This window comes from Colossoma macropomum, unplaced genomic scaffold (genome assembly GCF_904425465.1).
Source record: "Colossoma macropomum unplaced genomic scaffold, Colossoma_macropomum, whole genome shotgun sequence".
Lineage (NCBI taxonomy): Eukaryota > Metazoa > Chordata > Actinopteri > Characiformes > Serrasalmidae > Colossoma > Colossoma macropomum.
This window is the reverse complement of record NW_023494797.1, coordinates 15562828-15707006: the sequence shown is the minus strand read 5'-3', so window position 1 is coordinate 15707006 and position 144179 is coordinate 15562828. Positions and strand designations below refer to the sequence as shown.

The 144179-nt window shown below is 39.3% G+C and overlaps 3 protein-coding genes across 4 annotated transcripts in view; 2 read left to right on the top strand and 1 right to left on the bottom strand.

Moving 5' to 3' along the window:
* Window positions 1-6520, bottom strand: part of LOC118817598 (B-cadherin-like) — a 15419-nt gene extending 8899 nt beyond the window's left edge. The window contains exons 1-3 of the mRNA XM_036584418.1: window positions 6461-6520; window positions 1457-1777; window positions 1108-1222 (exon numbers count right to left, since the gene is read on the bottom strand). Coding sequence (XP_036440311.1) covers window positions 1108-1222; window positions 1457-1777; window positions 6461-6505 — 481 coding nt within the window. The 5' untranslated portion in view covers window positions 6506-6520. The remainder of the gene's footprint in view (window positions 1-1107; window positions 1223-1456; window positions 1778-6460) is intronic.
* Window positions 6521-25055: 18535 nt separating this feature from the next.
* rrad (Ras-related associated with diabetes) lies at window positions 25056-28749 on the top strand. 2 transcript variants are annotated; one of them, XM_036584532.1, is made up of 5 exons: window positions 25056-25260; window positions 25534-25914; window positions 26473-26546; window positions 26643-26847; window positions 27701-28050. In XM_036584532.1, exons 2-5 carry the CDS (start codon window positions 25548-25550, stop codon window positions 27976-27978), a joined length of 924 nt encoding a protein of 307 aa, XP_036440425.1. In that variant the 5' UTR covers window positions 25056-25260; window positions 25534-25547; the 3' UTR covers window positions 27979-28050. The 2 variants fall into 2 exon arrangements, with proteins under 2 accessions (XP_036440425.1, XP_036440424.1); XM_036584531.1 differs by having other exon boundaries at window positions 25073-25260; window positions 25530-25914; window positions 27701-28749.
* A 1942-nt stretch (window positions 28750-30691) lies between these two features.
* cdh16 (cadherin 16, KSP-cadherin) lies at window positions 30692-105411 on the top strand. Its single transcript, XM_036584019.1, has 17 exons — window positions 30692-30734; window positions 31974-32072; window positions 36653-36787; window positions 38825-38954; window positions 41643-41801; window positions 43842-44038; window positions 58527-58652; window positions 62475-62625; window positions 62963-63175; window positions 64206-64282; window positions 72428-72619; window positions 79824-80065; window positions 82090-82220; window positions 88106-88345; window positions 99139-99255; window positions 103211-103327; window positions 104200-105411. The coding sequence occupies exons 1-17, from the start codon at window positions 30699-30701 to the stop codon at window positions 104298-104300; spliced, it is 2463 nt and encodes an 820-aa protein (XP_036439912.1). The 5' UTR covers window positions 30692-30698; the 3' UTR covers window positions 104301-105411.
* The last annotated feature ends 38768 nt before the right edge of the window (window positions 105412-144179 follow it).

Below are 144179 nucleotides of genomic sequence, written 5' to 3'. Positions count from 1 at the left end.
AAACTAAAACAAACAAACCTTCACCTTTGTAAGCGGAAAGTACCTGAGCTGAAGCTCACTCAAACGAGACCCTGAGGAAGTTTTTTTAAAAAAAAAGTGCCAGGTTCAAGCTTGTGCTACCACACCCACAGAAACCCAGAAGCGCTGATAAAGCCTTGAAGGTAAAAGCTCTGCTCTGAATCCGCCATGTTAACATTAACACCTGCAGAGGCCTAATGACGCACTGCACTTCACAAGAACTACTCATTCTAACACAAATCGACCAAAGCTTCAAAGACATTCACAAGGCACCATTTTCAGCTAGTCAAGCCTGGAGCCACTCTCATTAACATTAAAGATGGGCAACAAGCAGTAAGCTAAAATACAACAGGGAAGCTAAATACAATAGAAAATGGGTCAAGTGAAACCAAAAGAAATGGAGGAGGGGGTCATACTTTATCAAACAAGGCCCTTATCAAAAAGGCACTTCAAAAGTCCTTGGAGCAGCAATAATAAGCAACATTGTTTGGAGAGGAAGGCGGCCTTCAACATTTCATGAACTTACAGAAACATTACTGGACTTAGAGTTCAGGCAAGGACTTTTAACTCGTCTCCAGTTCACAATATTTGACTGATATGACTATAAACTCATTTTCAGAACTGAAACTACAATCCACGTTACAACATTTCTGCATTATGACATTAAGACAAAGTATTTTTTAAACACTTAAAAAGCGGAGGGATACATACAGGGTACTGTAAGGCAAAAAATAGTCCCCAAAGAATTAGAATATTAGAATAGTTTTAGGAATTTATCCCTATTTTACATTGTCAACACTACGTATAATCACGAGACATGGAAACCAGGGGTCGCTATCACCACCGCTGTAAAAAAAAACTGAGCCTAAGTTTCTGTACAATGAAGCTCTTCACATTAATGGATTCTCAACGACTTTCTTTACACCTCAGTGACGGATTTATGTGGAAAATTTGAAGGAATTCCTCTTCCAAGTTTAAAGTACAAGCTCCAAAACTTCAGCTGAGGTGTTAACGTAGGTTATTAAGTTTTAAAACCCACATTATCAAATGATAAACACCCCCAAACAGACACGGAGAGTGCTGCCGTACCTTTGCCGAGCCGTCTGCCTCTGTGAAGGTGCTCTCTGTGCACTGTGAAAACGAACAGGTCGGCATCAAAGCCAGGTGAACATGGCGGCGACTCCGCAAAGCCAGACGAAAGTACCTTCAGGGGGAGGAAAAATGGCCCTCGGTTATCTCAGACACAGTGATTTATTTAAATAAAGGCGCTTAGGTCATAAAGATAAGTCAATGGAACTGGAAAAAGGAGCGTATTTGGCGCTGGGGTTCACTTTTGGTTGTTACCCTGGCTACTTTTGTTATGCTGTAGTTTGAAAAATGCGGAGCTACTCGACAGTTTCACCATTTCCAACGAACAGAAGCGAGTAAAATAACTTACCTGCAGTAACACGATGAGAACTCCCAACCGTGCACCCCGTAAAGACTCCATGTAACAAAACCTGAACGTGTAATCCGCTAAAGCGAAGCTCCCAGCTGCGATTCCCCTCTGATTGAAACTCTTCTCGGTGCTAAATGGAGGAAATAAGCTGCAGCAGGTAACGTTAGGTAGTTTCGAGACGTGACGCAGCAGCCAGGTGACCTCGCCCATCCGCCAAACACGCTGACCAAGTATGGGCACAAGACCTCTAGACTCCACCTCCAAACAGGTGAAGTCTTCAAGAGAAGTTCCTTCGATACTCGGCTCGCCTGTGGGGTTAACCTGCAAAATTAGGACTTGTTTGTAAAAGTTCAGTCGTCATTCTCTCTAAGACTGAGAGGCATCATGATGGAGCTCTAAAACTCTGTGCTCTACACACCTAGCTGAAATATCTCGTGGACCAGCTGATCAGGCTGAGGAGACTGATGGTAACTGTAATAGTATGTCTTTGGTCCGAGGCTGTAATCTGCTTTGCAAAAGGCAGACCTCACTGAGAGGCTCCCAGCAGCCCACTCATGTTTACCATACTGAAAGACTGAAAGACACTATTCATATCTGTGCTCGGACACGCTGAAAGAGCCCCCAGTCTGTTCCTGTTGGCTGAGGACTAAGAGGCTTTACCCTTTCCCACTGATGACTTCATAGATTCAAGTTAGGGATGCACGATGTTACGGAACAGTATTGGTATTGACTTAACAGCACTGGGCAAATTAGATTTGACTAATATTTCAGCTAATATTTGATGATGTATTCATTGCACTCAGAAGAGCAGTGTGTTTAGGCAACAGTGGGCCGCTGTACTAAAATATCTGCATTTAATTCATTGTAATCCTCTAATAACAAATGTCTTGTTTATATTTCTCTGTGCTAATCCAGCTAGATAAAGTCATAGTTTCTACATGTTAGAATTGTTTATATATATCAGCATCTGGACCGGCAGATCTGTCAACATGAAAGATATGGGATATCGGCACCAGCCCACAATTCCCATATTCGTGCATCCCTAATTGAAATGCATTCAAGCTGCAAAAAAAATAAAAAATAAAAAAAATCTCTGTCTCTCTGTCTCTCTCTCTCTCTCTCTCTCTCTCTATATATATATATATTGATAGATAGATAACTTTACAGGAAAAGGAAAAGAACCTACTTTACTTTTAATGTAAATCAATGAAACCAGACTTTTTTACAAGCCATTTTGGGCCGTTTCCTTTGGTCCGGTCATGATATATACACACAGTGTAAAGGCCAACAGGGATTTTGAAATTATGTCAAAAAACTGAAAAACGCCAAAAATGTGAGGCACAAGGTTGTGCAGGAATAGTGTAAAATTATTCATCCTATTTCTAGAAACCTTTTACTTCCTTTAGGTAATTTTATGCAGTAAAATGATTCACTTTGAAGCGAACAAAGTCATATGCCAATATAATAATATCATTTCACTTCTACTTAAAACAAGTAGAAAGGTCTAGATGTAAAACAACAGTCACAATTCATATTTACATGTTCCATCCTCTCCTTATCCCTTAGAATTAATTAGACTGTTTTTGTCACTGGGGGCTTTTTCAAAAGCAGGTATAAACAGTCATAATTCATTTTTACACAACATGATACAAAAAACTCTTCATTCCTTGGAAAATATACATGCTGGCTTTTCAGTGTGAGTGGGTGGGGCTAAATGGAGTAGGTGAGGTAGAAAAACATCGCAACAGTTCATTTCCCAGCAGACACTCTTGTGCCGCTTCCTCAGTAGCTTACTCATCACACTGCACCTCTTCCTGTGCCGCTGGTTGGTTATGCGGGTATTAATAATGCAGTAGTCTGTTTCAGTGGTCTTTAATGGACTGTTTACATTTCCTAACACTGCAAAACAAACTGGACAATTCTGCTTTGTATTGTGGTACCGATCTCGAGTTCAGTAACGTAATAATTACCATTATAATTACAATAGTTACTTTGCTCAACTACTTGCTTTTCTCTTGAGCAACATGAACATGGAACAGGAACTGATCAGTTCCTGTGATGAACTCTGAGGTCGCTAGTATTATGATGGGGACTGGCTTGACGAATGTCAGTGAATCACACCCTGGTGATTGGTGATGTCACATTAAGCTTGCTGTAGATGTGACAGTTATATTTAACCAGAAATGTTTATAGAGTTCAAGAAAGAATAGCTTACATGTGAGCAGATGAAACTGACCCCTTGGGGCATGAAATGAACTGAAGCGCATTTCTTTAGCCCTGTTGTTTCTGCTCCAGTCAGATCATGAGTTTTCAATGTGATCACACTTTCATTATCACTATGTGCCAGCTTTTCTGGCAACTCATCACAAGGAATCATTTGTTTTGGCCCATTCATCATGACAGTTTTAATATATTGAATACCACCCACACACACACACACACACATATATATATATATATATATATATATATATATATATATATATATATATATATATATATATATATATATTCAATATATTAAACTGTCAGGATTCCAAATTGATGTTATTTGCGATAACACATGACCTCAAGTGTTCTATTGCTTTTATACAACAGTTAAATAAATAAAGTAATAAATAAACTGGGCTGTGAATGCGTTGTTTAATATGTTTTAATGTTCGCAGTTCCTTCACCAAATTATAGTTCCTTAACAAGCAGCTTGTTGCTACGTCAGAGTAACGAACTCCGCCCACTCACTGCACAGCCAGCAGTTCGTTCTCCAGCTCCACACAGAACAACTGACAATTTGGGAATTTAGTGTAGTCTCATTTTCAGAGTCTGACCAAATCGGCTGTCGGTCAAATGTGATCTTAAAAGTGTCCATTTTTGTATAAATTACAACATATATATTTATATTATATATTTATTTCTTTTTTATTTTTTATTTAAAATGAGCCCATTCTCCTCGATACTTAACCTATGGCTCAACTCATTTGCCATATTTGCTTGCTATCAAGTTGTTTGACTGCCTTAAAAAGCCTATATTCTACATTTTTCTTACATTATTTTCAAAAAAGCAATTAAATTCAAAACAGGCAATTTTTTTCAGCCTCATTTTCATGTATGATCCGTATTGACTGGAAAGTAAATGGTATGTTTTGAAAAGTCAACAATGGACACCGCATCAGCTGTTTAGTAAACCGATTCACGCCGCTGCGGAAGGAAATGTTGAAAAATGTAGCCATTATAAGTGTAGCTTATTGCTAGCACTGATGCCTGACATGTGTTTACTGCTAATATAAAATAGCTAGCTAACAGATATGCTAATGTAACCTGCAATTAACACGCTGCACCTTCCTTACTTAGCACTAATACATCTGATCCAATCAGGAACTTAGCTGGAGCAGGTGTGGCAGATTGTGGTTGGAACTTGGCTCTGCAGGAAGGCGGCTCTCCAGCAACTGTAATGGAGACCATTGTGCTAATGCATGTTAGCTGGCAAGGCTAGCTATGTGGAACGTGAAGTCCGGAGAATTATATAGAATGGTTTAGGTTTAATTATTTAAGCTAGCTAGTTATGTGGAGGCCAACCATAATTCATTAAAGAGAGGAAGTTTTAGAACCGTTAATAGACCATGTGACACATTTATGGTAGTATTTTTTCCCATGCTTCCCAAGCCGTGCTTCCTGTGGCATTACAAAAAATAATAATTGCGCTTCATCACTGTACTCTACGTATTATTTTAGAACATTTGTACTTTACACACACACACACACACACACACACACACACACACACACACACATTATCTAAGCCGCTTATACGTCTGGGTTGCTGGAGCCTATCCCAGCAGGGATTGGGAAGAAGGCAGGAAACACCCTGGACACCATCGCAGGGCAGACACACAGACATATACAATCACACATATGTTCACACCTGCAATTTAGCGTGTCCAATTGGACTGACTGCATGTCTTTGGATACCCACCAGAGAAAACCCAGACAGATACGGGAAGAACATGCAAACTCCACACAGAAAGGATCCTGGTCGCCTGGCCAGGGAATCAAACCCAGGCCCTTCTTGCTGTGAGGTGACACTTGTTTTTTATTCATATATTTCCAAATAATAAAACAGACTTTCGACCTGCAAAGTGCTTGTTGCATATTGCAAAGCTTCTTAGAGTAGGAGAGCTGATCTAGGATCAGATTCCTCTCTTATTTATAATGACTTTACTGATAGGAACAGATCCTAGATCAGCACTCCTGCTCTGCCTCCTGAATACAGGCCCAGATTTTTCTCTTTTTCTCATGGCATACTTTCGATTTTTTTATGTTAAAACATTTACTTTTATATACTTAAATATGTTTAAATGTACATACGGTTTACTCAACTACATTTTTGGCTCCATGCTTCCACTTTTACTTTAATAAGATTTTGACACAGTACGCAAACTCTCGCTTAACTGCTATTTATCTGTATTTTTCCTACAAAAGACAGCACATCTGCAGCTTTCTGCATGTCAAACATGAACAACTACCACAATAAAAAAGAACATTAAACATAATAAAAACACTTTTATAAATGTAGATGTGCTTGCTGACCTAAGAATATAAAACCAACTCATGTTCATTTTTTTAAATGATACACATTTCAATTGAAATATATTCCATCAACATTATTGAAAAACAGAAATCCATCATAGTTCAACTGAGGGACCTCCAAAACAGGTGGAAATCGTATTTAATGGTACTCCTTCTGTACCAAAGCTGACCAGACTATGTCTATCTACAGAGGTGTGCAGAGTGGCCTAAAACCATCCTCCAGCAAAAATATTGTTCCCTCAATTAAATAATGTATGTAAATAAAAAAGGAGCCAAGCAAAACCAACCTCAGTAAAGAAACCAGTGCAGGAACTGAATCAACAGAAGTATTATCATTTCACAGTAGAAAGAAAAGAACAAATTTGTCTAAATCTGAAGTGCATAAATAGAACTGAGTGAATGGAATGAATTTCTACCTACCTCTGATTGCTGCCAGAATAATACTGAGTAAACTCTACAAGTCATCTGTTGCCTTTCAGTCAATGGGAGGTCCTATGGGAGGCTCCATTGATCATTCATGATCATTCCGATGAGCAATGGCTAATCTAAGAATTTCCCACTTTAAGATTTACCCATCTTATTCTCAGCAGGGCTGTGATATGTTCTTGCCCCAAAGCCATGTAACTGGGTATTCGCATAATCTAAAACACTTCACAAAGTACAATGAAACACAATATCACATAAAGAAAAGGTAGATTCACGAATGTTTAATGCTCCTAGAAGAGTGTAATGCAATGTTGCATGGCCTGTGAACTTCAAAATACCTATCATCATGACATCATCATCAGTCCAGCTCAACACACCCTACAGAGTTTCACTGTAATCGTGGGAGACATGATTAACACAACTTAAACTCCCAGACTTATTACATTCTTAGGCTTGTTATTCATTAACTACATTGACTACAATGCAAACTGAGTAATTCTTAGGTTATGGAAGTGTTTGATAAAGATTTGGACCCTTGTAATAAAGGGGGGTGGGGGTAGGGGAAGGCTATTTACAGAGTTGTGCTGAGTTTTGTATTTTGAACATAGGTGTAGATTATGGGGGAGGTGAGGGGGTCATTTTTGGAGGGGATTGAAACTCCACACCCCTAATAATTCAAACTGAATCTATCTATCTATCTATCTATCTATCTATCTATCTATCTATCTATCTATCCAACCTCAAAATGATATTGTTTTTACATAACTGTAGTTTAAGTCCATAGGAAGCATAAAATGGTGAACATTTTCTATAAAAGCTACTGTTAATGAATGTTAATGTTTTATGATGTTTTATGATGTCATGAAAAACAAAGCATTTCCTTATCGTCGCTGTCCAAAGAAAAGCAAGTATCTCCAAAATAGCAACTTTACAGGAGAAGGCAAAAACACTCTTATCTTTCAGTGTAGCTCAATGTAAAGAGATTTTATTCCAAGTGATTTTAAAGCATTTCTATTGGTTAATTCATCATGAAATTTTCATACAACATGAAGGACAGCTGGTGTGTTGAAATGATGTAGATAAATAAAAATTGGCAAAAATGGAGATACATGTTTTCTTTGGACAGCGATGGTATGTTTGCCTATTCACCCTACAGCAGGTTAGCTCCACCCACTCACACTTCACAGTTATTCACAGTTATACGTTTTTTAGCTGGACCACTTTTTGAATGAAACACAATGCAAGAAAACCAATCAGAACAGATGTCATTTACATATATTAAAGTCTTAAAGGCACAGTAACAAAAACAGCCTGTTTAACTGTAAGGGATGAAGAGAGGTTGGAAAATGATGATAGTAACTTCAAAGCTCTATCTAAACGTTACTCCCTCGTCGTGAACACTGTGTGCTTCTCCAAAGGTGCTTTTTTCGTCAACAATGAAATGAATACCAAATTCCGAAACATGCTCCCAGGCCGAGCTTGACTCTGCTGAACTTGACTGTGCTAATTATGAGATTCCTCAGACCAGCAGGGAGAGAAGGCAGAGGATTTTGTTAATCATTTGTTTGAAGCCTGTCTATCCGTGGTTGTAGATTAGCCCCGGAGGACAAATAGCCGATGGGCGGAACAGTAAACTTTATGGTAACATGTGACTACGAGTGAGGATTGTGTCCTGCACAGCTTTCCCACATTGAGTCAGGAGGCCAGAGAGTGCACACAGGGGTGAGAGCATTGCATTGACAATATATTGCAATACATTACATTTCTACTCTGGAATATACTGAGAACATTTCACAGCTTCTTTCATGTTTTTCAGGAATAATTTCATCTCATCTTCCCTCTTCGAATGAAATCTTCCATTGGTTGTCATGTCTCCAGTGTTGTTAGTCAAAGAGCCTTGGCTTAATCGTCTTGGTGCCCTGTTATCATCCTAAGACATGTAAACATCATTTCTGCATCAGGCTAGAATACTACTGTGGAAGAGAAGAGAATATGCTTTTGCTCAAAGACTCCACATTCAAGTTTAGATTTATTTATATTACACACATTTATATTACATACATTTCAGCTAAATAATGCCATCAATATAAAGGTAATATAGGTAGCAATATAACTATTTTTGTCTGCATTTTTAGGCAGACATAACTGTAGTACAACATTACATAGAGAAAACACTGTAAATGTATAGATATATATGGATTATTCTACCAAATTCGTTCAAAGTCAGAGCTGAAAACACATTTCACACTTTTAACTGACTTGGATTTTAGACTGAAATCCTTTTTCCTTGAGTGACCCTATACCAGAGGTCGGCAACCCAAATGTTAAGAAGAGCCATTTTGTCCTTTCAACAAAAATCGAACCACCTTGGGAGCCACAACATTTTATGTCCATTTTATCACCTTGGCTGTAAATATGTCTCAGTATGTGCTGATGTTCTAGTATAGGCTAAAAAACATAATGTAAATGAAAACACAGACTTACTTTGCTCTGCTTTAAGCTTTAGCTCAGCTATAGCTGCTTTTCTCGCATCTCCGGCAGGAAACTTTCTTGTAAAATGTCTCTTAATGTTCGATTTTTTATGAGGCTGAAGTCAACTTCTCATTTGGCAGCTTCTCGTTCGAATTTTACCCATTCCACCTTAAAACATGCCGCATTTACATTCTGGCACCTCAGGCACCATTTAAGGTGGAACAGGAAAATTCAAACGAGAAGCTGGAGAATGAGAAGCGACTTCATCTTTGTGACTTTTTAGAGTTTGACTAAATTAAATTGGTTAAATTATCGACATTCATCTGAATTTTTCTCTTTGCCTTTTTGTTTGCTACTAGCTAGGTGAGATCTATGTTGCTATGGTGACCAGCAGTTTGTGCACCGACTTTCAGGGTTAGAGGGTGAATTAGCAGATATAGGCTACATTAACTCCAGCTGACTTTCATCATTGCAGTACTACTTACTCTTTAAAGGGGTTTTCCAGCCTAAAACTAAAATGCTAATTATGTTATTTGTCATGTTCTGTAGTACTGTAATGTTGTATCCCTCATCTTTATCAGTTTGACAGTACACGTGATTTCACATTGTTTTCTTGTTTTCGTTCATCAGTGTTCTTAACACAACACCCATAATATGCAAATACATCATGCAACCAGTCCAATCCCTGTTGTGTCAACCAATACAGACTGCTAGTCTAGCTGCTGATGTGAAGGCTAATAAATACAGATGTAATATATGCTTGCTAGCAGTAACATTAGCTATCTGGCTTCCTTCTGCATGATCCAGCTTGTTGGGGAAAAAGCTTAAAACAGCCCCTGTAACTTTCATACTCACTCAAGATACATAATCACAGACATAACCTCACCTTCCCCTTCAAGATACATAATCAGGGGATTTTTCTAGTCTTTAAACGGGAATATCTCACTGTGAAGATGCCCGTGGCACAACTGTAGGAGGCGGGTAGGCGTGTTTACAACGGATGTAGTAATACTTACATTTTCAGTTTTGGCTGAAGTGCCTCTTTAAAGTGAATGACTGTATCACAAAAGTGAGCAGCGCTATACTGACCACTTTTAACTGAAACAGAATATTTATACTGTGATTATATGGGAGGAATTCTGTACAGATCACCTATAACATAGTCTAAGGTGAGGCCAGTGTTTTCAGGCTCAGAATGAGGCAAGTGCCCATCACACTATTTTGTATACATCGACTAAGAAAAAGGCCTCAAATTTCTGATGAGCGTCTTTCAGTTGAGAGGAGACTTTACACTCAGGCTTTTATGAAGGTTGTTGTTTTAGTGACCAACTCTGATGGCGGTCCATTAATGATTAACTAACCAGTCAACGAGGAAGTAAGCATTAAGTACTGTATCTGCCAGGTTAATACGATGAGTTAAAGATTGTACATTTCTGCGCCGTTTGACTCACCTGTTCTATTCTGACTGCTGTTCTTATACTTTCATCAGTAACTTCCTCTTGGTCCTTCACACATTAAACAATGATAGGCCAAATAGTATACTTTTAAAAGTATGAAATGAGTGAACTGAGTACAAATAAAATGCCTACTGTTTTCTAATTTTGCTGCACGCTTCCTCTGAAGTGCCTTCACCAGCAGGCAGATGGGGAACGGACGTGTTTTGACCATGAATGATGTATGTGAATCTGTTTTGTGGTTGGAGAACAAGTTGTGAGAGTTTGTTGAAAGAGTGCTGTTAACTGGGTGAGGCTCTGAAACCCGCAGTGGGGGGAAGGGAGCTTATCTCTTCATGGACAAACCAGTTCTGTATTGCACCATCAAGGCCTGCTTCTCATCACTTCAAAGCTACACAATGTTCCTTTGACTGGACTGTCCCATTCTTTCATGAGCAATCATGAGTGCTGTTCCGTGAGCTTTTACCAAGGCTAATGCACAGCATGTTGCATGCTCAGTAATGGTTTGAAACCCTAATGAGCATTGATGATATGGACACCAGCTAAAATGCTGCCATCAGCCAATATGCCTCCTCTTCTCGCAGCGATTGACCTCCCCTCTCTGCCAGCGGCCTTTAAAAGCCCATCACAGACGAAAGCTGCTTTTAGATAACATGAAATGTTTATGCTCGCGCAACTTTAAGAATCATATTAGCTTGTGGTGTCGTGTTCCCAAATGGCATTGTGGCTCCTCTTCCGAGACTCAGCTGGAAGAAACAGTCTAATGCATGCTCAGCCTCTTCGGACTGGGAGCGAGTGACACGGTGCAGGTTTCACAGCCAGAGGACCTGCCCTGTCTTGTTTTGCCTGATTTTTTTTGGAGCTTTTGTTACCTTGGAATGTGTGAAACCTCCCATCTCCTGCTGAGCCAGCTACAGCTCCCTGGCTGGAGGCATGTGGTTGTCTGTGTCTGTAGATGAAACACTTCTGTCTTGCCAGTCGGCACTGCTGAGACACTATAAATGACAGCACTCTGGGCAATCTTGGGGTCAATCCTGAAGCTCGGTTTCAGTATTGATTTCTATTCTCCTGAACATGGCAACATCAGGGCTGCTCAAGTCAATTATATTAAGCAAAAAAAAGTCTATTTGCTTGAGTGGTGGTGGGGGTTTTATTCTAACCACAAAGAAGAACTGAGTCACTTGACACTGTCTAGGTAGGCCTGGGTATTGTTTGATACAGATGCCAATACTGATACTTTGACTTTACTATTAAACTTTGAACCTTATGCCTTCTTTTAAATTACAAACCAACAGTGGGTGTGGTCTAAACTAGAACTGAGTGTGAGGTGTCGGAAGTGGGTATATATATGGGCTACAACAGGCCGCAGACTATTTAAGAAACCCGGAAAACTAGAAATGTGCACGTGCAAGAAAACACAGAGTGATTGTGCAGCTTCAGTGATACTCTGGTATTGCTACGGCAATGCTAGATGGTTGCTGTGGTATTTTAAGTAGTTCTTAGAAACCAATATAAAATGCCATTGATGGTTTTTAAAGCTTTGAATGGTCAGGCACCTGTATATGTTGTGGACTTTGTATGTACGCGCCCTCAAGATCTTAAGATCTGCGTCCCAATCACTTTTAACTGTTCCACAGTCTCGTCTTAAACAGAAAGGGGATTGTGCTTTTGCTGTCGCCGCACCAAGACTTTGGAATGATCTCCCAAGTGATGATTAGTGATGATATCGCTAGGCAGAAACAGCCAAAAATTAATGTGCCATCAGGCAAATTCTGCCATTGTGGCAAAGAGTGCATGTGCATGTGATGTCATTGGGGCTGAGAGTGTGTCTGAGAGTGCATATCTGCAGCCAGACTCTACTGGGGCATCTGTGACTGTTTTTAAAACCAAGCTTAAAACACACTTTTATTGACTGGTATTCAGCAGCGAACTGTGGATTAAGCACTGTACACTGCTGTGTTAATGTACGGTGGTGGTGATCGGAAGGTGGAAATCCTTTTTGTGTTTTATTGTAAAGCAGTTTGGTTTTTATGTTCTATATAAATAAAATTTACTTACTTACTTACTTGCTAGGGTGTTGCTAGTGTGCTTGTATCATACTTGCATAAGAGGTGTATAAACTTTTGACCAATCTGCCATTTACATGAGAAAAAAACAGTTGTTATGTGAAAACCACCCGCCAAATCAAAAAGCTGCATGCAAGCACACATCACACAATAAGACCATACATTCTGGAGTTGGTTCGGTGTTGATAGTGCAAACACTGCGTCAGAAATTTAGGAAGTATATCCATTGACCAACAAAGGTGTTGTGCATTGTGCGATCACTAATAACATGCATACAGAAAGTAATTTAGACAGCCAATCAGCAGTCTTAAGTACAATACTTAGGTATTAAAATTTAGTATGGAATGACAAGAAATGTTTTGATACTCTGTAGCAATGAAGTACAACACTATTTCCAAAAAAGTTGGGACGCTGTGAAAAATGTAAATAAAAACAAAATGCAATGATGTGCAAATCATTTAAACCCTATATTTAATTGAAAATGCTTCAAAGACAACATACCAAATGTTGAAACTGAGAAATTTTATTGTTTTTTTCTAAAATATATGGCTGTTTTGAATTTGATGCCAACAACACGTTCCAAAAACGTTGGGAAGGGGGCAACAAAAGGCTGGTAAAGTTGTGTTATACTTAAAAAAACATGGTGGTTGATTGGCAACAGGTCAATAACATGATTGGGTATAAAAAGAGCATCCCAGAGAGGCTGAGTGTTTCAGAAGTAAAGATAACGCATTCTGCATGTATTACAACAGCATGGCTCCGTATTAAAGGAGCCCAGGCACTAAACTGGCCTGCCTGCAGTCCAGACCAGTCACCACTGAAAACATTTTGCACATCATAAAATGAAAAATATGACAAAGGAGACCTCGAACTGCTGAGCAGCTGAAATCCTGTATCAAACAAGAATGAGAACACTTTTCACTTTCAAAACTACAGCAGTGTCTCCTCAGTTCCCAACCGCTTACAGAGTGTTGTTAAAAGAAGAGGTGATGAGACACAGTGGTAAACAAGCCCCCGTCCCAACTTTTGTGGAACGTGTTATTGGCATCAAATTCAAAATGTGCATATATTTTTCAAAAAACAATAAAATTTCTCAGTTTCAACATTTGATTTGTTGTCTTTGTACTATTTTCAATGAAATAAGAGGTTTAAATGATTTGCATATTATTGAATTTTGTTTTTGTTTACATTTTGCACAGCATCCCAACTTTTTTGGAAATGGGGTTGTAATTTGGTTCCCATAAAAGTTTAGGAACTTCTGTACTCAGCCCTAATTCTAGGTTCATAAGAATGCTTGCCTTGTTGGTGTTGAGGTGCATTGTTTTGGTGCGTGTTTATTTTAGAGTACTCAAGCAGGAGCCCACTTTTTCCAGCCTGTCGTCACCCTCTTTGCTGTCCCACCGACAGGTCTTCCCTTAGCTTGAGCTTTGTTGACAGTAAACAGCCTCCTCGGCTGTCCTCTTTGTTCCTCGGGAGAGCCTGGGTTACACCAGCTTTGTGTTACCTGGTCAGGCACTGACAGGAGGAAAATGGGGGGTTGCTGATAATAGCACCTCCGGGCTGGCCTTAGCTTAGCCCTCAACAAACCTGCCACACCCAAAATCTCCTCAGCCAGCCTCTTCCTTAACTGCTATTATCAACAGGCGAAGTAAGTGTCTCTGTGAGCTGCATTCCTTGAGCTTAAACCCACAACAGAGTAATCCTCCAGTTAGGGGAGTTAGGGTCAGAACTCTGAAACACTGTTAAAGGTGTCAAGAAGCATTCTTTGGAGGGATGCCATAGACAAAATGCTTTGAGTTCCCTACAGAACCTTTCAAAGGGTGGTTCTTTAAAAAAATATTTATTATATACTTCTTAAATAACCAGGAGAGCCCAGAGGGTCCAAATGTGTATTACAAACTTCTACCTTGGGAATAATTCTTCATTTTCCATTGTAGTCCATGCTGTTACTGAATAATAAAGGTGACATGTTCTTATAGGGCCCTAAGTTCCAGGTATTAACTTGTGTAACTCCTAAGTACTGTGTAATTATTTTGAGTACTGTGACAATAAGTTTCAAGAAAGTTCAATTAAATTACACTGAAATGCCAAACAGGTTCTAGGTATGAAGCTGAAAATATTTCATAAATTGGATAATTGCCGTAATTAGCAAAAAATTGACCAGGCTGACCTCCTCATTAAAAAGGCTGTGCTAAATCCATAAAAAGGTAAACAAATGAAAAAGATTCGGGCAGCACTCGTATAATAATTGCAAAACATTAGTTTAGTGGACGCACAGATGCATAAATGTTTACACAGCCTTCCTCAGCGTGCTAATAGCATTCTAGCCTCCAACGCTGTAAAGAGAACCACCCACTATATGGGTCTTGTTGATACCTCTGATTTGCTTTAATGAGATCATAAGTGGGTGGTTCTCTTTAGTGGGCTGGAGGCTAGAATGCTATTAGCACGCTGAGGAAGGCTGCGTCTGTGAGTCAACTAAACTAATTTTTGCAATTGTTTGCGAGTGCTGACCAACCCTTTTTCATTTAGAATTACAGTAACTGCTGTATACAAACAAACTCACACTACATTTCACTGTAGTGTCACACATTTAAGCAGGAAAGTAAATCTGCAAAAATCTCTAGGTGGTAAAAGGTAATAATTTGTTTTACTGTCTTTTCATTACTTTTCTAGTTGATAGACAGATACATACAGTACTTTATGAGTTATGTCTTTATCTGCTATGTCTTTTAAGTGTTACTGTCCTGCTTAAACATGTGGCACTACAGTGAAATGTAATGTGAGTTCTACTTACTACTTTGCTACTCCAAATAATTCAATGATTAGATATTTTACTGTGCCCTTTATCTGCTTAATAGCTAGAACCCATTGAGCATTTCAGTGTAATTTATTTAGACTGTCTTTAGCACTTACCATCATGTTACCCAAAATAATTACCTGGTAATTTAAGTCGTTTGCACCTCACTTGTTTTTTTTACCTGGTTAATACCTAGAACTTGGGGAACTGTACAAAAATGCATTACTATAATAAGCCATATGCTGCAGTATGCTGGGGATTTTAAGGGGAAAGCTTGTTTTCTATAACTGTACTTCCTAACCAAGAACCATCCAAAAGCCTATATTTCTAATAGTGTACTTTTCCCAGTAGGGCTGGTTATTGCACTCCTTTATTAACCATCCACATACAGTAAACTTGTGTATTTTAAGTTAATAAAGACAAAACTGCCGTTTTTTCCCTGTTGATTATGAAAGAAAACTATTCATGCCCAGACTGTGTGCAGTGTTAATGATCTGTCGAAACGAGGTGAATGCAAATTGCATGTAGAAGGTCTGTTCACAGTCTCCTTTCATAAACAGGTATTTCAGGCTATGACGGGCCTAAAGGCCACAATGGAGCCTCACAGTGCACGGCTGTGCTGCGGACATGCTCAGTGACATAGAGAAGTTACACATTTACATAGCCTTCGCGCTCTTTCTACATGCTGGTGAACAGTGGGCCAGTTTGAAAAGGGTGCCAGGATCTACTAAACCGTTAAATAAAATTCAAATGAAAGACAATAAACCTTCATGAGAGCTATGGTTTTAAATTGATATGGGATACAGTGACTTATCTACATGCTCATGACTATTGATAGGCTTTACTGTAATTGTAGTTCAGTAAGGTTGCCTATTCAAAGAGACAAATAAAAGTGCAGTAAGCTTAAATAAAAAAATACAGTCTGTTAAAGGGGAATTCCAGTGATTTTTCAAAAATCACACTTTCCTTGAGGATTATATTGCCTGCAAGTTCCCCCTTGGCCAAAAACAGATTTAAATAAATCAAAACCTTTTCTCAAAACTATCCTATTGTAAGACAATGTCTCAGGCAAAATAGTCCCAAAGAAAGCATGTTTTTGAAAAATCGGGGGACTTCCCCTTTTTGCCCCTCTTTTTGCCCCCTCCTTTTTGCATTTTTTCAAAACCTTTTCTCAAAATTGTCCTAACAAAAGACAATGTCTCAGGCATCAGACAGCATATTCATAACCATTTCTTTGTAATAACTTTCTGTGAGGGAGCTTTTAGAAGTGTTAAACTCTTCAGACGTCTGGTTCCCATCACCACCACTGTGAACAATTCTGATTCAGAAGTTGCTCTAAAACGGAGCATTTCACACCAAACCACTCTGAGTGACTTTGTTTACATCTTAACGGTTTAATTGTGCAGCAATTTTAAAAAAATGGTTGGGTGGAATTCCCCTTTAAAGAGAGATCTAGTTCAACTAAGATCATAAGTGAGAGCAGAAAAGCAGCCTTTTAACTCAGCGTGTTTTAGCATGTAAATGACACACAGATCGAAAAGGCAAACTCACAAGCTGGGGCTCGTGACTGCTTAGCAAAGGAGCCCAAGGCAACTGACCCAGAACAAATATAATTACGCAATATTTTATGTGGAAAATTTGTCTGAGGATGAAATCATGATTAACACTTTCCAAACATAAATTTATAAAATGGGTTTCTACATCCATAAATATTACATATTGCACTGCCACTTGTTTATACACCCATGCATATACAAATATTGAAATATGTTATTGTTTACAGTGTTTAGTCACTCGATTCATCCACTGAATGTGACCAGACCAACTGCACTGTCACCTTCATAATATTTATGTGATTTTACTTATTTTTGTACTGCACATTATATTTTGTTGTTTTAGTATATTTTATTATATATACTTTCTGTCTGTCTATCTATCTATCTATCTATCTATCTATCTATCTATCTATCTATCTATCTACCTACCTATCTATCTATCTATCTATCTATCTATCATAGTGTCCTCAGCTGTGTCCAGTTAAGAACAACAGGGCTCACATCCTATGTGAGATTTTAACATACCAAAAACAGTCATAATTCATTTTAACATAGCTTGTTTTCAATCTCTCTTTATTCCTTAATATAACTTGAACAGACTTTTTGTTGATGTGCCTTATTGACTGATATGTAAATGAGCTCTGTTCTGATTGGCTGCCCTATATTTTGCCTCATTCAAAAAGCAGTCCAGGACCAAACACTCCTTATATGTTCTGCATAAGTGGGCGGAGCTAAACTGCTGCAGGCTGAATGAGTGAATACATGTAAATGAATTGGTTTTGTTACGTCACATTGAATTGAATTGAAAACAGATTGTTTTTTTGCAGCTTAGTTTTCATATATGAACTGTATGGACTGCACAGTGAATAGTACAGTTTAAAGCTTTAATAATGTTTACATACTTCATCATACTCTTATATTTCCAAAAAAGGAAAAGAAATTCCATAAATCGGCCCTTTAAAGGCATATTTAACACAGTATGATACAACATGTTATAATAGATAACACAAATGTATGTTGAACCGTTTGGGAGCCCCTGAATCAAGCAATTAGGAAAGTGTGAAGAGAAGTGATCTCTTCAGGCTGTCTGGTTAAGTAATACTAGTATCTTTGCCATGCCTGTGTACAACTCTCTAATCATTTGGCTGATTTAGAAGGTTAAGTGAAGTGAAAGACAGTGGCTGGTACCACAGCAGCGGTAGTGAATCATGAGTTTAAGTCCTCCCCCACCAAGAACCCCAAAGCTGTACACAAGTCCATCTGCTGTGGTTTTGTTTCATTTAATTTCAAAATCTCTTAAACATCACCTGAGTGAACTTTCAATGTTCCACCACTTTATAACACATTTAACTGGGATCACAAAGTTAAGCCTTACAACAGAAAAGAGACATGCTGCCACCTAGTGGTGAGATTACGACAATGCATTTGCCAGAATAAAAGTGCATCTTCACAAAATACTAACATGAGTCTTGCAGAGGTTTCTACACTCTTCTTTCCCTCCAGAGTTCACTCAAATCTCTCTATTGGAAGGATTAAAGGGGAAGACCACAGATTTTTGAAAATTTCTGCATAATTAAACGGTTAAGACACAAACAGAGTCATTTAGAGTGGTTTAGTGTGAAATGCTCTGCTGTACAGAAAGGATGCTGATAGGCTGATAGGAGCCAGATGTCTGAAGAGTTTAACGCCTCTAAAAGTTAGAACATGAAATGGTTATAAATAGGCTTTCTAATGTCTGATACATTGTTTTTATGAATATTATAAGATTTTTAAATCCATTCACATTTGAGAAGCGCATGCAGGGAGGCAAAATAGTCCACAAAGAATTTTTTTCAGATTTACCACTGTTTTACCATCATCAACGCACAGAAGACACGTGTAGGTTCACTGGTGGTTTAGATAGTAAATAATATACCTATATTTGTGTTGTAGTCATGGTGACCCCTGGTTCCTATCACCACCACTGTAAAGACATCTGAGTCTCTACAATCAACAATTTCACACCAAACCACTCTGAATGACTTCGTTTACATCTCAACGATTTAATTATGAAGAAAACATTGAAAAGTGAACAGGTTTGGATTGGGTAATAACTAACATTTCCTTTAAAGGGGAACTCCACTGATTTTTCAAAAATTCTACATAATTAAATTGAAGATTTTTTTGCTTCTAAAAGCTCCTTCACAGAAAATCATTGCATGAAGTGAATATGAATTTGCTGCTGATGTCTGACAGATTGTTTTGTGATAAAGATTTGGCTTAAAATGTATTTGAATCCATTTATGTTAGTCCATTCATGGCAGAGGGGGTCAGGCAGGGTATTTTAAGGCAAAATAGTCCCTAAAGAAAACTTATTTTTTCAGATTAATGACTATGTTACCTGCCCTGCGATGGACTGGCGACCTGTCCAGGGTGTATCCTGCCTTCCGCCCAATGACAGCTGGGATAGGCTCCAGCACCCCACCGCGACCCAGAAGGATAAGTGGTTTAGATGATGGATGGATGGATGGACTATGTTACTGTCATCAATGTTACATATAAAAAGTCAGAGTACACGTGTTGGTTCACTGGTGGTTTTGGATAGTAAATAAAATGGCTATATTTGTGTTGTAACGTTAGTCATAACGTAACGTTAGTGTAACGCCGCTCCATGGCTTAGCAAGGCATGTGAATGAGTTGATTAAGTCGTGGCCACGACTTAGTAAAGCGTGGGAACGAGATCCTAATGCGTGGCCACCACATAGTAAGCCATGTCCTAAGTCATGGCCACGACTTAATCATCTCATTCCCACGCCTTACTAAATCGTGGCCACGCATTAGGATCTTGTTCCCACGTGTTATTTTTATTTACACAGGATGTCACCAGCATACGGAGCTTATTAATGCGTGGGAACGAGATCCTAATGCGTGGCCACCACGTAGTGGTAAAGCGTGGGAACGAGATCACGGCTTACTAAGTCGTGACCACGACTTAAACATCTCATTCCCACGCCTTACTAAGTTATGGCCACGCATTATTTTTATTTATACAGGATGTCACCAGCGGGGCTCCGTACATTTGGAACCTAAAAGTCTAACATTATTCAAAATGTCCACATCAGTTTTTGTATTCTTGAAAGAAAATGTGAAATACATGTGATCGTTTCGCACCTTAAATAGAACGAATAAAATAGCTATTGACAGTTTGTTCATTGAGTCTGTCCAAAACCTCATACTGCCATTCCGCACATAATACATGAGTATACGGACTTATAGTCATGTAAACATTGGTTTCAGATTGTGGTGGTGAGGAGCAGAGTGGCGCAGCGGAAGCGTGCTGGGCCCATAACCCAGAGGTCGATGGATCGAAACCATCCTCTGCTAACTCTTTTCAACTTCTTACACTTTTAGTCGCGGTTTACAAAAAATAACACGAATAAATGCTCTGAAACATCTAAAGAACAAAATACCACAACACGAGCATAACTGGTCCTTTATTTTATAAAAATACTTCATAATAAATATACTGAGGAGCAGCAGCAGGAGCGGTTTCAGCCCTAGCGGCTGCAGCTTGTAATTTATGCGAGTGTCCACATGGGGCCGCTATTTCTTACACTTCTGCCTTTTCTGTTATTGACTGTTTTCAGCTATTCTAGCACAACACTTCCCTAAAACAGGCTGTTTTCTGGGGCCTAATGCTTGTCTGCCTTTTCAGTCAGCCTGACAATGGGCCTCCTATTGTTAGTGGGCGTAAAGCAGCCCACCTCCTCCTCATTATAGCATTATTAATAACCAACAGAGCTGTTAGTATACAAACACATGTCCACTTGCCATGCTAATGAACTGAGTGATCCAAAGGCTCGTCTCCTGTGGTGCGTCACCTCGAGTACAGAAGCTCAGTGACAAGCAGGAGAGATAAACATCTCCACCACCTCCACACTTAATTGTGTATTTGCGCTGTACAAAGACTCAGAGTAAATCTAACCCTCATAAACATCAGAGTGGGGTCTTTGCTCAATGTTCCTCGAGGCTGAAGCACAACACGCTTCACAAGCCTGCTGGACAAAACAGGATGTAGGTGTTATGCCTCAAAATAAATCCCACAAACTCCTTTAGTAATTTAATTGGGGAAAACAACACAAAGCGGTAGCGGAAGTGGATGAGGTGGCTTGTCAACACACCCTTGAAGTTCATTAAGGCATAAAAAAAAAGGTTAATGGAGAGTTCAGCCCACTGACCTCTGTGGATTATCTAAGCCTGCCGGACAAAGCAAGATGCAGGTGTCATGCCCACGTAACCCGTTTACTAGTAGTGGAAAATGGGGAAAACAACAGAAATGGGTGAGCAAGAAAGGTTAAAACAAAAAAAATGTGAAATGTTAAAACATAAAAATAAAGGCTAAAGAAGTGTGCAGCCACTAACCCCTGCAACCTGACCATTTATATTTAACTAGGTAGTCAAGTAAGACCAACCAACATATATTAAAAGGGAATAAGTTATACATTATATATTACATATATAAATATGTATATATTATGTAAATAAGATATACACTATATGGACAAAAGTATTCAGACATCTACACATTACACCTACAGGAGCTTTTATGACATCCATTCTAAATCCATAGGAATTAATATGGAGTATGAGGGAAGCTTTCTACAAGGTTTTGGAGAGTCTGTGGGAATTTTTGTCCTTTCATCCAGAAGAGCATTTGTGAGGTCAGACACTGATGTTGGACGAGAGGGCCTGGCTCACAATTTCCGTTCTAGTTCATCCCAAAGGTGTTGATGTGGTTGAGGTCAGGGTTCTGTGAGGGCCAGTCCAGTTCTTCCACACCAAACTCACCCAGCCAGGCCTTTATGGACCTTGCTTTGTGCACTGGGGCTCAGTCATGCTGGAACAGAAAAGGTTCTCTCCCAAACTGTTCACACAAAGCTGGAAGCATAGAATTGTCCAAAATGTCTCGGTCTACTGAAGCATTAAGATTTCCCTTTACTGGAACTAAGGGTCCTGGGCCAACCCCTGAAAAACAACCCCATAGCATCATCCCTCTTCCACCAAACTCTACAGATAGCACAATGCAGTCAGGCAGGTAACGTTCTCCTGGCATTCACCAACCGTCCATCAGACTGTCAGATAGAGAAGTGTGATTTGTCACTCCACAGAATACATTTCCACTGCTCCAGAGTCCAGTGACGGTGTGCTTTACACCACTCCATCCAATGCTTGGGATTGTGCTTGGTGATGTAAGACTTGCATGCATGTGGTCAGTCATGGAAACCCTGCCATCAAGCTCCCGGCATGTACAAGAGGAGAAGGAGTATGACAAAGTAAGACCAACTGACATATAATTAAAGTAAATATATTTGAAGCTTTATTATTAAACAAACTTCATTCTTTAAGTATTAATATGTACATATCATGTCACACATAGCCAATGGTGGCTAATAGTGTGATTAACCCCCAATGTTTATATTTGAAATGTATTTTTTAGTAATGTACAGAACATTTCCATTTGGTTTATACATCATATTTATTATAATAATGATTATAACCATATTACACTATTTTAAGTCTTAACAATATGAATTCCCACTTTACCAATATTCACCCTAGTAAGATCCGATAATGAATAAAATGCATGTAATCTTACTCACCTCACACAATTGTGTTGCTTCACACTGATTTGAATGTTGTGGGTTACTAGACAACTCACCTGCAGTCCCTTGTGAAAGAAAAATGAACTTTTCAAAAGCGTATTTAATAGGAAAAGTACATACTTCAAATGTTTGCACTTTAAAATTACTTAAATACATACTAACTGTATTGCTTTGGAACAATGTGAGACAACTTAGGAGTATTTAAATTGTAATTAAGCTATCAATAAATTTATGTGAAATGTTTTAGTGCATTTGAGTGCTTTTTTCAAACAACTCAAGATGCGCTTAAATACATATAAGTATAATTTGTAGATAACTGTACACTTGGAATATATTATACATATTATTATTATACATATACTGCTGGATTTTTATTGGGTTAGACTGCAGCTGAAACACACTTAAATGCATTTAAATTATATTTCAATAACATTAAAACAATTAATACGTTAAAAAATGCTCTTGTAAAACATAATTAAGTACACACATATTATTAGTAATAACTCAGCACAACTTAAGTATACTTTTAAATTACTTAATGTACACTTTTATATTGACGTAATGTTGAAATCCATCTTCTATGCTTACAGTTGCTGCTCTGTTCTGGATTGGAACAACTTATTAACTCAAGCATTAATTAAGACACAAATTATACCACACATTCTTTAACCGATCCTCTTGGCTGTTCTGTTACCTATATTTAATTGCTAGTCATTTTGAGTTATACTGCAACTAAAATATACTAAATAGTGCTTTAAAATATTCTTTTATACACATCAAGGTGATGACATTTAAATGCCCTGCTGAAAAACCCATAGCAGCCATTAAGTGTTTCTGTTGGTTCCTGATGGTTTTGTAATGTGTTTTGGCTTTTTTGATGGGTTGACATCACAGTGTAAAGGATCCTAATGGTTTAACAGGTGGCCAACAGCTGATTTTAAATGCATTTGATGGTTTCCTAATGGGCTTTAAAGGTGTTCTACAGGAAACTAGCAGCCTCTGTTGGAAACCATTAAGCCGATTCCCATTAGAAGGCAAAACCATTAGGTTTTAACCCAAAAGGGTTCTAATGGTCCTTTTTCAGCAGCGTACACTTTTGTCCTTCAGTATGTAAAGTAATACATTTATTTAAGAGTTATTTTCTCACGACATACTAAAGTACAATTTAAAATGTATTCCTTTAAAACAAGAGTTTTTAAAATACAGAAAAGAATATTTTAGATAAATTTCCATAAAATGCATGAAATAAAATAAATATTCTTTTAGATTTCTATTTATACTAATAAGTAGACAGTTAAGGTACTTAAGTATGCTTTTTTCTCAAAGTGTATCTTATTTTTACACAGACATCCCGTATAAATAAAAGTAATATGTAGCCACTCCGTATTAATGTGGGGGAACGAGATCCTAATGCCTGGCCACGACTTAGTAAGGTGTGGGAACGAGATAATAAAGTTGTGGGCCATGACTTAGTAAGCCATGGGAACATGATAATTAAGTCGTGGCATGGAAATGATACCATGCCTTATTAAGCTGTGGTCAAAGCTTAATTATTTTGTTCCCACACCTTACTAAGTACGGAGCCCTGCTGGTGATATCCCAAAATAATGCATGCTGAAAATTATTTTAAGCAAAAATAATGCATGGCCACGCATTAGGATCTCGTCCCCATGCGTTAATATGGGGTGGCCATGCGTTATTTTTCATTACTTAATTAATTCATATTATCATTACTTAGTAAGGCGTGAGAATGAGATAATGAAGTCCTGGGAAAGAGACCATGCCTTATTAAGCTCATTATCTCATTATCTCATTTCCATGTTTAACTAAGTAGTGGCCATGCATTAGGATCTCATCCCCACGCTTTATCAAATCGTGGCCACGACTTAATGCATTATTTTTAATTGTACGGGATGTCAGCAGCAGGGCTCCGTAGCTAAGTCATGGCCACGACTTAATTATCTTGTTCCGCACGCTTTGCTCATTCGTGGCCACGCATTATTTTTTATTTATACAGGATGTCATCAGCAGGGCTCCGCATGTTCTTAATCTGCACACAGGCGGGACACGGTGCAATACGCACGGCCAACACTAGATGGCGACATTGCATCATTTCTGCGTTCACCTCCTCTCATATAGGCAGTCGGGGTCACCTGGAAAGCTGAGACTGAATGAATGAATCATCGTTAATTTAAAGCACGATGGTCCTGCTGGTCAGCACGGACAGCGTGTTTCTCAGCTAGCTAAAAAAAGAAAGAGTAAGGCCGGGTGATATAAACAGTTCTGATGAAATATGTCTTTCTTTCTTTCTCTTTCTTTCTTTTTCTTAGCTTATTCTTCCTCTTGGCTTCCATCGAATATTATTCGCTCTCTGACGGCGTGACTCGTGTGATTTAGGGTGATGTAGAGGAGCTTCTGTATAGAAATTACTCACACGGCTTTGAGCAGCGCTGAAAACATGAATGGTGACATCAGCACGCGGGAAGGATGGGGGAGGGAGGGGTAGGAGGGAGATTCCCCCTCTACCTTTCCCAGTTTTGAATCACACCCCCCCTCCCCCTTCCCTATAACCCATACGGAGTGGCGTCACTACTATAAGGAGGCGAGCCCTGCCTCGCGCTGACGTCACGGACTCTGCCTGGCCATAAATAAGGGGATCCGTCTGATCACCGGCTCATCAGAGAAGCGCTCTGCCTGAAGGAGCTACAGCACTACAGCAGCAGCTACACGGATCTTTAGGACTTTCGTTTTTGGATCTTTCTGGAGTTTTGACTTCTTCCGGAGGACATTGGACATCTTTTCATGTAGGTTCCTTCATTTTAAACAGGCTGGTTTGGCATGTTCATGCTCTTTTAGGCTGTCTTGTAGTTGTGACCCTGCTGAAAATGACCCAAAGTCATTCTGTTCTTGAGGCTTCATGTGTAGTTGGCAGTGTGAGTTTCGTATTTAGCCTATTTTGACGAAGAACACAGTGAGATATATCTTGATGTCTGTCATAAGCAGATGTTAGAGCCTTCTATATGAGTATTATCTGACCACTGAAGCCCTAACAGACTTGCCTTGTGTCCGGCAGACAGGTGCAGAGGAGACCATGACTTTGAACAAAGGTGACAAGTTGAGAAACATGGACAAGAGGAGAGGGAGCATGCCGTTTCCCGTCCACCTCCAGAGCCTTCACAGGAGGAGCATGCCTGTGGATGACCGCGAACTGCGCTCCACCGTTCCCTCCGTCCAGACCTCTGAGCTGTCCAGCCTGACACGCTGCACGTCCTACAGCCCTGGAGAGCAGCACCGCCACAGCTGCGTCTCCGACTCCTCCGACTCGGTCATCTCCTCCGGCAGCGACTCCGAGGGACAGATCTACAAGGTCGTCCTCCTGGGAGAGCATGGCGTAGGGAAGTCCAGCCTGGCCAGAATATTCGGAGGAGTGGAGGACAGCCACGACTGTGAGGATGCAGGTAAATGTCCTCTGGGGACGCTTTGTTGTCTGTAGGGTTCAAGTTCAAGTTCGGTGTTGCTGCATCAGCCCTAAGACTGCTATGGTGTGTTCAAAAGACAATTTGATGTAAAAAAATGCAGTCGAAATTTTCCTGAGGGCATCTTTTTGACAACCTGGCCATCTGCAAACCAGACTAAACCATCCGTCCAACCAGACTAAACAAGCTGAATGCTATTTAAACAGTTTGAAATCTGTACATAATTACACGTCTTTCTGAGGAGGGTGCATCTCAAGGGCATCCCACAGTTTAAACCGTGCCACTACATTAGAACTGCATCACCAGATAGTGTGGAATGTATTATTTGGGCATATTGATTATGGATATTTTCCCCTGGGTCCTATTGCATCCATTACCACCAGACAGCTGCTGCTAGAACATGGTGTGATTAATATAACAGCTCTAAAGAGCAGCGCCAACCTCGACAGATGTTTCATAATAATCCTAGTGGTCAGTGATTTTGAAAAGCAGCATCGTCATTATATTAAGCTGATGCTAAGACCTTCTGCTCTTTTGCAGGAAACACATATGACAGATCAATTGTGGTCGATGAAGAGGAGGCGAATATCCTGTTGTATGACGTGTGGGAGCAGGTGAGCATATTTGACTGATAACAATGCATAAAAGTGCAGAATCAATTTGACATAAGTTACATTTTGTATTAACTGGTTGATCATATTGTATCACAGGATAACAGTCAGTGGCTGAAGGATCAGTGCATGCGCATGGGTGACGCCTACATCATCGTGTACTCCGTGACGGACAAGTCCAGCTTTGAGAAAGCTTCAGAGCTCCGCATCCAGCTCCGCCGGGCACGGCAGTCCGAAAACATCCCCATCATCCTGGTGGGCAACAAGAGTGACCTGGTGCGCTCCAGAGAAGTTTCTGTAGAAGGTGAGTCACCCACAGTCTGCCAGAAGACTGTTAGTGTTTGCTTTTGACCCCCGCCCACTCTGTCCAGCCAGTTCAGGTAGTTGAAGTGAAGGCTGCTGGAGTTACATAACCATTCCTAGGTGACGGATACATGGAAAATCTCTCTAAATGAATTAGGTCCCAGCTTCGCCCCCTGAGAGTTAGTAGCCCAGAGCCACAGCCATGTTGTAAATCTATGACCTCACATTCAATTCGATTACATTTCTTTCGGAAATGATTCAGTGCATCATGAAAGCTCAGATTTTGCCATGATTCAATTCAATAGGGATTCTTTCAGAAATGATTCAGTGGATCACGATAGCTCAAATTTCACCATGTTTTGATTTGACTGAGATTCTTACAGAAATTATTTGATGAATCATGAAAATCCAGATTTTGCCATGATTCAATTCAATAAGGATTCTTTTAGAAATGATTCAGTGGATCATGATAGCTTGTATTTCACCATAATTTATATATTTGATTGAGATTCTTTCGAAAATGATTTGATGCATCATGAAAGTTCAAATTTTGACTCAATTCGATTCTTTCAGGAAAGATTCAGCAGATCATGACAGGCCAAATATTTCAATTAAACTATGATTATTTTGGAAATTAATTAAACAATACATTGAAACATTTTCTGGATTTTCAGCCAAAACAATGAGCACAAATTTAAATGAATATTATAAATGATCTATTGAAAAGTTCCACAGTCAGTGCTTTGAAACTGATGAATGTTTAACCCCCTTTAATAATCTCATCTCGTTGCATCCCCTAAAATGAAGCACTCACCTCTAACCTGTGTCTGTTTTATCTTATCTGTCCACTCCAGAGGGCAGAGCCTGTGCGGTAGTTTTCGACTGCAAGTTCATCGAGACTTCGGCCTCTCTGCACCACAACGTGCGCATGCTCTTCGAGGGCATCGTCCGGCAGATCCGCCTGCGCAAGGACAGCAAGGAGGAGAACGCGCGCCGCATGGCCAACTGCAAGCGCCGCGAGAGCATCAGCAAGAAGGCCAAGCGCTTCCTGGGCCGCATGGTTGCCCGCAAGAACAAGAAGATGGCCTTCAGGCAGAAGTCCAAATCGTGTCACGACCTTTCAGTGCTCTGAAAGAGCCGGACGCTCCTCGCTGGCCCTTTCGCGAAGCTGCTGAGACCAGAAGCTGTGTGTGTGAAACCCAAGGACTAGACTACTGTACAGAGATTTGCATATTTTCTATTGTAAAATAGATCAAGGTTATACGAGACAATGCTGACAAAGTCAATGTTGATAGACCTGCATGAAGCTTTTTCAGTTTCTTACATTTTATTTTTTATTTTTATTTTTTTTTTCTATTTTTCATTTGCTGCCTTAACAAGTAGAGTCATTGAATTCTAGCTGTGTGAGTAGACGGCGAGTTCTCAAAGCCATTTCAGTGTGGATGGAGAGCTTCGCAGCTGAAAAGGCAAAGTGGGAAAGCGTCCTTGTGAATGCAGTAGCTATTGTACTGATGTACAGTTCTCAGCAGTGGGGTTCACTTCTCATGTACGTGAATGAGCACAATTAATTTTCTGTATTGATATGAGACATGGAATCATATTTACTTGAATCTGAGTGCGCAGGTTCGTACCTCAGCTAAAACATACATGACTAGCTTTGGGGTGGGGGGGTGGGGGGTGATTGGTGGGGGGTGTTAGAAGCTTCGAACTGAGACAGTTTCACATTTAATCATTACACTAATATTTAAAATGAGAGGTGTGACTGAATGGCATAGAAGCAATAAATTATGTGTTTGTGAGCTGTTTTTCAAAATGTTTGATTTGCACTTCCATTTAATATTATTCGATTGTTAATTTTATTACATGTTTACATTGATTTTATAATAAAATAATGATTAAAACAGCAGCATTCCTGTCTTCTGCTCGTACACACACACGCACACACACACACAAATGAGAAGATTACCTCAGGAACCGCAGGCAATGTGTTCCCTCATGCATATGCAGGCATGGAATTGTTTCGGGGACCTGTTGACCAGCTTTGTAATGACAGGAAACAAGGCAGTTAAAGGGTTTCGTGTCAAATTAAAGAAGTTAAACATTAATCTCCTTGAAGGTAGATGCAGTTCTCTCACACTTCAACCATTTGTGTCTTTGTTCAGGAGCGGAGCAGACTGCTAGACTGAGGACAAGGTAAGAGGGATTCCTTTGGTCATAGCTTCTCTAAAGAGCTTGGTTTCTGTTATTGCTCGTCGATTTGTAAACTTTGCCAATGATAAACCACTAATCTACTTTCAGTGCTGATACAGGCTTGGTCTACATTGGCCTATTCTTTTCATGCTTAACTAACAAAGAACAGAAAATCTGAAACATACTGAGCGTGTTTTTTTAGGGTGGAATCATTAAATCAGTAGATTTTAGGAGTATTTTACTGATTTCTAACAATAATTCAGCTGTTGATAACATAGCAAAATCATTCAGAGTGGTTAGGTGTGGAATGGTCATTGCAGAAAAACATACTGACTCAGATGTCTTTATAATGATGGTGGTAGGAACCAGGGGTCTACAGTGCAATATAGCCATTTTATTTGCTACAGAAGTGACCAGTGATCCTACAAACATCTCCAGAATGATATATGTGACGTTTATTATGGTAAAAGACCATTAAGTCCAAATTTTGCCGTAGAACACCTCTGCACATCTCTGCCATTAATGTGATTATTTATGCATTCATTAATTTTTGGCCAAGACATTAACTGAAAAGCACTGTAAAACAACATCTCAGGCATCAGGCATGATTATCAGGACAAACTAAGTTAATGTGATATAGCTTTTAGGGGCGTTAAGCTCTTCAGACGCCTGGTTCCTATCACCACCACTGTGAACATTCTGACTTGGCAAGTTTCTCTAAAACGGAGAATTGAGTACCAAACCACTCTGAATGACTTTGTTAACAGCTTAACCCATTCATTAATGAAGAAAATAGAAAAAAGCGAAGCCCCCCCCAAAAAAAAATCTGTGACATTTCCCTTTAAACTACTAATTTGATCATTTTACTTTAAAATAAATCTCAGATTTAGTTTGTGTTGCAATTGTATTCCTGTGCTTTCTTTGATTCTTTTAACTCTGGTAAATACAGCATAGCCTACGTGATATCACATTAACAGGCTCTGCACTCTGCTATCACACAGAGTTTTATATTTAACTGCCTTCTTTTGCCAAAGAAAAGAATGAGAGTGCATGCTTTACCCTGCATCGGCCCTCTGTTAAAGACTTGTGCCTGCGGTTAAATGTTTCTCAGGCATTAGAGAGTGTTTTCTTTACTATTGAAGGTGCTTTGAGATGTCTTGTGAGGTGTATTTTGAAAATGACGTCATTTTGTAGTTACATATGAATGTAGTCTGTAGCAGAAACACTGCCCTACAGTAAAGTGGGTAACACTTTATTTGAAGGCTACCTACAGAGCCCTACATAAGCCCTACATTTGTAATGCGGTACTTATTTATAAAAACAGCTTATGCTAGTATTCGCAAAATAACTTATATCTCGGTATTATAAGTTCCATTACTGAGGAAGGACACTTTATAACAGTGTTATAAATTAAACAAATGTTCAGCATGTTCATTTAAGCATCCTTATAGCAATACATTGTCGTTCACTAAAACATTACTGGCAAAAGCTGTTTATATGCAATATGAAACTATTGCTTTGTAAATGCTTATTAATGCTCATGCATTTTCTATTAGGTTCTTATGTTTTCCTATGCATACATTGTTACAGAAACTATAAAACAGTTCAAAATAATGAAACATGATGGTTTTGTTCACCAGACAACAAGCCACAGTGTGCACAATGGATAAGGCCTCCTCAAGGATCATAACACTGAATGTAGGTCTTCCTCTGTTTTACTGTGTGTGTATACTGTATGCAATCTTATTTAGTTTGCATGATAATGTATAATGAGAATAGTAACTTTGGTAACCTTAGTTTTGTTCTTTAAATGAACATCCAACATAATGGCGTATGTCATTTTACATTATGATGTTATAATGGTATATACACGGTCACTTCATTAAGTTCACTGGCTTGTTTCTACACTCATTGTCCATTTTATCAGCTCCACTTACTATATAGGAGCACTTTGTAGTTCTACAGTTACTGTTTCTGTGCATACTTTGTTACCAAATTCTTCAATGGTCAGGACCCCCCATAGGACCCTCACAGAGCAGGTACTATTTGGGTGGTGGATCATTCTCAGCACTGCAGAGACACTGACATGGTGGTGGCGTGTTAGTGTGTGTTGTGCTGGTCTGTGTGGATCAGACACAGCAGTGCTGCCTAAGTATCCACTCACTGTCCACTCTATTAGACACTCCTACCTTGTCAGTCCACCTTGTAGATGGAAAGTCAGAGACGATAGCTCATCTGCTGCTGCACAGTTGGTGTTGGTCATCCCCTAGTCCTTCATCAGTGGTCACAGGACGCTGCCCACAGGATGCTGTTGGCTGGATATTTTTGGTTGGTGGACTATTCTCTGTCCAGCAGCGACACTGAGGTGTTTAAACACTCCAGCAGCACTGCTGTGTCTGATCCACTCAGACCAGCACAACACACACTAAAACACCCCTACCATGTCAGTGTCACTGCAGTGCTGAAAATGACCTGCCACCCAAATAATACCTGCTCTGTGGTGGTCCTGTGAGGGTTCTGACCACTGAAGAACAGGGTAACAAAGTATGCAGAGAAACAGATGGACTACAGTCTGTAACTGTAGAACTACAAAGTGCACCTATACAGTAAGTGGAGCTGATAAAATGGACAATGAGTGTAGAAACAAGGAGGTGAACTTAATGAAGTGGCTGGTCAGTGTATGTTGTCAGTGTCAGAGCAAAACCGCCTTTAAAATCTGTAAAAATGTTAAAATGAAGAACAGACCAATAGGAATGGCCCCAAATTACTTGCCATTCAAAGATTAGAAAGTTTTTTCCTTCTCCTGTAAAGCTTCAGATACAAGGTTTTGTCATGACGGTGATTACATAAGATTTTATTTAATAACATGTAATAACGAGTTTTATCTTTGTTAACTTTACTAATGAATAATGAACAAATGTCCTTTCTCTGTCTTAGCTGGTGCTTTCTCTGGCTCTTTTGCATGGAGAGGCCGCGCACCTTAAGATCGGTGTTCCAGAAAACTATGATGGTATTTTCCCATGGTACCTCACCAAGGTGAGTCCCTCCCTAAAAGGACAAAGTGACACTGTTTCTCTAATCTTCTGCTGAACTCATTTCTGCAAAATAGTGCAGGACCTGCTCCAACAGGTCCACTGTTTTGGATATGAGCAGAAGGCCTTTCAGAAAATCGAAGAAAGTAATAGCAACAAAATATTACGCTGTCAAAGCTTTAAAGAAATCACACACAATTGAGTTTGCAGTTCTTCCTCTGATGTCATTAAAACGTCAGAAATCACAGTGGAAGGAATCGCTCTACCTGTTGCTTTTTTGTCCCAAATGGAGCAGCTATTATTGGCCACCCTTGTGCTATGAATCAGACTGCTGGTTTGAGAGCAGCGTATTAAAGACCACTCTCAAAGAGGGGGGAAAAGACTCGAAAAGCGGAGAGCTTTTGTACACTTTGTTCATTTTCCTCTTTCACAGTACTAAGAGCTCAAGGTGTAATTATGAGCTGGCTGCTCACGCACCAGTCCCTTCATCACCAAACTAAATATGGAGCTCCTGCACAAAAGCCCAACTGCCATCCGTCCCGCGTCCATGCGGCGGGCGTCTTCGTCAGATGCCTATTTGTAATGGGCAGGTTGCTCTCCGCTGTACTGCTTTTTCACTCTGACACTATAATTGGAGGCATTTTTGAAAAGGAAAATCAGAGTGTAAGGGCCACTCCTCTCGCTGCAATCTGCATGTTGATGCCAAGCTATCAGAATGCACTTCAAGTCAATTTTAATGACATGCGTGAGGGCGGGTGGTTAATTATCCCAACTCTGTTTGCACTGAAAGGACGTAATGGTGGCTATACAGTATATATTCAGGCTTTTAAAAACAAGCAAGAAAAATGGGCTATGACTCACTGGTGGGTTTTTGTGCCCTTCACTCGAGTGCTGTTTTCTGCATCCCTGCTCATAGGGCTAATACATTTTTTGCTCTTGTTTATGCACCTATCAATAAAATCAAGCAAGCGTTGGGTTAAAGGGAAATGTTTCAGTGATAAAAGCCTGGGCAGTGTCTTACTGAGAGCTGCACTGGGCTGCCTGCATCATATAGTGAGCAATTAGGCCTTTGGTCATTCTGCACTGTTCTTGAAGGTTTGGAATCAGTGTTTTCAATAATATAAAATCAATTTTGTTGCAGATTACTGTATAAAATAATAATAATATGCCAATACTGTGCAACTACAATCATTTTCACACATGTAGGGCACTAGATATGTCAAGAATGATGAACAGAGCTGTAGAAGATGACAACATGACTGGGGAAACTGTTTTTAACCTTTATTTAACCAGGTTAATCACATTGAGAATAATCTCTTATTCCCCAGGGTATATTTTGGTTTGTCCATCCGACTTCACATCAGTAACTGCATGAAATAAATGTACATTTTTATTTTATTTTTATTTTATTTTTTTGTGTAAAAGCTCCCCTCAAATTAACAGAACATGTGTTTTATGATCATACACATATTGCTATATGCTTACAATTTACTGCTGAAAGCCAAAATTCTTAGACGCTCTTTGTATTATTTTATAAAAATAATTTTTACAGAGCAGATCACTGAAGAGATGCCATCTGTTTATAGTTTATAGCCCAGATTTGTGGACAAATGGGTCCAATTCCAGTAGAAAAAAAATTTTGCTCAGCTTCAGTTCAGCTTCTTCTATTATAAGGGTTTAAAATTACATTACCCATCTATTTGACTGGACAGAAGACAGTTAAGAAGCTCTCATATGACCCCCACCTTTTGAATGTAGCTTATGAAATATGAAAGTTATGAAGAATATGAGGAAGTGCATTTTAAACCACCGGTGGTCTCAAGGAGTTGAAGAGGTTAAAAATCTATTTTACAAGTGAGAGCTGGCCGAGAAGGCAGCACACAAAGTAATCAACAAAGGAACAACATGATCACAACCAACAAATCAAGTCAAAACCAAATTGAAATAAACAAGAACAAACAGAATGATACAGTTTTTCAACAATTATCATAAAATTACTCAAGGAAATATATTGTTCCAATTTCAAATGTTTTTGCAGATCATTTCGTGCAGATGGAGCACTGTAACTCAAAGCTGCCTTGCCACATTCAGACCATACTATCGGAACGTCCAGCTGCAAAAAATGCATATCAGCATTTAAGACATTATTGCCGAGGTCATTAATTGTGAACAACAAGGGCCCCAAAATGTAACCCTGTGGCACCCCAGTTCTAATAGTAAGCTTCTAAGACAAAAAAAAACATCAAAAACCATCAAAATATACACACTGACATCTGTTATTTAAATAATTTCTAACATCAAGAATTCAGTTAAAATTAATATCCAAAATTATTCATGTTTCAAAAGTGGAGATCAAATCTCAATTCAGATAACTTAGACTAAACTTCAGACTAAAAAAGTAAATGGATAATTACAGTACAATATCTATCATTAATGAGTAACTTCCTATCCATTGCATCATTGAAGTACTGAATAAAACATCCAAATATAGCATTTGGCAAATGTCATACATACATACTTTAACATAGTTACTAGTTATTTTTGCACATGAAATAACAAAATTAGTTAATATGGCAATTGATTCCAAACTTTAGAATTTAATTTTATACACAGTCATAATATAATTACTTTTTATATTTTTATATGATGATTTCCAACCTCTCCAGTGTCTTTTTATCTTTTTTTTATTACACAGGCTGTTTTTGTCGCTGTGCCTTTAAGAGTGATATACCTAAATTCTCACTGCCTATCTAATTCAAAAAAGAAGTCTGGGCTGAAACACTCCTTATAACATCAATTGAATGGGCAGGGCTAAACTGATGTAGGCTGAATGGGTGGGTATATGTAAATGTGTTGGCTTTTGTGACATCACTAAAGCAATGAGGCTGTTTTGCATGGTACTTTTATGTATGGACAGTATGGATATGGGCTTTGAAAGGTTTTGCAACATACAGTCTTATGAAAAAGTTTGAACACCTATGGTCAAATTATGTTTTGTTGATTTTCTAAGTGAAATGAATTTAACACATCCTCTCCATTGGGAACAAACTGTAAAATGGCCTTTTTCTGCTAACAGTTTGCTTATATCACATTGGAAAAACTAAAACATAAACTGTGTCATCTTTTGCACAAGCCACATTTTATGTTGTTTTTTTTGTAATGTCAACAACTGTGCATTAAAAAGAAAAATTTGTACTTATTTTCCCTTAGAATCCACAAAATATGTCATTTGAACAGAGGTGCCAAAACATTTGCATATGACTGTAAATACAACTTCAAACTTGTTCATTTAAAAAAGGACAATTCCTGAACGTTTTCCATGATACAGGCCCTTTAAATGAATAGCAAGCGATGCACGCTGTTCTTCGAAGGCCACTGCAAAGCCAAAGCACCTCCATTCCCTGAGAGCACTATTGAATTAAAGCCTTTGGGTTTTCAGCAAGCTGAGAATTGCTGGCGTGGCACTGGCTGCTGAGCTTGGCCAGCTGTGTGGTATTCATGGCCCTGGAGATGCAGTGAACCTTGCTACTCAGTGGGGACGTGCTTTTGTTGAACACTGGCACCAAGCATACAGCACCCCATGCCAGGTTTAACCCAGTTATAGCACGTGCCTTAGTGCCAACCGTGCAAAGGACTTAATGCTGTCAGCAGCAGCCGTCCCTTTTACCCATGGGGGGGACAGTGAGAGGGGGCGGTCAAAAACATGGCATCCTTGTTTCCACAGTATGGAATGACAGAAAGCTGCGCTTTAGCCCTTAGCCTCCATCAGCGCCTTGCCTCATGCACAATGCTAGCTGTCAAAGCAAACTGTGAACAAGAAACAAATTAAGCGCCTTGACTTCAAAGCACCAAAGAAATGGCGAAGGCCTGTCAGTTGCAGTGACATATCACGCTGTCATACTTAACAAGGGATGACGGTTGTGGTGTTTCTTTCTTAGACCACACATCTGCAACAAAAAAAAGCACTTGAAATCTGATCTTTCCTCAAATCACTGAAACTAGAGCGTTTTTTTTAACAATGTAGCTCTACTGCTCAAAGCACAGTATTATTTATTTAAGTTCCAGTCCAAAAAAGAATTTTATTCACTTAATTCAAGATATTTCTGAGCAGATTAGACATAAGATAAATTCACTTGCATAAAGACATGAAAATCAAAATATGAAACAACGGAACCCCTAACAAGACCTGGTAGACCCCAAAACTGCCCCCATCAGATAAACAGCACTTAAAGCTTTCATCTTTGAGAGAGAGGAAAAAATCAAGCTGCTTCAGATCTGAAAACATCCACAGGTGTTTCTGTCCATCCTTCCACTGTGAGAAGACGACTCAGCGCTATGGGTCTGAAAGGATGTGTAGCTGTTCAAGAAGAACCTCACTGAGAAAAGGAGACGGACACATCAAACAAAGGAGCTGAACAATGGACTGACCACCCCGCAGTCCAGACCTCAACACCACTGAATGTGTTTGAGATTATTTGGATCACAAGAGGCTGAAAGTGCAACCAACTTCTAAGACTGAACTTGTAGAAAAGTGTGGAAAAATATCCCTGTACTTGAATCAGTGTCACTCTTTTTCCCCCACAGCTGCCGGACCTCCCGTTAACATACACTGATCTGACGGTAAGCGGTGATGACGAGGGCATTTTCGGAGTGGAGTCTGGATTCCTGTACGCCCTAAAACCACTGGACCGGGAAAAGCAGCCCTCATACTCCCTACACGTGTGTATTCGTCACCTTTTGATTCCTGAAGAGCTTCATATAAAGTTTCATTTTTCTGCTAAGCTCACATTTCAAGTAAGCCTATCAAGAAGTTAATGGTTAAGTGTTGATTTGTGGGTCAGTGAGCGGAGCTCTCACACAAACGTAGTAATCCTACATTCAGTTTGAACGTTATAGTCTGTGCGACAACTTTTCGGTTTTCCTGTATCTCTCTGAATAAAATCATTACTGAAAATATTTCAAGTTGGGAGCCCTGCTGGTGATATCTAATATACATACATACATACATCATCTAAACCGCTTATCCTTCTGGGTCGCGGTGGGGTGCTGGAGCCTATCCCAGCTGTCATTGGGCGGAAGGCAGGATACACCCTGGACAGGTCGCCAGTCCATCGCAGGGCATGATATCTCATATAAATAAAGATAATGTGTGGCCACGCCTTATTAACGCACAGCAACAAGATCCTAATGTGTGGCCACGACGTAAGGCGTGGGCATGAGATAATTAAGTAGTGGCCACAACTTAGTAAGGCATGGGAAGGAGATCATGCCTTACTAAGTCATGGTCACACATTAGGATCTCGTTCCCACGCCTTACTAAGTCATGGCCTTGACTTAATTATCTTGTTCCCATGCCTTACTACGTCGTGGCCAAGCATTATTTTTATTTATACAGAATATCACCAACAGGGCTCCGTATTCAAGAGAGAGCTTCACAATACATTCATTTCAGTTAACAAAAATGGCAGTCAGTTATATTTTGATAGTGAGGATAATCTTGGTCAAATTTCATGTTTTGTTGATTTGTTGAGCAAAAGTAAGCTAATAATCCTCTACAGAGGACACACCTAACTATGGCATCTTTCTTCTTTCATAGAACTTGGGCACCAAATTTGTAGAAAATGCACCATTTAAGTGTGTCCCCTGTAGAGTTCACTTCTATTCACAAAACATAATTTTAATTTTTTAATTTTCATACTTCAATGCAAGCCAATGGTAAAAAATTAACATTCCTAGCATTTAACTGGGGTTGTGTTATTTGGTTTTCATTGAATGTTTATATTTGTGCTTTGGTTTAAATGAAAAAGTCTGATCATTTCTATTTGTTTTATTCTTTGAAACTATAGCTTTTTAATTCTATGCCAACTATCCCTATAGCATGTGTCAACCAGCCCCATGTCATTAATACACAAATACTAAGAAATATATTCTGACACTGAAAGTGAGTTATCCTAATATATGGTATGTCTGGGATGTATGGCAGAGAGTGAAAAACCTGCCAACTCTACTTTTCCCTAAACAAAAACCTAAAACACAAAAACCCTAAAAACAAGAAAAAAGAAACAATTTGAACCCAGAATGGCCTCTTCAGGGAGCTGGCAATAGCATTTAATACAGATTATCAATCTGCTTCAAAAATTTCAGCAGTCAACAAATACACTACAAAAGTATGTGGACACCCCTCCTAATGTGGAGTTCAGGTATTTTGGCTACACTCATCATTATCAGGTGTATAAAATCAAGCACATAGCTATGCAGTCTCAGTAGACAAACACTCACAGTAGAATGTACTGAAGAGCTCAGTGACTTTAAACAAGGCACTCCTATAGGATGCCATCTTCACTGTAAATCAGTATGTGAGCCAGGCCTTCTCATCCAACGTCAGTCAAAAGAGCATTTGTGAGGTCAGGCACTGATGTTGGAATGTCGATTGAGAGCCAGAAGTTGTGCCATGGTCAGGTGTCCACATACTTTTAGCCATACAGTGTAGTTACTATTTACTTCCTCATCATGCAGCATGATCGTGGTAACTGCTGCTGAGCTTTGATGTGTGAATTTTTGGAGCACAAAATTTCTACAAAGAAAAGTCTGGACTAACAGCAGGCATCCAGCTAGTTGGCTTCAAGGCTGAACCAAAAATACCTGACGAGCGCTGCGGAAAATTGCAGCTCATAAGGTATGATGAAGGGTTGTACACTGTGAGCAGTGAAAAGGTCTTCCACGTGATTGTAGAACCTGCCTGCGCTTTTCTCCCAGGTGTCCTTCACAGCATCCATGCACCCCCAGAACTTCAATGTGGAGGTGTGCGTCATTGACAAGAATGACAACGTGCCTGTGTTCCTGGAGGAGAGCATGAGAGGCTCCGTGCAGCTGGGTCTACTGAAAGGTGAGAGTGGGAGTGCATCTGGGCTCCGTATTTGGCCCAATATATTTTGATTTCCAGCCTTTTAATGCTGACTGATACTGCAGTTTTGAAGTTACACAGACATTAGCAGACACAAGTTTAAACATATACAAAGCCAAAAGATTAAAGATTCACCTTTGAAAAGTGAAATATACAAATATGTTTTTCAGGTATTGAAACTAATCACAGAAATGTGCAATAATGACAAAGGAGGGACACTAGATTTTGCAAGGAGCCTGAAAGGACAGTGATTCACGTCAAGGTCTTCTATTTATCTCATTGGTCAGTGCATGATAGTGCACCATAGATGCTGCATTCATCCATTGATGTGATGAACTCAGTCTTGCTTTTGTATCATAACCTTCAGATTCAACCAGTATGAAAGAGTGTGAGCCTTCATCAGGGATAATGGATGATGCATGCTTTCCACACGGCTTTCAGGGATAGTGATTTGAATATGACACGTTAGAACCTGTTTTTGTTGTGGGTTCTAACCACAGTTTTAAGAATAATGTGACAAATAGAGCCATTAACACATCATGTAAATAATTAAGGCCAAGTGAGAATTTTTTGCATTTCAGTTATTGTTGTTGTCCAACAAAAGCATGTCCAAAATAGTAACTTTACAGCAGAAGGAGATTTTAGTTGAAGTTAATGTAAAGAGATTTAATTCTGAGTCATTTTGGAGCATTTCTGTTGGTCCATTTATCATTACGTCTTCAGGATGAAGGGCAGCTGCTTTTATAGCTGCTTTTATCCAATGATGTAGAAAAATAAAAATAGAAAGAAATGGATATACATGTATTTCTTTGGACAGTGATGTTATAAGGTTGCTTTTTACACTTGCAGGCAAAGTGTCTGGCCACTGATCAGATACTAAAATAAAAACAAGATCTGATATGATCTAATATGATGATACACTTGTCTGGAGTATAGAATCGGATGCAGCTGGGAGGTCTGCCAGTGCAAGATGCATCCACACATTGGAACTGGAGATGTTTTATCAGTCTCCTCCTCCTTTATATCCAAGCAGCCAAGGCTTTCACTCTGCTGTTTAATGTTGCCATAGTTACAGATATCAGCAACCCAATGGCTGTTTTATGCCGCATCTGTTCCCTAATATTTTTATCTGGCAATCTGGTAACGTATTCCTGTGTTTGCAATAGACAGACAATACATGACGTCAGACAGTCTTATAAAGGTCCATTAGAGTCATTATTATCATCTATTTCTAAGGATGGAAGCTACATGAAAAAATACAGAGTGCCAGTCTTTAAAGGGAAACTTAGGCCTAAAACTACCATTGAATATATTATGGTAACACTTTATTTGTAGATGATTAATAACAGCTCTTAACAGAGTATCAGTAACACGTCAACAACATATCAGTGAAGCAGCAGTAGTGAAGCATCTGAATACACTGAAGTAAATATCTTGTAGATGTTCTGTTGATACATTACTTACATTAAGTAAATATATCATTAATATGTTTCTTCCATTATGCAAAACCTAATTTTACCAACCTTACCCAAAACCTAACCCTAAACCTGGGCCTAATCCTAACCCTAACCTTAACCTCAACCCAAAACCTAATCTTAACCCTGGCCCTAATCCTAAACCTCAATCCAAAACCTAATCCTGACCCTCATATGTTTTTGACCCATCTGTGCAGAGAAACACCACATACACACCAGTGAACACACACGCTAGGGGGCAGTGAGCACACTTGCCCAGGGCAGTGGGCAGCCCTATCCACGGTGCCCGGGGAGCAGTTAGGGGTTGGGTGCTTTGCTCAGGGGCACTTCAGTCATGTACTGTTGGCTCAGGGGATCGAACCAGCGACCTTCCTGTCATAAGGCCGGTTCCCTAACCTCCAGCCCACGACTGCCCCCCTTTTTGTGTGTTTATCCAAACAACCCAGTGTGCATTATGCAAATATAGCATACAACTGTTGAGAATCTCCCCAGCTATGATTCAAAAATCCTGGGGCTGTATTACAGATACATTCTAACTCTGAAATCATATCTTTTAGGTCACCTTGACAACTTGAGTTAGGACTGAACAGTAGCTATTCCACAATGACAGTTCCTAACTTCATAATCATATCAACTCCAGATAAAAAAGAATCAGGACAGTATTTAGTCCTAAATACTGTCCTAACTTCAGGACAAGCCCAGCAGTGTCCTAACCTCTGTTCTAACCTTTAGTTTATACCATTAGCAAATACAATGTCAACCTGTGACAGGCACAGCAAGTTCACTATATCTAGAATATTGATGTTACATTTATTCATGTTGCAAAATGGTGGTATTGCATTTTAGAGTGACATTTTCTCCTAAATATGCAGCTCAAACAAATCCTGAACACTGCAGACATGTTCTTGTCCATTCCATCTTATTATCTGTATGTGTTAATGTGGTAAAACATGCAGTGATCGTGGTGAAGAAGAGATGTTTGGCTGTTTATTAGGAGGAATAACATTAGCACCTCTTGCACGCCAGCCAAAGCTTTGGGAAATGGCAACTCGGGGCACAGTATTCACAGTATTCACAATAATAGATTGAAATATAGAAGCAGAAATATATTATTCTGAGAGCATTTATTAAGTGATGTCAAACAAACTGTTACTTTTTGTGTTGAAAAATAACTCCTGCCCTGTCCGAAATGCAGCGATCCCGTTCATGGAAGTGGAGGCCCTCGACCGCGATGATCGCAACACTGCCCACGCTGACCTACGCTTCAGCCTTTTGGACCAGACACCCCGAATCCCAGCCAGCCACATGTTCCACATAGATGCCATCACAGGCGAGGTGTCTCTCACTGAGGATGGTAAATATTTGCATGGGTCCCTTGCCCACATTTTTTCCTTAACAGAACTTGCCAAAAATTTCATAACTCTACAAATTATTTTGTTTTATCTCTTTCATTGTCCCATAATTTAGCATGTCAATATACCGTATGGCCCAAAAATGTGATGTTTGTTGCTTTTCAAAAGCACAGCATCTTGGCTGTTGAAGCGACACTCTATTATGAAAAGTTTTGATGTGTATTTTAAAGTAGTCCACTAAAATCTTCACATACATTTTTATTTATGTGAATATGTTTTATTATTTACCACAAGAAAAAATTAGCCCCTATCTCTTTTGGGCCCTTGGGTCATCTTAACCCTCCTAAATTATGCCTAAATCATCATTCATTTGCCTCAAACTGTGAAGAGATGCTAAGTACTCACAAATAGACTTGCTTATATGGTTTCCGACACTGTATGATGTGCTGTTCTATAAACACAGACACAATGTCATTGATGAGAAGCATTGCACTTACAAAGCTTCAGAGGCTGTTTGGCTGCTAATGGCACCACCTTGTGGAGAATATTTAGGTCGCTAAATGTGAGTGAGTGAGTTATCAAGCCTAAAATTATACAAATTTAAGGACAAACTATTTTGAACCTGAGTATATCTTGATTGTTTAACTACACTTGGCATAAAAGGAAAATAACTTCTTTAAATGATTCATTCAGGAAGGATTTTTGTTGAGGAACAAATCAAAAGAGAGCGACTAAATATGATGTATAGCTGAACACAACGCTGCCGCATTACCTGATGTTTCATTGTTAAACGCTCTGCTGCTGATGGCCAGTCCTTTAGCGTGTCCTCTAAATCCAACTGTATCCATCTTACTCCCTTTCTGCCACACACACACAGGGCGCACACGCACACACACATCCGTTCCGGCTCTAACCAGTCAAATCCTGATAGCAGTGAGAATCGGACCTGATGCTATTCCTGGACACACAGTTTACCTTGGTGTCCTATTGGCTGCCTGTTTTTAACTGGACAGCAGCTTCTCGTCCTGTACCTTCCACATCACCTCCTTTTTCCAGACCCAATTCACTGTGAAATCAACAAATAACCCGCTTCAGTTCCTGCTCTGTCACTCAGCCAGGCCAAGAATGGCCACTGATTGCTCATTAACAAGGTTATTAACAATGTTGTCCTTCTTCTTCATCATCTTTTTAAAATTATTTCCATGGATTTTAAAAGGCTTTGTAGCCATGCCAAGGCTCAGCAGGCTGGAGCAGAATGTCGTTTAATTTGAGTGACTCATCGAGAGCCTGAACATCGGGTCAGATCAGACAGTCTAGTGCCAAATGCAATCAAAACAAGCCTGGCAGAGGCACCGAGGTAGATACAGAGGCTTAATATGCCATTACAATCAGCCAGCAGATCATGGAATAGTTTTATGCTCTGTTTGTTTTAGGCTTTGCCCTGTGCCGAAGCAGAAGGTGGAAAGGATCTCACGTGCTGGCCTTTACAGCTGCTGTTAAACAGCTCTCAGAGCAACACGCGTATCTGTGTTACAGGCCTATAACAAATTGAGTTGCATAGTGCAGGATTTATATAGAATAGCTATGATATAGAGTAGCAATAAGTTGACATATAAATTCACACAAACCTCACTTCCAAAAACTTTGGGACAATATGGTATAAGCTAATAAAAGATGTGTGTAAATTCACTTTGATCTGCATTTAAACAAAAAAACAGGACAAAGACAAGATTTTTAATACATTGTCCCTGACCTCATAATCCATTTTTATCAGAAACACCTACCATATGAGTTCAATTTGTAGATGTACAATTTCTAGAACTACAGCCTATCCTGCTGCTGCACAATTTATCAGCCACCTTCTACAGCGCCCATTATTGAAAAGGGACCCCTGTATAAGCAGATATTAGTTGGATGGTGGATCATTCTCACCAAATCAGTGGCACTGACATGGAGGTAGAATGTCCAAGGTACAACGTAGGTGCACCTAACTGGCAATTCAATGTATCTGTATCTGTGATTTATGCCCATTTGAACTACAGGGGCCTCCACGCTGGACCCTGAGATGTGTGGCCGCTATAAGCTCTCGGTGATGGTGCAGGACATGGGTGGAAAGGCTAATGCGTTTTTCTCCACTGGAACCGTGCTGGTGGAGGTGACGGGGAACACATGGGCCTCTCCTGACCCAGTGAGGCTGCAGGAGAACCTGCCAGGACCATACCCCATCCCCATCTCCCAGGTTAGACCACACAACTTTACAGTCATAGTAACTGTCATTTGAAATGCCAAGTGATTGGCAGTTGATTCAAAAGTTAACCCATTAATATCCCAGGCTTTTTACGTACTAAGGCTTATTATTCAGTAGCTACAGGGACGTCGAAGCAAACTGGCTTGAGTAATAAAATGTTGTCTGGCCATTTAAGGGGTTAAAGGGGCATTCCAGCCTAAAACTAGCATTTAGTATGCTATGTGAAGTGTTATGTAGTTCTCTGTAAGGCAGCATTGTGTCCCTCAGCCTCATCAGGTTGACAGAATTCACAATTTTATATGTTTTTCATGTTTTCGTCCGTCAGTGTTCACTTACTACACTACCCAGCATACACTGTGTCACACAATCACTGGGAATCTCTGTGCTGCACCGCTCAACTAATCCTGACTGCTAGCCACTGATCTAGCACTGGCCTTGGTTGGTTGCTAAACATTTATTAAAGGGATAATTTAGTTGAAAAAAGAACTAGAACTAGAACTAGTGAAAAAATTCAAGAAGCCTATTTCAAGTATCCACCCAAAAATCTCATCAGGAATCATTTGGAACAAAGCCTTGTATATCCAAAAAAGGTAACTTTACAGGACAAGCAAAAATGTTCTTAACTTTTAATGGAAGTAAATGGATAAATATTCTTTCCAAGTAATTTTGGACCATTTCTGTTGGTCCGTGCATCATAAAATTTTAAAACATCATAAAGATCAACTGGCCTTTTCTAATTCTGTCAAAAAATAAAAAACAACAAAAATGAGGTGTTGTATACATATATCTGTGAAGAGTGGTAACTTTATAGAAAAAGGAAATAAATGATCTTTTAAGTACATAAAGGAGAACAACAGTTTCTGCTGCCACAGCAAACAAACAATCATTGTGCATATTACATTTAAATATTTCACATATTACAAAATACAATTGGAACACGTCCTCACTCTCACAAAATGTATGTACCAGACAAGTTCATGTATTAATAACATGGTATATCATCAACAACAAAACAGAAAAACCTTATATCTTCTAAATAGTAACTTAGGAGGCAGAAACAATGTTCTTAATTTTGAATGCATGTTAATGTAACAAGAATTTATTCTAAGCAATTTCGGTAGGTTTTTAGGTGACACTTTCTGTAGTGCAATGTTCATAAGGCTACATGACACCTACATAAGAACTGACATAAACCTTGTACTAATAGGTGTCACTTGTCACAAAGGCTGCATTGGCCAACTTTGTCAAGTTAACACTGACTTTTTGTCTGACGTTAGGTTGTCATGACATTTTCTGGGGTGAAATGACAGACTTTGTAGTTCAGATTATGTCACAATCACATAATGCTGATAATGATGCGTAGTCATGCTGACTGAACAAAAGTGAGCATTTTCTGTGGCCCTTAGATAAAGTCAGTTTCATTCTATCATTTATAAGATTCAGATCAGCTTTATGTCACTGCGCCGTGCACTAAAGTCAGTTGTTGTAATGTGTTATGTAATTTCACCTTAAAAAATATCAATGTCAACAAAGATGTTACGCCAACTTGACATCAAAGTTGATAAAATCAGCCTTTATGACAGACGACGCCTATTAAAGTCAGCCTTTATGAATGTTTATGTAGGTTAATGTCATGATGAGCTTATGTAGGTGTCATGTAGCTTTATGAACACTGCACTGTGAACGCTTTCAGTGTAATTCTGCCCTCATGTGTCTAAGTCAAAACTCCTTGTATGCTCTTACTTGTCCTTGCCTTACGTAATTGACACCTGACCTTCACAGTGACCCGACCTTTAGCTTTCTATTCAAATTTAATATTAGTCACAGTTCAATGGCCATCTCAGCATGTAGCTGCTGCTGGAATATAAATAACACAGGACACCGGACCCACAGAGAAAGGAGGGAAGGAGACAGCCAGCTTGTTCTCCTCAGCACTATGGATCTTATCTTTTGTTTCCATTAAATTTTAATTGGCTGGAAAACATAAGCAGCACTTTGCGGACCCAACTGCAGCGGAACGGAAGAAAGAAGTCCAGCTAGAGGGCCAGTTAACCACAGCGCTTTGGGGTTATTATAAAAGAAAAAGCTGTTCAAAAAACATTTTTAATTTGTGTCAGATGATTCTACCAAACTGGTTCAAAGTCAGAGACTTTAGACTAAAACCCTTTTGCTTTGAGTGACCCTATACCTTAATTATGTTTATTTTAATAAAACGACTGAACATCAAATTTTGTCACTACCAAAAACAATCATAACACTACAGAAACTTAACCAAATGTTTCAGTAGTGACTGTTTCAGTGGCAATTTCAGCTAATTTTGAGCAGAATTCAACAACACTAGCAAGTACATGATCAGCTTTAAACACAGCTTTAAACAGCTGCACACACATAAAATCATTATCTTCTTCTTTAAAACACAAAAAGGTTTATTTACAGAAAATAGGTTTTGGTAGTGACAGTTTTGAATGTTTCACACTGACTTTTTCAGACACATTTACTTCAAAACAGTGGGATCAAACTGCTCACCATGTGGCCATGAGGGACAGGGATGAAGTCTCACTTCCTGCTCTAAAATGCAGGGCTGTGGCTAAAATAAGGCTCCGCCTACTGACTAAAAGTCTTTGCGTTTCGGTAGTGACATGGAATTAATTGTGGAACAGCATTTTTTTTCAATGAAGATTTTTTTATATAAAAATGAAACTTAGGATAAATCTTTTAACTTCACTTTAAAAGAAATCAAAAACAAGTTTTTTTTTAATATATTTAGCTTATTACTATCTCAACTAACGCCTTGGGTGTAAATAGATCATAACATAACATCTGCAATGTCTAATAATGTATATAATGTATTTCATTCATATAAAAATTATGCATGCTTTTTTCAGTGTAGTTTGAGATTGAGAGTGTAATTATGTATCAGTGTCACAGTTTTCCTGTGGTATGTGAAAACTCTCACCTCTAATATATCCCCCCACTCTTCTTCCACCTCCTCCTCCTCCCTTCTCTCTTCCTCACGCTTTCCTCGTCCCACACACGCCTACACTTTTCCACCCTCCACTGAAGCGTGGCGTAGAGATACTGGCTGATTTTCCAGCAGTGGTCATCCATATTTATATACCACTTTATGAATAATAGCATTCTATTAAACTGTATTTTATAATTAGACTAGACAGATACCTGGAAGATGGAGTCACACTGCGCTGTGCATTGACTGAGCCATGTTTATAGGCCTATTAGAATTAGAAATTAATTTGTTTTAGTATTTTTTTTGTTTAAGGTTGTGTGTTGCCAATTGCCAGGATTTGATTGGTATGGGATAAAGTCATTTTCTGAATTCAGAAAACAAGTTTACTGACATGTCAATAACATTAACAACACACACCTATTGCATTAGCTTGAAGTGGAACATGACTACTATTAATAGTCCTCAGAGAGCCAATTACAGAAGACTATTTACTCCATAATTATTACCATCAGACTGTAAAGCTACACACACTGCAGATTCATACTGGATTAAAATCACTCCACAATTATTACTGTCAGACCGTAAAAACTACACACACTGCAGATTCATACTGGATTAAAATCTGGATTAGATTTTGTCAGTAATAACTCAAATTACAAACTAAGTCAGCTCCAAAATTGTTTAATGAGATGTATTCCTTACACAGCAATTTACTGCACCATATTAACATTAAATAATAGTAAAATTGCAACTGGATACTGTAACTTCACTGTTTCGTGGGCAACAAGATTACTGTGATGTAGCTGTACACTTACAGTAATGAGCTGTAAATAAAATACAGTATTTTACACAACTGTACCAGCAATACAACTCAGGAGACAGTAATTTACTTATATAAAATTTATATATGAAAAATGACTTTTAAGTTTTACAATTTTCCTATAAATAAGCATGTATTTAGAAAATCCAAGTAAAGTAAAAGATAAATTAAGATGAACTAAAATACAATGAAAAATTATATCAGTGAATATTTATTCAACATGTTTTGTGCTATAAACGCGAAGAATATCTGAAGTGTGCTTTTTCCAAATACAATTTTTTTTTAAAGACAGTTAACAGTACAGACATGCACAGCTGAAAACTCAAATGTTAAGTGTCAGTTGCTGTTCTATCCCATAATGCTGTGTGGTAGAGCTCAAAATTAACCTCTGCTGTATTATAACAGAAAATATCTTGAAGATGAGTAGATTTTACAATAAAATGATGAACACAGTATTTTACTGTAAAAATATTGTCTAATATCCCAGAAATAACTGACAGTGTGTTTATTCATCATGTACATCTGCATGTTTTAAGAGTTAGTCCTGGTGTTTGGTTGTGTCACAACACAGAGTTAAGATTGGTAAGACTGTTTAGTCCCTGACTTTCTCATGTAAATTTGAAATAGTGAATGAACAACGAGCAACGACGGCTGCACAGACTGAGCTCACAGAACAGAATAATAAAAAGAAATACATCAAAGTAAAGTTATGTCACATTCAGAGAGAGAGAGAGAGAGAGAGAGAGAGAGAGAGAGAGAGCAGTAAAGTCACAAAGTACTCTTCATGTATGAGTGTTTGTGTGTGGAAGCGAGAGAGAAAGCATGTGTGTGTGTGCATGCCAAAGTGCCCATGTGTGTGTCAGCATGTGTGAAAGTGTGTGTGTGTCTATAGTTTCAGCACTGCAGAGTGTTTTGCCTGGATGGGAAAAGCCTTGTTCGGCCCACTCGCTCGGGTGCTGAGTGTACATGTGGGTGGTGGGAGTCACGTCTGTTATGAAACAGATTGGAGATGCTGAAGGACTCAGAGCTCACGCCTCTCTCTCTCTCTCTCTTTCTCTCTCTCTCTCTGCAACACCACAGGAGAGGCAATTCCCCTTGTTTTTTCTCACTGTAAAAGCTCCGCGTGCATAAAAATAGACCCAAAAAGTCCAGCATAATCCTCCAAATCCCAATTTAGCGCTGTGTTTAAAGCATTTTGTTTTTCCCAAATACAGAGCTTCTATACTTTTATTAAACATTTTGAAGGCCTCTGTTAGGACAGGGTGAGAGTCTTGCAAATCTTAGTCACTGCTGCTAAGTCTGTTAAACCTTCAGTCACCTAGTAGCATCTGAAAATATTATTCATTTTTATTCAAAAATAAACTGGCTTTATAAGATGTTTAGTGCAGACATAATTAATTGAGAACTGGCGTTATGTGATTGTTTGGTTGTATGATGGTTGTTTACATCAGTCAAACTGGGGAAATATTTTAGCTGCTGCCCGTTTTAGCCAGATTTCATATCCAATAAGGGGCAGGTTTGAGAGATGGAATCTTCCCCTTCAGATGAGCTAATCCTAAAGCTAACAATGGAGCAAGAAGTGATCTTGTCATTTTTCATGTGAGATCTTTCAATAAGCTTTAACGAAACAACACAAAGAATGGCGCGTTCATTTATGATTATCAAATGTTTTAATCACAAATGTGGGCGCTGCACAGTCCTGTTTACCCCGACTCAGGGATTTATTGTATTTACTAAGGAGACTTGAGGGCATGGTCTCCTAGGAAGATGTTTTTTTTGTGTATGTGCATTCTTAAGGAACTTTTAGAGAAGAAATATGCAGAAAATGTATCTATTTGGCCAAGTTGGCACACAAAAGATCTGTTTCTTCAAAGTGTATAAAACACAGATCTTTTATGACTTGAATACTGCATCTATCCACCTACACAGATCAAATGAAGGTATTAAAGTCAAGCAGTGCAACTTCTCTCTCTGAGATAAGCTGCAGCTCCTAAATATGTTATTCAAATACACAGATTATAGATCAGTACAGTCTCAGGTTCAGTCTCAATGTGCAATCCGACAGAGTGTGAGTTTGTTCTGTAGTTGTGCTTGCATGTTGTCTGTATTGTCTGTAAAGCACTTTGAGCTGCCACCAGCATGAAAAGTGCTATATAAATAAAAATTATTATTATAATTATTATTCTTATGCATAATAGTCTAGGTTAGGGGTCAGCAACCCAAATGTTAAGAAGAGTCATTTTGTCCTTTCAACAAAAATCAAACCACCTCAGGAGCCACAACATTTTATACCCATTTGACCATCTTGGCTGTAAATATATCTCAGTATGTGCTGATGTGCTAGTATAGACTAAAAAATATAATATAAACAAAAAAGCAGACTTACTTTGCTCTGCTTTAAGCTTCAGCTCAGCTATAGCTGTTTTTCTCGCATCTCTGGCAGGAAACTTTTCATTAAAAGTATTCTTGTAAAACAGCTTCTTGTAAAATATCTCTCAACCTTCACCTTTTACGAGGCTCAAGTCAACTTCTCATTCGCCATCTTCTTGTTTTAATTTTTCTGTTCCACCTTAAATGGTGCCTGAGGTGCCAGAATGTAACTGCAGCACCATTTAAGATGGAACAGGAAAATGTGTTTGACAGTTTGTCATTGCAGATTAAACGTAACAGGAAACAAGCTGGAGTGATTATAAATGCACATCTCCAAATTATCGATGTTTGCCTTAAATCTCTCTCTTTGCCTTTTCGTTATCTACTAGCTGGGCGAGATTGTTGTCTTTGTTGCTATGGGGACCAGCAGTCTGTGCGCCAACCTTCAGGGTTAAAGAGTGAATTAGCAGTTACACATTAACTCCTGCATTTAAGACCATTTATTGTTCAAACTGTGTTGAATGATCAGCAGAGCTTTATTTTACTGCAAAGGGGGATTATTTTATTATAATAATTTTTTAAATATTAATTTTATGATAATAAAATAATATTAAAATCTGAATCTGCTGTGGAGCCACAACAGGGCAGTAAAAGAGCTGCTCTGGAGCCACATGTTGTCGACCCCTGGTCTAGGCGACATATCCATAGTGACATTTGACATCAAAAAATACATTTTCTCATTTTACTTTTAACTTAGTCTCATAAATGAGGATATATTAAGGGAAAAAAATCAACAAATTCAGTATTAATTTTTTACTAATTATTAATGTTTTATTTTTTAATTTATTAATGTTCACTCACTTTCTTCTTGAACACTAACCTTTATCAGACCGGCTTCTTCAGCCCTGTCAGTCTCCTTCAACTTCTTTCTCTTCCTCTTATTGCCTGTGTTTAGTAACATTAATTAAACTGACAAAAATCTTTTCATCTGTCTGGCGTTCTACAGAGCTGCCACCTCTTAACTAATGACCATCTACAGACTGAGGAATAGGATGATATAACACTGTGTTATATTCAACACAACAGCAGTATAAGCTATGTATTAAAAACAATATATAGCTAATTTTAGTGGGTTGGTTTTTAGGTAAAGAATAAAATAATCCTCCTTTGCAGTAAAATAAATGCTGATCATTCAACACAGTTTGAACAATAAATGGTCTTAAATGCTGGAGTTAATGTAGAACTGCTAACAGTGCAGACTGCTGGTCACCATAGCAATGCAGACAACAATCTTGTCTAGCTAGTAGCTAAAAAAAAAGGCAAAGAGAAAGATTTAAGACTGACATTAATGATTTGGAGACGAATGAACTTATTTGCATTTATAATCACTCCAGCTTGTTTCCTGATACGTTTAATCTGCAACGAGAAACTGACAAACACTAAGAAGTCACGAAGCTGTAGTCAGTTTCTCATTCGCCAGATTCTCCTTCTAATTTTCCCGTTCCATCTTAAATGGTGCTGCAGTTACATTCTGGTGTATCAGGCACCGTTTAAGGTGGAATGGGAAAATACGAACAAGAAGCTGGGGAATGAGAAGATGACTTCAGCCTCGTAAAAGGCCGAATATTGAAAGACATTTTACAAGAAACAATTCTACTTTTTCCCTGCAGAAGATGTGAGAAAAACAGCTATAGTGCTATTGTGCTAAACCTTAAAGCAAAGTAAGTCTGTGTTTTCGTTTATATTATATTTTTTGTCTATACTAGAACATCAGCACATACTGAGACATATTTACAGCCAAAAAGGTAAAATGGACATAAAATGTTGTGGCTCTTAAGGTGGTTTGATTTTTGTTGAAAGGACAAAATGGCTCTTCTTTACATTTGGGTTGCCAACCTCTATTCTAGTGTGATTGTTTCAAAATAGTCAACAGAAATATGAAAACAAATTCTCTGCGACTTTAAAATTCATAAATGATTTTGGCTCATCAACTAGCTAATGTTCATGCTGTTTGGCTTGTCCCATTTTCTTTACCTCATGTACATTTAAAGTTAGCTAGCTAACAACAACTGGCTAAAAACTTGGTAGCCAGCTATATTGACCACGTTTTGCACAAATCCACATTGTAGGTAAATATCTTAACTCTACTTCTTACTAAGCCAGACTATTTATTATAGATTTTGAAGGATTAATATGGATTAGGGCAGCAATAGTGCCTCCCCCAGTTTGCACACTACTATCACAGTATATTCTGAATTTGGAGACAGTTAAGTGGAAAATACTGTTGATTTGAACTAATAATGCACATTCATTTGGGGGGACTAAATAATATTTAAGGAATATAAAAAAAAAATATTCCTTAAAAAAATCCCCCCCCCAAACTGGCCTAGTGAAGACCCTGCTATGACTAATTTATCAAGCTAACTGTCAAAGTCTATGTTAAGCAAAGCTAACTTAGTAAGCTAACATCTCAGTATTGTTATATGACATATTTAGCATTAGAAATCACATTTAAATCAGTGTTAGCATAAACAGTAAACAGTGATAAAGTTTAGCTTAGCTTAGAGTTTTAGTTTTGACACTTAGCTGTGAGTTTGGTCTTCCACAGAATTTATAATCCACACCTTTTCCACCTTCAGGAAAGAAATAGAAACAAGTGTATAGAAGAAGCTTGAATTAAAGCACCTACGGTAGGATTAACTAAAGCAGAACTATAAAAGTCAAAAAAATGTCACTTGAATGCTTTACATGCTTCAAATATTCGTGTTTCAGTCACAAGTCACGTCAAACCCAGGCTGAATCCCAAACGGCTCCGTATTCCATAAATAGTGTGCTAGCTATGAAAGTTCAGAAATTCTAGCCTCTACAGCCAAATAGTGTGTCATGTATCGAGTATGGATGTGGCTGAATCCCAAAAGACTATTTCTTAGCTGTATTTTGCACCATTGGGCTGCAGGATCCAGAGCCATTTGAGATTCAGCCCCAGCGTGAGAAGAGGGCGCCGCTGGATTGGTGCTAAATAAGACTCACGGTGGTAATTTGTTGGCCAAAAAGTACTTATAAAGCAAATGTTTTTGCATTAAACAGTGCTGTGTTATTATATGTTCATTGTTATATGACAAAAAGTTAAAAATTCATTAAATGACAACAATATACAGCGATGGGTGACCGATACCATACCCTAAAGGAACTACATTTCTTGGTGGAATACTTGTTTATGTCGATTATTATTAACAATAACTTAAATTATTTTCTGAAAAATAGTGTATTTTATCATATTTTATGTCGGCCATTGCTTTAAAAAAGGAATAAGCCACGAGAGGCCGTGCGTTACTGCGATTTTATCATGAGAAGGGTGTTCTTAGGCACACTTCGCGTCGTGCCTCTCATGGCTTGTTGCTTTTTTAAAAATACATTAATAATATGACGTGGTTGAAGATTGGTCTGCATTATATTGATCTAAATAATTTGGAATACATTGGACTACATGAATACTTCATCAAAAACCACAGAGGAGTTCACCTGGAGCTGAGACTGGCCGAGATGTCAAAGCAAATAGTAAAAAAACACTGTGATTGTATCAGTATTGCAAAGGCCAACAATGTTGCACAGCTCTAGGACCGCTAGAGTGGTCATTCTGTTTGTACCTTTTGCCTTTTGGCCGTTATCCAGGGTCATTTTTCAAATTGCTTTTCTTTTACACTTCAAAACAACTTTCCTGTGCCCTAACCTTTTCTTCCAGGCTTCATCCGTTGCCAAAGATTTTCTGCAGGCTGCCTCCAAAAGCAGCATCCAAATAAATAGAGATCAGCTTCAGAGATTGGTCACCAACGCGTTAACGCTTGAAAAGAGCGGCGCACTTCAAAGAGCTATTATCAGCCTTAATCTCAACATACAACTTCATCATTTGGATAGAAAAAACCTGGAAACCCAACAGATGACATCACTTAGTTGGAGCTCACCATTTTTAGACCAGAGCTGAGGTCATTAATCTCTTCAAAGCGCTGCCCTCCTGAAAATCTCTGACAGTGTATCTACAGTGAAGCGGCTGTGTGTGTACACAGACGTTGGCTTTGGCGAGCCATCTCCAAAACAAATGGAGAAAGTGCTGAGGCCACAGCAGAGGCGCACGTGGTCCATCGCTCTGCTCCAGGGCCCTCTCCTTCTTCGGTGCTTTTTCACACCCCTTCTATCAACGGCCGCCACTCTTTTTCCAGCAGAGTGGAAAATCCCTCCACAGTGCGGGCAGCTGCTTTGTTTTGGCAGCTGCTGACCTCCATACACTCTCCAGTCACACAGCGCAGCACTGTCTGCTCATCACCTCAGTGCTCTGTTAAACTTTCGCTTAAACTGAAATGTAAACATCAGCCTCAGGGGGCCTTATACCACTGCTTTATACTTTATGGGCATGTGTCTGTGATCTACGTTGTTTTCACATTTAGTCATGTTATGTGGCTCTGTGCTGTGATGGGATCCTAAAGTCTTATGATACTAGTCACGTACTCCCCGGGCTGAAAGGATGGAAGGAAGCAGTGATTTTATTAGGTGTCCATATGACGGAAAACCTCATTTTCTTCCCTTTTTTAAACAAAAGATACAGTCACAAGTTTGGACACACCTGATTGCATGTTTTTCATAATCTTAAAGCTGCACTATGCAAGTTTTGGGGATTTGGAGACCTCTCTGGTGGAAATGTGTAATTGCCTGCTATAGCTATACTGGTCCAATGAATTAATGGCCATGGTTCCGTGAACACTACAAGAAAATAAAAGCTAGCTCTCTCAAGCTAGTGTCCATAGATATACAGGCCCCAACATGTTAGCATAACAGAAATGTGAGAAAATTAAATAAAACTGAAACATATCACGACCTGTCCAGGGTGTATCCTGCCTTCCACCCAATGACTGCTAGGATAGGCTCCAGCTCCCCCCATGACCCAGAAGAATAAGCAGCTTTCTGTCAACGTCACCCCTCTTTTTAACATCTTATGAAGTTTTAATAGATGGATGAACTCAAATAATCATGAACAACAAAAGACAGACAAAATTAACATATAAGTTACACCCGCGATGTGCAGAAGAACATTTTGTAACATGGGTTGTGTTTCGGACCCCTTCCCTGAGTAAATACATCTGATTGCAAGTGTGTTGAAACAGAATTCAAAGAGAACTCAGTCAAAACTTGGTGAAGGACGTGTCTTCCGAGGATGTGGGTGAATGATTTACTATAGTCATCATGTCTTCATCAGTATCATGTTGATTTTGCTTTTGAGACCTAAACATTCTGTCTGACCTTCTTTTTAGATCTGTGGTGTTAATACGTAAAACATATGACATGAAAATATCATTTGACCAGGGGTGCCCAAACTTTTGCATACAACTGTAGTTTGTGGATGCTGTTAAATCTTCAGTCGATACAGTCATTATCCGGAATGGAGCTGCATAGATCAGCCTTGTTATGACTTTTTAGTACTTAAATCGACACAAATGTCATGGTTGAACCACAAAAATTAACAATTAAATACAAGATTTTTTCGCTTTAACATTCTATTCAAGATAATTTGCCAATAACTGGCACGAGACAACAATATTATATAAATGTACTTCACCAAAGCTTTACCAGAATGTTCTACTGGATATAGTACCAAGTCCAGCTATACCCCAGAGTCAGTGGTGATAAACATCAAGTTTAAGTTCATTTTCACACTCGACTCGACTGAATTTCCACTCCTATAATGAAACAACTGAATGAGCTGATGAACCTTTAGGAGCTTCTGAGCCTCTGAGGAATCAGTTGGATCTGATTAGAGCTGCAATAAAACTCTGCAGGAGAATCAGCAGGAGATGAACTCATTAAGAATAACTTACTCCACTCACTGCTGCTGCACACATTCAGTTAAAAACTGCTGTTTTCATGAGAGAGTGGAGAGTAATTTATTAATGTTTATTCATACAGAACAGAATGCTTTGACTAAACATCTTCAGCAATAGTGTAGCTAACTGATTCTTAGTTTATCTTAGTTTAATCTTGGTTATCGCTACCCTACCTTCACAAGCCAAACTTCTGAGAGAGCAGAGAGTTTAATGTGTTGCCTACTTTGACAGGAAAGGGTGGTGTAGTGTATGTAGTGTGTGTGCATGTGTGTTCTAACCGTGCTGTTATTTCACCATAACAGCATGTTTTTTTCACACTGTATTGCTCCACTGAGACGCCGTTGCTAAGCAATGACTTTGACAGCTGTAGGAGACGCTGAAGCCATTTGAACGTTTTTACTTCTTACTTTGCCACAAACAGAAAATGGATACTTTTAAGATTTGACGACAGCCAATTTGGTCAGACTCTGAAGATGAAACTACACTAAATTCCCAAACTGTCATCACCACTGAGCAGCTTTTCAGTCGGCAGCTGTGACAGAAGAACAGCTAAACAACCTGGAATCAGCCAGAAATGAACCGAACAAAATGGGCTGTAAAATGCTTTACAGACTGGAAAACAAGAAGAATAGAATAGAAGAAAACAAGCGGACAAGGAAAAAACCGAGTGTGAAACGAGTTTAATGGGTTGTAGCTGGAGAACGAACTGCTGGCTGTGCAGCGAGTGAACGGAGCTCGTTATGATAATTTGGCAGAAGGAATTGCTAACATTAAAACACATTAAATGCCGCGTTCAAGGCCCAGTTTATTTAGAGGCCGTATATATATATATATATATGACCTCTAAATGACTAAAAATGTCAAGTAGTGTAACCACCAAGTTCTTACTTCCTCAAATGTCAAGCGGTATAACCAAAAACACAGGACTTTTATTTTGGCATGCATTGGTATTGCATCATAAAGAAGACACCAAGTGACCTTCATTGTGCAATGCCAAGGTCAGTCGCCCTTTCACAAATTTTGGAAAATATGTGATTGTTGAGTTGTGGTTACAACAATTCAGTTTACCATGTCAGGTGGTCTCACCTCAGCCAAACCTTGCAGATCTAAAAATGCACACTGTGCCCTTTTTAACACGAGTTTTAAAAATTGTAAACATAACTTATTTTCACTTGTGTAAATAATGCCTCCAATTATATATATTACTCTAATCTCTTATCACTGCACACCTGCTCAGATATATCCTCCTCCTCCTTAAGTAGCTTTTTCATTCTCAGTGCCATCTTGTTTTTGCAGTTCTTGCCTCTGCTGTCCATCTTCACACAATTCATGTATGAAAAAAACAAAAAAAAAGTAATAAACTCTGCAGAGCACTGCTTGTTGTGTCAGATTTAAACCATTGTGCTGAATTTAATATGCTAATCTCTCAAAAGTGATGTTAGCTTCTTATTTGAATTTCAGTTCCACCTTAAATAGTGCAGCAGTTAGACACTTGCGCCCGTATAGGTGTATGAATGCGCTACATCATTTAAGGTGGAATGAGAAACTTCAGCTTCATCTACTGTCTGTCCACTGAAAGTAACATCTACAGTTTGTTTTACTGCTTATATGCATGAGTTTATATATTAGCTCACAATAAACGGTAATAAATACAGCTTATCTGCTACTACTGTGTTCAGTTTCCATGTACTTTTTGCCATATTATTTTTTTGGGTTGGTTTTCATTCTTTTAGACTATTTAAAAATGCCAGCTACTCTGTACATTGTGTAAATATTTCAGATAGACCAATAGAAATGATCCAAAATTGCATGGAATTAAATCTGGTATATTAACATGCACTAAAGTTAAAAAGTAGCTCTAAAATTAAGCCAGTAGCTGCTAATTAACTGGCTGCTAACCATCACTTCATTAGACAATAACTAGGCTGAATGAGCCTTTTGTAAAGCATTTTATTTGTGTATTATACATAATTTGTTGCGCAGTATTTAATGATATGACATCCAACAAGTGCTTTGCAATCTGATGACAGTCTGATGAGATGCAATCTAATTAACCTCTCATTTAGGCATCGACAAGACGTTCTGGGAATAAGCCCAGTTCAGGAACGCACTGGGTCAGTCTTTATTTAGAGTTAAATGGATGTTTGTTATTGAGATATTGGCAGGAATCAAAAGCAAACAAACACATTACAGACAGCTTAGATAAATGATGTACACAAGATTACGATGTATAATACACAAACAAAAGTGCTCTATAAAACACTTGATTGTCTCTCTGGACTGCTTAATGAAGTCAGTTTTGCAGTTCATGGTTTGATGTTTTAATTACCAGCTATTGTCCTAATAAAGGAGCTATGAAAAATGATGAATTGAGTCAATTTATTCCTTCAGAAACGAGTTATTTGTGTTTCTTTGTAACACATGTATGTGTCTGTGTTTCTTGCTGTGCAGGTGAAGTGGAGTGGTAGTCCAGTGGAGTACAGTCTGGAAGGAGAGTTTCCAGAGATGCTCTTCACCATCAGCAGAGAAGGAGTCATCTACCTCAACGCTCCACTGGACAGAGAAACACAGGACCAGGTGATTGTTTCAAATTCACGGTCACGGGCTTTTGACTTGGGCTTTTGCTTTGATTGACCAACAAATGACTGAACATGACATTTTGTCACTACCAAAACAATCATAACACTACAGAAACTAGATAAATTTTAGGTAATTTTGAGCAGAACTCAAAATGCTAGCCAGTACCTGGCTGGCAAACATAGCTTTGAACAGTGGTACGTACATAAAATCATGAAGTTTTTAACTAAAACACAAAAAAATTACTTAATTGCAGAAAATGTGTGTCAGTAGTGACAAGAGCGTGGTGCTAATAACGCCAAGGTCGCGGGTTCGATCCCCATACGGGCCACTGACTTGGTTCCCTAACCATTGATCTCCTGAACCGACAGTACCCTTGAGCAAGGCACCTAACCCCCAACTACTCCCTGGGCGCTGCGGATAGGGCTGCCCACCGCTCCGGGCAAGTGTGCTCACTGCCCCTAGTGTGTGTGTCTTCACTAGTGTGTCACTGCACGGATGTGTTAGATTGCAGAGGTGAAATTTCCCCATTGTGGGACTAATAAGGGTCTCTTAATCTAATCTTAATACATACATAGTCTTAAAAAATGATCAAGCAATATAAAATCTTTACAATGTATATTTCCAGTCGTCCAGTGCTGCTTTAACGCTGCTGTGTCCTGCCTTTTCTTATTCAGTAGATCTAATCTAGGACAAGCACGAGATCTGAATGTGTAAACCACATAAATCAGCCATGTTATTGTGGAACAGAATGGAGCATTAGTCACAGCTAAAGTTCCCTGTGCCTGAGCAGCACATCCTTTCCACACATTATCAGCCTTTAGATGTGCTCCTCACTTCTTATCCCATTTTGGCACAATGCAATGTGCTAGTGTTAAGTCATTCAGAGTGGTTTGATATGAAATGGTTAATTGCAGAGAAACGTACGGACTCTGACTTCTTTACAGTGGTGGTAATTGGAACCAAGGCTTCAGTGTCTACAGTGCCAATAGAGCCTTTTCATTGACCATCCAAATAAATCAGAAAACCTATGTCTTCCTAGTTTTATACGTAGTGTTGATAATGATAAAATAGTGATAAATTCAAAAACAAATCTTTGGGGGATGTTTTGCCTTACAATGACATGCAGATACCTCTCCACCATGACTTTTGAAAATATGATTAAAGCAACATTATACAACAGTTTGACTTTAAAATAACAGCTTCAAAATCATTTTGATGGTACATTGACTTATATTGGGGAGAATGGTGACTCTGTCATTGTCACTCTGGGCTCAGAATGCCTGCTAGAGTGCTATGTAACTTTGGAGGAGCAGGCATGAGACTTCTCAACTGCGTAACGCTTTACGACACCACCGCAAGTTTACGGCTGAAAGAAGTAGCTCGGTATTCCCAGCATGGACATCATGGCAGAGGCTGCGAAGACACCAAAGACAACGTTGTCGGAGGAAGCGAGGAAGAGAAAAAGAGAGAGTGATCAAGCGAGACACTGGACAAGAGTAAATCTAGGATTGGCGACAGCTAAAAGAGAGAAAAGGATGCAAGACAGTCTCATAGCTAATGAGAAAACAATGAAAATCTGACAGCAGAGTGTACATGCCTGCCAGTCAGGGAGGTTCTAAAGGGGTGGCGAGGGTGGCCAAGACACCCTCTTAAATCTGACTGGCCTCCCCAGATGCCACTCCAAAAATTCTGCCAGGTCATTGGCTTTCACCTCGCTGTGGGGATGGGTTGTTTGCTGCGAATGAAACAACTCTCACCCCCCTTGCACATTTTCATTGTGAGCATGTGTCTGTCGGCGGTCAGTGAAACAACTCCCCAACACTCTGCCCCCTGCTCACACTTTTTCCTAGTGAGTAGTATCAGAAAGCGCGATTTGTATTTACAACAGTGGTGTAAACGTGAAATACACTCTGCAACTGTAGGGGGAGCCCAAGAGCAAAAATTCCAATTCTCGCATATATAATGCTGCTTTAAGGCCATAATTGTGTCTCAAAACTATGAAAAACTATGTCTCAGACATCCCACAATATGTTTATAACCATTTAGCGTAGTCATTTTCTGTGAGGGAGCTTTTAGAGGGGTTAAACTCAGACGTCTGGTTCCCATCACCACCACTGTGAACAATTCTGATTTGATAGGTTTCTCTAAAATGGAGCATTTGAAAGAATTTGTTTTCATCTTAACCATTAATTTATGTAGAAATTTTAAATATTAGTGCAATTCCCCTTTAAGGCAGGGCAAAAGTGGAAGCCAGTATTCCTCACAAACACTGGCATAACATAAACATGAGGGTTGGTGCGCCATACTCAGAGATGGGTAAAGTGGTCTAAAACCCATCCCCCAGTGAAAATGTTGTTACTTGAATTAAAGCATGAAGCAGAAGTAAATCTACCATAGCAGAAACAACTTGAGTGGAAAAACAGGTCCAAAAACTCCTCCAGTTCTTTTGGGATTCTTTCAGTCTAAAATAAAATGCCAAAGCTCCAAAGTGAGAGGTGTGAGCAACAGCCAAGCAGACAAGCAGCTGAATCAACGCAACAGAATGAAATTAAACCCATAAAAGGAAGTGGGAGCCAAACAGGAATGGCCAAAATAAAACTGAGAAAATTCACATTAAATTACTCATAAGTACACTTGAGTAGAAGTAGAAGGATTATTACTTGGAAATACACAGATAACTACAACTATATAAACATTTTGGTAGCACTTCAGTATAGGGCGGCATTGTACCGCCATTGTAATTGCTTTATTAAGCTTTATCAAGCCAGTAGATGTTAATTAACTGGCTGCTTATTACTACTCAATAAAGCAATATCGGTAACACTTTCTATGAATGTCACCTTTGTAAGCATCTATAAACACATTCATAACATGTTATAATGCATTCATAAGGCATTATAAACATGGCTATAAATATTTATAAAAATGCATTACACGTTATAGCCATGCTTATTATGCATTATGAATTGTTAACATAATACATCATAAGTACCGATCATAAGTCATATTTGTCCACTCTAAGTAAAGTGAAGCGTACTGTACTAAAGCCTCCTCCAGTGTTAAGAGTGAGGCTTCAAGTTGAAGTATTTACTGAAGGATTTACTGAAACACTTCAACATACAAAGTACAGCACATTACAGGCTTCAAATGTCAGAGTTTAAACTAGTGCACCCATCAGTGTTTTACCCAGTGTGGGAAAGGTAATGTACACCACCGTTAGCTTGGTATTTGTCTTTGCTTTACACTCTCCAAGCTGGGACTGACTTCTTTGGCACTGACAGTATAACATTTTTTAACACTACTTATAATGCATTATATTAACAATTCATAATGTATAATAAACATGGCTATAAAGTGTAATTAATTTTTTATAAATGTTTATAATCATGTTTATAATGCCATATGAATGCATTATAACATGTTATGAATGTGTTTATAGATACGTACAAATGTGACATTCATAGAAAGTGTTACCACAATATCTTCATTTGTGGATATCATTATCTGTTGCACTGATATGAAGACATCCAACAAGTACTTTGCTAAAACAATGTGATTGAGAGAGAAAAAGCAAGAAAAAAGAGGAAAGTCTACTGGGCTTTGAGTACCTGCAGTTCTAAATGAAAATATAAAGAAGTAAAAATTATGTTTTAAGTAAAAAGAGTATTCAGTTCTAATAAAATTAGGATAAAATTATCCAAAATCTTCCAAAATAATACATAAAAACAGTATTAAAGTACAATTACTGACATATTTTCCACCCCATGTGTGTATGTGACAACAGAATTAGGAGTTTTTTCTCTTTCTCTCTCTGTCCAGTTCCACATCAGTATTGTGGCGGAGCGGCCGGACGGCAGGGAGATCGCTAAGCCCGTAGAGCTGAGGGTCATGGTGGGAGACGCTAATGACAACAGGCCCACCTTCCCTCAGATGCAGTATCACACTGTGGTCAAGGAACTTGCAACGAAAGGTCACCCACACATATACACACACAGTCAGATGATCATTGCGGTCAATCAGCATTCATTTAGATGGTCGTCTGTGAACATTAACATTATCATAGGATAATATCAGTCATTAGAGTGAATCACTTACAAATATATAATAAAAGACAGAAATAAGCAGAGAATAAACAGAGAATAATTCCCTCTTTTTAACTCCTTCTTTTGGATAAGCACTGATACTGCAGCCTCATCTGACCACAGCCCTGGCCACTACATATTAAATTGACTGCATTGCAGTGCTTTTATTAACGCACTCTTGGTTTTTATCATGAATGTCTCCTATGTGTTTTCACTGTCACACAGGAACTGAAATTCTCACAGTGCAGGCGGCCGACAATGATGACCCCAAAACGGATAATGTGCGGATTTTTTACCGGCTGGCGGGGCAGGTGCCCGAGAACCCCCGCAACCTGTTTCGCGTTGACCGAGACTCAGGGGTCATCACAGTGCAGGCCGACAGCATGGAGGGCACAGCTCCACAGTACACACTCACCATCACTGCAGAGGACGCTAAAGGTTACACACACACACAGGTTTTTGATATACAGTCAGGGCCTGGTGTCATTTATATATACATATATATTTATATATAGAACCCATATATGATATATTTCACATGTATAATTTCTATGCATTTCTATATAGTTCTACAGAGAACTTCTATATATTAGGAATACGTATTTTATATATATATTTTATATATGTCCCATATATATGTTTATAAAATAATGTCCTATATGTATTATTTAAATGTGTAAGATTGATGTAATATTTTATATATATATATATATATATATATATAATATATATATATATATAATATATATATATAAGGGGAAAAAAGGTTCTTAACTTTGGATGCAAGTTAATGAAACAAGATTTTTTCCCAAGTAATTTTGGAGGCCTAATCCTAATTTTTGCTCTGTAGCCAAAACAAAGGTTTTGCTTTTCCAGTGTTAAAAATGAAAATGAAAAAAAAATGAAAAAAAAAGCATTTTTCCTCTATTCACAGTGCAACCAGACTCACACACACACACGCACATTCTGCTTGAGTGTGGAAACAGACTGAAGCACAGGTCTATCCCAGTGTTCATATTTTCCCATGAACTGAATATGACCCTCAGTTTTTTGGCGTCCCTCTCAGATCATGCTAAATATCACACACACAGGACGTGACATTGTGTTTACAAGAAACCCTGCATTGCAGCCCAGCGCTGAGATTTATTCTGTACTGTAGCCGTATATTGTTTTTTCAAATGAGTCTTTTAGTTAGACGAGCTGATTTGATCAGTCTGTTAACTGGATGATTGTCATTTGACAGCCGCTGCGTGATATGTGAGATGTGTCATATCAAATGTGTCACTTGAAGTGTGGTCAGGATGGTCAGGAGGTGATATCATATGACGCATCATAAGTCATTACAGTGCTTGTCATTTTCATGCCATGCTGTTTGTTATTAAGTGTTACAGTATGATGAGTGATGGATGTGAACCGTGATGTTTTGTGAAGAACTAATGGCGTCCTCCTCTCTCTGGACCTTCTGCAGGACTGAACAGCTCCTGCACTGTAATCGTCAAAGTTCTGGATGAAAACAACAATCCACCAGTCTTCTCTCAGCATGAGGTAGGGTTACAGTGTGCGTGTGTTGTACCTTTATAATATATATGATAATACACACAGACCATAAAACCTTACTTCACATTTTAGATATCCACTTTTGGTGTTTTAATGAAAACAAGATGAAAGAATTAAGGTAAACTTTCACAAAAGTAAAGGTATGATATTATGTTTAGTGGCTGAGGCTTTAATGTTCTGTTAAATACAGTTCTGTGCAAAAGTCTTAGACACCTAAGCAAAAGTTGTAAACCATTGCTCTGTGTAGTAAGTGAACTTTGTCAGTAAAACAATATAGAACATTACACTAAATACATATAAACACAAATATAGTAAAATGTACCAACAGTTTCTTGTTTTCAGAAAAGTAGTTGATGTCTTGTGAGTTAGTTAGAAGAGCAAAGTTTGGTTCCAGTTTGGTTCGATTCACTCCAGCCACTACATAGTTTTGTTATTTGACCAATAAGACACCTGAATTATTTTAATGAAGGGTAAATTAGCCAAACCAGCTTTTTAATGATAACTACAAATGATGCAGGGCATGGGTGGTGGTTTTCTGCTCACAGCACTCCAAACAGAGTGTTTAAATTGTATTCAGATGAAGCTCCATTTATTCACAAGCGAATTCACAACACCTCCATCGTTTGACGTTTAATATCCATCATCTGGATAATGACCAGCACTGCACATTGAGCTAATAGGCCTCCATTTCCAGTGTAAATATATTTTATAATATTGACTAAATTGATTCAGAATTGCAGTTTTTATCTTTTAAATGTCAAATTCCTGGTTACACAACAATGACTAACAATAGTTCATTTTTTTCTTCTTGTCATGCTGTTATGAGTGTCATGTCCATATTATTGTCCATGACACAGAATGACACAACGGCACCATTGCCAGCTTTGACGTTAACTATGACGTACGAACGAGTCTTTAGAGCTGATTAGGGGATTTAACCCTTACATGTCTAGAGTTATCACTGCCGTTTTGCTGTATTATTTAAATGCTTAATTAATGTAATTAATTACATAGCTAGTTATAGAATGAATCACATTTATTTACTTAATTAACTTTTTAAAAGCTCCAACTAGTCAAATAGTCAGTATAAAATTACAACATGCTTTCATTATCAACAGTGATACAGTTGTATGCAAACTTTTTGACATGTTTTGTTGATTTTCTTTGTGAAAATAAGTGAACACATCCTCTACAGAGAACGAACTTAAATATGACATTTTTTTTGCAAATTTGTTAAATTTCTACATTTGTTAAAATCTATTTAAATAAACAGTGATTATGCATTAAAATGTGCAGAAGTGTGTTCTCTGTAGAGGATGTGTTAACAACAGGGGTGCCCAAACTTTTGCACACCCTGCACCTTATAACATTTAAGCCCACAAGATTTATGTCTTTTATAATTTTCTGTAAAGTGTTATACAGCTTTTGAAAGTCATGCATGAAAGTTAACATGCTAATAATGCGCTTGCGGGAGACCTGTAGAAAAACCAACAAGCAGCTAACTAACAAAAGCAGCAGCAAAGTGGAGCTCCAGTTCTCATCAAGATCCTCCACTGCAACAACAATCAATGAGCTGTATGAATGAGAGCATACATATAATAATACTATATCCCTCATGTATTATGCATATGCCTAAATGCCTATGCATAAGTACCTATATGTAATAATAATATGTCTCAGAGAAGTTAAAACACTGACTGTATAAATGATATATACACACTCATTGGCTGGTACATGCAGCCACTGTTGCTCTCACTGGATGTCAGTGATGAAAACTGGAAACTGATTTTCATGGTTGGGTTAATATGAACTCTGCATTCACATGATAAAAATAGTATTACTGACTTATTAAAAGGAAAAAATACAACTGCAATAAAATGTGAATAATCCTGATTAGTCACACAAAATAATACAATTAATCATAATTAATTATTTGAATCGTTTGACAGTCCTAACAAGAGTACAGTCACATGCTGTAGACAAATTAATGCTGAACCTGTTTAAATGAGTCACTGGTTGTACAAATGGGTTCTCATTATACACCGATCAGGCATTATGACCACCTCCTTGTTTCTGCGCTCATTGTCCATTTTATCAGCTCCACTTACTATATAGGTGCACTTTGTAGTTCTACAGTTACAGACTGTAGTCCATCTGTTTCTCTGCATACTTTGTTAGCCCCTTTTTGCCCTGTTCTTCAGTGGTCAGGACCCCCATGGACCCTCACAGAGCAGGTACTATTTGGGTGGTGGATCATTCTCAGCACTGCAGTAACACTGACGTGGTGGTGGTGTGTTAGTGTGTGTTGTGCTGGTCTGAGTGGATCAGACACAGCAGTGTTGCTGTGTCTGTGTTGAAACAGATGGACTACAGTCTGTAATTGTAGAACTACAAAGTGCACCTATATAGTAAGTGGAGCTGAGAAAATGGACAATGAGCGTAGAAACAAGTAGGTGGTCATAATGGTATGCCTGATCGGTGTAAGTATGTTTAATGAGTATCAGTGTGCCTACAGGTCCCATATATTACATTATTCTTGCATTTTATTTTTTCCCTGAGGTCCTCTTATAACATTTGTGTTTTTCTTTTGTCTTAGCAGTCTTAATTCATTCTTTAATGATCATTTTCTGACAACCCTGCTGTGTCTTAGAGACTAGGACAGGTAAATGGTCTCTGTTCTGATTGCCTGCTTTGTAGTGTCTCTCATTCAAAAAGTAGTCCATGCTGCAACACTCTTTATAGCTTCAGCATGAATAGGCTGGGCTGAACTGCTGAAGGCCGTTTGAATTTCTATGCCACTTTTCAACAGTATGTCAAGGCATGCAACCTGCAAAAAGCAGCACATTCTTCCACATCCCTTCACCAAGCACATCCCTAACTGGCTCTTTTTACGTAACAAAGTGAGGGAAATCCTCTTTGCGTGTGCTCCTGATCTGACTTCAGGGAAGACTTCTTGTCCTGACGTGATCTTCTAAAAATGGCTACTTTTCTTCGTCTCCTCAGCAGCCTGTTATGATGCATGAAGGCATGCAAACTATATGGGCCACCATTATATAAAAGAGCTTTGGATGCATCTCTGATGTCACTGACCTATTATGAAGATGTGATGTGTCTGGCTATAGAACAAAGGTTGGGTCTCTGGCTGGGTGATTCAGAGCAGACTGAATAAACAAGTAGCGCGAGGGATGACGAGGCCTCCGGGATGAGAGGGGGATGTAGGACGGATGCAGACAGGGGCTACTGCTTATTAAAATGATAAATGATTGTATGAGCTTAATTTAATAATGTGAATGAAACAAACAAACAAACAAACAAACAGACTGGAGTCAGTATATATGAACTTTGCTACCTCAAAATGCAGCTTTGGTTAATGACATTTTCAGTATGTAAGTCAAGCAACCCCCCTGGTTCATTTTTTCAAAGTGCTTTCTGGAAAATCCCCCTGCATGAGCACACCCACGCTGCGTGAATAATACAGGAGCCAGGAGTTGTACGTGGGCACAGAAAGCTGTCTTTAAGATGAAGGGAGGAAAAAACAATAAAGGAGCAAAGAGGCCTGCTATGTCGGGGTGCCTCAGTGCAGTATATTTAGATCCTGTTTGAAGGATGATGAAGGCTGAGACAGGAAGACGTGCGCTGCTCTGCATTCAAAAAACACCTAGAAAGTGCTGAACGCTGGATGTAAGCCAGGAGGAAGATGCATAGGCACTGTCACTGTGCATTCCCCCTGCTGCTGACAATGAAGCTGAGCATTTCTCTGAGACCAGGCCAAGAAGTGCAAGATGGATGGAGTCTGAGTCTGAGCTAATGCGTTTAGACACTCCAAAACAGGTGCCAGCAGTGAGTCATAGACACATGCACATATCTGGTCAGCTTAAAGAGATATTTCAGCCAAAAAACAAACGGACGCACTTTTTCCCTTTACCACACACTGTTAGAAGTAAAGGTTCTGCGCAGGTGCATGTTTCATTCATCAAGGTACGAACAGTGTAAATGTTCTCTCAAAGGTACAACAGTGGTTTTAAAGTCCAATTGTGCACCTTAAATAAGGTTTTTCCATATTTGTACCTTTTTATAACCTAATGTTTTAAAATAGAACAATAAACTAAAAATCCTGGAGATGAGGCAGGGTGTGTGGAGTCAGTACAACTTAGAAAATATCATTTCAATGGATTATGTTACATGACTAAAGGCACTAAAATGAACCCTTGAGGGTCCCAACCCAGTGACAGTTTACTACCTTTATTTCTGAGAGTGCAGATCCAGGACATGTTTGCTTCCAGGACATGTTTGCTTCTTTAGTTTTGCACTGGAGCTATGAGGCTACTGTAGCTAACTGCGCATGGTGCCCAAATCATCACACCTTTGCCCCAAATTATGTCGTGTTGGTAAGTAATCTGAAATAAACTTGCTTATTTTGTTTCTGACACTGTATGACATGCTGTTATTTTTTAAATGGACAAAATTCAGGCTTCTACTAGTAACGGGTGATACACCAGTTTGTCCAGTATACAGCTTGAGTAACTTTTATACCAGTATGTCACAAATAAGCGTAGAAACAGTGCAAAACACACTATCATTAGCCTGTTTAGCTTAGCTTAGGGATGTTTCAGTCACGTTTCAGTGAAAATGAAAACGCAGCAATCCCTCATCTACCACTATGTACTAACACACTATAATATTTATATATATATAAATTAATTTATAATATAAAGTATATTTTGTCATTGTCCTATTGCAGCCAGCCTTTATTTCAACTTCAGTTTATTAACTGACTTTGTCATATTTGATATTTCCTTTTTTTAATTATTGGAATCTATCCTTCCATCTATCTTCCATCAGTGGTTCTTGTGTCACACCACCCCAAAGCATAATAGATCCACTCCCAGGCTTAACAGTTGGCAAGGTGTTCTTTTCATCAAATGCTGTTCCTTTTTTCTCCTGTCTAACAAGATCTAATGTGTCCAAACCAGCACTGAAGTGTCAATTAATGAGATAAAAAAGTTAGCAGATGTTTAGCAGAATGGTGTCCAAACATGCAACAGTTAATATTTAATCTCTTTCTATTTTTAAAGTTCATCCAGCTTAGAAAATGTTATTTTTTAAAATAGTTTGCTGCAGAGGTTGTGTTTAATTTTTGCCATAAAATCAACAAAATATGCGCAATCCTTTGCATGCAACTGTACTTTTGATCATTTTTTGTAGATAACAGTATGTCATACAGTGTGAAAATCACATAAACAAGTCTATTAGAGATTATTTACCAACTCAACAGTTTGAGGCAAGTGTGTGATGGCATGTAGTTAGCAAAGTGCTAATTGAATTCATGGATATAATCTTCCATTACTTCTTAACCTTGCATTTCCAGTGCAAAGTAAACAAACAAACTTCAGACACTAAACATGTCTTAGCTAATCGACTGCATTTGGGGTAAGAGGGAAATCTTTGTTGATTTGGAAGAAAGTGGCTGCACCACATGGCCAAGAACCATCGAGTTGTGTTTTTGAACCAAGCTGCAAACATCCTGCCTTTTCCACAGTGCCCTCAAGCACGGCACTTAACAGCAAGCTTTTCCACCATGACTGTCCCAGAAATTGGCGAAGACTTGGAAGATGGATGGAGTGTGAGCTAATGCACTTAAGACTTCTAGAAACAGCTGCCAGCATTGAATTATGATCGCTTACAGGCTAGTGCATCCCGCTCACCTTAGCGCTCAGGTGGTGGAAGCCCCCGCGGCCACGGAAGCTGGCCATGAAATGCAGTATCTTGTTTTAGAGTCAAAAACATCCTGTGTGTATCACAGTGCCATCAAACGAAGCACTTAAGTGCAAGTTTTTCAGGAGGTGACTGGCAGCAATTGGTAATTGAAAGTGGCTTTGGGCTAAAGCGTGAGCTAAATCTCATACAACTGTTATTTTGTTGTCTGTTGAAACTGAACCTCGTTCTCTCTCTCTCACATATCATAAGGTGGAAAAAGCTCTTGAGCAGGTTGTGATGGTGTGGCCATGTGAGTGCGTGATGGTGGAGTGGCGTGTGAGTGTTGACAGCGGTTGGCCAGGCAGATCAGAGGCTCCATACGAATGGCTGATTACCGCTCTCCCAAACATAGTGATAGGGCCTGAGAGGGACTAACACTGCAGGAACACCTTAGCTTATAAATACATACAGTGCATCTGAAAGGCCTATATTACAGTTGTATGCAAAGGTTTTGTCAAAAAAAACTGTGGCATGTGCAAAAGGTTTGGACATAATGCTAAGTCATACTTAATAACACCTCTTTAGGAAATATCAATGCTTGCAAACACTTTTTGTAGCAAACTAGGAGTCTTTCTGTTCTTCCTGTTCTTGCTTTAAGAACATTCACCCATTCTTTTTCACTCATTCTTCCCATCCCACGCTTTTAGTTCTACAAAATTCTTGTGCCGTCTTACACGCACAGCATGGCAAGATCTACCCACAGATTTTCAGTGATGTTCAAGTCAGAGGACTGTGAGGGCCATTTTAAAAGCTTCAGTTTGCATTTGTTCATGTAGTTCATACCGGATTTTTATGTTTTGGATCACTGTCATATTGTAGAAGCCAGCCTCTCATCAGGTTCTTTTTTTTGACTCTTGAGCTGGTTGTGTTACATTTGCTTCCAGAATTTTCTTATATGTAGTGAAATCTATTCTTCCACCTACCTGTGCAATGTTTCCCGCACCACCGACTGCCATATAACCCCAAAGCGTAGTACATCCACCCCCTTAACAGTTGGCAAGGTGTACTCTTCATCAAATGCTGCTCTTTTTTCTTCCCCAAACATACCATCTGGCCATCTACTTTTTCAGTCCAAAACATTTGTTTCCACAATCTCTCTGTCTTATTTTGATGTGGTTTTGCATTTTTCAGATGTTGACTTTTGTGATGAGGTCACAGATAAAGTGACTCTTTCATGCAGATCATGTTTGTGCAAACAACACTGCACAGTAGAATGCGGCACCAACATTCCTACGTCAAAAAAACGGTAAAAACCACCTGCAGCTTCTTTGCTGTCATATGGGGGTTTTGCTTTGCCTTTCTGGCCAGTATATGAGCAGTTCTATCAGAGAGTTTTTTGGGGCATCAATATGTTGCCTTGACTTCCACAGTTGCCTATAACTTTTATTTTTAATCACATTTTGGACATTTTGAGCTGGAAGTGCTTTGATATCTTTTTACAGCTTTATCCTGCATTGGAGGCATTATTTATGTTTTGAACAACTGTTCCACAGTGTTTTGTTGATTTTCAAGTGACAATAAGTTATGTTTTTGCAAATTGTTGAAAATAATATAACATTTTATATATATATATACATATGTATACATGCATTTTATAAAATATAAAAAATGTGTGCAATAATCTGTTGCACTGCCGGAGAAATGACTTGGTCCCCCTAATCTACATGTAAAGGCGTGCAGTAACAATAGAACTGAGTTTAAGTTGATTTGAGTTAATAACAGCAGGTGCATAAACCTTAGGCTACATATGCAGCAGGAAGAGTTATTACATGCAGAAATGTATTAATGCTCAGATGAGCGTGTGCATAGGTCATGCACGTGAGTGTCTATATCTAGGTTTTTGTGCAAATGTGTTCAGCCCCTGGTAGCAGAAGTAATTAACATTTGTGCCTGTCTCTGAGGATGCAGCGCTGACGCAGCGCAGTGAGTGACAGAAGCGTTGTGCTTTGATTTAAGCTGATATGTTTTACATTAGTCACATAATTTTCCTCCCTTATCTGTCTTGCTCACCTATTCTTCCCCTCTTCCTTTGTCTCTTTCTCTCCCATTATCTGCACTCCTTCATCTCTGGCTCCATCCCTCCTGCCTGTTGTTATCCTCTTCCTCTTCGTCCTCATCATCCTCATTCTTTTCCTTTGCATTTATTGTGCTTTTCTTATCACACCACTCTCTCTTCCTTTCTTTCTTTCTTTCTTTCTCTCTTATTCTCTTTTTATTGGCTTTATTGGCACAAATTGTATTTAACAACTCTAGCAAAAGCAATAACAGAAATGCCTAAAGTTAATAGTGATAATATTTTCAAAGAAAGTTAAGTGTCTGTCTCTCTACTTCTCTCTTTCTCTCTGCTTCTCTCGTTCTCTGTCATCTCTTACTAAGTATGGGCCGTTTCACCTGGCGGAGGATGCTCCGGTGGGTGCCACAGTAACAGCAGTAGCAGCGTGGGATGCTGATGAATGGGGTGGAGACAGCTGGGTGGTGGATTATAGGCTGGAGTCTGGTAATGAGGAGGAAGTCTTCACCCTGGTGACGGACAGACAGACCAACGAGGTCTCCCTCGTCCTCGATAAGGTATTCACACACTCTTCAGACTTACAGTAGTTATTTTGCTTGATACTCCTGCCCAGGGTAGTTCAAATTAAATCCACTGTTAAAGATTCAGCTAGACAAGCTCGTTCGGCTGACAAACTCAAATAACACGTGCTAGTGGGATGGACAGCTAGCTAGCTAAACTTTCATGCACTATGCTGAACTGTAATATCACTACTAACATAACATGTTAACACAAATGTTAATCCATTGATTTCTAAGCAGATAAAGCATTGATTTCTAACAACTTTAGTACTATTAACAGTGTTAGCTGTCAGAACTTAGGCCTAGAACAGGCATGTCAAAATGCTTCTGGGCCAAAATGCTGCAGATATTAGCGTTTACCCTCATCTAACGCTCTGAATTCAGTTCATGAAGGCCTTGCTAATTAGCTGATGAGCTCTTTAATGAAGCAGCATGCTAAAGTCTGCAGTGTTCTGGCCTGCAAGGACTGGAGCTTAATACATGTGGCATAGATAGTTAGCTTCATTACCATTTTAAGTGCAACAGGTCTTACTTCTATTTCTTAATTCGTATTTCTCTGCATTTGACAGAGAATCAATTCTAAAGTGATTTAGGATTTTAAGCACATTCAGAGGTGGGTGAATGTAGCATTAGGATTCTTGCTTAAGCACTTTCAGTGGCATAGCATGATGTGCCTGCCCAGGCCAGGAATCAACCCTCTGACTTCCACATGGAGAGCAGTAGTATTACCCAATGTGCTATACCAATGTGTGTCCTTTCTAAGTGCTCTTTAAGGTATCTTTGCAGACCAATTTGGCCATTTCTTGATGCTTTCAAAACTTAGATCAGGCATTTTCTCATAACTAGTGAGTTATACTTCTGTGTAATCGTATCTGCTTCAAGAGAAGGGTTAAATGGTTAAGCATAGGTCATAGCAGCTTGCAGAGGCCCCAAAGTGCACACCTCAAAATCTCAACTACACATTGCGTGAATCTACAGGGCTTTGCATCAAACAAACACAAACTGGCTATCCAATAGCGCTTCATGTACCCAGCATCAAACAATAACTCCACCAGACCTAATGCAAAATCAATATGTAGCAGTTTGAAGATTGAAAAGTTTAAGTGATCATCAATTATAGTATAAAAAACTAAATTTAATTAGCACTTTGTTTCTTTTTTGCATTGTCTACAACTTAACAACATGAGACTTTCTTCTTTTCTCTTCGTTTTTGTACATGCTGGTGATGCTTTATGCTTAAAAATAATAAAAATAATGAAAAGTTCTGAGCTCTACAATAATAAATAAATGGTGCAGCGGTTACATTCTGGCACCTCAGGCATCAAAACTGCTGCTCCAAAAATTTGAACAAGAAGCTAGCAAATAGTTGACTTCAGCTTCATATCACTAAATAATTAGGGGTGGGCGGTAATAAATAATTATTATTATTATTAATCATAAGGCATATGATTCCCTAAATGTAACTAAAGCCCAGCAGTGAAGTTGCTGAACTTTACCCTCCTCTGCTGTTACTGCAGACTGGCAGGGTCGCCTACAGAGCAGCGCTAGTAGCCTGTTAACAAAGTAATGTTCTTTTATTTAGGGGTTGTCCCATTTAAGGTGAAGCGGGAAATTTAGCTAGCTAGCTAGCTACCAAGACACCAGCATACTACTTGCGATTTTTTATGATTATTATGAAGAAAAAGACCATAATACATTGAAACAACATTAAACGTAAGATAATACAGTGGTTATCATAATTTTTAACAGAAATTCTCACATTTCTGGGGTTTTTAGTCACTTGTGCAGCCATCTTGCTGGTTTGAAATGTGCCTCTGAAAAACCTCCGCCTGGAGGGCCATATAGCACTAACACTTTGCCCTACCCCTCTATCTCAACACAAATTGGGACACCCTACCCTTAGGCATGAACGAGCAAAAGGGGGGGGCTAAGTGGTAGAGGCGAGGGGTGAAATGGGATTGGGCTTTTGATTGTAGCGGTTGCATAGAACAGTGGATAACACCCCCTACACATAAACAGAGCACTTAATATAGTGTGCACACAAAGCTGGCCACAACTATCAGGATTTTATCCATTGCTTTCTTATTGGCTAGCTTCTCTTCCATGCAGCGTTTTTGTCACCCGAACAAGAAATTAAGTTTTTTTCTGGCTAAATTGTGTGAGGAAGAACAGCAAGATACATCTGTGGGATTTTCACAATCGTGTGATGGGCTTAGAGTGGTCGTTTTCATGTCAGTCAAATGGCCTCTTCCTGACGAGGCAGGCAGGACTCTGGTTTGTGAGACTAGCCTGCTTCTATAGCAATAAGAGCCCTTGAGAAAAGGTTCCTAATGATACCTTCACATACCATTGCTGCTAAATATGTGAATGTCAATGATAGTGGGCTTCTGAAGGTGATAATGCGTTGTAAATGAATGCATGCCTTTTCATCACAGAATACATCGCCCACACATGCACTAGACCGGAATCAGTGAGAATAGCTTGAGCTTTATTGGGCTTGTGTCTCAAAAATGATCTCCAACCTTCTGCTCAAGTGAACGTGAACCTCTTATGAACCCATCCTGCATGCCCCACCCACCCGGAGAGCTCAGTAATCCCAGCCAAATTCCCTCCACCCAGCCTGAATCAGGACTGCAGAGCAAACCTAGGTTGTTACCAGGCTATGACCAAACAGTGGACAGGCAGTGCTAGGACACTGGCAAGAGAGAGAGAGTCATGCTGTGTGGACGTGTGCCTCTTTTGAACAAGATGACCTATATTTCATACCAATGAAGCATGGTGAACTTTCCACTATTAGTGTTAGCAATCTTCATTACCTGACACTGATTTGCAAGTGACAGTTGTTCTGTATTTTTAGTTGCTTTTAATAGTCTGCAGCATGAGGTACGGTAAAGAGTCCAGTGTCAAGATATGGATACTTGTTAAAAAATATTCCAAACAAAATAAATGCCAAGTATACTTATAGCAATGCATCTCGATTTTGTTTACCTGAGTGAAATGAGTGCTTCAGCCTTTCCAGAGGCGCTTTCCTGCTGTTGCACTGAAGACCAGCCAAATTGAGTAATTGCATTGTGCTCTAAATGAAGAGAAACTAATTGCAGTGTTTGGTGTTCTCGCTGTGAGCCGCCTCGGCTGGAGACTGCATTGTGTTCAGCAATTCTCAGCTCCACAGTAAAACGGCTGCTTTGGATAAACATCGGTGACAAATGGAATTTGCCGCTGCCACCAAGCGTGTTAGAAGGGAGCTGTGATGGAGATACAGTTGTCAGGACAAAATACCAATGTTTTTGTTTTTGTTTTGACTCTTATGAGAGGATTGAGCGGATTTGAGCCGAGCACAGATCTGGTGGAGGGTAGCAGGTGTGGTGAGCTCACTCAATCATTTTGAGCAGAACAGGCAGAGGATTACATACACACACAAACTCACACACACACACTCTAACTTGCATTTCTATCTTTGTGGAGCATTTCTATGGTCTTCTGAATGTGGTGGCAAGCCGTGACTACTACAGCTAGGCCTTCAGTTTGAGCCATAAGTCTAAAATTGTGAAAAAAATCTCTAAGATAATGCCAATTTCTTCTAGCACCCCTTTGGAATTCTAAGACTATGTTAGCACTAAGCTAACATTGATGCACATGCACATCTTTTGGCTGTTCTAGATTAAACACAGGCATTTGAAGCTTGTCAAAGACATACATTGTATCAGAAGTCTGTAACAGACGTTAACATATATTTTACCTTGTAGTTTTACAGTGACTCTTTCAGGAAGGAACCCTGACATAGGGCTGTCACCGCTGTTTACCATTTCTTATTGAAACCTGGATAGATTACAGCTTGTATTCACAGTCAGTGACATATCTAGGACTGCTAGAAAGCAGTTGCAGGCAATGTTTTTTCTCAGTAAGTTAGTCCTACCCATTGTAAATCAAAATGTCATTGGTGGATTTCACTGTCACTTCGTAATTTTGTCAGAATCCCAGTGATATCACAGTCCTTCATGGTCAGTAATCTAGCAGAAAGCCCTCATCCCCAAGGCTGGGGGGGGCCAATGTGATGGTGCAATTGGTGCACCACTGAGGGTCAGCAAATGGTAACTTCCAATAGCATATACTGCAGAGACTTTGGATGTTTGAGATTCTTATGAATCCGAAGTGCTTTATGTATGCTTCAGTACTGTTTTTATTTTCCGATCATGTTTGGAGCAACATCCTTATTTTATTATTTCGGTTGTTCATTTAGAACTATATACAGAAATCAGTTGTATAACTTGTAAAATTGTCAAAAAAACATGATGACTCAAGAGTGACTCTCTCTCTCTCTCTCTCTCTCAAAGAACTTCGTCCTGTCTAGCAAGAGAGCTGCAACATGCACTTAGTTATATTTTTTAAACAGCAGATTTCTTCCGTTTACCATAAAATAGCACAGGTAGCTCAGTGTTTGGAATACTGTAAGTCAGAAATGACTTCGGTGGAAGAGTGTTGCTTGCGGAGAATTGTCTGGCCTTCGTTAGACTTGACACCGAGATGGAATGGAAGCAGTGTGTCACTCATCTCTCCAACTGCTCATGCTGACACACTCTGCATATGGAAAAACAGCTCAGCTGGACAGCTTTTAGAGACATCCTGAACAGTCACATTCTCCTGGAACAGCCTGAGTGATCTGAGAGCTGCTACCTCTACAGCCCTTGGCCTCCTTCATCCCCTTTTTGTCTCAACACTTTGTAGATTAATTCAAAAATCAAATTGACATCATTTTCATGAAGTGTAGTACAACCCCAACCCCCAGGAATGTTGTCCTATTCTTGTCTGATGTAGGATTCTAGCTGCTCAACAGTCCTGAATCTTCTTTGCTAGATTTTTCGTTTCATGATGCGCCAAATGTTTTTTTTTTATTGGTGAAAGGTCTGTTCTGCAAGCTAGCCAGTTCAGCACCCAGACTCTTCTTCTGCGAAGCCATGCTGTTGTGGTGGCTACAGTATGTGGTTTAGCATTGTCTTGCTGAAATGTGCAAGGCCTTCCCTGAAAAAGACATTGTCTGAATGGCAGCATATGTTGTCAAAACCTGCATATTTCATTCAGCATTAATGGTGCCTTCACAGATGTGCGAGACACCCATGCCATGTGCACTAATGCTCCCCTATATCATCATGAATACTGGCTTTTGAACTGTGTGCAAATAACAAGCTGGGAGGTTTTTAGCCTGGAGGATTCAGTGTCCATTGTTTTGAAAAAGAATTTCAAATTTTGATTCATTGGACCACAGGACACTTTTCCACTTTGCCTCAGTTGAGCTTAAATGAGCTTTGGCCCAGAGAAGTTGACGCCGTTTCTTTATAGTGTTGACATGTGGCATGATACAGCTTTAACTTGAATTTGTGGGTTGCACGATGAACTGTGTTCACAGACAATGATTTCTGGATCCGGAGCCCATGCAGTGATTTCCAGTACAGAATCATGCCTGTTTTTAAAGCAGTGCCACCTGAGGGCCCGAAGATCACGAGCACCTAATATTGACCGTCTGCCTTGTCCCTTGGATACAGGCATTTCTCCAGATTCTCTGAATCTTTTGATGATATTATGTAATGCACATGGTGAGATATCCAAAGTCTTCGCAGTTTTACATTGAAGAACATTTTTCTGAAGTTGTTCCACAATTTTTAAAGCAGTTTTTCGCAGATTGGTGAACCTCTGCCCATCTTTGCTTCTGAGAGACTCTGCCTCTCTAAAATGCTCTTTTTATACTCAGTCATGTGAGTTAGTCGCAAATTGATCCTCCAGCTGTTTTTTTATTAGTACCACTTACTTTTCCAGTCTTTTTTTGCCCCTGTGCCAACTTTTTTGAGATGCATTGCTGCCATCAAGTTCTAAATGAGTTGATGTTTTTCATGAAATGGTAAAATGTCTCACTTTCAACATCTGGTTCTGTGTTCTGTTGTGAATAAAATATGGGTCTATGAGATTTGCAAATCATTACATTCTGTTTTTATTTACATTTATTTACATTTTACACAGCGTCCCGACTTTTTTGGGTTGCAGGTCGGCCAAGACAAGAAGTGTGCTTCTTTAGTTCTGAACTGGAGCTTTGAGGCTAATGTAGCTAACATGTAATGGAAGCTAATACACCAGGACAAAGTAACATCTCTGTTTGCCTGTCATGTCATGTTAAGTATAGCCTAGACTTAGCTTAGCCATCATTCAGACTTATCTGTCTTGCTAACTGTAAACTTTGTGAAACTGTGACAAAGTTCTTGATATAACTGAGCTAGTTTATGCTGTAGTGCTAACAGTTAGTAGCTTATCTGAAGCTAACAAAATGGGCACTGAACCTTGAGGCCCAATCATACAGTAAGAGTAATGTTAGCTAGCTAGTTAGCGTCTTTGTTAGCTAAAATTATTGACTTAATACCTGCGTCAATAAATTAAAGTATTCTATAACTACTATAAAGCTAATCTGTAAGTTATGCTAGAAGTGAGGACCTGAACTTATGTGCTTTCTGACACTGTGTGACTGTTATCTATCAAAATGGACAAAATTTGGCTAAATTCAGGCTTCAAGAAGGCTGCAGCTAAAAAAACAGCACAGACCAGCATGAATTCCATGCTGGTTTAAGCTGGTCTAAGCTGGTTTATGCAGGTGCAGTGCTGGTTTGGTGCTACTTTAGCTGGTCACCCAGTGTGGTCGTGCTGGTTGACTGGCATACCACCACCCAACACACAACATAGGCTGGTTTTGCTGACGACTAGCATATTAACATCCATTGCTGCTGACCAGCATACCAGCATCCAAAACACATAGGTTTTTCTGGTGACCAGCCGTGCTGGTCTATGCTGTTTTTTGTAGCGGGGCTATTTTTTAGCTGCATGATGTTTTTTTTGTCAATTTTTATAGATAAGTGTCAAAAACCACATAAGCAAAAATCTTAAGATTATGTAACAACTCAGCAATACAGTTTGAGGTAAGCATGGGACATCAACATTGTAGTTCCAGTGCAAAACTAAAAAAGCAAACTTTGGACACAAAACATTTTGACTCACCACAAAGCTGATGCTTTAATTCTCCAACCCATCTGCGTCATATAATGAGGCTACGCCTGCAGAGGTGATCTGATGGTTATCTTTATTATTAAAGTCCGAGACAGAATCTGAGCTGTGTTCTGAGCTGTGTTCTCTCAGCACTAATTTAGCATGTGTTTTGAATCAGGTGCTTGATTTTGAGCGGGAGAACGAGTACATTCTGGTACTGAGTGCTCAGAACCCCGTGGCTCTGGTGCGGGGCAGGTACGGCCCAGCCTCCACCTCTACTGTCTCCATCTTCATCGACGACATCAACGAGGGTCCTGTTCTCTCCCAGAGCCACTATGAGGTCACAGTCAGGGAGGGGGAGGAGCCAGGACGGGTCATCGCCACAATCAGGGGTTACGACCCTGACTCTCATCCAATCAGGCAAGTTAATTTTTTTTACCATTTATGATGATTTGCGTGCCACTGGGGGCATTTCACTATGGTAACAAAGCCCCTTAAACTGCAGCTGTATTATTCAGTTACTACACTCTCAAAAATGATGACATTTTCTGTGTTATCACTATTTTAACAGAGCAAATCTATGTCACAGATCGTTAAACTATAAGCTTAGGTAAGCTAATCTTTATAGCCTGTTTAAATGTATACAGATATATACAGGTAAGTTATACATGTTATCCTAATTTGGACACGCAATATCTTAAAACATAACAAATGTTGTTTTTTTTGGTATTGATGCAATACTAAAGGACTAGTTTGGCAAAAAATCTGATGTCTTTGATCAGCCAGTACATGATTGGTTTCCATTTTTGCTTCTTTAGTTTAGTGCTAGAGCTACAAGGCCAATGTAGCTAACAAACACTAGAAGCCATTAGGCACCCAAATCTTTTCTGTAAATCTTATCTTAAGCCAAATTCTGACTCCCCACCCAAAATCCAGCTTCTCTTATCACGCACGTACATCAGGCAAGTCACATGTTCGCAAGATTACATTCTTGATTTCTGTTGTTTCTATTTCTAAACACAAATCTTCCGTTTGTAAATTCTTGACTGACATTCATTTATAAAAAGAAACAACCGGAATCACAAACGTAACCTGTAGCACCAGTGAGCCTGCCTGACGAGTGCTCAAGAAGAGGAGTCGGATGTTGGCACACCACCGGTTGTCCAAAGTGGCTTCAGATACACAGTGAAGTTTTGCTAATTTTTATAGCTCACAGTAAGTTATACTTTTCATCAAAATGACTACACCTGAACTACATTTCACAAACACATTGCAAATGCAGGAAATGCTTTCATCAAAATGACATCGGAGCTACATTTTACAAACGCACTGCTAATAAAGAAACACATGCAACTTCATAAACACTGCAAAGCTGCTCACAACACAACGAAAGTGAGCCACAACACGATGAGCCAAAACAAATGTTTCCCATTACGATACAGTGATAGTAGTAATCTGCTCAAATAAAAGTTAGCTTACTTTTACTGGTGAATGTTTGTGCTGCATAGAATTTAAAAGTCTGAATGGCTCCATCCTCTCTGACTGTCGTTGTGTTGTGACTGGCTTATCAGCATTTCTGAAATTGCGTCTGTTTCCTGTATTTGTGGTGTGTTCATGAAACGTAGCGTCTGTGGTCATTTTGATAAAAGTGGTTTCATTGTCCACAAATTTGCACCACTTTTGTAAAATGCAATGCTCATGTTGTGTTATTGAAGAAAGTGTTTTCTGCATTGGCAGCTTTTTTTTTATTTGCAGTTTGTTGGGTCTTCTCAGCCACCGTAATACTGTGTCCTAAATCACGTCAGCAAGTCTCTGCAACCTTAATGAAAATCTGGACATGGTTTGAGAAAGTTTTGGGGAAAAGATTGACTTCTACCATTTGTTAGCAATGTTAGCCTTGCAGCTCCAGAACCATGGCTGATTGAATACAGCTTAGGTAGAAAATTGTGCAAATTTGATTGTTTTGTAAAATCATTAATTTAAGACTTATTATTGAGTAATTAGTGTAAAATATTTGTTAATGATTTTGAAACTAATTCAAAAAGTGGAAATGTAGGAAAACATACAGACCATTTCAGTTTTAGGTGTTAAGTCAGAAGTAAAGTCTGTCTAGCAGCAAAAGAGGTCAGAGAGACCTTTATTGCACTCTATGTACTGTACACATAAATGGTCAGGATAAATGAAAATGGTCACTTTATGCAATCTACCTATTGTCAGGATGCTCCGTCTGGCCTGGGTCTGAATAATTTTGTGTTGCAATTTATGTGAAGAATAATCAACCATATTTCACCGCCCCCTGTTCCTGCAGGGCAGTGTGTGTAGCTCTGAAAGACCCTCTCTCATCTACAAAACAATACGTTATTACAGGACCACCCAATTCAGAACAGAACATGACCATGTCTTTAAGAACTTCATGTTCTTGACTCTTTTGTGCTCTTTCATAGATACTCGCTGCGAGGGGACACTAAGAAGTATTTCTCTATTGGGAAGTATTCAGGAGAGCTGAAGACAGTACAGGCTCTGGACAGAGAGGAGAACAGCACCTACACCATGGAGGTGGTGGCTGAGGACGGACGTAAGAGACAATGCATTTTACCAGAAAGAACAACACCAACCAACCAACCAATCAACCAAACAAACAAATGAGCACACAATAAAACTAAAACTTATAATAAGCAAAGCTAAATTTTAATAAATAAAGAGAGAAATATACTAAAATACACAGGTAAATCTGTACCTCGATAAAACAAAAATGTTTCGTAAGTTTTAATGTACGTTAATGCAATGACATTTCATTTCAAGTAATTTTGGACCATATCTACAAGGTTTTCACCTGGCAGCAACAAAATATTCTATATATTAAGTTAAAATGTAGATAAAATATATCAATTTATGTATAAATGTATAGTAATTTGTAAAGGTGAGACACCACACATCATTTTTTAAATGTCAAAACAGCCATTAGGTACAAGTTATTTATTTTTCAGGTGATATTTCTGAGGAGATTAGATGTAAAATAATCCATCTGCATAAAGAAAGAGCAAGTCTGATATGTTGAGTCGGGTTTTATGGACTGATGAGGCAAAATTTGCAATTGAGATTACTTGGATTGTGTTTTTGGATGTTTTAATGTAAGTTAAGTTCATGTAAGTTACTGTAATGATATTTCATTTTAAGTAAACTGGACCATATCCATTGGTCTATTTGTCCCAAAAATTTGTGTCCTGACAGCAGCAAAATAAAAATTTATGATCTGACAGCAACAAAATATTCTATATTTCAAGGTAAAATATAGATAAAATATATCTATTTATTTGTAAATTTACAGTACTGTGCACAAGTAAGACTCCACACGTCATTTATTTAATTGTCAAAACAGCCATTAGGTACAAGTTATTTATTTTTCAGGTGATTTTTCTGAGATTAAATGTAAGATAATCATCTTGTATAAGCAAGGAGAATGTTTATTATGCTGAGTCGGGTTTTATGGACTGAGGAGGCAAAATTTGCATTTGGGATTATTTGGATTGTAAGAAGGAGAAAAATACAACCAACTTCTAAGACTGAACTTTGGAGGTGTGGAAAAATATCCCTACAGAAACTAAATTAACAAAAGGTATACAGGCAAAGACTGGACACACTAAATACTGAAAAAAAGTATATGATATTTAGTTGTTGAGAGTTCTGTGTAATTTTCCGCTAAATAAATGTTTTCCGCTTTTCTCCTGATGCTGAAAAATGAATATCTTATACCCAGTATATGTTTTGACTGGACATTCAAAAAGATTAAAGGGTGGTCTCTGACTTTGACACAGTACTGTAAACCTTGAATGTCCAAGTTTTTTTATTTGTCCATTTATCATGTAATTTTCACATAACGTAAAGGGCAGCTGGCATTTTTAAATGATGTACAAAATGAAGGTTTTGATCCGACAGCAACATACATAGCAAACAAAAAGATAAAACATCCCAATTCATATGTAAATGTATGTACTCGTATCTTTATCAGACTAATTTATCGGACTCAGTTATTCCACTGAACTGTAGCTTTGTTTAGAAATAAGAGACGGTTTGATGTGTGTGTGTATGAATGAGAGCACACAGACACAGAACCGACAGCCCTCACATGTCTGTATGATGCAGGCTTCCTGAGCGCAGCTCAGACTCTTGACATTTCAGCTTGCAGGGACTGTGACGGCACTGATAGAGAAAGTCAATGCGAGCGCTCATTTTGTATTCAGGACCACATCCTCACATACTGACAGAAATCTCAGAGAGTGGAACAAGAAATACATGAGTCACCCTGCTAAAGTGCTTTAGGTGGAGAGAGGAAGCAGCAGTGTGTGCGCGTGTGTGTGTGCGTGCATACATGTGCATGGCTGTGTACACAGAATACCATCACCATCAGAATACCACAATCACAGTCTGCAATTACCAGTAATTCCAGCATGCACTGCTTCCTCACACAGGCATATGGAAGACATTCAGGGGTTGATTATTTCGGTCCGGGACAATGCAGTATCATGCAAAAGTCAGACCACTATTCATTTATTCAATTTCCAGTCAAAACAACAATTAAGTACAAGTTGTTTATTTGTCAGGAGAAGTTTCTGAGGAGATTAGATATAAGATAATCCACTTTCATAAGGAAGGACAGTGTCAAAGGACAATAAGCAGAGTTTAAAAAACTGGAGTTCAAAAAATGATTAAAGTCTACAAAGAAAATGGGACTCCTAACAGCCACCTGGAAGACCTGGTAGGCGGAGAAAATCAAGCTGCTTCAGATCTGAAAAAATCCACAGGTGTTTCTGTCCATCCTTCCACTGTGAGAAGACGACTTAGCGTTATGGGTCTGAAAGGAAAAGAAGAAAATCTGCACTAGAACACTGTGACTGAACATCTGAGATGTGGAGCAATGTTTTTGGGATGATGTGACTAGGATTACTCGGATTGGGAGAAGCAGAAAATGCAACCAGCTTCTAAGACTGAACTTTGGAGGTGTGGAAAAATATACCTGCAGAACTGAAACGCGAGTCTCCTGAAAAGAATGGAAGTTTTCCGTTTTTTATGTCTGACATTAAAGTAAATCATTAGTACTTAATGTCTATTTTGACTTGAAACCAAATAAATGAGGGGTGGTCTCTGAGTTTTGCACAGTACTGTAAATGGAGAAATTAATCACAAAAACCATAAGATAAAATTATTCTTGTACTCTGTTCCTCTGTGGGGTTAAGCTCTTAACATGTTTTATAAGAGAGATACAGATAGAGAAACAGAATCATCCTGACAGGCAGGAGAAGCTAAGTGGTGGCTGTAAAGCTTTATTGAGTTTGCTGTCTGTGTATAAATTTAGATAGATTGGAAATCTGCTTTTAGGTCATTGTCTCTAATGCCACGCTTTCTATCCTGGTCAGCTGGAGGCCAGCATCACATGCTGGAGTGCTCAGCCTAGTCCACACAGCTGTTAATGCAGACTGTGGCCAACCCATGGCCAGAGGTTAATGCCTGCTTTAAAGCCACTCAGTGGAGGGGAGAACGGGCTTGAGCTGAGAGAGGGACACTTTAAACTGGCTTTGTCATGTAGACTAATGGTATGGAACACTAAATCCATACAGCATTCCTGATTTAACTGTTTATTATCACAATATTTTGGGTCACTGCTCAAAGCTGTAAGCCACTACTACAAAGACAATAACGTCATGGAAGATATGCTGTCATTTTTCACCTTATTTTTCATGTGATCACTGTGTTTTGAGATTATGGCTGAAATGCCTGTTAGAAATAGCAGTATAGACCAGCACAGCTTATCAACAGCAAAACCAGCATGTTGTGTTTCGGATGCTGGTATGTCATAGTCATGTCGGTTGACCAGCTAAACCAGCACAAGACCAGCATAAACCAGCATGGAATGCATGCTGGCCTGTGCTGTTTTTTTTTTTTTTTTTTTAGCAGGGATTTCTGCTTAGGGAACGGAGATTTCATTTGTTACTGTTTTTCAGTGAAGTCAAAAAATATGTACATTGTTTATAAGTCATCATTTTGTCCCATTAAATCTCAGGCATCCTGGGACAACGTGCAAGATTGAAGATGAAAGTATGGCAAGCAAAAACAATATTGCAAGCACAAAAAGCACAGAGCTTCAGCAGAATGTTACTTCATAATAACTGTTTGAAAAAACCCAGTTTTTGGTGTTGAAACCTGTGCAAAAAAATGCAACCAGCTGACAAATTGCCAGTTGAATATCGCTGGTTGCTGTTAACAGACTTGCTTTTACTGGTTTACACTTTATATTTTCTTTATAACTGGCTAAATTCTGCCCTCACTACAGTAGGCTGAGCAAGTCAACAGAAAGCTAACTAGCTAACAGGCTAATGCTACAATAACAAAAAAACAGAGTTCAAGTTTAGCCTTTAAAGAAAGAGTTACTTAAAAACTGAGACATGCCAAGTAAAGAATGTCACTTGCACGCCTGTTAGGAGCTTAAAATGGCTGTATTTAAACTAGAGCTAACATCAAAATCTGATGTAGCGCTGAGCTAACCCCGCTAGCTTGAAGCTAACGTACCATCATGAACATAGGAGGAACATTATCATATCACAGCTGATGAGCAGCTGATGGTTGTGGGATAACCAATCAAAATGTATGTTTTACTCATGTCCCTTAGCTCAGCAATAAACTATAGGGCATGTAGCTTGGCTATGAAGCCTAGTTAAATAAGCATTTAGAGTTTTTAAACTATTTAGTATGAAATTGTAGTAGCAAAAGCTAAGCTGACAGGGTCGTAATACGGCCAACTGACTAACTAATTTAGCTAATAACTAACGTAGCAACTAGTCTATAGCCTAGTACAGCCCTTTTTTGAGTTAGAAGCAGTTACTTAGCTAGCAACTGCTAATGTTCGCTAGTTAATCAGCTTGGCCTCCGAGCTGGCTAAATTGTCTTCTCTACAAAAGAGATAACTAACTATCAAACTAACTAAAAGTAAAAATGAAATATGAAAGTTAGCTAACTTACCTTCCTTATGTAGCTGGTGTTAGTTGGCCTTCTAGCTGACTAATAGCTTAATTAGTTAACCTACCAAAATAGCAAGTTAACTACCAAAGTAGCTAAAAAATGAACATGTTAGACATTTTGTTTCCCTCATAATGATGAAGCACAATATATTTATCACATCGTCAGACTACTTTTCTCATATATATATATATATATATTTCTATATATATATATATATATATATATATATATATGTTGTGTACATAGTACAATAAATTTGCCCACAGTACCAAATTCTCATACTGATGTAGTCCAGTAGATTTACACTTTAAAATGAAAATGCTCTGCTGCTAATATCCTAATATTTCTTCATAATTGTTATCTGGAAATATTTTAATCAACATACTCATGATATTATGGCTCATTAAACCTGTACAAATATTTCATAGTATTATGATAATAGAGTTTCAGTCTTGAACAGTTTGCTGAGGTTTTCCATTCCAATGATAATTAATAGTAAGGGTAATATGACACTATTACTGGGCGTCATCTTTGAAGACAGCATATACAGCCGCAGACAGCATATTCATATATCTTCCATGGCACGATTTTTTCAGTATTATGTAGCAAGGTTCAAGCAAAGCGTGGTTCATCTGGTGATGCACAGTTTGTGGTAGGCCATGTTCACAAGGTATTTTGATATCTGTCAAAAACCAGCTTTGATACGCATTGCTGGTTTGCTGTGGGAGTGTTTGTGGGCGGAGATCAATATAAGTGGGAAACTCATTCAAACTTGAAAGCTTGTAAGCAAAAACCACTGACAGTTGCTGTTCTCTTTACAAAATGAAGCAAAAAAGATGTGGATGGGACCAGTTGCAGACTGAATTGTTTAGCTCGGAACCTGAGCTGACAGCAGTGATTAGTTTCTCTTCCATTTTGTTATGCCTGTCTAAAGCCCTGGCCCAAAACCGTCTCCTGTTGGCTGATGCATGGTATCCTCCATCAAAATTTAAACTAATCTTTCACACACTGTATTACATTTAGTGCATATTGTCCATCAAAGCATCACTTTCATTGAAATCAATGGCAAGATATGTGATACTAAAAAAGTTCTTGTGAATGCACTTCTTTAGCCCTTCATCAGTGGTCAGTTTCTGACCACAGAGCTGCTCTTGGATCACACAGCAGCTCTTAGACACTACCATATCACTGTCACAGTTGTGCTGAGAATGATCCCCCAACCAAATAACATCTGGTCCTGTGATAACCTGTGATGAATGGGGTAGAGGGCAGCAGATCATGTGTACGTGGCAACATATGGGCTACAATGCATTTGTACCCCTGTATAGTGAACCTATCGAGTGGGCAGACCTTATATACGGGCCAACGAGTGGAAGCACAAGATAAGAGTTGCTGATAAAGTGGCCAGTGAGTTTATATCCGACTATTTTCTTCTCCATCTTCCAGGCAACTCATCTCTCTCTGCTTCCGCACTGGTCACTGTGCATATTTTGGATGTGAATGATAACAGTCCAGTTCTAGTGGGCGATTACTCATGGAAGTACCTGTGCACTCCACGGTGGGAGGACCAGGCCTTGGTGCTGGCGTCTCGGGACAGTGATGGCCCACAGCATGGCGGCCGGCTCAACTTTTCCCTCCGCAGTGACCCCATAGTGCGCCGCAACTGGAAACTGACACCCATCAACGGTAGGTGACCCTGCTTGTAAGCTCAGCCTCAGACGCTCCATCCAGAGTTCAATGTACATTTTCGTATACAGTAGCACCATTTTGACAATCACTTGCGTCTTCACATCAAGCAGCTGTCCTTCAATTTGGGCCCTCAGTGTCAAAACTTGGTCAAAAAATGACAGACACCTATATGTTAAAGCTATTTTTTCTAGTGCCTTGTGGGATTTCAAATAGGATTTCTAGTATGTTAGCGCTAAGCTAGCACTGGTGAACATTTTTTGGCAGTTCTTGATTAAACACGGACATTGAAAGCTGGTAAAAGACTTTCCACGTTTTATTCGAAGCTTGTAACAGACAATAAAATATATTTTTCTTTATATGTTGCAGTGTTGCATTGCCTCTTTCAGTAAAAAGCCCTTCCATAGTGCTGACACTGTTTTGCATTTCTAACAAAAGACAACTGTTGGACTACTGTTTTAGACAGAACCCCATATCTAGGACTTCCAGAAGGCCTAGAGTGATGTTTTCCATCCATCCATCATCTAAACCGCTTATCCTTCTGGGTCGCGGTGGGGTGCTGGAGCCTATCCCAGCTGTCATTGGGCAGAAGGCAGGATACACCCTGGACAGGTCGCCAGTCTAGAGTGATATTTATTTATCAAAATTGGTCTCATCCTTTGGAAATCAAAATGTCATAAGTTGATTTCACTGACACTTCCTAATTATGTTGGTAGTTAAAGTCCCAGTGTAAAATATTAAGAATGTTTGCAGGATACTGAGTGTTATATTAAACATCCAGTAAAGTTGGAATGAAAAAAAACAAGAAATTTATCATAAAACATGGCTCAAAAATTACTTATCAGAGCTATCTGTAAGTTATTTGGGCGTGGCCTAATATTCCAATTAGAACACATGATTGACAGCCATCAGTCCACGGCTTTCAGTCTGCTACATGACTGAAACAGATCTAAACACAACAGGCTACAATTGAGTGAAACAGGCATTACGTATATAGGTCATGTTGCAGATTTGCTAGCTCAGTTATGCTTGCTAGTTTAGCTTTTGTTAGCTTTCTCTTGGAAAGTTTGTCCAACTTGAACAGAGAGAAGATCATTGCAGTGTGGTTTTGTTAAACATATGTAGGTGGGATAACCCACAACAGCCTTCAGATTGGGGAAGACACTGCTTATGGAAGGTTTACCAAGATTAAGATTGTCCAGTTTACATCAAAAGAGAAAAATGTTGAGAAAATACTTCGGCCATTTATTAGGCATCTGACAGTTATTCACAGGACATACTTTGTACATCATATATATTATGTGGCCACAAGAGTAAGATTAACCTACTTAGAAAGAAAATGCATATTTAGGTCCCCTTTGGTGTTAATCTTTTGGTTCGGCTCCTGAAGGCCTAACCCACAGAAAAGCTCGCTTGGCTGTATCTACCTAGATACCATGAGGGAGAGAAAAATTATGTTTTGACCTTTTTTGGTTGGCTGTTTCAAGATTGTAACCTTTTGTTTCCAAGCAAATCAAAACAATTAAATGAGAATATTATTGCAATACTTGTAAAGTATGAGAACAAGCATGATGATTCTATTACATGAAATGAACTAAAATTACAGACAGTGAGTGCATTTACATGCACTTAATAATCCAATCCAATCATAATTGATTTCTGCAGTTATCTGATTACTCACATGGTTATGTAAACAGCACACTTCGATTTCTTAGATCGGAGTAAGGTCTGATTAAGAAATCTGATGAGGAGAGCTGGATTTTAGCTCAGTAATCAGATTTCTCAGTGCGTGTGAACTCTTACTGTGAAAACAGACTGCAGTACCGGAAATAAGCCAGCGTTGCTGCGAGACGGCAGCAAAACACTTGTGGAGCGACACTGAAACCAAACATGTGCTTGAAGAAATGAAGGATTTAAAATTCTAGATGATGTATGTTCATATTTTCAGGTAAAGTGGCGCAATGTTTTAAAAAAAAAAGCTGAGGTGTGAAGTTTGAGTGTTACGCTACGTTTTCGTCACGTCTTCTTCTGTGAGTTTATTGGCCGGATGCAAAGCAGAAATCTGATTACTGCCTGACTCGTGTCGACCCAGAGTTTTCCCATTATCTGATTACTCAAGTGCATGTAATCATGTTGATTGGATTACTGACAAAATCTGATTTCTGCAGTTATCAGACCATTGAGTGCATGTAAATGCACTCATTGTTTAGTATCTTTTAGTTTTGAGAAGTCATTAGGTCTTCAGTGAAGGCTGAGAAGGCCGTTTACTGTCAAAGTGAGTGATTCTTGACCATATTGAAAGGCGAAACCCACCAGCCTCTCTGGCAATAATATAATAAAGGTTACCCAGCTCGTTACCTCCTTAGTCACTGTTGATCAAATGCTTAGGTCACACATGGTGACTCTACCACCGTGACTTTGCTCTGGCAGACTCAAGTGTTTCAGGCACGTGTAAAGAACATCAATTTAATTGCCTCCTTGCACTCGAACCCAAAGGCTGGCTCAACCCTGCTGACGTTGGCTAGGTTACGACGGCCCTTTGCTTCGATGACGTCGGCCCGGATAAAAATGGAGATTCAGAAAATAACATTTTCAGTGGCAGTGTGCCGATCCAGTAAGTGAAAGACGTCATCTGAATTAGGTCTAATGCAGACACCTGCCGGTTCGGCCGTGTGCAGAGAGCCGAGTGTGCTGAAAGACAGTGGGCTGGAGGAAATTGCACCCCCCCCCCCGTCTGCTCAGACGGCTCAGAGCTGGCTGTAATAAGTGCAGTGGCTCAGTTCCTGCGGCTGTAACCATCACTAATGTGACGATGCTGATGCTGGAGAACATGTTGACTCGGCCGAGATGACTGCGTCCATATCGATTCGCTGAGTCAAACGCCTGTCTGTGTCTCCCTGCCTTTTTCTGCTTGTTCCTTCATTCTTCTTCTTTCTTTCTTCTTTTTTACATTCTCTTTCTTTCTTTTTTACTTTCTTCATTCCTTTCTTTCTTTATTTCTTTCTTTCTTTCTGTCTTTCTTTTCCTTTCCATTCCTTCATTCTTTTCTCTTTCTTTCTTTCTACCTTATCTTTTTTCTTCTTTCCTTTCTCTCTTACTTTCTTTCTGTCCATTCTTTCATTCATTTTCTTTCTTTTTCTTTATTTCTTTCTCTTTTTTCTTTTTCTTTGCTTCTTTCCTTCCTTCCTTCCTTCCTTTCTTTTTTTGTCTTTTTTCTTTGTCTTTCTTTTTCTTTCCATTGCTTTTTTCTTTCTTTTCCTTCTTATTATATTTCCTTCTTCCTTCTTTTCTGCCTTTCTTTACTTTTTTTTCTTTCTTTTTCTCTTTCTTTTATTCTGTCTTCCTTTGTTTCTCTTTCCTTTCCTTCATTCCTTTCTTTCTTTCTTTGTCATTTTTCTTTCTTCTTTCCTTCCTTTTCCTTCCTTCGTCCTTCTTTCTTTCTTTCTATTTTATCTTTTTTTCTTTCTTTCTTTCTTTCTTTCTTTCCATTCCATTCCTTCATTCCTTTTCTTTCTTTCTTTCTGTCTTTTTTGTTTGTCTTTCCATTCCTTTTTTCTTTTTTCCTTCTTATTATCTTTCGTTCTTCCTTCCTTTCTACCTTTCTTTACTTTTCTTTCTTTCTTTTTCTCTTTCTTATCTTCTGTCTTCCTTTGTTTCTTTTTCCATTCCTTTCTTTCTTTCTTTCTTTCTTTCTTTCTCTTTCCATTCCTTCATTGCTTCTTTCTTTTTCTTTTTTTCTCTGTCTCTCTCTTGTTCTCTCTCTCCCTGTTTTTCCTCTTTGTTGTGATCAGCTGCATTAAAGGGCTCCTCTCTCCTGGTATGGGGTAATTATGCTCCCTTTAGTCTGTGTGATGTCACAGCTGGGGCTCCATTGGCTGAAAGGCTACATGTGCTGTTGGTGTTACTGTTCGCCTAATTACACCTCACAAACAGCCTGCAGCAAGACTTCCTACTGTCTTCATACACTCTGACGTTCTGGCAGGTGTGTGACGTAGGGCCATGTGCTCTTTCCTCTCACTGTATCTCACCCCCTGTAGAGAGTGCTCTGAGTGTGTGTCTCTGAGGGTTTGCAGTGCATTGCCTCTTCACACAAATGCACATCCACTGCTGTGCACAAAATAATGAATAGAGATTGCAGCCATGTAGCAGAGTGCACGGATAAAAAGTGTCATTGTTTTGATAGTATGGGAATATTCATCTTTTTAAAGAAATAGGCAACTTTATGATCTCAGTCATCGCTGTAGTTTTACACGGCCAGATGTGATCTTGTAATGGAATACACATCTGGGGGAAGCTTAAGTGTTTATCGTTGGAGTGCAGTGAAATCTGCTGCTAACAAGGCCACGCCCTCTAAAACCTGCCCCCAAATTCAGCTGTTTGAACATCCAGTCCCAAACTAAACATGCTAGCTGGTGGAATGCTATCGATAGCTAACATTTATTCCTAAACATGAAAGGTTCAGGAGCACAGGTGTGTTCATTACATCAAAACCATTCTATCTTTCTTTCTTTCTGTCTTCCTTTCTTTTACTCATGTTCCTAAACATGAATGCTTGAGGAGCACAGTTGTGTTTGATGCACTACACCCATTTTTCTTTTTCTTTCTTTCTTTCTTTCTTTCACTTGCAAAACAAGCTGGCTAGTAAAATACTAGTGATAGCTAACATTTATTTCTAAATATGAATGCGTCAGGAGCACAGGTGTGTTCAATACTCCAAACTTATTCTTTCTTTCTTTCTTTCTTTCTTTCTTTCTTTCTTTCTTTCACTAGCAAAACAAGCTAGCTAGTGAAACGCTGTTCATAGCTAACATTGTTTAGATAGCTAACATAGATATATGTAGATAGCTAACATAGCTAACAGTGGGGGCAGTCGTGGGCTGTAGGTTAGGGAACCAGCCTTGTGACCGGAAGGTCGCCGATTTGATCCCCTGAGCCGAAAGCGTGTGACTGAAGTGCCCTTGAGCAAGGCACCTAACCCCCAACTGCTCCCCGGGCGCTGCGGATAGGGCTGCCCTGCTCTGGGCAAGTGTGCTCATCGCCCCCTTGTGTGGGTTCACTAGTGTGTATGTGGTGTTTCACTGCACGGATGGTTAAATTGCAGAGGTGAGATTTCCCTGTGGGACTAATAAGGGTCACTTAATCTTAATCTTAATCTTAATTCATTCCTAAACAGGAACAGAAGTGCTTCATACACCAAACTCATTCTTTTCTTACTTTCCTTTTTTCTTTCTTTCTTTCTTTCTTTCTTGCCTTCTTGCTTTCTTTTGTTTGTATCTTTTTTCTTTCACTAGTAAAACATGCTAGCTAGTGAAACATTATTGATAGCTAACATTTATTCCTAAACATGAATACTTCAGGAGCACAAGAGTGCTCGATACACCAGCCCCATTCTTTCCTTCCTTCCTTTCTTTCTTTTTTCACTTGTGAAACAAGCTAGCTAGTGAAACACTATCATTAACTGACATCAATTCCTAAAGATGAACGTTTCCAGAGCCCAGTTGTGCTCAATGCACTAATGAAACCACTTTAAATACTTCGTTTGAAGACAGTAACTCAGGTATTCGATATCTAAGGTATAGTCCAGTTTAACAGAGCTGTTCTTCCCTTGCAAGAAATGTTTATTTTTTACTGCAACACACATTTACATGTTTTATAGGAGTTTTCTGGGGGGCACTTTTCAGCTGTGCTAACCTATGTTACATCCATGGGCGAACGACAGGCTGTCCATCTGACACCTTTGATATGAGTTCCCGCCCACATTTACCCCAAATTTGCTCATTGTGGTTCTAAGACGTTCTCATTAAGAGATCACATCTGCCCTGTGAGACTGTCATCCCTGATGTTGGCAAGAAATTCTACAACTGATTCAGAACACCTGCTCAATCGGAATCAATTAAACTAGGCAGGTAAATCTTTCAGGATAATAATCAAGGCGAGGAAGCAAAATTGTTGAAATTAACACGTATGCTCTGTTGCACTGTCACTGTGCCTCCCTTTTGTGTCAGATTTTACGTTTACTTATTACTGTGTCTCCCCATTAAGCTGAAACAAATACCCAGTGTTTCCGCTCTGTCTCCTGTTGCCTTTCATTGACGCTTTGCCTCAGACCTTTTCAAAGTCCTTGCACTGCAGGATTGCAGTAAAGCACTTCGAGGACAGTATGATAGGATGCTGCTGTACAATAGGCTGCTGCTGTGTTGCTTAGAGACGAGTAAGAGACTGTTCCTCTCTCTCATTCCTCCCAGGAAAAACGCAGCCCGTTGTGTACCCAAAGTCACCCAGCCACAGATCATACCTGAAGCCCAAACAGCAGAGGAAAAAATAAAAGTATCTCTATTTTTTCCATTTTTATTTTTCTGCCTCATTTGAATACGGCAGTTGCCTTTTACATCTTGTGTAAATTTGATGATGAATGGACCAATAGAAATTGATCAGAAGTGCTTGGAACAGAATCTCTGTACATTAATTGACTTTAAAAGTAAAGAACATTTTTCCCTGGTCCTGCAAACATGGCTGTAACTAGCTATGACGTCCTCAGTAGTTGAGAAGGGATTTTTCACCTTCCTTCATTCCTTCAAACAGCGCTATTATGATAATACTGTCTGCTCGGGGGCGTAGCCACAGTATCACAGGCCACCCAACCAAATGGGGCCAGAATATTTATTATGCCACATTTTTGGAATGATGGAATTTGATTTGTTTTCTGTGAACGCTGTAACTGTTTTCTGGCCAATCAAAATCTGACGTTATTTTCTAAACCCTCGAATTACTGTTTAACAACCATTGCTATCCGCAATTGCTTCAGTAAGTTTGCCAGAGTACCAGAGTAACTTTGGCTTCTTAAGATGGTAAAGTATGCAGCACATATGCTACAGGTTCACATATAACATTGCTATGGTAAGAGTAAGACTTTATGAGCTAATTTACATATTAATTCATCCATTTTGTTATTTGGAGCACTCACAACATTAATAGCTAGCTAAATCAGCATGCTTTAGTCTGGTTCCACTGGCTGCTCAATTTAGGCTACAGGTTCCATAGTCGGCTATATTAGTGATTAGATGAGGAATTAAAGCTGTATTTTGTTACCTGCATAAAACATACTACAACTTTGAAACTATCACTTGATTTCGTGTAGGTTTTAATATGTATTTTCAGCTGAAAATTAACTTATAATAAATAGATACATTATTCATTAAAAAAGTTTAAACAGGGTAGGAGTCAAATCAGTTTATGGAACAGAAATAGCAGTTCATGGAAGAATGGAGGGATGATGGAGGAACAAATGAAAGGAAAAGGTGCATAACAGTTATGGATGGGTAAAAAGGAGCAATGATTTTGTTAAAAAAGCTAAAGGAGAAACTCACAGTTGGTGTAATTCTAATATTTGACAGTTATTTTATTCACATTTTAGTGTAGGTCACATTTTTGCTAAATGGACCTCACTAAATTTCTGATCCTAGTTACTATTATAGAGATACTTGTTTTTCATGTATTCATGCTTTTATGTTTGGCGTCTGAAGTTTGCCTCTTTGGTTTTGCACTACTAAAAATGTAGCCAACAAATAATGAAAATCTGTCACCCAAATGTATTTCCTTCAAAATGCAGTGTAAAACTAATGGTTCTTTGAATGGATGTACAGTTCTAGGACAAACCTGTAATTGATATTAAATTTTTACATTATGTAGAAGTTCTTTGAACCTTAAAAAGATTCTTCACACTCATTTACAAACATGCTTCTTTAAAGAACCATCCATTCCAGGGTTTGTCAAAGAACTAAAGGCATATGGAACTCCACAGAATCCTTTCTGGCACCTTTATTTTAAGTTTGCGGACACCCTTTTGAAGCGAAGCCCATGTGTAACATACTCTTCACCTCTGACAGAAGAGATACATGCAGGAGATACGACTCCAGCATCATCACAGCCTCTTCACCCCCACTAACCCAGTGGAACATTAAAGACCGTTGGTGTCAAAAGACGGCAGGGGGCTTTTAGGAGAAGTGATAAGAGTAAACTGAGGTCGATAACAGCCCCTCTTTACTGCACTGGGCTCCTGCTCCAACGTCATGGAGCTAAGGCCTGATTAGATACAGGTTATGTTCATCTGTCCCTGTATTTTGGTCCTTGAGCTGCACCACCACAAGCTATACAACTAAAACTCCCTCACTCCTCACCATGATGCTGAGGAATTGAGAACGAAAGCATAACAGTTTGTACAACTGTGAGTCACATGGGCATTACAACAACTAACTACTTGGAATGTTAATGTTCGCTACTAAGATCTATTTTACTGGCTTTTAGGGTCAGCTAAATTTATTACATAATGAATATTATTCTTTACTGCATGGTGTTGCCATATGGCAACAAGTACTTTTACTGTTTACAGTATAAAAGTTATTTTTTTATTTTTCTTTTTGGCACTGGAGGCTTTTTGTGTAAAATGCTATAGATGAATTCTTATTGCAGCCTAATCCTCTTTCTTTCACACATACACACACACACACACACACACACACACACACACATCACAATGAGAGGCCTGGTTTCTAAAGCTTTTGTATAAATCAGTATTGTGTACCAGCTTGTGGATCAGTTTGATTATGAATGTTTATACACAACATCTTAAAGAAAAACAGTGAAGCATAACCTGTGTGAAGTTATAGTTTCTTCTGAAACTGTTCTAGATGTTATCGGTTTTCTATAAAATGCTAAAACATAATTGTTGCCTTATGGCAACAGTGTGTGCAAATGGAACTGCAATCTGCAATGTGTACAGTGGGAGTACATAAACTGCCATTAGACACTTCCATTTTCACAGACGGTTTTAAGTAAAGCCTTAACTTTTTTGGCCAGTGTTTTTACACTGTTAGTCCTAAGGCAGTGCATTGGTTTTCACATCGTGTGCACTGCAGATTTTAGTTCCATTGTCCACTGCATTATTTCCTTGTATGCTCTTGAAAGAACCCCTGTTTAAATATTTCTTTTAATTATGATTAATAAGATAAATCATCATAATTCATCCAGTATGTAGTTATATGAAAAAATAATTAATGCTTAACATTACTGCTACATGAAAACACATTCAAAATACAAGAGAAACTTTTGATATGATCGTAAAATTAGTGGAATGTAGGTATTCAAGTAGTTTTATTTACTTTGCTAAGTGCTAGCTAGTCTACTCTTTTTAACTGCAGGCAACAGTTTAACACAAGTTTATTCATATTCAGCTGTTTGCAAAATTTGGGCACCCCTGGTCAAATGATGTTGATTTTCTAAGTAAAAAAAAAAGAGAGCACATCCTCTACAGAGAACACAGTGCTGCTCATCTTAATGCACAATTACAGTATATTTGCTGATTTTAACATATTGGGGGAAAATTAAACAAAATGTGGCCCCTGCAGAGGTTGTGGCACATTTTATATGTTATGTTTTATTTTTTCCAATATGTCAAACGCAGCAAATACATTTAAATTATGCACTAAAATTAGCAGGAAAATGGGATATTTAAGTGTGTTCTCTGCAGAGGATGTATTAACTTTTTTTCACTCAGAAAAAAAGCAATAAAACACATCATTTGACCATATTCAAACTTTTGCATACAACTGTATTTGTGTACAAATGGTGTGTGGGGGTGCGGGGTCAGCTAGTCATACTACATGCTACAGTAAAAGTGGAGGAGACTGGTTGCAAAACTGTAAAAGCTGTAACTGACTGTAAAAGCTTATAATGCTCAACATGGTGCCTCCCACCCTTCAATCAAAAAATCAAATTGGCTTGTTGGTAAAGCCATCATTGTGGAGATATTTGCATAACCAGTAAAAGCTGAAAACGCAAGATTTTTTGCATGTTATTTGAGCCAAATGCTACAACGAATGGCTTTCAGTTTCAGGTTTATAGGTATCTCTCCATTCAAAGAGATAATAGCCTGGTAGCCTAGAAATAACCACATAAGGGTGTGGCCAAGATTGCCACTGAGTGGTCAGACTTTCCTATAAGGACTTTCCTACAGTACTACATCAGACTTGACTACATCACTAATTCTGACTTTCCAGGATCAGATTACACACTTTGGCTCTACAGTGACCAAAAGCTTGTTACTGTAAATACTTATGCACTTAACAGAAAGGTTACGACCAAGATACTAAATACTAGGGGGTCCTGGGGGATTCAGGACCTCTTAATTAACCTCTTGGACCCCCTGAATATCTCAAAATCAAAATTCCTGGTGGTCCCTGAAAATAAACATATTATGACATTGTGATGTCTGTTAGGTAAAAATAGACAAATACAAATTCAGGAAAAGGTCATTGTACAGCCTGTTTTAATCACAATGAGTCTTCTGTCTTTGTTATTCTTACTGGAGATACAGCACTGGTCTGCCTCAGGGTGGTGCTGTAGCAGACTGGTTCACCCAGTTGGTCCTTCATAGCTTAGCAACTGTACTATGCCCGGGATAACTCTAAAAAACCTCACAATGTGCCGTAGCATATTCGGAAATATAAAAACTTGCCCAATTAAACTAGATAAGAGAATTTCCAGAAGAAAAATTGTTGAACAAAACATTTTGTTGCCATTAAAGCAAGCATCAGTGCCGCTACAGTGAGCGTTAGCAGCCAAACAATGCTGGAGTAGCCAGCCAACATGGGACCCCCGGAATACCAGGGGGTATTTTGACTGGCTACGACCCCTAGTGTCAGCCACTGTGGTTAATGTCTAAGTTAATGGTTAACGGTTTGTAGCAGGTTAGTCCAGTTGCTGATTTTGAATCTGAAGGATGTTTCTCTCCACAGACACTCATACCAACCTCTCTCTGAACATCGCGTATCTGTCCCCTGATGTTTATACTGTCCCGTTCACCATCTCGGACAGCAGCTCTCCTCCCAGAAGCACCTTCATCAACCTGCCAGGTAACAGAGCTTTCAGTACACTCCACAGTGTAAGGAATGGTTTGGTGGGAGGAAAATAAAAGGGTTAACTTGATGTAACCTGTTTGTGCAGGCTTGCTCATCATGGGTGACGTAACTGTAGCAGTTTAATTGGAGGCTGTGACATTCACTGCACAGGATGAATCACACCTATTTAATATATGTGATGCTATTTTAAGCATTCTGCTTTTAAACATCCTTTGGGTTTATTATACATGCAATGCACCTGTTGCTAAACTGGCCTCCTTCCCATCAATAAAATGATATTCTGTTTAATGACAGATGTGCTGTTAATTATCAAAAATGAACAAGAGTTGAACATCGAATGAATATTAAACGTAGCAACAATCCACCATGAATCACCTGATCATTTACAGTTATAGTATGTTCTCATTTCTCAAAACAGATGTTCAGTTCCTGAAGATTTACTTGAAACTTTACTGCTTTTTTTTTCAATTACAACTAATCAGTAAAGCCCAGTCATGAGCTGAGTGAGTTGTTAGAACAGGAAAAAACAAAAAAGTGCATGAGGGCTGGTTTTGAGAACTGCTCTCTTAAAGAATTCATATTGCACTTTTCCCCTGGGGTCCATTTCTGACATCTGTGTCCAAAAAAGGTCACAATTGCTTTTAATAAGACAAGCTCCCAACCTGTGTTTAACGCTTAGTTTTAAACAGGCTGCTCTTGCTGCAGTTCACTGACGACAGCAAAGCACTCGACTGTAAAATTATGGAATGTCCTCAGGAAAATGGGTATACCAGAGCATCTCGACCTCTACGTAGACCAACAAGCCACAGCCATGACAGAAAATGGACAAACAGACAGATATCAGGCTGCCCACTATCACCTAACTCATTGAATCTGTTACATGCTGAACATTATAACCTTCAATATGAGGATTTCCTGACACTCACAGGGGATAATTAGGAAGACGCCATTATTAGGCCATATTAGTGAAAGCATGGGACTTCAGCTCAATATGACGACAACAATGTTATGACAACAACATGGGAAAAATGGGAACACAGGAAAAATGCTAACTTTACATACTGATGGTGAAGATATGGACATGGTGGACAGCTTTTAGCTACAGGGATTAACTATTAACAACAGAGGATCCAGCAGTTAAGAAGCACAGCACAGTTTGACACTCTACAGAACAAGGATGAAGGAGCTTAAAAAGCTCTTTAAATGTAATGATTTGTCTCTACAAACAAAGATTTGCTCAGGCTTTCATCTTTGCTGTGGTTCATTTTGGGTATGAGAACTGGACAATAAAAGAGCTGGACCAGTTTTAGCGTTTTGGTGTTGGTCAAGACTTTTGAGAGTACCTTGGATGGCAAGAAAACAAGCAAATAGCTCCTTGACCATATCGAGCCTCACCAATCACATAAAGCCCAGATAACCAAACTGAATCTTGATTTTGAATTAATTAATGGTAAAAAAAAACAATAACGCTTAGAACATTTGAGGATAAAAGAGGAAGAGGACGACCAGCAAAAAGAGGGAAGACGATCAGAGACATCATAAACAAGTGATTAGGAAGCCTGAAGACCCAAACAGAAGATAGGATATTCTGCAGAAACACTATCCACATGATCACCAGAAGTTGGACTGAAAATCGATTTAAAGGCACCTAATAATTATAATAAATCTTGTTACTTTGCCTTTTAGACTGATACATGTACATGAGCTCCGTTCCCATTGGCAAGGATTAGCAAGGATATTTTTTCCGTTACATGGAAAGGAAATTTAGAGTAATAGCTTTTTCAAACATCTTAATGAATACAAGCTAACAGCCATCATGGTGACAATGACCATTTCCACTATGCTAATTGGTGGCTATTTGCCTTATTGTTAGCAGTGTTAGCATTTTTAACTTAATTACTCCTTTGACATGAGGACTGCGAAGTACATGTGTAGTACATCAACAAAAATGAGCACATCTTGTCTGGATCAGTGCACCAGGTGTTTTCTTCTCACCTCATTCTCATTCATGTAGCCCACATTAGGCCCAGAGCTGGCTGTGCTTGGTCAGAGCACTGCCAGCTCTGTGTTTGTGCCATCCTGCATGTTAAAATTCATGCAATGCTAATATTTACTGGTTCAGTACCCAGTCCTCGGGGCCACTGGGGACAAAGACATTAGCAGAAATAATTGATGATAATCCCATTGCTTAATCATAATGCATGCAATTGCTTGCTCAATTAGTTAGAGATGGTGCAAGTGTGTGCGTGTGTGTCTATGCATACAAGTATGTGTTTGACTGTGTGTTTCTTTCTTTTTGGTACCTGAGGTTAAGGTATGTTTATATGGTTTATGTATATATATGATGCATTATTTTTGCATACAAAAAAGTCAGAGATCCTTAATATATTTCATTTCCAGTCAAAATGGCCATAAAGTCAAGCTATTTATTTCTCAGGAGATTTTTCAGATGAGATTAGATATAAGATAATCCGTTTGCATAAGGAAGAGGAAAGTTGAAGGAAAATAAGTGGGAATAAAACAAGAGGCAAAATGAAGTATATATATATATATATATATATATATATATATATCAGGCATAACATTAAGCCCACCTCCTTGTTTCTATGCTCATTGTCCATTTTATCAGCTCCACTTACTATATAGGTGCACTACTGTAGTCCATCTGTTTCTCTGCATACTTTGTTAGCCCCCTTTTACCCTGTTCTTCAGTGGTCAGGACCCCCATGGATCCTCACAGAGCAGGTACTATTTGGATGTTTTTTTGGGTGTTTTGTGTGTCCACTCACTGTCCACTCTATTAGACACTCCTACCTTGTCAGTCCACCTTGTAGATGTAAAGTCAGAGACGATAGCTCATCTGCTGCTGCACAGTTTGTGTTGGTCATCCTCTAGTCCTTCATCAGTGGTCACAGGACGCTGCCCACAGGACGTTGTTGACACTTAGGTGTTTAAAAACTCCAGCAGCACTGCTGTGTCTGATCCACTCGTACCAGCGCAACACACACTAACACACCACCACCACGTCAGTGTTACTGCAGTGCTGAGATCCACCACCCGAATAGTACCTGCTCTGTGAGGGTCCATGGAGGTCCTGACCACTGAAGAACAGGGTAAAAGGGGGCTAACAAAGTATGCAGAGAAACAGATGGACTACAGTCTGTAACTGTAGAACTACAAAGTGCACCTATATAGTAAGTGGAGCTGATAAAATGGACAATGAGTGTAGAAACAAAGAGGTGGTCATAATGTTATGACTGATCGGTGTATATATATATAATAATATATATATATATATATATATATATATATATATATATATATATATATAATACAGTATATAATACATTTGACACATATGTATGACTCCACATTCTGATATGCTGGAATGAAAACAAGCCTGAGTCTGGGTCAGTGTTTGTATATACATATATTGAACCTTTAATTTCAAAATGCTGTATATCCAATTGTAATACTTTTAAGTTTTTCAACAGCTGACATAATGGAAAACACTTTTTTATTTCTCTAATAAAGGGGGTATTAACCATAATGTAGCACTGATATTTCACTCCAAAAACATTTTAAAAAGTGCCTATAACACATTTTTGAACTAAAGCCTTCATGTATTACACAGTATGTAATACATTTGACACATTCGTATGACCCCACATTCTGATACTCTGGTATGCAAACAAGCCTGAGTCTGTGTCAGTGTGTTTGTGTATGTGCGTGTGCAGTACATACTTGCAGTGCTGAGAATTCTGTTCTCGCAACCACAGGTGCGTCAGTCTGAGTCTGACCATTGTTTTCCCTGTGGCTCTCTCCCAGCCTGAAGCCGTGGAAGCGTGCTGAGAACGGCCTGTCCCTGTTTACTCCTCCATTTACACCTCACTGCTGCTGTTCTCTGTGTAAGCATGGCTCAATACTCACTCTGTCTCTCTCCTCACAGTGACTGTGTGCACATGTAACGTGAGGGGGAACTGCCGGACTGCAGCCAAGCAGCTCGCAGGGATGCCCACAATCCAGTCCACTCTGGGTATCCTGCTGGGAACTCTGGGAGTTATAGGTGAGCACAATGCTGAGTGTGAAATAGCTCAGTGTTGTCCCAGACAGTGCTGTTACTACACTGAAATAAATGAATGGATTGAATTTACTGGATTTAAATGTGTATGTAGTGATTACAATACATGACAACACAGTTTTACCTTTCATTTGACATGCTATAGACAATAGTTGGGTTGATGCAGTATATTTAATTCACATGGAATGATGCATCCATGTCAATCAAATAAACCCAAGGCATTCATTTTTTCAGAGAAACTTCGGGGGGCTAGTCTTGTGGGGTCAGACATGATCTCATTCCAAACATCTTAGGACAACCATGAGAAAGTTTGGGCTAAATGTGGAAAGGAACATATGCCTACTAAAGTGGGAACAAACAGAGTATGAAATTTCCAAACCAATCCAACAACTCATGAAGGTGAAGCTGAAAGTTAGGTGCGTGTCAAATATCTGATGGACAAGCCTGTCAGTTAGCACGTGGATGTAACATAAGTTAGCATGGCTGAAAAGCTCCTCTAATAAACTCCAATTTAGCATCTTCAAACGAAGTGTATATTATACATTATATAAATATATTACACATTTGAACATATACATGGTCAGCGTATGTGTACAAATATTTTTCATCCATATGGGGAGACTAGAGGGGGCAAAGCTTAACTGACCCTACCTACCTGTTAATCTTCCAACATTCTATTAGTCTAACTAAAACATTTGGTATTTGCCAAGGATGTCAATGTGTATAAACAGTTCAAACCACCACCCTTTAGTATTTACAGGCTTTTACAATCTGTTGTATAATAAATAGAGAGCTGGTTTGGATTCTGACTTGTCAAACTGTTTTGGAGGTAACTTTCTTTGTATCTTCCTTCACAGGGATCATACTGATAGTCGTCTTTGTGAGACTGTCCTATCAGAACCCTCCACCGTCTGGAAAAGCCAACCAGGAGAGAGTGCCTCTCAAAATGTCACTGTAAATTATAGAGTCATTTAGCGCCTTTTTCTCATTCATTGTGCACAAATCACACAGAAAAATGAACCTGAATCCTAATTAACCTCTTTTTTTACCGTGCTAGTTCTTGTTCCTGTTCATATTAAGCATGATTCATCATATCATATCATTTAGAAGACAAAATTTGCAGTCTTTCTTTAAAATGGAATGATTTCTATTCTGGTTAGCGTTTGCCAACTGCCTTCTTTGCATCTGTAGTCGTCTCATCTTTTTCATCTTTTTTTCCTGGTTTATGTTCTAATTAATTTTGTACATATTTTCTGTTTTATCAGTTTGCGTTTTTGCAGAGAAACAAGTATGCAGGGAAGCTAACGTTCGTGCTACAACAGCGAAAAGGCTGTCAAAATGACTAAATACTATTTACACAATTCATACAAAAAAACCCTGAAAATAAAGAGAAATAGGTACAAAATGGATTTAAACATTACCAAGAAACGGTGGAACTTGGTGAGGAGATAACTACAGATGTGTTGTTCAGAAAAGGGATATGCATCACACTACCTTTTGCCTGTCATCCATAAGATGTTTCATCTCTCCCACCCAACATCCCACCTATCATCGAGAGGAAGTGCTCAGCTAGCTCAGAGACCCTCCTTGATTCCAGATTTTGTTCTGAAATATGTCACAGTATGGAAGAAAAAGAAGACTTCACATTCATGTTGACTTTAACTCCACAGTTTTTCTTTATTTAACACTGGGGATGGGATTAGGAAAGACTGCAATAGACTCTAGGACAAGTTTCTGACACAGTTTTATGATTTTTTGTAGTTTAAGCTACGCAGGTACTTAGAGAAATCATGTATATAGAAATTTCAGTGTTTAGTGAGCCAGTAACATCTAACCTATTTACCTGATCACGGTGTGTAGAGCAGTGGGTGTTAATGTAGTGTTACTGCATTCGGGATTAGCAGGGGGTCTGTTGTTTATTCCACTCAATCTGCATGATTACATCATCTTTCCTTGTTGCTTTTGTCTTTAATGTGTTTTATGTAGCTGTAAATGCTGTATTTGAATGGATAATTATATTTTGTTAGTTTCACCCCTCTTTGCACTGTCTGCCTTTTAGTGACTGAAATAAAATCAATGAGAAAAAGAGATATGGGCTGTTTTATTGTTCATTTGGGGACGGTTTGGAGAGCCACAGAGCAAGACGGAGAGAGAGAGAGAGAGAGAGAGAGATTAACCTCATTCAGGTTCATGTTTTTAAGCCATTCGTGTTCCTGTTTTAAAACCCGAATAAAGAGATTAATCATCCCTTTCTGGAGGACAAAAACCCGGCTAAAATGAAATAGTTCTGAAATAGTTCCACAATGAAGGAGGCTGGGGGGATTACCCACAATTCCTTTTAGCCACGCATTCCCCAGTTTTGGTGGGATGAAAGCAGACCGTGACCTAGATGACCTTACAAGCAGACTATATATAGACCCATGCTATAAATAGCCCTGCCGCTAAAGGGTCGGCTGGATAGTGGCTTTTAATTTCAAATAAAGCCGGTTCCACGTATACGGTTTGTATTATCATATCCAGTTCCCCTCAAGGGCTTTTGGTAGCTTTGGCAGCCCCTCTTTCACTCACATGTCATGCTTAGGCTTTATCAGCACTGCTTGACAGTAGTTTGAAAAGGCCGTTTCCCTTGTAGCATTCATGTGCCAGTTAGTAGGTCGGCCCTATAATCTCGGAGGATCTAATTCACGAGCACTGGGCTGTCAAAGCAGAAAAGAATCGGCCGTCCAAGCTCACCCAGCCGTTCAAATGTTCCATTGGCGCATAACGGAAAAACAGGAGTGCGGCGTCCAAAAATAACACGCTGATTATTTACGTTCATGCGCACTTCCCAATATAGAACTGCTCAAATATCTCACTAATATGATCTCGAAATACACATTTATGCATATCGCTTCTGGCACTGTCAACATGACTCAGCCTAAGGCCGCACCACAGAGGGCTGTGAAAGGTTGGATGTGTACGTGCAACTTCTAAAAGGCAAAAAGCCCATTAGAATATTCCAAAACGGCCCCAGTCACCCCGGGGTCAAGCCTTAGTGCCACTGAGACGGAGGCAGACGCTATATTTAGCCTCCCTGGCCTTGTTTTGTTTCTCTTAGGATCAAAATGGTTCAGCTGGCTAGCGGGCCAGCTATGAACAAGGCTAAGGTTTTTGACCGAACCTTTGGTCACCAGGGGCGGGGAGGCGATTTACGGCACACGGACACTTAGTGTCAGTGGACAGGCCATCTGACTTGCCATCTGATGAGTTCAAAATCAGTTTTGCCTTATTTTAACCACAATAAATGTCACTTAAACATGCTTTATTTACGTTATTGTCTAAATTTGCAATCTCATTTTCATTATTATTAAGTTTAGCATATTTGAGTGGTTTTCCTTTTAGTAAACAGCAGTAAGTAAGCTGTGTGTGACTTACAATACCATTTCAATGTTTTCAGTAATATAAATCCAGTCTGGCTGTACAAAATGCATCTAATATGCTACTTGTGTGCAACTGTGTAGGATCATAATTGGAAGTAAGCTGGAATAATAATAAGCATAACAAGAAGAAGTATAATTAAGACATTTTAGGTGTGTCCAGAATAATAAAGAGGTGTGTCCAGGGCTGTGGATGCTTCTAAAATATAATAAAATTAATATCCTAATAACATGACCATATTTTTGATACTGATGATTATAATATATTATGCATCATTAATAACACTTTAAATATTAAATAGAAACATCTAAAAGTACCTTTAAGTCTGTAGTTAATATAATGAAAACCTACTTTGTTGAACCCTTACATACTTTTCATGGTCTAGCTGTTTACAGTGAGGACAGGGACATTTCTGACCAGCTCCACATGCAAATTAGTTGTTTTAGTCAAAATTTAAATGTCATTTTTTTCAGGAACACTTGAACTAAAGACTTAGACTTAAAGACATTTTAGAGGTCAGAAACTCTGTTTTACATCACTTATTTGTCTTTATTTTCTTTTTTCCTCAAAATGTGACGTCTACATCATTTCGATGGATTTACATATTTCATAAATATCATTAAACCTGAAAATGTAAAGTACAGTAGTTGTATGCAGTGTTAACACTCCATCAACACTGCTGTGCCTGATACATTTGTAACAGCGCAACACCCACTACCATGTCAGTGTCACTGCTGTGCTGAAAATGGTCCACCACCCAAATGATATCTGGTTAGCGGTGGTCCTTTAGGGGGCCCTTCCTTTAATGAATGGGGTAAAGGGTGGCTGATAAATTGTACAGTCAAATGCAAAAGTTCTGGCCTATGTTTAAGAATGTTAATGAAATGTGTAAATTCATACACGCTTTGTGGCCAAAAGTATTCAGACACCTGACCATCATACCTATATGAACTTGGACACACTATTCCAAGACTATAGGCATTAATATAAAGTTTGCCTCTCCTTTGCGGCTAGAACTGCAAAGACTTTGGAGAGTGTCTGGGGCAATTTGTGGCCATTTAGTCAAAAGAGCATTTGTGAAGTCAGGTACTGATGTTAGAGGAGAAGGCTTCATCGTTACAGTTCTTTCCAAGGGTGTTCAGTGGGGTTGAGGTCAGGGCTCTGTGCAGGCCACTGGAGTTCCTCCTTACCAGGCTCATCAAACCATGTCTTTATAGAGGTCACTTTGCACACAGGGGCTCAGTCATGCTGGAACAGTAAGGGTCTGTCCCAAACTGCTGCCAGAAGTTGGAGGCATATAATTGTCTAAAATGTCTTTGTGTGCTGTAGCATTAGCATCACCCTTCACTGGAACTAAGGCTACATTCACAGCAGGTAAAAGTGGCCCAAATTTGATTTTCTCACCAAATCTGATTTTTTTTGTTTGGCTGTTCATATTATCCTTTAAATGTGATCTGTATGCAACATTAGTCTGAACAGATCAGCTCCTAAACTGACCCGCATGCGCAAAAGAACAGTGCTTCACATGGCTTCACGTGGCTCATCCAGAGGTAAACAATCATGACTTCCAACGAACGCCAGTCGCTCCCAGAGGGGTCAGTTTTACCTTTGCCAGCATCAGAGGAGCCATCATGAAGCTTCACTGACTGACAGCTGGGCTCATCACCCAGAATGTGTTCGAGCTCGCTGTTAAAAGTGCACGTTATTCGGACACGGTCACTTCTTTGGTTAACATCTTCAAATTCTTTAAACTTTGCTTTCAGACTTTAACTGTTCTTTCACGCTGCAGCCTCGATCTCCTACGGCCGCGTTCGGCCATTTCTTTCTAAATCTCTTCGAACATGGAGATGTTTTGGATTGGTCTCTTCTATTTTTTGGGTGTAGAAACATCAGCCTATATGTGTATGAGTCTCAGCAGCGCGAAATTATGACAAATGTCAAATTGGATTGACGTAAAAGCCGCATGAATTCCGATCTGGCCATTCAGTCGCATTGCTGCATTGCAGATACGTATCAGATTTCAGTACCGCATATGAAAGCGTCTCAAATCGGAATTGAAAATGTCAGAGTCAATGTGTTTTTTGCCATTCACACTGCAATACAGATAACACATCTGTGTCACCTGCTGTGTAAACGTAGGCTAAGGGGCCCAAACTCTGAAAAACAGCCCATTATCCCTCCTCCACCAAACTTTACTGTAGGCTCTACGCAATCTGAACTCTGTAGTGACTGATGCAACAGAGGACAGGCGATTTTTCCAGTTACATGCTTTAGCACTCAGTGTGCTTCAGGGTGACCCGAACAGTACGTAAGCATTAAGTTATTGTTGTATAAATAATAATACAAATCTTAATATCATAAGTGATTCCAAGCTTTGGGATGGTAGTGTGTATCTTAGCAGATTGTTTCTATGTCCCAGGGGACACAGTTATGGACAATGTTAACTCGGCTGTCTCTGAGCTGCTGTGATTTTGGAAGGTTTCCCTCAGCTGGATGTGCCACTGCTATTCCGGGCGAAGAGGAGAGCAGCTGTGGACACTTCTTCAGCCTGTAAACATTCTTCAGGCTGATGGAACGCCCCATGACGCAGCCGGAGTGCGTTTTGGAACTTTGTGGAAAATATGTGTCACTTCCTTCCGTTCAGATTCTCGGCCATTAAGCGTCTTGTGTTTGGAGAGTTTCTTTTTGCATCAACTGCAGCGTTATGTAATGACATCTAGGTCCAGTGCAGTTTTCCTTTTAAACAGAATGGAAACTTTTTTGACTGCAGTAAACTGAAGACAAAGGTCAGGAGTCACTACAAGTCAGTCTAGAATATGCACATATTTCCTTATATCCAATAGATACGTACAAAATGTGTATGCGTTTGCAATGAAATTCCAGATGAAGAAAATATATGTATATTTCCTTATATACAAAGTATATGTCAATAAAGGTGATGTCTTGGTACTGAAATTCTGAACAATGATTAAGATATGTACATACATTTCCTCATACCCGAAATACATCTCAATATATGTAATGTCTTGGTACCAAAGACATTGGCACCAAGAAAAAGACAAAATATTTCCTGGTGTATTATAATGTATTATATCTTAATATGTCCTTCCACAATGTATGCCAATACATGTAGTCCTTGTACTAAAAGCCCTCATGATGAAAAACAATATGTGCATATACACTGATCAGGCATAACATTATGACCACCTCCTTATTTATATGCTCATTGTCCGTTTTATCAGCTCCACTTACTATATAGGAGCACTTTGTAGTTCTACAGTTACAGACTGTAGTCCATCTGTTTCTCTGCATACTTTGTTAGCTCACTTTTACCCTGTTCTTCAGTGGTCAGGACCCCCATGGACCCTCACAGAGCAGGTACTATTTGGGTGGTGGATCATTCTCAGCACTGCAGTTACACTGACGCGTGGTGGTGGTGTGTTAGTGTGTGTTGTGCTGGTACGAGTGGATCAGACACAGCAGTGCTGCTGGAGTTTTTAAACAACTCAGTGTCACTCCTGGACTGATATCCAGCCAACAGCATCCTGTGACCACTGATGAAGGACTTGAGAATGACCAACACAAACTGTGCAGCAGCAGATGAGCTATCGTCTCTGACTTTACATCTACAAGGTGGACTGACAAGGTAGGAGTGTCTAATAGAGTGGACAGTGAGTGGACACAGTGTTCAAAAACTACAGCAGCACTGCTGTGTCTGATCCACTTGTACCAGCGCAACACACACTAACACACCACCACCACGTCAGTGTTACTGCAGTGCTGAGAATGATCCACCACCCAAATAGTACCTGCTCTGTGAGGGTCCATGGGGTCCTGACCACTGAAGAACAGGGTAAAAGGAGGCTAACAAAGGATGCAGAGAAACAGAAGGACTACAGTCTGTAACTGTAGAACTACAAAGTGCACCTATATAGTAAGTGGAGCTGATAAAATGGACAATGAGTGTAGAAACAAGGAGGTGGTCATAATATTATGCCTGATTGGTGTACAGTGCTGTAAAAGTATTTGTCCCTCACCTTTTCTATTTCTATTTCTTCTATTTCTGCTAATTTATCACATTTAAATGTTTCAGACCATCAAACTAATTTTATGACAACATTGTATGTTTACATGGGTTATCTTTGTCCAATATTAAAAAGTAGTTTGATGATCTGAAACATTCAAGTGCGACAGTTATATAAAAATAGAAGAAATTGGGAAGGGGCAAATACTTTTTCACAGCACCATATATCCTCACATACAAATACGGGATGTTTTTGCACTAAAATTATAATGATGAGAAAGATATGGAGAAGTATTTCCTCATTTCTAAAATATGTCAATATATGTGAGACCTTAGCACCAAAATTCCCAATGCTAAAAAAAGAAACATACATGGAATTCCTCATATCCAACATATGTCCTTATAATGTCTTAAGATTGAAATTCCCACTGTTGAAAAAGTTATATAGTTATCAGTGGTGGGCCATACTTATTGGATTTGGGTCTTCATTGGACATTGCGCAAATAAAATCACTGTAATATAAAGAAAGTTGCATACAACCATAATTGTAGTTGCTTGTAATATGTGCAACCTGCACCACTAATGCATTAACAAACCAAAGACCAAATCCTGCTGATTTACAATATTAAGCAACATGCAAAAGGCACAGATGTCAACAAATCATTAATAGTTCAACATTCAGAATTTAATATGATAATGTATCAAGCAGTCGCAACACCAGCAATGAAGACAGAAACAATAAAACCAGATCTGTTCTATGACTCGGTCATTTAGCTGCTCCTTGCCTTTCAAATCCAAAAGAAGTGGCTTTTCAATAGCGAATGAAGACAATGCAGATCGTTGAGACTGTGCTGATGTGTTACTTGCATTCCACAGAAGCAAATGAAACTGGAATAGGTTCTCAGTTTATCGCTTGAAAGTGATGACTGTACCCTTTCCCTGCCTGAGTAAGAAGCTCAGGATGAGGTGGTGGTTACCTTTTTTCACAATATCGTTTTTCATTGAATGTCCATCTTGAAATGGGGGCTTTAACAGTTCTTCGATAATATCAGGAGATATTATAATTTGCCTCTCACGATACTGCTTACTACATAGTTACTAGCTAGCTAGCTAGCACACTAAACACACACGATGCACTCAGGTACACAGTGCTGACGTACAAGGCCAGCTAGAACACCCTGAAGAGCTTGGAACATGCCCACATGAATCAAAATCAGTATCTGATTGGTTGATCAAACTGTAGTATTACTAGTATTACTTCGTGTTAATGGCAAGGGTATGCTATCAAGACCCCGAAGGTCCTGAGGTGGGGGCTCTGTGTTTTCCCTAAAGACAACCATGAAAAGATTTCTGATTCATTTTTACTTCAGCACAGAGTTGCATTTCCAACACAAATGCGAAAGCGGATGTAGAGGAAGATGCAAACAATTGGTAATGTGATATTAGTGTGAACCATTTCAGATAAAATATATGACTTTTTATCCTTCTAACCCAAACATATTGGGCCCTCAGAGAAGGCCTTGAAGGCCCTGACGGTTCACCACTGGTAGATATAATTCCTTATATCCAAAATATGTCAATGTATGTGATTTCTTTAAAAATCCAAACTAACACATATATATTTTCTTGCATCCAAAAATATCAATACATATGGTGTCTTAGTACAAAAAAATTCATATGATGAAAAATATATGTAAATATATTTCCTCATTTCCAAAATGTATCTCAACATATGTGGTGGTTCAGCAATAATATTCCAAACTAAAAGCAAGATGCATCCATATATTTCCTCATTTCAAAAGTATTTGTCTGTACATTTGTCCAAACAAAAAATAAAATCTTTGCTCATATCTAAAATACATGTCAGTGTATGTGATGTGACCACTGAAATTCCCTGTTGTCTAACAGTTTTGTGCCTGTGTAGTTTGGTTATACACCAGCGTAAAATCCAAGAGATCTGAGTGTCCTGGAATTGTGGCCAGGCTTTCCCGTTTACCATCACTTATCTGATCTTAAGTACACCGGAGTGCTAGGAGACTGGTAAGGCTCACAATGTACTGGCATGTCTTATCATGAGCTATTTAGCCGTGTGGACTCAGGGCAAAGGCTGGTGGCCAGAAAGCGTGTTTGGGCCAAGATGACAGGCCAGCATAAAGAGCAGCTGCCCTCAGTGTTGCCAATTTTAGCATGAACTTTGCCCACATACACATGTAAACACATACACACCCACGTACACTTGGACATAATTCAACATCAGCACCAATCCGTTGCTTTCTATTTATAGCCGCATTTAATCTGTCCAAAACGAGCCAACCGTTCAGATGCCTGATTAATTTAATAGGGCCTGGGCCACTTAGCCCCCTCTCCACTCCTCTCCATCGCCTGGCCCTGTTTAATGCTGCCAGAAGCACAGGGGTCAAGTGAAGGTTAGTCACCTGTACCGCTGAAGCAATCCTCTACCAGGAAACCTGTAATTACCTTTAGGCAATGCATATTCAGTCTCCGCAAATCGACAGAGTGCAATCTCACATAGTCTTTGTAAAGAGGGACAAGCATGAAATTCAATTTAGTGCTCTGATTTGGATCTGTCCAGCACCTTGCAAGGAAAGGCATGGTGGTCCATAATAATGTGCCCTACTGTAGACCGTTTTTCTCCATTCTGTTACTATAAATAATAGAAGCAGCACATCAGTTCAATGACCCTCTACAGAAACTTAGCACTGATGCACAACCACGTAAACCCAGACAGTTCTGGGATTTGAACACGCTGACTTGCCTCTTTCATTTCAACTGTTTCTATCGCTTATCTTTATTCCAAACGGTGAAGCAGCCGTAAACTCAAAATTGTAAACTTCAATTTGATAAGATAAAAGGTATTGACTACTGGCAATGTAGGCTGGTTACACCAGGGCCCAGTGCGGGAGCAGGGGATGGTGATGGGTGCAAATGATGGCACTGTGGCTCTCATCCTCTTAACTCTTATTAGACCCCTCATGTCCCTATATTTACACAATTTTACACCAACAGCTCTGATCTCACTGAACTGGAGCTGTGGATGTTAACTATGATCTCACTGAACTGAAGCTGTGGATGTTAGCTATGATCTCACTGAACTGAAGCTGTAGATGTCAGCTATGGTCTCACTGAACTGGAGCTGTGGAGGTTAGCTTCATGTTAGGAGTTCAAAGTTAAATCCATGCCATGTTTGGACTGAAAAGTCTGAAAGTGAAACCACAAGATAGCATTTATTGTTTCTTAGCAACTTTAGAGATTAGCCTTTTTTGGTCAGGTAATGTTTTTGTCTTCTTTGTGCTATCTTTGTGGCTCCCATTGGTTTTACCACCATTTGTACCGCTCAGGGGGACTTTTATACCTGCTCAGAGGGACCTGTAAACAATAAGTAAGCTCAACACAAAAATTAGTTGGTGTGGTGGAACCCATTTTGGTTTAATAATGCAAAAAATTGAACTTGGCAAACACTTCATGGTTAATTCTTGTGAGCCTGCCCAGTTACTCTACTCTTCTTTTCAAACTTGAGAAATAATACCAAATATTGTTCTCTATGAATGTGGAAGTGAAGTCAACCCCACCAGAGCTGTAAGCCTGGATATGAATTTGAACATCGCAGGCAATTTCATAGACCTTTTATGGTGGTGCTGATTAATTTAATTCAAAAATATGCAGCGTGAAGCCTACCCAGGAATATCACTTCCATTCCTGAATTGAACATTTATGCAATCACCCAAGAGATATCAGTGCCGGAAACAAATGTTCGGAGCACCCAGTTGTGTTAGCTCACAGATTGGTTGAATGAATGATATGCAAAACCCCAAGACTACGGCAAACAGAAACAGATCAGCGTCGTCTTTGTTTTTTTTTTTTGTTTTTTTCAGGTATAAGCGTCTATAGATAGATTTATCTATATTTAGTCTATCCATAATGTGACATGCTATGAGGCATACAATTAGAGGAGTGTTGAGTGTTTCCATACCCTTGGCCTGAGCACCAGTGTGAAGGCCAGGTTCTAAATTTACCCACCTGCCTGAGCACTGCTGATAATCCAGCCTGTGATTTCTGGCAGCAGTTCACCATGTGAGGGTAAACACGCTTAGTGACAGGCAGGGGAATCCATGGGAGAAATCTAGGTCATATTTATACCTCTTTTCAGATTCATTAAAATAGAGTCTATGCTAATTTCATACTCACCGCTCAAATTTATTGCTCAACTTCACTGAAAGACGTGATGTACTAAATTTACTTGAGTTCAAATGTGTACATAATCCCCACATGAATACAATATGTCACATTAAAACTAATTTTTCCCAACATGAAATAAGGTGGAAAGCAAAATTATGGAATTTGTGGAAAAAATGTACACATCTGTTTCAATGTCAATTCAATGCATCACCGTTTTGAGCCTTATACCTTGTCACTACATCACCGTCTCTTTTACTATGGCAACCGTTGCCATGCAGCCTCCTCAGCCCCAGCTGCTGCGAGGTGAAGTGATGTCTTCCCAGAAAGTCACGCTCCGACATCAGACGGCTTCCAGAAAGTCAAACAGTTCCAGTGTAAGGCTGCAAGAGGGGGGGCGGTTAATGTGGGGGCGAGACACTTTTCCAGAAACTGTGATGCTAATCTGAATATAAGCAATAGTGCTGATCTACTGTTTACCCAAACCTTTTGCCAGGTGCAGTGCAATATCAGGGCCATGAAGACAGCAAGGCTTGGTGCTGGCTGAGAGCCACTGGTAATGGCGTTAAAGTAACATAGCAGCGTGTACAACAGTGTTACTGTCTAATGCAATTTATTACCTTCTGGAACATCCTGGAACGTTTTGTACGTGCACATTAGAGGCCATGAGAGAAAACATTGCCTGCTAGAAAAAGTACAGACAGACAAGAAAACTCCTTTTTGCAATATAGCTCCCACTTTGGTCTTCTTCTGTGGCCAAGTGCGCTTGTTAAATTGCTGTTTTAGTTCTAGTGCACACGTGAGAGGTAGGTTAGAGCCTCAGCTGCTGCCATTAATGCATAACAGCCCCGAAGGCTCCTCTCCAGACCCACTTCAGGCATTATTTGCTAAGCAACAGCCGCCAGTCCTTGAAAACGGAGAGACGTACATTCCTGCCTGCTCGCCCTTAAGAAAACTCCAGAGGGCCCTAAGCCATAATTGTGTGCACTTTATTTGTGAGCATTTTTTTTTATACCTCTTCTTCTTTTGAAAGTACAAAAAGTTGACATTTCCTTTCCTGTCAGTGCGAACATCAGATTGATGCGAGTACGTAGTCTGCAGACTTGCACGAGAAGGAAGAGGAGGAGGAGGAGGAAGATGATGATGGTAATGGCAATGATGACGATGATTACCTCCAAGCCATATGACCACGTGAGACATGGTCTATTTTCAGAAAGACGTCCAGTTGTTTAAAATTGCCTCGCCGGCTAATGGCCGCTGACTCTCCCAAAGAAAGAAAGGGGTCAACGCTAATGCAATAGACCTTTCTGTTATTGTATTAAGACAGTGGCTAGTCATTGCTGTGTAAGAATGGTGCCTGGCCATGCTAAGTGAACAGCAGAGAGGTTGCCCGATGCCTTGCATGAGGTTACAACCTAGTCTAAGGTCAGCCGTAACAGAACTGGATATGTGCGTGACATATATATGTAGTAATTAGAGATGTATAATGATATTGGAGTCATATCAGTATTAGCAGATAACTGCTATTAAACCAATATTTGATGACATTTATTTTACTTTGGAAATGTACAAGTATTATATATGGGCAAGACAGGGCAATGAGGCTAAACACCGCAACATAAAACTGACATAATAATGCCATTAACCTGTTCATACAGGTGTCATATGCTGTCATGAGATGTCACATGTACTGTAATTAGCCATCATAACATCAAACATTATAGTTTCTATAATGACAACTGCCAGTAAAGGTAACAGAAAACTGCTACATTACTGGACATAATCTGCCATGACATGTTTATGGCATGGTTATGTTAATTTTATACTATATGGACAAAAGTATTGGGACATTCCTTCTAATTACTGAGTTCAGGTGTTTTAGCCAAACTCATTGCTAACATACAGCCTTGCAATATTGATAGACAAACACTGGCAGTAGAATGGGTCATTCTGAAGAGCTCAGTGACTTTAAACATGGCACTGTCACTGTCCTGCTAGATCTGCCCGTGTCGAGCCTGAGTTCAAAATGCACTATGCCAAGCGTCAGAGGGGGAGTGGTGTAAAGCACGCTGCCACTGGACTCTGGAGCAGTGGAAACGTATTCTGTGAAGTGACGAATCATGCTTCTCTACCTGGCAGCCTGATGGACAAGTCTGGATTTGCTAAATGCCAGGAAAATGATACCTGCCTGCCTGCATTATGTCAAGTGTAATGTTTGGTGGAGGAGGGATGATGCTATGGGGTTGTTTTTCTTAGGGGTTGGCCTAGACCCCTTAGTTCCAGTGAAGAGAAATCTTAATGCTTCAGCAGACCAAGACATTTTTGACAACTGTATGTTTCCAACTTTGTGGGAACAGTTTGGGGAAGAACCTTTTCTGTTCCAGTATGACTGAGCCCCAGTGCACAAAGCAAGGTCCAAAAAGGCCTGACTGGTCCTGGACAGAGCCCTGACCTCAACACCATCAAACACCTTTGGAATGAACTAGAACGGAGACTGTGAGCCAGGCCCTCTCAACCCAACATCAGTGTCTGACCTCACAAATGCTCTTCTGGATGAATGGGCACAAATTCCCACAGACACTCTACAACATCTTGTAAAAGCTTCCCAGAAGAGTGGAAGCTGTTGTAGCTGCAAAGGAGGGACCAACTCCATATTAAAGCCTATGGATTTAGAATGGGAGTCATAAAAGCTCCTGTGGTTGTAATGTGTAGGGTTCCCCAACTCCATTAACATGTCAAGGCAGGTGTCATATCCTGTCATGAGTTGTCACATGCCCGTTTTTGCTAAGTGTACTCTAATTAGCCATCATAACATCAAACATTATGGCATCTGTCATGACAACTACCATTAAAGGTAATATGAAACTGCTATATTACTGGACATAATCTGTCACGACAGCATATGACATCTGCTATAACATGTCAGCATTGGCATCAGTGGAGGTTTTATAGACTGATGAGTCTAAATTTGTATTTGGGATTACTTGGATCATGAGATGCAGAAAATGCAATGCATATCCCTGCAGATGTCTTTGAAAAACTGAAAAACCGACACACTAAATGTGTGGAGACACAAAATACTGAAAAATCTGGTATTTTTAGTTGTTCGTCTGTGTAATTTTCTGTTAAATATATGTTTTCTATTTTTTCCCTGATGTTGAAAAATGAACTTGTGCTTAACCCCTTATAATCCCAGGCTTATTTCACACTGAGGCTTATTATTCAGTAACTACAGGGACTTCAATGCAAACTGGCTGAGCTATTCTTACGTTATAAAAGTGTGTAATAAAACTTTGGGCCTGCTGGTCGGCCCTGGCCATGTGAGGGGTTAAAGGCCATTTTGACTGGAAATTAAATAAATGAAAGGGTGGTCTCTGAGTTTCGCACAATACTGTATATAAAAGAATGAATAATCCTAAAAAAATCTTTAAAAAATGAGATTAGACATACAAATAAATTTCACTGTGTGTTTGAATGGTGTATGTTGCTTGCTTGATTTTGTTGGAAGCAGAGTCACCAACAATGCCTTGAAAAGTTATTTTTCATAAGGTTATTGATACAAATGGGGAAAGAAACCCTATTCACAAGCTTGTGATGCTTCAGGGACACTAAGCAACTGTTTTTACCACTTGCAGCAAGAAACAGCACTGCGATCAGCTGACGTCACACAGAGGAGGGCAGCTGGAAGATGCCGAAGCTGGCTTTGTCCAGACGTGTTACTGTCTGTATGTAAGAGAGGATGAATCACCATACATAATCAGTTGCAGATTAAAATCTCACAGTGAAAGCAATCGATTCTAATGGATTTTAAAAGAGTGGATCAATTTACAGCATGTGTGTCTCCTTGACCAGCCCCCCGTCCCTCGATAGGGCTATAACTGGGTGGGCAGCTCCTCGCTGGGTCATAAGATGGTGAAAAAACTGATACCATAATCAATCCCTCTGCAATACGTCTCAATATATTCAATTTGATTTTCTCGAGTGACGTTCAACACCAATGCCAACCACGTATGATTCATCCTCTTTTCTCTCAGCGCTGCGACGTAAGCTCCTACTGACATTGTGGTCATTAGGATGGGCTTTGTTCTCATAGCGAGACATGAATTACAGGCCTGGTTGAAATGGTGGCACTTAACAGCCTGCTGAACTGAATGAAGAATGTGCTAGAAAGAGATACACAATAGCCCTATTCAAACTTACATTGGAGACTGTGTGGAGGGCATTGGTTATTTTTGCAGATTTATGAATAAACCCATACGAGAGGTGAGGTTTATGCTGTGCTTTTTAACAGTGATCTTCTATTTATTCTCCATTCTGGTTCATCAAACAGCCTTAAAATAGATTTCCTGTGTCATACGGCAATATAACCTTCTTTTGAGTGTTACCTTGAAGCCCATTTTTTCACTCTCTACGCACATCCGCTATGCTGCCATGGTCACTATAGTAACTGAATTAAGTCTTGCTCAGCCAGTAAGCCACATATAGTCTGCCTGCTATACATGCTTTGTGCTTTGCTGGCTTAGTAAGACTTAGCATGTGCAGTTTGCCAAAGCAACCCATGCACATGCAGCGTTTTGTCACTCAGAACACCTGTTTAACTACCTTACCAGAAAAACCAGCACAGACCAGTTTTGTTTTAGATTGGTCAAGCAGCATGACCCCGCTGGGTGACCAGGTAAAACAGCACCAGAGTTGCCAGTTTATTAGGAGGGTCATTCTACAGAAACGTCCACATTTCTATGTATTTAAAGGTGTCACTGGTGTTACCAGTCCTCATTGGTGTTACACACAAGAAAGGTAACACCAGAGACATTTTTAATGAAAAATGAATTTTACCAAATGGCTGCTACAGAGCATCAAACCACATGTTGCCAATCATGCAACATCCACTAAAATATGTAATTTAATCCATTTGTACTCTACTTTTTCACAATTACCTAAGAATAAAGTCGGTCACACCAGTGACTTCAGATAAAAGCTTCATATGAAAGTCATCAGTGTGATTTTTATTTCAGAATAAGAGATTTTTGTTACACAGTAACACCAGTGACTCCTGGGGACAACAACTTTTGGCATTTGTTTTCTTTATGTGATTTGAATTATTTTTTACTTGTTATTTTCATATTTTTAATTGTTGATTGTTGCAGTCAAAATTGCAGAAAAACATGTTTTTGTCTTCAAAATATGGCCTCGGCCTTCACACATGACTGTGGGGACCAGCACTTCTGTGGTGCTTGGAATTCTACATAACTGATTTAAAAAACAATATTTCTAAATTGAGGCTCAAGAAGGTGTAATTGTTAAAATAACTTATTAGAGCCTATCCCAGTGGTCATTAAGCGGAAGGCAGGAAACCCCCTGGACTGGTCACCAGTTGCAGGTCAAGGCTAAAGATATTCAGACTCAATTTTTCACAACTCCACACATTTCATGTTACAGTGCATGTATTTGATTTTATTTTTAGAGGTGATTTTCAAAAAATAGCTAGAACACAGATTCATTTCAGGTTTTATTTACTATAGTTCACTCTATCAAATTGGGTTAAAGTCAGAGTTCATAACACACTTCAGACTTTTAACAGGTTTAGACTTTTGACCAAAATCCTTCTGCTTTGAATGACTCTACTCCTTAAACATGTTGATTTTATAAAAATATATGATTGAACATTCCAGTTTGTCACTACCAAAACAGTCAAAACACTACCAAAACTTTACCAAATGTTTCAGTAGTGACTGTTTCTGTAGAGACAATTTTAACTAACTTTGAGCAGAACTCAAAAACGCTTGCCAGTGCATGACTAGCAGACCTAGCTTTGAACAGCTGTACACACATAAAATTACTTAATTGCAGGAAATATGTGTTTTGCTAGTGACAGTTCTTAGTGTTACAGACTGATTTTCAGACTTTGGGACACATTTACTTCAAAACAGTGGGATCTGGCCATGAGGGACAGGGATGCAGTCTCACTTCCTGCTCTAAAATGCAGGGGCGTGGCTAAAATAAGGCTCTGTCCACAGACTAAAACAGTTGTGACCTGAAAACGTAGGACAGCATTTCTTGAAAAAGTTTTGTTTTATTTTTTAAATTAAACTCATGATAAATTTAAATCTTTCAAGTTCACTTTAAAATAAACCAAGAAAATTAAGATTGTTGCTAATTGTGGCTACAGATCTCCTACTTCCACAGGAAATGACTGTCGCCTGTCGCTGTGTCACCTGATGTAGTGAACATACAGTTAGTAATGTGATGAAGTAGTAGTGTAAAGCATTACAGCTCAAATTCATAATCACATTACAGCTGCTGACTTACTAAGAGAACAACATTAGTTTATTAATCAGCCGACTGCGTGACTCTGTTTGTGAACGTGAGCGCTGCAGCGTGAGTGTGGACGGCGCTGTAAACTCAACAAACAATTTGTAGAAGCCTTTAATAATGCTAATGTGATAGTGATGCTGATAAAGATCCCGGTGCTGAAGAAGAAGCTGCCAGGGTTCTCACTAGAAACACATCACAGAACAGACTTTACAGAATAGACTTTAAAGTACTATTACTGGTTTATAATTTACTTAATCGTGTAGGCCAAGCGTATTGATCTGATATGCTGCAGCAACAGATGGGCTACAGTCTATAATAATAAACCTTTATGGCAGGTGTTTCTGATAAAATGGCCAATGAATGTAGGTACCAGATAGATGTACTTAATAAACTGGTAGCTCAGTGAAGACCTGCTTTTTATTGCCTTCATTATGTACAACCTCTCTCTATATATATATATGTGTGTGTATGTGTATGGTGGGAAGCATAATATTCAATGCTGGACATTTGGAGTTTAGGCATGTGATATTGTATATATATATATATACATATATAATGTTCATTTTTCCAATATTTAAAATATACACTAATTCCAATGTCCAGTATAGTGAAAGTGAAATCCACTGAAATCACTAGTAAAACACACACACACACACACACACACACACACACACACACACACACATCATCTAAACCGCTTATCCTTCTGGGTCACGGTGGGGTGCTGGATCCTATCCCAGCTGTCATTGGGCGGAAGGCAGGATACACCCTGGACAGATCGCCAGTCCATCACAGGGCAGACACACACATTCACACCTAGGAGCAATTTATCATGTCCAATTGGCCTGACTCCATGTTTTTGGACTATGGGAGGAAACCGACCCAGACACGGGGAGAACATGCAAACTCCACACAGTCATCTGGCCGGGAATCGAACCCAGCTGCTGTGAGGCGACAGCGCTACCCACTGCGCCACCGTGCCGCCCCTACTAGTAAAACAATATTATCCTATTTAAGGTCCAGTAATTATGGATTAGTGAACCTTAAACTTTATCTCAAAATGTGTGTGTGTAAAAAAATAAAATATCTACCATTTCCTTTTTTAGACATCTTTAGGGACATTTTAGAAGGACATACGTACAAAAACATTTCGGAAATATATACAGGATCATTCAGAAACAGTGAGAAGCAGTAAGTCATCTCGTCAGCTACCATATTTGTTTTTGTTTATGACAAGATGAAAAAAGAACATGTATCATTAAATTATCAACCAGGTTCTAAAGAAATACAAAAGTGTGGTGCCATACCTGCTTCTAGCTACAATACTCAGGAAAACCTGTCCAGTTTAGTGGACGTTTGGAATGAGGAGGTTAAAACTCCCCTCTCATTTGGACTTCAGAAGAGCAACAGGCCCTAACCATCATCAGGCATAACTGTCCACCCCCACGTCCAGCCTTAACCTACTCTCTCTCTCTTTCTCTCTCTGAGGATTCTCCTCTGTCACTTATCCAGCCTCCCACTCGCACTGCCCACTGTCTGAGTCTTCGTCCTGGGTGGTGTGAACGAGAAGCATCACGAGCACACAGAAAGAGTGGGCTCCCGTCCACTGCTCTGAATGTGTGTGGGCCAAATGCAACATCTCTGTTATTTTGTATGTCAGCAGTCTATTGATTCAGCCTTTACTATAATGTAGGTGCTGTCTCAGTGAGTCAAGCTGTAGTAATGATGTGGGAGGATTACAGAAATCCATTTTTCAACCTTTGTTTCAGTCACGGTGGGGCTGTTGAACAGTCACTGCTCTTTTTAACTCTCTATCTCTAAACCTAACTCACTGCCGACCCATTCAGAGACTTTGAGTCTCTTTTAACTCATTAAAATCTGCCCACAGAGTAGTTGTGGAGCATGTATGTCCAGATCGGTGTCGGTCATGAGACCGACACATCAAACAAAGAAACAGCTGATGTTCTCTGAACAGTGGACTGACCACCCCACAGTCCAGACCTCACCATCATAAAATGTGTTTGGGATTAGTTGGATGGTGAGAAGCAGAAAATGCAACCAACTTCTAAGACTGAACTTTGGAGGTGTGGAAAAACATCCCTGCAAATTTCCACAAAAAACTGAAAGTGAGTCGTCATAAAAAGAATGGAACCTGTAATAAAGGTAAAGAGTGGACACACGAAATACTGGAACACTCTCTATTACATTTAGTTGCTGAGGTTTCTGTATAATTTTCTGTTAAATATACTTTTCTGACTCTGAAAAATGAACTTTTAATCACTGGCCATTTTGACTGAGTCAACTTTGTTTTTTATATATCAAAATAAATGTGACGACAGCATCGATGAATCACATTATAAAAGCTGAAACCAAAACTGAGCTTTTTAACCTCTTTACTTCTTGTCCCTGGTAAAATCCAGCTTATCATATGAAAAGACAAAGTCTTGTTTTTCTGTAATTTTCGAACGAAATGTAATGCGTGTTGCCCCACTTCTTCTGACTAGATTACATCACCGTCCACCAGCGGGCAGGGAAAAATAACATTAACACAAAATGTTACTGGTCTCCTCCCCCTCCCACCACCCCCACCTATCATCAAGAGGAAACGCTGTGCTAGCCAGGGGCGTAGCGTGGCCTGGGCTTCCGGGGCTTTAGCCCCGAATATTTTTTGACCAGCCCCAAACTTTAGAACATTAATATTTCAGACCTTCCACCCCAGCTCGATTATGCATTCAGGGGTACATAGACCCACCCCTCTAATTCAGAGAGAGAGAAAAAGAGAACACAGATCGGAAAGAGGGCAAGAAAGAGAGAGTGCACGGTAGAGAGAAGAGGAGAGAAAGAGAAATGGATAGATAGATAGATAGAGAGAGAGAGGGAGAGAGAGAGAGAGAGAGAGAAGGGCAGGATAGTAAATGCAGAGGCAGAGTGAACGCTAGATAGAGAGAGAGAGAGAGAGAGAGAGGAGAGAGGCTGGATATAAAGGCAGAGGCAGAGAGAATGCTAGGTAGAGGCAGAGTGAACAATAGATAGAGAGAGAGTAAGATAGATAGATAGATAGATAGAGAGAGAGAGAGAGGCAGGATAGTAAATAGAGAGAGAGTGAACGCTAGATAGAGAGAGAGAGAAAGTGAGATAGATAAATAGAGAGAGAGAGAGAGAGAGAGAGAGAAAGAGAGAGAGGATAGTAATGGCGGAGGCAGAGTGAGCGCTAGATAGAGAGATAGAGAGAGAGAAAGCGAGAGCAACAGAGAGAGAGGCAGGATAGTAAACAGAGAGAGTGAATGCTAGAGAGAGAGAGAGAGAGACAGATAGATAGAGATAGAGAGAGTGAGAGAGAGAGAGACTGTGCAAGCACGAGAGAGAGAGCAATAGAGAGTGCACATGCTAGAGACAGTGCAAGGGAGAAAATGTCTAAGTGCCTGAAATCTCTGTAAAAAGGTAAATCTACTCCACCGTAAAACAATAATCATTTTCATTTATAAAAGTAAACTGGCTGTTTAAAAATGTCAAGATCACTGAATATGTAACAGTAAGTGAACAGAAGAATATGTGTTACTTTCATCTAACTCATTTTTTTAATTATAATAATTTTTCTATGATTTTCTTTATATGACCCAACAAAAATTGCTGAGCCGCTGCATGTTTTCTTGATTTGTAATTTCTTAAATAGTTTAAACAGGTAGCAACTGCACATTTTACAGTTTGGATGATATCCCAAAACAGTTCTTCAGTGAGTACAGAAGGAAAATGAGCTATGATTTCCAATTCACTTTGGCTTTTGAAAGAGAAGAGCAGATTAAAAAGCAGACGTAGTCCCTTTTCACTTTGCATTAAAGAGTTCAAATCTGCCACAATGGGCACATGGGGCAGAAGGGGCAGTTCTAGATGGTGCCACAACACAAATGAAAAAATAGAAGTCTGGAGGCAGCAGAACTAGACGTCTTCCAGCATTCTGTCCAACGTCAATATTTCTCAGTGCCCCATATGGGCCTCGAACCAACAACCCTACTGGCATGGGGCCTTTACACATTGTACCACTGTCATTCAGTGCTTTCCGAAAGCCTAAAATAAGGTGATGTGATTTCTATATTCTTTACAAACGTCATTTACTTGTCATTATCTCTTCTCTCTGTGGATTGTAACTGTTTTGGTTGCAGAGCATGAACTCTTTTCACATGCTCAACTCTTCCCTTTAAATGCTTCACCTCTGACCCTTCTCTCTGATGAGCAAGTGAGCAGAGAATGCATCTCTAATATAGAGTTTCGTTCTACCACCCACAGTGAGGGAACTATCAGGGGTTTTAATCTTCCTGCGCTCTTCCAGGAAGGCCGGCCCACATATGGCTGCATTAAACATAGTGTGAGCAGCGGTCGCTACACTCTGCTTTACTGAATAGTGATAAATTTGTTGTACATCTGTACTGATACATCTGCTGACGCATTTACCGTAAACAGATACATCTGTGCACATCTGTATACGTCTCTTAACCCTGTATACGTATCTTAACCCTAATGCTGTTGAGAATCAAGTTTCACCAGATATTTTTTATGGTTCAAATTTATAGTAAGTGTCGTTAATAACTGTGTAGTTATGCATTAACAAAACATGCAACAACATTGTAATTACTGGTGATGTATTCACTGCTACAGATGGATTATAGAAGTACATGTTATGTAAATATACCATATTGCTTTCAGGGTCTTTTTTAATTATAACCAACTAGGACTTGTTGCAAAAACAGGTAATTAAAAATGAAGTGACCTGAACCCTATTACACGTGTAATTACACAGGAAAAAATATGCTGTTACTACTATCAGGATACTACGGAGCCCTGCTGGTAACATCTCATATAAGTAAAAAATAATAATGCCTTAGTAAGGCATGGGAACGAGATAATTAAGTCTTGGCCATGACTTAGTAAGGTGTGGGAACAAGATCATAGTGTATGCCCACGACTTAGTAAGGCAAGGGAATGAGATAATTAAGCTTTGACCACAGCTTAAAAAGGCACGATCTCATTCCCATGCTATACTAAGTCCTGGCCATAACTTAATTATCTTGTTCCCACGCCTTACTAAGTCGTGGCTATGCATTAGGATTTTGTTCCTATGCCTTACTAAGTTGTGGCCACGCATTATTTTTATTTGTACAGCATGTCACCAGCAGGGCTCTGTAGGATACATGTGTGTTCTGTAACAGTGAATACATCACCAGTAATTACAATGTTGTTGCATGTTTGTTAATGTGTAATGACACAGTTAATAAAAACAATTTAAAGCATCTGAATATCTGTAGATAATCTGTAGGGGGCTATCTAAATACACCCTTTGAAAAGCTGGGTGTACAATGACTTTTGGTGTATAGTCTACTCCCATGTACCAAAAAAGTAAGATAGCATGGCCAATTTCCAACCTTTAAGACTTAAACAGGCTGTTTTATTGCTTTGCTTTTAAGTCTGGTATATGTAAATGATCTCTCTTCTGATTGCCTGTTCATACCTGTGTTATGCCTCGTTTGAAAGGCAGTGTGGGCTGAAACACCTCTTATAACTTCAAAGTGAACGGGTGGAGCTAACCTACTGTAGACTGAATGGGCAGTTTTTGTGACATCACAAAAATAATTCATTTTTGCAGCTTAGTTTCCATAAATAGACTATATGGACTTGGAGGTAAATTACATGATTTGAAACTTTAGCAACATTTACACACCAAACCATTTTGTTTCATTTTGTTTGGGCCTTTTAAAGCTCTGAACTTTATTAAGCAGGTGTAGAAGGGAAAAAGTCCAATGCTACATAAATCCAAATATTTCATTCATGACAGTAAACATAGGCCCAAACCACGCAAAGCAACAAGGATGCCTCAAATCGGCTTGGCTAAGTCTCTGTGCTCGTGACAAATGTAGTTCATGCATTGTAATGAATGGTTAAAGCAACTGCTCTTAGGCCTGTGTAAATCCCTGTGTTAGCCTGTGGACTGGGTCTGTCCACTGTGTGATTAGCTCATCACTATCAAATATCCCACTGTTGTTTCCACACCGGGCCCATCCTCCAGCAGCCAGGCAGGGCTGGGATTAGCTTTAGCTGATCTACTTTAGCCCACCTGACCTATGTGAACACACTCACGTCTCTTAAATCAACAGAAGATGGGGCTTTATGGCTTGTGGCCAGAAATGTCTCTCTATGTTTGACCCCCCCTCCTTGTTTTAGCTGGTCCTGGGATGGCAGGTATTGTTCTGTCAGATCAGTAGACTTGCCGAATGACTGGTCCATAATAAACTGGGCTTCTAATCGGACCTGTTCACTGGAAACTTACACAGGGATTACACTGTGCAGAGAGCGATGGTGACAGGGCTTGACTGTCAGCTCCTCTCGGATCTAGGCCTGGGAGGGGAGTGGAAAGAGCTCGCTTCTCTTTCCAATGAATCACCCTCCACCCATGCCCCGTTTGAATGGAGCTCACATTACCAATAACAAGCCCACAGAGAATTGGGTTGTGGCTTTTTACAGAAACCTGCAGCCTCTTTGCCCTTCAAACATTCAGTCTGGTTCTTGCTGGATTCTCTAAATAGTATTTTCCTGGACCTCATCTTAGCATATGTTCCAAGCAAGAAGGATTTTGTTTGTATTTAGGATGTGAAACTTTTTTTTTGTAATGGGTCACAGAAGTGCTCGTCCAGGTCATGTGTGAAGGGTGAGGCCATATTTTGAAGTAAAAAGCAGTTTTTCAGCTATTTTAGTAAATATTATAAAATATATAATGAAAGTTGTTGTCCCCAGGAGTCGTGTCACTGGTGTTACCGTGTAACAAACAATCTCTTATTTTAAAATGAAAATCACACTGATGACATCACTTATCTTCCTTTTATCTATTTTCTGAGGATCTATGAAGAAAAGCACATGATGAGTCCACTGTGTCTTTTCAGTTATCAGAAATTCTCATTTAGCTCATGATTTCATATGAAACTTTTAGCTGACGTCACTGGTGTGACTGAATTTATTCTTAGGTAACTGTGAAAAAATAGAATACAAATGGATTAAATTACATATTTTAGTTTATATTCCATGACTGACAACATGTGGTTTGATGCTCTGTGGCAGCCATTTTGTAAAATGCATTTTTCATTAAAAATGTCTCTGGTGTTACATTTGTAACACCAGAGAGGATTGGATAACACGAGTGACTGAGGATTTTTAACACCACTGCAGAAGTTCACCTCCTTGTTTCTATGCTCATCGTCCATTTTATCAGCTCCACTTACTATATAGGTGCACTTTGTAGTTCTACAGTTACAGACTGTAGTCCATCTGTTTCTCTGCATACTTTGTTAGCCCTTTTTTACCCTGTTCTTCAGTGGTCAGGACCCCCACAGGACCCCCATAGGACCACGTATTATTTGGGTGGTGGATCATTCTCAGCACTGCAGTGACACTGATGTGGCAGTGGTTTGTTAGTGTGTGTTGTGCTGGTCTGAGTGGATCAGACACAGCAGAGCTGCTGCTGGTTTGTGTTGGTCATCCTCTAGTCCTTCATCAGTGGTCACAGGACGCTGCCCACAGGACGCTGTTGGCTGGATATTTATGGTTGGTGGACTATTCTCAGTCCAACAGTGACATTGAGATGTTTAAAAACTCCAGCAGCACCGCTGTGTCTGATCCACTCAGACCAGCGCAACACACACTAACACACCACCACCACATCAGTGTTACTGCAATGCTGAGAATGATCCACCACCAAAATAATATCTGATCTGTGGTGGTCCTATGGGGTCCTGACCACTGAAGAACAGGGTAAAAGTGGGCTAACAAAGTATGCAGAGAAACAGATGGACTACAGTCTGTAACTGTAGAACTACAAAGTGCTCCTATATAGTAAGTGGAGCTGATAAAATGGACAAAGAATTTGATCAAGTACACTTGATAAAGTAGATGGAGAAAATTAATATTAAAATACAAACCTTTAACATGCTGCTTCTGTTTTTTGTTACAGTTTTATTTATTGAGTGCTAAATTTTATTCAGTTTTCATCTCAGGACTAAAAAAGTGTAAATTGTGTTAGAACATTCAACTCTTATAGCACCGGTGCTACATGCTTGTACAGCCCTAAAATGCTACATAATGCTACATGATGCCATATCTTCAGCATTAAATCATTGTGACATACATATAGCTACAAAGTCAGCCATCATAACATGCTGTCATGTCACCCCAGAAAGTGTAATGACACAACCTAATTTGAGAAAGAAATCAATGGCACCTCATATAGGCCTCACATCAACCTCACATCAAAATGGGCAAATGCAACCTTTATTGCAAACTACACCTACTGGAATGAGCCTCTATAATAAATGATTAGGACTCACATAGTCTTACAAACACTGCCCTTCATTTTTCCCAGTTTCTCTTCATTTGACATAACTATTTTTGGAACAACCATCTTTGGTTCCCCTAAGAACCTTTTAAAGGAGACCCATTTTTGTAAATGTGATGTGAAAGTGTGAAGAACATGTTTACGGAACTTTCACATAAAGGTTTTCCTAGAACTGCACACCAAGAAACATTTAGTAGGCACATGTTATTTATGTCCTAAACCAGATTTCTTCCTTGTTTGACATTGTTGCTCCTCATCTTGACTGCCAATCTAAATGCGTTGTTTAGTATATGCTGTTTCACTATTCTCAGAGCAGAATGGGCACCATATTTCATTTTGGAATGCTAAACATGTCCCGTTATTTACTAACCACCCTTGATTTTTCATGAATAAAGGGGATTTCAGTCCTGAACTCTATCACTAATTCACTATTGAGTTTTATAAATAGAAGGCACTGGTGATTACAGCAGTCACTGCTCTTTCTAACAGGCATTTTAAAGTAAACAATCTTTGGGCCCTCAAAGTATTCAGGCCCATTTTTTGTCATTACCGTAATAAGAGCGCAGTTAGCGTTATTAGTGCTGGACACACGTGGCCAGCTTTTCCCCTAAGACGGTGCTTTCCAGCAATGAAACACCATTAGACACGTGACCCTCCTGAATGGTGACTGGAAAGCATGCGAGTGCTGCTGTCAACACCGGGACATGAATAAAGCTAAAGATAGGGTCACACCAACGTCTCTGCTGACCAGTCCCTCTTTATATAGGACCTCTTCGGTTTATAACAGGCATTGAAGGGCTATTTTTTGACGAGGCTGGTCTTCTGATGGAAACTTCTGATGGGTGCATGACTGACCCCTCTGGCCTGCGTGTGGTGGGTGTTTTGGGAGATAGTGGGTATGTATAGTGTGAGTGATATACAAGGCCAAAGCAGTACGTGTGCATTGGAGGTGGTCCAGCAAGCAGTGTTACTAAAGCCTTGGACCTCTGTAGTGATATTCCTGGAAGGACTTCTCGTGCTTTGCTGGTATAATTTATCATCTAAAGTGTGGGAATCAGCATCAGGACCTGTTCCAAGTTAGAGTTCATGTGTGAGAGGGACTTTTCCTACTTAAATGCAGTGTAACAGATTGCAATGCAACTTGGCGCAGGCTCGTGACTTACACAATTAGAAACTGGTGACTGGTAGAGTGTTGTTCTCAGGGTCAAAGGTTAAAGTGATGGCATGTTCAAGAGGGCTGCTTTGTCTTGTGACAGAGTGCAGAAGAGAGCCATGGTGCCAAGCCGCCCACCAAAGGTCAGCCTTTTCCTATGTTTACAATTAGAGAACGACCAAAATGACCCTCAAAAAACACATTCAGACATGGACGTTCCACTTTCAGGAAAGAGACAGAACTGAGTTGTTGTTATTGTCTGGTTCCTGAACAGAGGCTGGTGGGATGACTTTGAAGCTTAAGTGTGTGTAATTAACCCCCTAATATTCATGACCCCTCTGCCAGATCCAGGCCTCACTTTCTCACTCCTGCAGCTTAATAACCCAATACATTTACACTGTTTTCAATGTGGTTACTGAATATTATGCAAGAGTTAGTTTTGACCAATCTGATTGTCAGAAAAGCATTGAACTCGTCTTAAATCAGATAACAGCACATTTTAGTAACCACACTAGTACAATCCTGCTGCTAAGTAACAACAGTGGTCACTTTACTCTCAGTTTACAGTGAAATTTCTTAGGAGGAAATTATCAAAGGGCCCAAATTGTACTTTTTTCACATTTTATTTCACTTTAAGTACCAAAAGCAGTCGTAATTTTATTATTAAATGGCCATTTTCTGACCTTTCTTTACCCCTTTGAATTAAACAGGCTGTTTTTCTTACTGTGCTTTTAAGACTCATATATGTAAATTACCTTTGTTCTTATTTGCTGCCCTGTATTGTTCCCCATTATAAAAAACAGGCCAGGATGAAACACTCCTTATAACTGGGTCATTCTCCATTTGGCATGGGAATTCAGGTGGATACATTTTTTTTAAATCATGGTGTAACCCCAGTGACTGTGCCTCCAGTGACATTCTGGTTAAAATTGAGGATTTTGTAAATTGGCTGACTCGTTGGCCGTCAGGTGACCTTGTGCAACTGTTTAAAATCAGTAATAAAAATGATATATTTGGCATCATTTTGAGAAAATTTTAATTACCCAGCCATTAAAGCACATAACACCAGTGACACATAGAAGTTATGAGCTGCCTGATAAACAGAATTATTAATAAATTAATGAGCGTTTGTGACTCGCCTTCTCATGCCTTGAGATGCTTCCTCTCTGATGAGCCTCGACCCAAAGAAGCAGTTTAATAGAGTTCAAATAAAGGAAATCTTAAGGGAAAAGTATTATTATTATTTATTATTATTATTATTATTATTATTATTATTACTATTATTATTATATTTTAAAGTATTATTTAGTCTTAAGTCAACTGTGTAAATGTATACACCGACTTTTGGAGCTGTGTCTAATATTTTAAGCATCTTTTTAAGCCCTGCAACCTTTGTTACAGTTTCCCACTCCAAATGGAGAATAACCCAACTTCAGCTTGAAGCGGTGGGGCTAAACTGATCTAGGCTGAACAGGCCTTGTGACATCACAAAAAAGCGAATTCTAAATGAGCAGTGAGCTTAATTTCCATATATGAGTGAACAGATCTTGATTTCAAAACTTTAACAGTGTTTACAAACTACATCAAATTATTTATTTCAAATTATTTATTCAAAAAAGAGATAAAAGTTGGTTTTCCATGATACGGGCCCTTTAAAACTGAATGCCATTTGTTCCTTTACTTCGCAGAACTGGCATCTATACGGACTAATACACTCAAGGTTATTCGTTATTATGAATAACATCGCGGCTGTGATACACCACAGTGAAAGTGAGTGGGGAAAAATCTAGGCCAAATCACTTCCCATATAATATGTGCTTTGTCATAAGGATTCCTCTTTGGCCTGTAATACCTAACCCACATGCTGCGTCCAGCGCCCACAGTGTTTGAGATTTGTGTACGGTTCCCCAGCAGCAGCCCTCACTGTCATAATGTGTCATCTGCTGTGATCAGTAGGGTTGCCATGAAGACGGTGAATCAAATCGCACCATAATGAATCACTGAATCAGTAGCCAATGCGCCCGGGGTGACTGCCAGCAGCTCTCATCCATGCCACACTGCTCTCAGTTCCCCATAATGTAACCAAACACTGCCAAGAGATACTGACTGGTGTGAGAGTGTGGGACTTAAATAGAGTGGTCTTCCCATCAGAGGGAAGCATGTGGGGGCTTCAACAGTGCCTGGAGATGCACTAACAACAAGGCAAGCCTGTGCTCAGTAATGCATTACCAACATGGCAGGTACAAATGCAGGACAATCAGCATAGTCAGTAGCCTAGATCAAAACTAGCTACTCTAATGGTCCTCTTGCTTTCTTGTTAATCACACTCAATCATCCATCGCGAGCAATCAGCACAGCCATCCTTGACCCTGTGTGGTAGGAGCGTAAAAATACATCAAGATACATGGTGATGCATTGATCCAGAGGTGTAAGTAGGTGGGGCAATCACACTGAGGAATGTAGCCTGTGGCATCTTTATTATAAAACATTTTATCATATACCTCGGATTGCTCCTCACGCTATTTTACACTCAGGAGCCCAGGGTAGCTATGATAAAGGGGAATTCCACCGATGTATCAAAATTTCTGCATAATGCAGAAATGCATGGAATCATTCAGAGGGCTTTGCGGTGAAATGGTTCATTGCAATCTTACAAACCTTCATTCTCTTCACTGTCAGAAAGAAAGGTATGAAACTGTCACAGGGACAGTTCCCCTCTTGTCACTGGGGTGGTACCCTCAAGGGTACATCTCAATACCTTTAGTCAGGAAACATAACTGTACCATAATCCATTAAAATTATATTTTCTAAGATGTACTGACTCCACACACCCCGTCTCATCTCCAGCCTTTTTATTTTATTGTTCTGTTTTAAAACATTAGGTTATGAAAAAAGGTATGAATATGCACTTTTTCACCTGGAAAAACATATTTAAGGTGCACAACTGGACCTTAGAACCACTGTTGTACCTTTGAGGGAACATTTACATTGTTTTTTATGTTGATGAATGAAAAATGTACCTGCAATGTACCTTTATTTCTAAGTGTTGACAACGGTGGTGATAGGAACCACAGGGTCTACAACACAAATACAGCCATTTGATTTACTATCCAAATGATGAGTGAACCTAAACTTTTTTGAGGTTTTATATACAATGATAAAAGTGTTAAATCTGAAAAAGAAAACATTTTCTTTGGATAATCTTTTTGCTTTACAACAAACAGCCTGAGTGAATAGAGTTTAAAAAATATGTTTTGGGCCAAAGCCTTATCTCCAAACTCCTATAAAACAATGTCTCAGACACCAAGCAGAATATTACATAACCATTCCATGTAATAACTAATAATTAAGGGAGCTTTTTGATCCAGTGTCCAGCACAGCTTGGTAGTTGCCTTACTCCAACACACCCACTAAACTTGGCTTATAACAGATGAGTTAAATCAGGTGTGTTTGAGCAGGAAAATCACCAAACTGTGATGGACACCGGCCCTCCAGGACCAGAGCTGAGCACACCTGTCAAGGCATTCAAATCTGGTTTCTATCACCACTGGTGTGAACGATTCCGACTGAATGGAGCATTTCACATCAAATCACTGTCAATGACTGTTTACATATTAATGATTAATTGTGCAGAGGTTCCCTTTGATATACTTCAATCATTACCCTACATTAGAGCAACGACTTAAGAAGCAGCAATAGAGAGTAAACAAGATTCTAGGGTCAAGGTCATTCCAGTATTCATTGAAAGTAATATTAGTCAATATGATCCTGGTTATGCCACTGTGGGGCTGTCAAAGTTGGCCTGTTTGACTCACCAGGAATTAGTTACCCGCAGTAAGAAGGGCCTGGGTTCGATTCCTCGGCCGGGCGATCAGGGCCCTTCTGTGTGGAGTTTGCATGTTCTCCCTGTGTCTGCATGGGTTTCCTCCCACAGTCCAAAAACAATGAAATGTCAGGAAATGTCTGCCCTCTGATGGACTGGTGACCTGTTTACAGTGTTTCCTGCCTTCTGCTCAATGACTGCTGGGATCTTCTCCAGCACCCTTGTGACCCAAAAGGATAAGCGTCCTAGATAGTGTATGTATATGCAACTTACATTTTTTTCCTTTTCAAATTGTATTTTAGGGATTTTAGCAACAAAATATAGTGTAATGTTGCAAAATGCATTTTTAAAAACCCAGCCCTCAGTGCACCAACATTGCACCCAAGAGCAAAAGTTTGAGCACCCCCGATCTAGTTGAAGACTTTATTTTACTATGTTAGAAATGGGACACTTCCTTTGTAGATGCACTCATTCTTTGCCCTTTTCATAACTTGCTGGTTTGACACAAATAACGCTCGAAACATCACAGGCAACATGATGAGTTATTTCCAAAAATGCACAGAATTCACCATTTGCAGAAGCCTGAGGAAGTTCTGTCTCTCCTGGTTGCTACATCTGTCAAACTTTTAGTTCAGGCTACCTGGGTAGCATTTCAAATCAGAAGGTTCTTATGTCTAGTGAGGAGGAGGTTTCAGCGATGCAAGTGTTGCAGAAGTTGCCCCTTCAGAGAGCTAATTCTAGAGCTAACATTGGAGCTAGTCAGAGCAGTGTTTGGTGCTGAGGAGAATTCACTGTCTTTCAGCAAACTCTAATGAAACAATACAAAGACTGTCATGTGTACGAGTGCATCAAACCATGTTTTAGTCACAAAGGTGAACATTGTACTGTCCTGTTTTAATGACTTATTATCAAACTAACTTTCTGCAGCTTAGTTAAGAAAAGCTAACTAGTTACCATCTGGCCTTAACCTTTTTTTATGTTATGTATAGCTATCATATTAAAACAACTTTTTTAGCAAATATAGAAACCTAGATAAAGTTCAGCTGACCCTAGAGCCTGCATACATCTGTCTGTTATTTATTTTGACCCTGAACTTTGAGAGGGGTCTTCCACACAGTTTAGGCTAATCCAAAGTGTTTTTAACATAAGGAATGAAACGAAAACAGCTCCACTTACCACTTTCAGGAATTATATGTTCCTCAGTAACACCTTTCCACCATTTCTTGGTTTAACAATTCCGACTAACCACCGCCGTTCTCATTGCAGATTTGTTTTTATGAGTTTTGCAAACGGTCAATTAAAATCCCCACACCACTACTGTGTAAACAGCTCCTCCATCTGAGTATTCAGTGAGTTTTAAAGATGACTCTGAAATATGGTGAAATGTGTGATTTCACGATGAACTGTTTTTTCTAAAACAATCTTCGGATCATATCTTTGTGACATCAGAGATTTATACCCTTGCTGCGTGGGGTCAGCAAAAGGTGTTAGGCGTGGGGAACGTGAGGAGGCTAACCAGCTGACCAGCTGTGATTGAGTGAGGTCGTTTTAATCATGTGTGCTACAGGCCTCATTCGTTTGTTCTGCTTTGACAGGCCACCTTTGCATCTGAAGCTCAAGGTCGAGATGCGGCTTCATTCTGAGAGTCCTTGAACATGAAATTAGGCCTCATGTATTACAGCACCATTAAAGCAGAGTAACCGGCCACAGCAGAGGCATGTTCCGAAGGGGGGATTGCAGGGATATTTTGGGACTGCGATCTGTTAGGTTTTCTTTTGACGGGTGACAGCGACAGTTCGCTTGTTCCGAGCGAAAGAGAGGGAAAGAGAAACAGAGAGAGAGAGAGATAGGAGGTGGGAGTCAGCCTGTTTGTTTGTAACCATGGCAACATCAGGCGGCGAAATGATGAGGCAGAGATTGTGCGTGAGTGACCTGGCCTTCGCTGCCTGCCCTCTACAGTCGTAAATACAGCCTTACAGCCGCCTGACGCTTGAAAGAACAATGCAGTGTTTATAAAATTAGAAGAGCACTTAATCAGACAAGTGGTCTCTCCAGCTAACATGTATGCCGTGTGCTTCTCACGGTCAGCAGTTAGAGGGAGGCCAATGTCAAGGCACCAAGGTTATTATAGCCAAATATATATATATATATATACATATATATATATATATATATATATATATATACATATAAAAATAATATACATAATAAAAATAATAATCAATGCAGTTAAACCTGCACTCCTAAAAATTGGTTCCTAAATGTTTTTTGGCTTGAATGTATGGTTCTAGTATGTATGGTTCTTTGCAGAGGTTCTTTAAACGTAATGGTTCATAATGCTTCACTCCCCAGTTTGTACCATCCATATGTAAAAACCACATAAGCCACATAAACAGCCATTTTGAACAGCCCATTTGAATTGTTCAGCCCCCACTCTTAAAACAAGCAACACTTTCTGTCTCCAACTGGACGTATCAGTGTGTTCAGTTGGAGACGACACATTTTGTGTCATTTTAACACAAAATGTGTTGATATATTTCTATATTCAGTTATGGATAAAACATTTTGGGTTGCTTTTAACACGGAATGTGTTAAATCAGAAAACATATCACACAAAAAGTGTTGAAATGGGTTACACAAGTTTGTGTGTTATTTAACACATCACTTTTTAGAGCGTACAGCAGTTCAGCCCTGCCAGTTCACACTGAAGTTATAAAGTGCATTTCATCCCGGAGTTGTTTTTTCGAATGAGTCACAATACAGGGCAGCCAATCAGAACAGAGGTCACTTATATATCAGTCTTAAAGGCACAGTAACAAAAACATTCCAAGAGATAAAGATCATTCTCAGGGATGAGGAGAGGTTGGAAAATGGTCATGTAAAAATAAATTATGACTATTTTTGGTACACCTCAGGGGAAACAATGAAATGCAAGAAGAATGTGGAATATGGGGCCTTTGAAGAACCACTTAACATAGAAAGAAATACTTCGTTTTAGTGGCATTTTCCAGTTTCAATTAGAGAATCTTCAGATGCATAAACATGCGTATAAGTGAAGTATTGGTAAGTCAAGCACTGTGCTATATGCTGAAAAGTGAAACTAAAATATGTAAAAATTACTGAAACTGAAACCTCTTTTGGAAACTTACTAAAACTGAACTTCATCATAACACTGTTTGTCCAAAAGTCTCCAGACAGCCTTTCTAATGAGTGAATTCAGCTAAACTAAGGTGCTGACACAGGTGTTCAATTGCACGCATACAGCTTGTATAATCTCCATTGAAAAGCATTGACCTGTTGAATGGGATGCTCTGGAGCAGCCAGACAAGAGCCTTAGGTCAGCATGCCCAATGCCAAGTTTCAGCTAGAGGGGTCTAAAGCCCCCCAGCATTGGGCTGTGGAGCAGTGGAACTGTGTTCTCTGGAGTGATGGAGCTCCAGTACACTGTTAGAAATAAAGGTTCTGTGAAGGCACATTTTTCATTCATCAAGGTACAAACAATGTAAATGTCCCCTCAAAGTTACAACAGTGGTTTTAAGGTCTAATTGTGCACATTAAATAAGTTTATTCCAGGTGAAAAGTACATATTTGTACCTTTTCATAACCAAATGTTTTAAAACAGAACCATAAAATAAAAAGCCTGGAGACGAGACGGGGTGTGTGGAGTCAATACAACTCAATACAAAAGAAAATATTAATTCAGTGGATTATTGTACAGGTATGTTACCTGACTAAAGGTACTGAGATGTACCCTTAAGGGTACAACCCCAGTGACAATAGGGGTACTGCCCCAGTGACAGTTTCATAGCTTTTTTTCTGAGAGTGAACCTTTGGGATGAGTTGGAGTGATCATCAGTACCTGACCTCACTAATGCTCTTGTGGCTGCAATCAAATCCTCAACATTGAGTGGAAAGCCTTCCCAGAAAAGAGTAGAAGCTGTTACTGCAGCAAAGGAGGACAAACTCCCTGTTAACACCCTTCGTTTCAGAAGAAATGTTGGATGTCTATGTATATAGAAGTAGGTCTACACTGAAAGCACACTGTCATAACCTTACCAGACACACAACACACTCGCCCTTTCAGTCTGATTTGAGGCCGCAACTGTGGCCCAATTCTTCACCTTAACCAGAGCTTCATAAACGAAACGAGGGACAACGTCTACCCACACAAAAGAAACAAAGTAAGACATGGACTCAATTCTGTAAGTGCTTTGCATGTCTGAGTGATTGGAGCCTATTCTCCTCCACGCCTGGAGGCCGCAGTTCAATCAAAGAAGAACGAGCAGACATAACACAGCAACATCAGTCACACATTCAATCACAGTGCTTTATTACATTTTGTCATGTGTCATTTACTCAAGGGGTTGGAAAAGCGAAGCAGGCTGACTGTGGAATTGGATCTGGAGTCAGTCATTTCCCTCCAGGCTCCATCCAGCGCTGCTCGGAGCGAGACGACAGGAGATACAACCGATATATCCCCCACCGATGCCAAAAATATCAGATGGCAGCTATTTATATGAGACCCAAATGCAGTTTACATTACACACCACATTGATCGCGCTCCTGCTGTTTTTTTCCTGCTTGCTCAGGTATCCTCCAGACTCAACACAGTGCTATTCTGGGCGACGTGTTTCAGCAAATATGTTAAATATACACCAACCGCCGAGGCTCATTCATTATTAATGAAGCTGCAAACAGAAAATATCTGTGAATCAGTCTGCTCAGATGACAGAAAGGAGACAGCTGAAATCCTGATATGGCTCCTCTTGAGGATATCCGAAAAGCATGAGCACATCACTTCTGATGAGGAATCGAACCCTGGTACGTCACTATCAGTGCATGACCTTGGACACGGAGCAGTGGATGTCTGAGCAAACAGTTCAGCATCTTTTAATCTAATACCATCTTTTTAAAGAGGAAATATCTGACGCACTAAACAGGCTTCCAGATTTGTGCTCTCTCTCAGACATAATTGGTGCAGTCAGCTGAAATCAATCCTTGCCTAAAATACAGCAGTGGGAGAAGATAAGTGTTGATGAAATACAGTGTATACAGTGCATAGTTATATAGTAGAAATGTGGCAGAAATGCATTATGCAAAAAGGTAAAACATATGGAGTAATGTATTTGTATTGCTTTTAAACTGTTTAATTTTCAGTAACATATTAAAATAACATTTTCCTGAGCTGGGTGGTGTTTCAATATGAAAAAAAAATCTACAAAAAAAAAAAGACACAGAAAGTGAAACACTATGGCAATACTGCCACCTTGTGGTCATTCAGAGAATAGAGAACAATATTAAAATCAATGCAGAAAATAAATGCACTTCACAAACGCTCAAATCAATTGCCAGGATAATGTTATTGGAGCCCAAAAATGCATTCATTTTTTGCATTGATTTTAATGTTCTCTGATTTTTTAAAATATATACAATGCTTCACTTGTATAAATATATATTAGCAAGTGATACATATATAGCAACAAAAAAGGCAGCTTTATAGGAGAAAGCTGTTAACTTTGGATGTAAGTCAATGAAACCAGAACCCCCCCCCCTCAGGTTATTTTGGACTGTATTAAGGAGCCCTGGTGGTGATATCCCTTATAAATGAACATAATGCGTGGCCACGACTTAGTGTAGTATATATATGTAATCCATTAATATGTTCCATTTGTATCTTTAAATTCATTTAAAATAAGATCAGTTTAAAGAGGTGAAATTTTAAAAATCCAGATTCACCTGGAAACCAGAGCTGAGTAAAACATTAAGATGACATCAGCATTTCCAGTTAGTCCTGACGTCAGGACATCTCTATTAGCCGTTCAGTCGGTCTGTAGCTAAAGTGACCTTTTTCTTGTTTATTGAAAGTGAACGCTGTGTCCAGAAATGGACTGTGAATTTTATTATGAGTAAAAACTCATTCCTTTATAAGTATTAAACTTACTTTATGAGTATTATTATTTTATTGTCATTTATATTTTGTTCATTTCTGAAAACAATGTGATGAATTCATATAAGCTTACTAACCAAGCTAAGAGATCAACCTTTCCAATTCTTTCTTTCACTTTATGGTTCTTGGAGACATGAAAGGTCACTTATGAAATCTCCAGTATAAAAACCTCAATCAGGGGGTCCCAGGACTGAATTTGGAAACAACTGACCAAATTAATTCACACAGAGTTGTAACTATAACAGTGCTGCCTGGCCTGCTGCACTAACTAACACATCTGAGGATTTTTATTCTTTGTCCAGACCTGTTTGAAGCATCATGGCAGTGCATGGCTGGGCAAACAGTGATCCCCCCTCAGGGTTCCTCATTAGCCCTTCTGTCCCAGTGAAATGAGCCTTGTCCTGATTATCCCATGGAACAAATCTCACCCTGGGAATATTCCACTCACAGAAACGCACTTAACTCTACCGCCTGTGGCTACTGACCGCTCCAAGCAGGAAGATATGAATCACAGTTTGACCCGGCTTAATATTCAACTGCGGCTACTATGGACAGCGAGGCCACTGATTGACTGAAAGTCCCCAACACTTTAAAGACTGACCCCACACTTATAAAATGATAGTTCTGTGAAAAATTAATTTCAAAAAGTACATCAGAATGTAGTCGATCGGCCAAGACATGTTCAGCACCTTAAATTTGCTTCATTTGTTTAGCGCTGGAGCCACAAGGCTGTAGCTAACAAAGGGAAGCTCATAATCACCATAATGTAAACTGTATGTCTAAATCTCAAATTAAGTAATCTCAAACAGATTTAGCCATTTGGCTTCTCACATGCTGTTATCTGATTTTTTTTTAATAAATGATTGTCAAATGTCGGGCTTTGGATGCTACCAGTACTACCATTTTTAGCTAAGCTACATACATTTGTCCACTTTTATAAGTAACAGTGTGTTATGTCACAAAATTCATAAGCAAGTATCTTGCTGTTGTTGGAAGAAAACCTCGGATCTCCAAAATGGTAACTTTACAGGAGAAGGAAAAAACATACTTTACTTATAATGTAAGTCAATGGAACCAGATTTTTTTCCAAGTCGTTTTGGGTCGTTTCTTTTAGTCCATTTATTATGACATTTACACACAATGTAAAGAGCAACAGGTATTTTCAAATTATGTAAAAAACCGAAAAACATCAAAAATGGAGATAAGGTTTTTTTTTCCGACAGCAGCGATATTATGTTTACATTGCCCGTTTAAATCATTGTGTAGGGCACTGATGGATTAAACATAAAAGGTCTTTAAATCCTCAGTGTTTCCAACACATAGGTTATGTTCCCCTTGAAGTATACTGATGGCCACTCAACTATATTTTGATCTATATATATATATATATATATATATATTTATATATATATTTGTAATATCCAATTTTACATTTCATCCCATTTGAACAAAGCCCAACAATAACGTAGTTCTTATTGTTCTCTTTTCACCTTTGGTCACTTTCACAACCTGGACTTTTGCTGTAAAAGAAGCCTTTCCCATTGTGAACATAAGGGTAATTTCCGCTAATGCCGCTCTGGAATTTTCCATGCCATCCAACTGCTTAATCTATGCCTTATTTGAATACCAAATTAAGTAAACTAAACGCTATGAGTTCTGATATCTATACAGCCACAATGTTTCCCCCAGCTTTGTTTCAGAGCTCTTCTGCACTATTACACAAAATATTGTGTTTACTTCCCATGTACTTACATACATTGGCCATTTTATTGGAAACACCTACTATTTACCATGCAGTATAAGTGCAACTGGAAGGTTACAGGCTCAAATCCCAGGACTGACTGTGTACTCTGGGTTGTGCCCTTGGGTAAGGCACTTAACACCCTCTCCCCTGCCACAAGTGGTACTTCTTCGCTGGCGACATTGTGCTGATCCCAGAGTGGGCATAGTTAGGCAGCTAAATAACCAATTAACATAGAAAACAAGATCAACAACATATGACTTAATTAAGATTTATTCCCTTAATGAAATACTGCGCTGATTATTTTTGGTGTTGGATTTATAATCCATTTTACTGTGCAATGCACTAATGAGACTAGACCTGGGAGGTGTAATGCAGAAAACTATACATGCAGGATAAGTTGAACAGGCTGGTGTAGGTTAAGGTGATTGAGATCTTATCACACATAATCATATTTTTGCATTACGATGTAGTGTCACAATGCATCTTCAGTACTTACCTTAATGTTTCAGGTAAGATATTTCACATAATAGCGAGACGTGAATACAGCAAAGGGCCAACAGTCATGGAAACCTAAATTTTGCTTGTGTTTTTTTAAGGTGAAATATTTTGATACAGCATGTAAACTTTAAAGTTTCACTCATCAGTGCACGCAATCAAATATGAAAAAAAAAAACTCCAATAGGGCTAAATAATCACACTTACACCAATCAGGCATAACGTTAACTCCTTGTTTCTACACTCATTGTCCATTTTATCAGCTCCACTTACTATATAGGTGCACTTTGTAGTTCTAGAGTTACAGACTGTAGTCCATCTGTTTCTCTGCATACTTTGTTAGCCCCCTTTTACCCTGTTCTTCAGTGGTCAGGACCCCCATGGACCCTCACAGAGCAGGTACTATTTGGGTGGTGGATCAGTAACACTGCAGTGCTGAGAATGATCCACTGCAGTAACACTGACGTGGTGGTGGTGTGTTAGTGTGTGTTGTGCTGGTATGAGTGGATCAGACACAGCAGTGCTGCTGGAGTTTTTAAACACTGTCCACTCTCTTAGACACTCCTACCTTGTCAGTCCACCTTGTAGATGTAAAGTCGGAGACGATAGCTCATCTGCTGCTGTACGGTTTGTGTTGGTCATCCCCTAGTCCTTCATCAGTGGTCACAGGACGCTGCCCACAGGAACCTGTTGGCTGGATATTTTTGGTTGGTGGATCATTCTCAGTCCAGCAGTGACACTGAGCTGTTTAAAAACTCCAGCAGCACTGCTGTGTCTAATCCACTCATACCAGCACAACACACACTAACACACCATCACCACGTCAGTGTTACTGCAGTGCTGAGAATGATCCACCACCCAAACAGTACCTGCTCTGTGAGGGTCCATGGAGGTCCTGACCACTGAAGAACAGGGTAAAAGGGGGCTAACAAAGTATGCAGAGAAACAGATGGACTACAGTCTGTAACTGTAGAACTACAAAGTGCTCCTATATAGTAAGTGGAGCTGATTTGTCATCTTTTTTTTTAAACAGAATATGAAAAGGCCCTTTACAACATGTTAAAATTTTGTGATGAGTAGACCAAAAGAAAAGCCCCTAAACGAGTTGGAAAGCGGTTGTTCTATTAACTTCCACTCAGAATTAGATATACCAAGTGTTTCAGTCAGGACTGCTTTTTGAATGAGACACAACGCTTAATTCTAAGGGATACAGGCTGAAAATGATAATTTAACAATGAATGAACAAATGAATTAGGTTTTGGCACATAAACCCACATAAATGACAAAAGTGGCTTTCAGGAGAAAGATGGAGGAAATGGGCTCTTAAATTATTTTAAATCATTACTTACAT

What these genes read in the sequence shown, in the direction of transcription:
- rrad (XM_036584531.1), top strand. Translation starts at nt 25,548, where the DNA reads ATGACTTTGAACAAAGGTGACAAGTTGAGAAACATGGACAAGAGGAGA. An exon ending in CCACGACTGTGAGGATGCAG is followed by an intron (nt 25,915 to 26,472) that starts GTAAATGTCCTC and finishes GCTCTTTTGCAG; the next exon opens with GAAACACATATGACAGATCA. An exon ending in CAGAGAAGTTTCTGTAGAAG is followed by an intron (nt 26,848 to 27,700) that starts GTGAGTCACCCA and finishes TGTCCACTCCAG; the next exon opens with AGGGCAGAGCCTGTGCGGTA.
- cdh16 (XM_036584019.1), top strand. Translation starts at nt 30,699, where the DNA reads ATGGATAAGGCCTCCTCAAGGATCATAACACTGAAT. An exon ending in CACTGCAGAGGACGCTAAAG is followed by an intron (nt 63,176 to 64,205) that starts GTTACACACACA and finishes GACCTTCTGCAG; the next exon opens with GACTGAACAGCTCCTGCACT. An exon ending in TCTCCCTCGTCCTCGATAAG is followed by an intron (nt 72,620 to 79,823) that starts GTATTCACACAC and finishes GTTTTGAATCAG; the next exon opens with GTGCTTGATTTTGAGCGGGA.